The 127,559-nt window shown below is 33.5% G+C and overlaps 5 protein-coding genes across 10 annotated transcripts; 2 read left to right on the forward strand and 3 right to left on the reverse strand.

The window, feature by feature from the left end:
- Nucleotides 1-3,040: 3,040 nt before the first annotated feature.
- On the reverse strand, nt 3,041-4,510 carry LOC127245013 (uncharacterized). Its single transcript, XM_051265657.1, has one exon. It carries the CDS (start codon nt 4,508-4,510, stop codon nt 3,041-3,043), a length of 1,470 nt encoding a protein of 489 aa, XP_051121614.1.
- A 6,635-nt stretch (nt 4,511-11,145) lies between these two features.
- LOC127245086 (uncharacterized) lies at nt 11,146-30,453 on the forward strand. Of its 6 annotated transcripts, XR_007837398.1 has the most exons (10): nt 11,146-11,286; nt 12,509-12,735; nt 13,679-13,788; nt 14,391-14,575; nt 14,727-14,818; nt 14,926-15,028; nt 15,120-15,262; nt 15,539-15,673; nt 29,202-29,279; nt 29,834-30,453. XR_007837398.1 is itself a non-coding variant. In XM_051265732.1 (9 exons), exons 2-8 carry the CDS (start codon nt 12,523-12,525, stop codon nt 15,647-15,649), a joined length of 957 nt encoding a protein of 318 aa, XP_051121689.1. In that variant the 5' UTR covers nt 11,146-11,286; nt 12,509-12,522; the 3' UTR covers nt 15,650-15,673; nt 29,202-29,644. The 6 variants fall into 6 exon arrangements, 5 of the variants coding, with proteins under 5 accessions (XP_051121689.1, XP_051121690.1, XP_051121691.1 ...); XM_051265732.1 differs by lacking the exon at nt 29,834-30,453 and having other exon boundaries at nt 29,202-29,644; XM_051265733.1 differs by lacking the exons at nt 29,202-29,279; nt 29,834-30,453 and having other exon boundaries at nt 12,445-12,735; nt 15,539-15,865.
- A 2,712-nt stretch (nt 30,454-33,165) lies between these two features.
- LOC127245015 (uncharacterized) lies at nt 33,166-34,230 on the reverse strand. The gene is made up of 3 exons (XM_051265659.1): nt 34,097-34,230; nt 33,779-34,023; nt 33,166-33,701 (listed from the first exon to the last, which is right to left on the reverse strand). The coding sequence occupies exons 1-3, from the start codon at nt 34,228-34,230 to the stop codon at nt 33,166-33,168; spliced, it is 915 nt and encodes a 304-aa protein (XP_051121616.1).
- A 14,042-nt stretch (nt 34,231-48,272) lies between these two features.
- Nucleotides 48,273-49,836, reverse strand: LOC127245072 (uncharacterized). The gene has a single exon (XM_051265714.1). The coding sequence runs from the start codon at nt 49,701-49,703 to the stop codon at nt 48,423-48,425; it is 1,281 nt and encodes a 426-aa protein (XP_051121671.1). The 5' UTR covers nt 49,704-49,836; the 3' UTR covers nt 48,273-48,422.
- A 7,992-nt stretch (nt 49,837-57,828) lies between these two features.
- On the forward strand, nt 57,829-115,243 carry LOC127244726 (uncharacterized). Its single transcript, XM_051265205.1, has 50 exons — nt 57,829-57,973; nt 58,068-58,214; nt 58,396-58,473; nt 58,880-58,992; nt 59,289-59,382; nt 60,591-60,634; nt 61,850-61,918; nt 62,292-62,350; nt 63,875-64,079; nt 65,232-65,300; nt 65,393-65,472; nt 67,447-67,596; nt 68,996-69,059; nt 75,400-75,501; nt 75,704-75,892; nt 76,006-76,130; nt 78,579-78,729; nt 80,277-80,375; nt 80,494-80,595; nt 81,118-81,176; nt 81,307-81,409; nt 85,364-85,552; nt 85,628-85,738; nt 87,244-87,512; nt 89,799-91,249; nt 91,341-92,533; nt 96,525-96,650; nt 97,022-97,177; nt 97,829-98,431; nt 98,507-98,578; nt 98,779-99,228; nt 99,351-99,534; nt 99,623-99,871; nt 99,965-100,280; nt 100,378-100,494; nt 105,397-105,670; nt 105,911-106,024; nt 106,092-106,175; nt 110,675-110,725; nt 110,797-110,976; nt 111,086-111,411; nt 111,488-111,832; nt 111,938-112,001; nt 112,363-112,509; nt 113,125-113,229; nt 113,301-113,411; nt 113,493-113,597; nt 114,007-114,076; nt 114,164-114,857; nt 115,021-115,243. Coding segments are annotated over exons 2-50 (10,209 nt in total). The 5' UTR covers nt 57,829-57,973; nt 58,068-58,117; the 3' UTR covers nt 115,022-115,243.
- The last annotated feature ends 12,316 nt before the right edge of the window (nt 115,244-127,559 follow it).

Below are 127,559 nucleotides of genomic sequence, written 5' to 3' on the forward strand. Positions count from 1 at the left end.
ACCTCTGAAGGTCTCGATATGTTCCGAGGTTTGAACGCGGCCATTGAGGACTCACCCCTTCCTGTTTTTGAAACTAAACCTTCCGTTGGTTCGGAATTTTCTAGCTGGTGGGCGTCCTTAAGGGACGTTCTCTTTGCGGAACCTCCAGCTTCTTGGTTATGCCGTTTTATTGATACTGATTCTGACCATCAGAGTGAGCCAGCCAACGCTGCTGTCGAAGAGGTCGAAAGTGCGGCTCCTAAGATCATCGAGGGTAGGTGTTCACCCCTTCATTTCCCTTTGATCAATAAATGTCCATTAATCCTTGTTGTGTTCATAGTGACAGAGTCTTTCCCTGTACGTAGATCAACCCGACATGCCAAAGCCAGAGCTGCTGCCCTAAAGCCTTCGGAGAAGCGTCGTGCAACCATTTCTCCTAATATCCAGGTTCACATCCATTTCCATGTATTTTCCAAGATCACTTCATGATTTTCTAACTCGTATGTATTGTTGTATCCAGCCTGCTAAGAAGATGCACAAAGGTGTTGAGGCAACTCCTGGGGCTGAGACTACAGCTTATCCTATGGTGAATCTCCCTTCGGAAGTTCGTCCGCCGAAAACGTCTGTGTCCAAGGTATTCCCATTACCTAAGTTGCATTTCCCTTCATGCTCACATTAGAATGTTATTCACTAACCTTTTTTTATCAGCATGTATCTTTGAGAACGTCGGATACTCCCTTTCCACCTCCAGACTTTACTTCTGCCCCACCTCGTGCGGGTCGCGTTGCTTCCAATTCCATTATCAGTCAAGAGCGTATTCGGGAGTATTTCATTGGACATCAAGGTGCACCATCTGTCTCTGCCTCTGCTGGTCCACTCCCCGAAGGGATGGATGAACAATTGTCACCGCCTGTCTGGGGGCGTCCCCGGGGGATTCTGAAACTTTAAGCTCCATCCAACTGGCTTTATTGAATTTGGCGGAGTCCTCTTCCTATGCAACTCTTCCCGAGTCTATTCGTGCGCAATGGGTCAGCTTATCTTCCAAAGTGAACACTTTCGCCCAACACCGTAGGATGGCGGAAGAGAACCTAGATTTCGGGAGGACGCATTTAGATCGACTGGGAACGCTGCGGGATCAGAAACAATCCTTGCAAGATGAATTTTTGCATACTGAGGATGAAGCTTCTGATGCTTCGAGCCGGCTTGAAGCCTCTCGCGCTGAACAGCTAGCAAAGCAAGCCGAGGTGGCTCGTCTTCAAGCTCGGCTCGCCCAATTAAGCCCCGAAATTGCAGGCTTGGAACGGCTATTGGCGGAGAAACGTCGAATACAAGCTGACTTATACAAGAAGTCCCAGCGTCTAGATGCCCCCATAGCCACTTTGTCGCAGAAAAAGGTCCTATACGAGTTTAACGCCGCCAACGGAGAGGCGACTTTGAAGGAGTTGGAGTCGGAATGGGGGGCCCTGGCATCTTTTTGGGCAGTTTGTATACCTTCATCCCAGGCGTTTTCTTCATCATTTCCAGGCTCTGATAACAGACATGCAAGGGGTACATCGCCTTCTGCTCCCGTGTCTGATACTCCCATAGTTTCCCAAGCTAAACCTCCATTGCAGACTGTTGCCGACGTCCAAGTGTCTATTGCTCACGTTGTGAGGGATTTGATGTCGGCTTTAGACGTGGCAGCAGACCATAATGCCTTCGGGTTGCCTTCGACTTCAGCAGTTCCCGTCTCCAAGGAAGCAGCATCGATCCCAGAGGGCTCGGCCTTAGCAGGTACGGCCTCGAGCTCTAGTGGAACAACTTCATCTTCGGGGAGTTTCATTTCTGCAGGTCCAATTCCGATCGTTGATGGAATGGCCCCGTCTTTAGACGTTTCAACTCCAGTGGGAGCGGTGCTAGTTTTTGGTGGAACAGCTCCAACTATCGAACATTTGATTCCGTCCCCGACAAGTCCGATCCCCGTGGTAGTGGTTCCAGGGTCTGTTGGATTGGCTCCAGATTCGGCGAATTTGAGTCCAACTCCAACGAATTCAATCTCTATGAGAGCGGCGTCAAGCCTCGATGGAACGGCTCTGTCTGTAGAAGATCCAGCCCCAGTACTGGCAGATCAAATTCCTAAGGACACCACCCTTGGTCTTGATAACTCCGAACCCACTGCGAACCCAGTAACAAAAGATACTCCTACTGCAGTGTGTTAATTTTGGAAACCGCTTGCCTCTCTTTGATCTACTCGTCGTTTTGTTTGGATTTTATGATCTACTACTCATTCGGCCATTTACGATGACTCATTTTTTTTTTGTTTCTATTCGCATATTAGCGGCTTGTTAGCCTGCTTTCATTTCTCATATTGGCGGCTTAATAGCCCACTTTCGTTTTACATATTAGCGGCTTAATAGCCTGCTTTCGTTTTGCTTTATATCTAGCGGCCTGAACAGAGCCTGCTTTCATTTCGCTCATTACGTCTAGCGGCCTAAACAGAGCTTGCTTTCAGTGTGCACATTACATTTCTTTATCTGAACTCGAGTGGTGACATATATCCTTTAAGGTGCTTAACGTTGATAACGGTTCTATGTTCTATCCCATCAATACTCATCAATCTGTAAGCACCGTTAGGCAGCACTCTACTTACTTGGTACGGACTTTCCCATGTAGGAGACCACTTCCCGAATGTATTACTTTGAATCCTTCGGGTAGCACTGCCTTCCATACCAAATCTCCTTCTTGGAATGTTCGCCGACGTACCTTTTTATTGTAAGCTCGCGCTACTTTCACTTTACTTGCCCTGATATTCTCCAAAGCCATCATTCGATCCTCGTGTACGTCATCCAATCTTTGTAACATCGCTGTGTCGTACTGCTCGGGACTAAGCGAATTTTGCTTTAACACTCGTAACGATGGCACCGTGATTTCCAACGGCAATATCGCTTCTTGTCCATAAACCAGTTGGAATGGAGTGCAACAGTGGCTTTATTTCGGTATTGTCTGCAAGCCCACAACGCCTCCCCTAACACTTCGTGCCATCTCCTCAGGTTATCTTCTACGGCCTTTTTGATTACCCCAATTAAGACTTTGTTGGCGGCTTCGGCCTGCCCATTTCCCTGCGCATAATACGGGGACGAATGCAGAAGAGCAATCCCATACTGTGCGGCGAAGGCGGCCACTCTGTCGCTGGTAAAACAGTGCCTTGACCGGCGGTAATCGTCTGCGGGATTCCGTACCGATGAATAATGTGCTCCTTAATGAACTTGATCACTTCCTGATATGTCACATTGGCCAACGGTACAGCTTCTGTCCATTTTGTGAAATAGTCCGTGGCCACCAATATGAACGAGTGGCGTCTGGAAGATGGCGGATGGATCTTCCCAATGATATCCATCGCCCATCCCCGGAATGGCCATGGTTTCACCACTGCGTGCAATTCTTCCGCCGGAATTCGGATCAAAGGACCATGCCGCTGACACGCTTCACATCCTTGAGCATACTTAATACAATATTCCGTCATTGATGGCCAGAAATACCCATATCGTCGGATCGTCCATCTCATGATTGGTCCGGATTTGTGCGCTCCACAAATTCCTTCATGCACCTCACCCATCACCTTCATAGCTTCTTGATTATCTACGCATCTCATTAACATTCCATCGGCGGCTCTGCGGAAAAGATCTCCGTCAATCAGAGTATACTTCAGAGCCTCTTTCCGCAGCTTTTCCGGAGTTTCACCGGTTGGTTGTTCCAAGTATTTCTTTAGTTCCATGCGCCAATCTTCTGCATCCACTGGATACAGGTATACTCGGCCCGATTTGAAGTTTCCTGCGGATGATGACTTATACCCAGAGGCTTCTTGGGCCAAATCATTAGCTATCTTGTTTTCGGCTCGAGGTATGAATTCCACCACTGCATCGTCGAAGGTTTGCAACATCCTAACTACTTCCATTCGAAGATTTCTCATCCTCTCGTCTTTGCATTGGAACTCTCCAGTAATCTGCTTCAAAATTAGTTGTGAGTCGCCTTGAGCTCTAATCGCCTTAGCCCCTTTTTTACGTAGGATTCTCAATCCAACTAATAAGGCTTCGTATTCTGCTTGATTGTTAGTGAATCCGGGTGTTAATGGCCTAGCAACAGTCCACTTTTGTCCCCAGGGACTCTCGATTAATACCCCAGCTCCAGCACTCATCTGCATGCTGGACCCATCAAACTTCAGGATCCACGGCATTGGACCGATAACAACTTCCATACGGTCAGTCGCTTGGACAATTTCCGAGCTCGGATGATCTGCTAGAAAATTAGCAACGAATTGTCCCCTAACAGCTTTGATCGGTACATATCGTAGATTGAACGCGGCTAGCTTTACGGCCCATTTTGCTTGTCTTCCCCTTAAAGCTGGCCTGCTTAAAAGGTATCTCAAAATATCGACGTGACATACCACTTCTGTTTCTCTCGGGGCTAGATAATATTCAAGTTTCGTACAAGCGTAAAATAATGCAAGACATAATTTTTCCATAGGAATGTACCTTGTCTCTGCATCATTCATTACCTTACTAAGGTAAAAAATGGCACGTTCGCTTCTATCAGGAGCTTCCTGCGCCAGTAAGCAACCAACCGTATTTTCAGTGGTGGAAACATACAAGCGCAGAGGTTTGCCTACTTACGGCGACATCAACACTGGTGGATTGGCCATAGCTTCTTTAATGGCTTCGAAAGCCTGCTAGTGTAGCGGCTCCCACACGAACTCTTCTGTTTTCCGCAACTTGAGCAATGTGGAAAAAGCTTTAAGCTTGCCTGTAGCGTTCGAGACAAATCTGCGTAGAAAATTGACCTGCCCAAGGAATCCTTGAAGTTGTTTCAGATTCTCAGGCGGTCGGGCGTTGATGATAGCTTTCGTCTTGTTACTATCTACCTCGATGCCCTTATTATGCACCATGAAACCCAAAAAATTCCCAGAGGCCACTCCGAACGCGCACTTCGCTGGATTCATCTTCAAGTTATAATGCCTCATTCGTCGGAAGGCTTGCTCGAGATCCACCATATGCTCCGAAAAAGTCTTGGATTTCACCACTATGTCATCGATGTAAACTTCCATCGACTGTCCAATTAAATCATGGAATATGGTGTTCATTGCTCGTTGGTAAGTCGCTCCAGCATTTTTCAACCCAAACGGCATCACCACCCATTCGTACACTCCAAGGGCTCCTGGGCATCGGAATGTCGTCTTTGCAACATCCTCTTCAGCTATAAAAATCTGATTATAGCCGGAATACCCATCCATAAACGACAAACTCCCGTTCATGGCGGCTGCATGTACTAACATATCGGCAACAGGCATGACGTACTCGTCTTTGGGTGTTGCCAGATTCAGATTGCGATAATCGACACACACCCGTAATTTTCCATTTTTCTTAAGTACGGGAACGACATTGGCCACCCATTCCGGGTAACGACAAGTCCGAATGAATCCTGCTCCCAAAAGCCGCTGGATCTCTTCCTTGATCTTCGGGTATACATCTGGATTGAACCTTCGTGGCGGCTGTTTGTGAGGTTTATATCCGGCTTTTATGGGTAGCCGATGTTCCACTAGTTCTCGAGCCAAGCCTGGCATTTCGTCGTAGTCCCAAGTGAAACAGTCCCGGTACTCCTTTATAAGTGTCACCAAAGCAGCTCGATCTTCTGACTTCAACAGCGCACTAACTTTGGTAATTCGCGGAGATTCATCGCTACTCAGATCAACATCTTCCAGTGGATCCTGGGCCTGGAACGCTGGATAGTTTTTATGCACAGGCGACGGTAATTCCACTTCGCTAGTATTTTCCTTGGACATATCCGGACCGTCGGTGCATTTTCCTCTGAGCTGTTCCGCTTCTTCCTCGGGGTCTACTCCGGTCGGCTCTGGATGTTGCATAACAAAGCCTGTTTTGGGCGTCCCAGGGTTTTTCAAAGGGCCAGCTCTAGGCGGCTCTGGATTCGCCACAGAATCTGTTTCGAACCGCCCACCGCCTTCTGTGGAACCTGCTATGAACGGCCCTGTATTCGTAACAGGGCCTGCTCCGTGCGGCTCAAATTAAATTTCGACACATTCGAAATTCATCATAATCTTCTTCATTCATAGGTCGTGGATCGGCCTTCTCTTGAATTCTGAATTGAGTATCGCTAAATATGCATTCATAATTTCCTTCGTTAGGGATTGAGACGATTACTTCAGAAAACGGGATCATCTTCGAATAGTAGAAAGTTGCATCTACGGCTGTAACTTCCGCTGCGAATGGGTATTTCTCCACCTCCACTTCCTAAACCTCATCGCCATCCCAGAACAGCAGCTTTTGGTGCAAAGTTGACGGTACACACTCGCAAGCGTGAATCCAGTCTCACCCCAATAATGCCGCATACAAAGGACGACTGTCTATTATTACGAACGCTGAAGACAACTTCTTGGTGCCTACTTGTACCTCCACATGAGTGATTCCTTCCGGTTTATACGAGTTTCCCATGAAATCTGTAGCTCGCACCGAAGTTGGTATTAAGTCATCCCTTGTCTTTCCTAATTTTCTGAACGTCCGAAATGGCATTACATTGGCGAATGCGCCACCGTCTATCAATACTCTGCCCACTGGTCGTCCTTCCATTAAAGCTTGAATGTACAGGGGTTTTACGTGTTTATTCTGCCCGGACCCGATTCGATCAAAAGTAACCGTTGTCACTATATCGTTCCATTCTGCCACTGGTTCTTCATCTACGGTCACTCCCTCATAACTCCGCTCCCCTTCTGGAGCTTTGAATTCAGAAGGCAATACCCCTACGACTAATAGATGACCATCTCCAGCACCACACTCTTTTGGTTGTACAGTTTTCGGCACCCATCGACACTGCCAGTTTGGAGTCGGTCTGGCGTTTGGAGTAGAGAAAATTATGTGAGGTTGTAACTCTTGATTTTTCTGAGGTCTCTCTTTCTGCTCACAAGTTTCTGAGACTTTCCCGTCCTGATTTGCTGCTTGCTGAATTTCCGATTCGATTTTCTTGCCTTTAAACCCTGCACTTTTCTGATTTGGCTGAACACCTTCAGCTTCCAACTTAGCCTGTAGTCGTTTCCTTTGTGCCCTTCTCTTCTGGGAACGTGTGAGGTCACCCATTGCCCTCCTAGCATTTGTCTCCGGCACATTAACAGTCCATTTCTCTGAATCTACGGCTGATGGAGGTTTCCGTGTCTTTCTTGGAGTATTAGTAATCTGATCGGCAGATGTAATGGTCCAGACTCGCTTCCCACTAGCAACTTTTACTTCAGCCACTGTAGCATCCGGCTTAATAGTGGAGCCTGGAGCTGTGGCTTTATTTATCATAGCATGACGCTCCGGAACTTCCTGGGCATTCGGAATTGTCACTTTCAGATTAGGGTTCCTTTCTACGACTCTAGGTTCCTTGTTTCCAACATGTTCATTAGGCGTCTTTCTCACAGACAGCCTATTGAACACTGAACCCCGTTGTGGAATCCTGGGCCCGAGTCGTTCATGAACCGATTTCCGAACCAGTTGCTTTCCTTTGTTCTGTCCCTTGAGACCTCTTGTAGACATGGTATTGATGGATGGTGCAGGAAACGGATTCGTATCCACCTGCATACTACTCTTTTCCGCTAGCTTTAGTCTACCCTCGTCTAAAGCCTTCTGAATTGTGTTTCGTAGGTACGTACAATTGATGGTAGCATGTGTATAACTCCCATGCCACTTGCAATACACTTTCCCTTTCAATTCCTCTGGTGACGGCACTCGCTGCCCATCTCGGAGTTTGATTTGTTTGTCCTTCAGCAGATGATCAAAAATCTGTTCTACTTTAGACACATCGTAGGTATACTGCATGCCTCCGACCTCTTTACCTCTTGTAGGTTTTAATGCCGAACAAGAGTAAGTTTTTCCTTTCAATAGTTCAGCCGCTAGCACTTCTTGTTCCTCGCCACAGTCTTCATCGGCTGAACTTTCCTCATTGGCACAGTAAGTTATTCCTGTTTTTTCTTCTTTATTCCACCTACCTACAGCAGCATCCCGTCTCTCTCGAATGAGCTTTTGTGCTCTCATTGCGAGTGCACTTAGATGCGAAAAATCCTGGAAATCCTGAACTCCCAAACGGTCTCGAAGATCTGATCGCATATTATCCACTGCCATCACAGTTGCTTGCTGTTCGGGGATCTGCACTGTGCACCATGTCTTAGCTTGTCGAAACCTTTCCAAAAATTGTGTCACAGGCTCATCATATCCCTGTTTTACAGCTACCATGTGGGATATTGTAGTCTCCACCGGTGGCGCGTAAAAACGGTCATGAAAAAGCCTCTCTAAATCCGACCAAGACTGCACAGTAACTGGAGCTAATGATGTATGCCACGAAAATGCCGTACCCGTCAGAGACAAAGAAAACAATTGTAAACGATACCAATCATTTCCTCCCAAGTCCCCGCACTGAGCTGTAAATTTCCTGATATGCTCTATCGTTGATCTCCCATCTTCGCCGGAGAACAGTGTAAAATCCGGTGCTTTATTTCGAACGGGCAACGGCATCATCTCACTTACCCAAGCTGGGTAGGGTCTTTGATACACCGGTCGCTCTTCGAATTTCATTCGCGGGAAAGCTCTTCGGATACTTTCCACTAGAATATTCTTATGTATTAATGGTCGGGCTTCCTGCTGATTAGGAATCAGCGGCTGCCCTCCTGGTCCCCAAGCTTGACTAGCCATTCCTCCTTGAGGGACAGCGGCATAAGGAACCTGCTGCACCCATGGCGGTGGAGGTGCATTCCAAACGGGTTGTCCTGCGACCTGCTCTGGCAACGCTGTTCCTGGAGGGGCTCCGTAGACGCCGCTTCCTGCGACATCTTGTCCTCCCACCATTTAAGGGCCACAGCCTCCGCTGGGTTGCCCTCCTTGCGGGCGTTGAAGAATCGTCACATTACCGAATTGCAATCCTGCTCCACCCGTCGGTCCCTTAGGCGATCCAGTGTTTCCCCAAACCAAGTTAGAACCGGTGTTTCCTGTGAGAGGCGGAATCCCTCCAGCAGATGGAGTTACCCCTCTCGGTCCTCCATATGTGTTTCCTGAAATTCCAGAATTCTGGATTCCACTGGCCGCTGCTCGGCGTTCTTCTTCGCGAATCTGAAACGCTTCATTCCTTACAGTTGGCCGGATCACATCAGCCAATTGCCTGGAAATTTCATATGTGATGTCTCTGATTCCGGCCTGAATACACTGATTCACTTCTCTGCGCACCATGGTTACCATCGTCTCGGTCGACGATGATTCCTCATCTCTCCTCAGCCCTAGGATGCGGCTTCCACTGGGATAAACCGGCGTTCCAGTTCCAGTAAATCCTGCACCCTGATTCTGATTGTCCATGGCGATCACTTTACCGCTGCAAAGTTGCATACACGAATACGAACCCGACTTGGTCCCACTGGGCGTGCCAATTGTTGGATCTTGCGATTCGGAATTCCAAAATAGCTCGTCGATTTTGTCGGTGTGGGTTCCGGAAGTACTCCAGAGAGCCAATCCGTCGTCGGGCAATGCAGAGATTAACGAACTACACTACGATTAACTACGGAAAGCGAGTAAATAAATTACAGAAAGCATGTAACCGGAATTAAATTGCATAAACAAAAATAAAACAAGGAAGAAAAATATGAAAAGATGCGATTTTCTGTTGTGCGTGTGTGTGTTGTGTTTATTTTTCTTACTTGTAATCCTAGGCTAGAATAACTACTTCTCCCACTAACAGGGGTAGTTACAAATTATTCTCATTTCTTTCTACTCCTCTCAACCATCAAATAACCTCCTTCCATCAGTTCCCAACGGCTTCCATTGCTCCTGGGCCGGGTTCCATTCGCTTCGGATCTCTTCCATTGCCTTCTTATCAGACCTGCAGCCTACTTTGATTTGTTTCCATCATACTGCCAGCCGGTTTACGGGAGTGTATTCCCAATAGCTTTGAGTTACATGGAACCCTCGCTCTTCATGGTCTTCCATTAGTGTAATGAGGTTGCCAATTCAAAGTCGATGGAGCTTGTCGTCCGAAGGCATATGGAAGTCATATCTTCTCGCTCTATGGAAGCTCTGCAGCCTGATGGAAGTCCTTACCTTCGACATTAAAACCCTTTTGGACTTGGGGTCCAACAAAATCCATCGAAATCGGTAGTTTAGGCTCGAAGCCTCGTTTAAGCTCGAAGCCGTGCAGGCTCCACCGAAGAAGTCGCCCCAAATCCAACGACGAACAAGCTCTTTGGAGTACTTCCGGAACCTACACCGACAAATTGACGAACGGTCTTGGAACCTCCGAATTTTAGGTTCCAACAGAACTATAAGTATAATCTATTATTCCTTGTCTATCATATTTAGTTCATATGGGTTCGGCACGGTGATTAAGAAAAATAAATATTTTATTTAAAAAATTTAAAAAGTAAAAAAGTAGTTTATGATATTTTTGAAAATTTAATTAGTAATTAAAAAGGATAAAGAGTAATAATTAATAATTTTTTTTCCTTTTCCAAATAAAGTAATAAGATAAATTTTGTGGACAGATGAAAAAAAATGAAAATAAATTTTGACGGAGAAATATTAGTATATAAATTTATTAATATAAAGGATTTTTCGATTCTCGTTGAGCGTAAACTTTGGGAGAGAAATTCAGAGAACTTGGTGTGTTTCTTTTGGTTTATTTTTAAAAATTTGATTTGAATTTGATATTAAAATAATATTTGATGAGATATTTTGCGACAAAAAAAATGTACTTCCTCCGTCACATGTAAATTGTCCATGTTATTGTAGATACAGAAATTTAGATAAAATATAATTAACACGTAATTAAGAAGTGTATTAAAGAAAAATAATTATTGTATAATAAAAATAATTATAGATTAAAATTACGATAACTAAAAAGTTTAATTAAAATTAAAAAAATTATAAATTATAAATTATAAAATATAACTAAAATGTATAATTATATTTTTATTTTGAAAAAAACAAATTATATAGAATTGACCAAAATAAAAAAGTATGAATATTTTATGTGGGACGAGTGACAATTTTTTTTTTATTTTTTTATTTTATTTTTTTTTTGAAAAAATCTATGTCCGAGATCCCTGCCCTTATAGGAGGGCCTGATGCCGAGTACCCTGTATAGTTAAATGTATTTTTAGCGGAAAGAAAGCTGACGGGTTCGGCCCAAACCCAATCAATCCAAAAGCAACCAAAGCTTCCAACGAAGAATCTTCAGGGTCGCAATTCTGAGAGTCGAAAGTTCCTCTTCAAACCTCCAGTGTTCTTGCTGTGATAATTTGATCATGTTAGATTCTTCGTCATATCTCTTCGCTCTGCGTTTGCTTAATGCATTATTGTACACCTTGTTTATGGAACATGCTTGTAGTTGATTAATACAAACTTTCTAGTTTAGCATCGATTATACATACCCGATGATTTTAATCTCTGAGAGTATTTTAATTTGTTGATAATCTTCTGCATCTTTGTAGTTTGTGCGAGATCAAAGCCTTAAATCCAGTTTTGGAAATTTATTGCTATTCCACACGCCTAAATTGTAGACTGGAGATTGTGAGATGTTTTTCGATATTCTGATTTCATATATATTTATATAATTAATGTTTATACATTGTAATCTGGAGATTAACTTCTTGTCTAAGTTTTATATTTTTTCGATATCCTATGTTAATGTGTAGTTTGGGAAATGGAAAATAGTGACCTCTTGAAACCTTAAATAGACCTATTATGTGGACAAAGCCTGGTTTAGGCTTACAAGTTCTACCCTACTAGCAGATCCAAGCCGTTTTCCTAACACTTTTTTTTTTTTTTTCACTATTATATCTATTTTTCGTTGAATATATTATATGTAAAATTGATTTGTTTTTTCAAAATATTACATCAAATACCTAAATATATATTTTGTATGTATTTTGGAATTTTGGATTGGTTGGGAAGAGTAGAAAAGTATTTCTTTGTGTTTGAATTGGAAAGATTAAGTTGGAATTTTGTATTTAAATGATGTTTGATGTGATGTTTTGTTAAAGTAAAAATGTATTTCTTTCAGAAAATGCAGAGTTCAAATAATAAAAATTAAAAAACTTTTGCTAAAGAAACGGATGTTTTGAATAGGAAACGAGATTTTTTATGTAACATTTTAAATGAAAATAAGGTTTTGGATATAATGATTTTTAGAGAGATTTTTTTTTTGAATAATGGGAAAATGAGTTTGTACATATATGTAGCATGTATGACTATTGTGTTATGCACTATTCTTGGCATTTATAAATAACAAAGTCATTGTTACTTGTCGTAGATATAAATAAAGCTGGTGATATGAAAAATTGACTTACAGTCAATATAATATTCTGATTGTTTCAAGTTTCTGTTGATGAGAGAAGGTGATTGTTTTTGGGGTTTATTTATCTTTGGATGTTATCATTTTATTAATACACGTTACCCTTTCTAGATCGATAGTTTCTAGAACCATGAAGGCTTTATATTTGCTTAAGTTGTAAAATCCTCTCATTCAGTTTGGAGGAAAAAAATGAGCAAAAAAGAACTGGAAGCAGAGAGTTATTTCAGCAAAGACTTCAGTTGGGATGAATTGAGAGAAGAGGTAGAAAATAATCCCTCATTTCAGTTCCATTTGCACCCTTATTCTTCAAAAAGGACTGCCAATCAAAACCACAATGCTCTGAAAAACGCTGAAGCTTGGGATAAATTTCATGCATGCCATTCCAGTGGCAAGTTTTTCAAGGTAAAAGTAATTTGTGTGAGTAATTGACTTTCCAAATTTATCTTTACAAGGTTTAACTTTTCCAACTAATGAAAGTATGTCTTTTGGAGGAAACTGAGTATTTGAATGTAGTACCAAAATTTCCTTACATTTGTTCTTTTTTGTTTGACTAATTTGTTTCTTTTGCTTTATTCATTTGTCTTTTTTATGTTGCACTATACACGCTTGTGTGGCTTTCATGTGAAAAAAATTCAAGTTTTACTGCTCTGCTGTCTGTATTTATTGCCCCTGCTACACGCCTAGACTCCCACTTGTTAGTTTTCTCAGCCAGTCCAAATTTCAGTTTCATGCTTTAGATTACTAATACCCAATGTTGTTTATAGTGTTCATCATAGGCAATTTGTATAAGCTAGCTATATATACATGTAAATATTGAATACCAATACTTATACTTGGTTAATTTATTAATGTATCCCTACATAAGTAAATATTTACTTCCATTCAGATTAGCCAGCCAGAAAGGCAAAAAAGTATAGAAACTGTCGACTTTAGCGAAAGAAATCTTTTTTGGATGTTATGAGGCTTAGAACCTACAGTGTAAACAATATACTGCAAAGATTGGTTTTCTATTTTCTCTTGGGGGACTTGTTTCCTTTACTTAAAGGAGTTTTTCTGAAGCCTCGACAGTTGATTTATGCATAATGCTTTCTCATAACAAATCACCATTCACAAAGTTTGGATCATGTTTAATTTGTTTAATTTCCATGATATCATTCTTTACCTTATGGCTTGCCAATTGCCTAGCCTATTAATTTGATGTAATAATAAATCTATATTTTGCTACTGCATTTTGTTCTACATCATTCCATTTTCACATATTATGCTGTTAAAGCTATTCATGTTCAAACACACACTGTAACTCTGCTTTTCCCTTGTAACACTGGTGAAATTTATTTGAATACAGGAGAGGCGATACTTGTTAAAGGAGTTTCCTGAACTTGCTTCTTGTGGGGAAAATAAAAAGGTTTTGGAGGTGGGATGTGGTAATGGCAGTACCATTCTACCAATATTGCGGTAATCTCTTTTCTTAGTTTTTGGACAGTTGTGTGGATTCATCATTGTAATTTCGCTCTACGTTGTAAATACTCCCTATGATTAACAGAACTACTGAAATTAATAACTGTTCATTTTTTCAATATTGTTGCATTATACATTCTTGTGAGAAACTCATTTTTTCTGGAGATTGCTTTCTGAACCAAAGCTTGGGTTATTGGTCAATGTAATATTGCTATACAATGACATTCTCCTTGATTATGTGGCATTGGGCACATGTTCTCTCTATGTTTCTGTTCTGATCACATTGTTGCCATTAACCTATTCTTCTTCTGCTGAAAGCTGAATCCTGAAAAGATTGGAGAGGCTTGGATATTTTCACTAAGCCCATTAACCATTATCTTTGCTTTATCACTGCTGATGTTTATGATCATAAAATGTACATGCCATCTAAAATTTTGAGATAATCATAATTCATAACCATCATCATCATCAAAGCTTTCATTTCTCTATAGGGGTTTAACTGTTTTTCCAATTTGTCCGTACCTCCCTCCCATTTCAAAGTAATATTCTTCACAAATTTATCACTCCTGTGCTTCTACTGAATTTTTGCCATTTGACAGTGGACATGAGAGCATCATCGTATATGCCTGTGACTGTAGTGATGAGGCTCTTGAGAGGACTAAAGAGATAATTGGGGCTGCTGATTCAATACCTGCTAAACATCGATTTCATCCTTTCCTATGGGACTTTTCCAACAGGTTTCCTTCATGGTTGGCCTGCCATTCTTGCTCTGGGACATCTTCAGGTACATTAAGATACTATCACTACCTGTGCAATTAGTTTTTTTTTTTTTTTTTTTTTTTCTCCCAACTTTTTATTTTAAATTCATTTATTTAAGATTATGGGTAACACCTTAAGTACACCTGAAAGAAAATCATCCATTGAAATTTATCCAGGTACAAACAGCAGGGATGAGATGGGCATGCTTAATCCATCCTGCTATAATGAAATCGAATGCTGTATTGGTGGAGTCGATTTTGTTACATTGGTACCTTAACATTCGAATATTACATGTATCTCTTCATTACTTCGATTTTTATTAAAAAGGGGGATCAAGCAATGAAACCTGAATATTATTGCATATAACTGTGCCAGATATTCACTTTATCAGCCTTACCCGTTGATAGGATGCCTACAGCCATTGCACAGTGCTTTGGTGTTTTAAAGCCTGGTGGCTTGCTGTTGTTCCGGGACTATGGTACCATCAAAACCAGACTTATCAAGTATACTATGTTATCCAGTTTCTCTGATTTATGCTCAAACACTAAACTGCTGTTTCGTTAGATCAGGTCTTTATGACATGACCATGCTTCGATTCAAGGCTGAGCAACAGGTTGGATACAGAGAGTACATGCGTTCGGAAGAGACAAGATCTTATTTCTTCTGCTTGGATACTGTTCGAAATTTAGCTTCTGCTGCTGGCTTCATTGAGGTATAAAATAACCCTTGTCACATTCTACCTATCCTTAATAATCACTTACTTTGTGTTCATTGAGCTGGTATTTGGGTCAAAATGCTCTATGATTTCATTTGTTGGCGAAAAGAAAAACATATTTTCATTGATTGATTGATTGATTGATTGATCGATCTACACTTAAAAGTGGCCATTCTAAGCATATACTGGAATGTTCATTCTCAGAGATGTTTTGATTTATTGTCTGTGCTTGCTAGAAGAAAAACATCGGCTGGCTGTCGTTTGCATGCGCAGGTTGAGCTTGAATACTGCTGCGTGAAGTCGGTGAATCGGAGGACAGGGAGGATGATGAAAAGGGTATGGGTTCATGGCAAGTTTCAGAAACCCGGTGGGGAAATAGAATAGAATCCCTTCCTGCAAAAGAATCAGGTTTGGCTTAAATCTTAATTCCGTTTCTTGCCGGCTTTTCCCAATTCTTTCAGTTTTAAATTTTTTAGTATTTAGAAAAATGCCCCACACGCACGTGCATGCATACACGACTTTTAACCAATGGATTTCTATTGTTAAATTGCTGCTTTGTGTGAAACTCATTTGAAACCTTGTAAAAAATCGCTTTGGCGTTCATAGTATTTCCATTTATTTTTTAGTAATATAAAAATTTTACTGCTAAAATTGCTCCTAACTACCATGTGATTTTAAAATTCTACTTTAAAAATTGCATCCCTTATATTTTCAAAAACGTTGCATGAAACTCCAACACCGTATAATCTCTTTTGCATAGCGGAGGTTTCATGCAATATTTTTGAAAGTATAAGGGGGTGTCATGCAATTTTTAAAAGTAAAGTGGAGATTTACGCTGAGTTTCGAAACCACTGAAAGGTTTGATGCAATGTTTTTAAAAGTATAAGGGGGTGTCATGCCATTTTTAAAGTAGATGGGGTTTTACGTTTAGTTTCGAAACCACAAAGAATTATGGGCAATTTTGCTAATTTTACTTGAAAAAAATATTATTCCATGTAAAAATATTTTTCAGTCTGGTTTCAATTTTTTATTACATCTTTTTACAAAAGTATATTATTATTTAGTACTATTTACTCCCTCTATCCCATTAAATTAGTCTCATTTTTTTTTCACGGAGTTTAAAAAATATTGTATTATATAGTTAATTAGGTTGATTAATTTATATAATATTTATAATGTATTGTTTTAATTTTTTTATTTAGTAATATTAAAATGAAAATGAAAATAATTCTTTTTAATATTTATGCTGAATATTTTATATTTTGAAGTTAATTTTTTAAAAGAATTATTGTATTAATTGGAAAACTGTAATAATGTAAAAAGAAAAATTAATTTTATTAATCTAAATATAATTAAACAATTAAAATATGATGTGACTCTAAATTTTTTAATTTAAATACTAATATTTTACGTAAAATACTTTTGGAAGAATTTATAAAGAACAAGCAAAGGAACAACTTACAAGAAAGGATTGAACGAGAACGCCTGCAATTTTGACGAAAAAATAAAACCTCCAAAACTCATTGAGAAGAATTGCGAAGAAGAAAAACCAAAGAGGAAAAAATCGATTTATGTTTCCCACACCAATTGAATTGAAAAAGAGAAGAAGAGGAGATATAACGAAAAAGAAAAGAGTGTAGATATAAGGTGTGGGTCGGATTAAGGTTACAGTAGAAGGCTGGGTTATAGGGTTTGAGTTGCAGGTTGGGTTTGGTTTGGTTTTTGGAGTTGGATTTGGGCCAAATTTCAATATTCTCCACCAATTTGGCCATGTCATTACCGATGACTGCTCCTTTTTCGCCTAATCAAGTGACATGAGAATTGTCCGGGAAGATTCACCAATACACTCACAACAAACGTTAAGTAAACCATATACTTACAAACAAGCATTAGTCTTGCAAAAACTAATAGTTCATTAAAAAAAAAAGGACAACTTAAACGCAAGAATGAGCAACATGCGAACTCCACCTTAGAAACTAATCACAAAGTATATACATTTTATGACACCACAAAGAAAAACCTAGCGAACACTTATACTAAAGAATCCTATCACATGCTTGAACACATAGAAACACAAAAACAAGCATACATCGTACTAAAAAATTTGACATTGACCACAAAGAAGTTAAAAATATAAGTTTTTCACATTATAACACAGTGAAACAATTATATCACAAAGTCTAAGCAAACACTATCACAAAGCATGTAGTTAGACAAACACTTATATATTCCTAGGAAACTAACAATCTAGATTAATCACTTAGACTAAAAAATAGAAATACAAAGCACAAAGACAACAAAGAAATAAAATCAAATCACAACAATAAAATTGATTTACTCCATCTAGCAACTAAAAATACATGTTATTCACTATTCACAAAGGATACACAAACAAGACAAAAACAACATGCATTTAAACATTCAGAATTATGTCAAAACTGAATTTTTATGCAGATTTTAAAAACAACAAAAAAAGATTTCAACGGCATTGGCTTTTAAAAAAAAATCCAGCACTTGTTCTTAACAAGAAAAGAAGCCAAAAAAAGCCAATTTTAAAAGAGTTGTTCTATCACGAATATACACATACTAAAGACAAGTAAAGAATATCAAAATTCAATCAATATACATCATCTAAAGTTTAACTACACAAAGCCATATTTGATTGATCATTGAACTCAATTATTTGATTTTTGTTATTTACTTGACTTTTATTAGTTACACTATGGCACTCTTTAATATAATGGTCTACTCCACCACACTCATAACATTTTCTAGGCAATGAGTTATAATTCTTTTCTTTATTTTTTTTTATTATTATTTGATGATTGATTATCTCTATTGTTGTTGTTTTTATTATTTCCTTTAAAAGTTTAGCCTTTAACATGCATAACTTCACCATTAGAGTTTCCAATCGATTTATTAGCTACTAAATCTAATTCTTTACTTTTTTAAGTCATTTATCATTATATCCAAAGTAATGTTATATTTATTATATTTAATTGTGGATTTAATAGCACTATAGGAATTGAAAATGACATTCAAAAGCACAATCGGAGAATATTCATCAATATATTAATCTCCACTCAACTTTATATATTGAATTAGTTTAGTAAAGAAATCTATATTCTCATCAACACTCTTCTTAGTGTCTAGTTTGAATTGAAAAAAAATTTCGAGTAAAAAAATTATTTGACAAGATTATTTCCGTGTACAAGGCATCTAATCTATCTCACATTTGTTTTGCATTAGAAAACTTACTTAATTTCCGAAGCATATTGTCAGTTAAATGCAACACAATACATGCACATGCACATTCATCCATTTCAACACATTTTTTGGGACGTGTAGCATTATCGTATGTATCATCTATTGCTCAAGTAATTTTTTAAGTAATTAAAATACTTTTCATTCTTTGTTTTCAAATAGTAAAATATATTTTCTCATCAAACAGCTGCATATTAAAATATATATATATATCCATATGAGCAGTCATTTATAAAAAAAAATATATATATATATTTGCCCATAAAGAAAATCACTCAAAAACACAATTCAAGCAATTAAATGCATTCTACCAATCAAACACAAAATTTGCAACAACAACAAACTAGAGCCACGAAGTAAATTATTAATCAATTACCAAACAAAAGCACAAAGAACGTCAAGATTCTAAAGAACAGACGATATTTGCAATTAGCAATTCACCAAGAAAGTATCTAATCAATAGATTCACCAAAAAAATTAAAAATAGAGGGTTTAGCCTTTTACCAAAATCGATCGATCTATTACCAAGATCAATTTATCTGAAGATTATGTCTGAACTCGTTGCTTTGATAGATTTGATCCTGATACCACTATTGTGATTTTACTAATCTGTCAAATAACAGAATCAACATCAACTAGAATGTGTTCCAAACAAAAACAACAGGCAAGCACTAGATATTGGTTCAACTTGGTATTCAACTCATAGAACACAATTTATTATTTAAAAAGAAAACAAGATTGAAAGCAAAAACACTTCCCTATTTCTTCTAACTCCGGACAACGGCAATGACCGGACGACAGCGATCACAGGCGCAAGGTGGCATACAACAAGAACGGCTCCCTTCTCCGGTGACTAATGGCAGCGGATGAACAACGGTGAGGATCCTTTAACGACTCCGGCAACTTCCTCTGGCGATTCCCAAAACAGCTCAACAAGAACGATTTGGAAATTCTTTTGATGGCTCAGTCTACAACCTAATGACTTGCTTAGAGACTAACCCAATAGCCTCCCAACAAAACCTCAAACCTACGAACTCGATCTAAAACCCTAACACTTGACCGATTTCCCCAAGAATTCACAAAGAACACACAAAGAAACAACTTATAATAAGGGATTGAACGAGAACGCCTGCAATTTTGGCGAAGAAATAAAACCTCCAAAACTCACCGAGAAGAATCGTGAAGAAGAACCGGAGAGGAAAAAATCGATTTTTGTTTCTCACACCAATTGAATCGAAAAGGAGAAGAAGGTGAGATATAAAGTGCGGGTCAGGTCGAAGTTTTAGTACTGGGCCGGGTTATAGGGTTTGGGTTACGGGTTGGGTTTGGTTTTTGGATTTGGGCTAATTTCAACAAAGTGAAAAACAACTCAAAAGAAATCATGAAGACGTGGATATTACAAGAGAAATTAAGTCAAAATGTGATCTATGAGTATAAAATATAAACCTCACGAAGAATTAAAGAAAAAGATCCATGACTGTGAAAAGAAAAAATAAAAACTAGAAAGAATTTTCAAGAAAAATATTAAGGATTTGTGAAGATCATTCATGATAGCTTCTTTAAAAGTTTACTAAATAAATCCATGATGATTAAGGGTAATGAGGTATTAAAGACAACTAAAAAGATTGGAATTGATGGTTATAAATGTTATTTGAGTAAACATTGATTAAGCATTGATCAAATGAGGACACAATAAAATACAAAGGCAAAATGAAGCAATCCAAAGGTACAAATATGACTGTTACAGGAGTTACTCAAAAAGATAATAATTATTCCTTCGTAGTATTAGTATTGAAATGTTTTCATTTTCTATTTTGGTCCGTCCCAAAACAAAGTTACAATTTTCTAATTTAGTAATTGTACTACCTAATAAATACTTTTTCAATTTACAATATATTACACAAATATCATTAATTTTATATTATACCATACTAATAATGATATTTTTATCTTTTTTACTACAACCAAATATAATACTAATATTCAAAAATTTTCGTGCAAAAATCAAATAACACTCTTCCAATAGGACGGGAGGAGTAGAACATTAATGAAAAAGAAAGTTATTTGTCCCGGATGAGATCAGGTGCTGAATAAAATATTCAGTTCATTAAAAACGTGTGTTGAAACTCACAAAATTAATTACTATAATTATATTAATAATAGAATTTAATTATACAAAATAAAGTAATTAATGTCTTAAACAATTATATTCAGCATAGCATATGATCCAACTTCTTATTTGTTGTACACTTATTAGTAAAGCTCAAGACATCCCAAACTTTTCTTCGTTCTTCTTTTTTTTTTTTTTTCATCATTTCTTTTTTCTTTTTATTTCTTATGCAATGTATTTTTTCCATTCTAATTCAAATGATCATTTTTTATAAAGTATATATTCTCTTTTCTTTCTTTTTTTTTTTTAAGTAATGATACACTAATATTAAAATACCATTAATTTTTTTATTTTAACTTATAAACATACCATTACACAAACAATTATTTTTTAGATAAAGTTAAAGAGCAAAAAATGTCCAAACTTTTTACAAACTTTCACTAACCAATAAAAATATAATTATTTTTTAATCTGCTATAAAACCTCGTTGTATTATTTTGTGGGTTTTACCATATATTTTTACTATTTAAATTTTTTTTCTTAAAAAAATATCACATCAAACAATTATTTTTCTTTTTTTATCTTATACTACAAATTTATTTTACATTCAAAACATCACATCAACCTATATTTATATCACATCAAACAACTATTCAAATTCAATTTTTTACTATTTAAATCCAAAATCTAAAACCCACAAACACACCTCAACACCCTATATTTTTTATCCTTCTAACTGAAAACGAAAACACTGTCAATACGAGAAATAAATATTTTATTTTAATTTTTTTTAAAGAAACTTATTACTTCCTCTATCTTACATAATTTGTTCTTATTTTTATTTTCGTCTGTCTCACATAACTTGTCATCTTTTTTCGAAAATATAATTATACACTTTAATCATATTTTATATTTTATATTTTATAAATTTTTTTATCTTAATTAAACTATTTAGTTATCTTAATCTTAGGGGGTCTATTCAATATAGATTTTATTGGATTTCATTGGACTCTTAAAATCTGGATGTATTCAATCCAAATTTTAAAAAGTTTTTTAAAATTTTGGTGTATTCAATCTAGACTTTTAAAAGTCTTTTAAAATTTTGGCGTATTCAACAATCCATGGATTTTGTTGAATTCTTTAATAAAATTGTTAACAAATTACACTCTATAGAATCTGTTGTTATGAGGTGATATTTCAATGGATTCTCAAAATTAGTAAAAAAGTACATATTATTTTATTTACAGCATTAATAACTATTGACACGACCACACTTACAGTATACTACTAACACCAATTCACATATTAGAAAACATAAACATGCTATAATCTCTTTTAATTACTTACTTATATAACAACCTATTCACTTGTTATAAATTTTTTTTTCAACAAAACATAACATAACTCAACAATAATATGTTTAACATTCACCAAAAGGATCTCAAACCATATCAAAAACTACACCATACAACTTCTAAAACAGACGTAATATAGAACAAATGAAGCAAAACAAGCCACGGTCCTGCCCGCAGGTCGTCATCTATATACACGGTAACTCAAAATGCCTGTAAGAGCGCCACGGCTACTTTAGTCTGACCATCAAGTCATACATCATCAGGATTACCTACAATGCATAAACTGAGTGAGATTTATAAATCTCCGTAAGTAGAATTCTCAATATGCAGAATCTGCTCTCGTTTGAAATCACCAATTTATTTATGAAATACTCTCCAGGACCCCTAGACACACTGCTATACACCGAAAATAGCTCAATACCCATATATTCAAATCAAACGGTGGCCTACACCGGGTTTCCTCGCAAGGTTTCCTCGGGTCGCTTCTTCCCAGGTCGCCTCTTCCGAATGCATTGTTTATGCATTATATGTAAAGTCGCAATAGACGGTGACCTACACCAGGTTTCCCCATGTCACTTCTTCCCAGGTCGCCTCTTCCGCCCTCGGTGTATAATCAGCGGTCTAACATAGTAAAATCATATTATTTCATTTCAATGCATGATATGCATGCTTAATGAAAATGCAATGCAACATATTTCACAATATACAGATATTATTGAACTCACTTGTTCAAACCACATCAATTTTGGAGCTCACAGACTCCTTCAACATCAAATATAGAGTTCACAAGCTCAACCATATCACATACAGAGCTCACAGGCTGAAACCAATTTATATACGGAGCTCGCAGGCTCAAACCACATAATCACAGAATATTAATCATATATTACAGTTTTATGATATTCACATATTATCAATCAAACGTAAATAACTCACAAAATAATATATTTATGCATTGTAGTTGCAAATGAATTTCTACTTACCTGAAATTCGCCAAAAACGTCAATAACTCTGACTCTTAAATCCCTTTTCACGATTCCAATATCGTATCTAACAACAATTAATTACAAATATTACCTCAATTTACTAAATCAATTATTTCTACTCATAACTTCCTCTACTTAGTAAAAATAGTAATAATTCGTGAACACGAAAAAATACCTGAACTTAGACTTTTAACGAATTCGGAATAAAAAAAAAAAAAAAATTCTTCGCGTAACCCTCTCTTCTACAATTGTAATGAAAGAGGGTTTGGTTGAGGTGGGGGGTGGGGATTATTACCCCGTCCCACCGCCTTACTTTTAATTATTATTATTATTATTATTATTATTATTATTTTATTTATTTATTTATTCTATTTATTTTACTATTTATTTAATTACTACAATAAATTTTCAAGTGATCTATATTTAATTTACACCACTAATAAAGAGGGTTTGGTTGAGGTGGGGGTGGGGATTATTACCCCATCCCACCGCCTTACTTTTAATTATTATTATTTTATTTATTTATTTATTCTATTTATTTTACTATTTATTTAATTACTACAATAAATTTTCAAGTGATCTATATTTAATTTACACCACTAATATCCAAATAATTTACCCAACATATTTGTATTTTACTAGAATCTCAGATAATTCTGATAATATTTTTTTATTAATAAACAGGTAAGATATATATCAAATTATAAACTATTTAACATTCAATAGTAAAATAAATAACCTAACATCACAAGTGACATATAAATAATATAAAGTGCACTCAAAGTATGAATTATACTCAACTAATTATAAATTAACACATAAATAATATAAACAGAACATATAATTAAACAATTAATACTCAAATAAACTAATGTATGCAACTCATGAAGTATATTTAAACTACCACAAATTAACGTATAAGTAATTTACCAGCACTTAAAGTATGAAATATATATTGGCCAATGAGTAGTGAGAAACTCGGGTATCACAACTATTTATTATTTTATATGTATTTATTATTTTATTATAATAATATCAATAAGATAAAAAAATTTAAATGTTTAATATAAAAATTACAAATATTTTAAAGTTCTATATATTTGAAATAATATTAAAACTTATATATACTCCCTCCCTCCTCCGTCCCATAACAAAGTATCCATTTGTCTTTTGCGTCATTGTACTTAAAATTAAAAATATCATTATATTTGTATAATTTTTTATACAAATGTCATTATATTAGTATTATAAGTATTTTTTTTATTTTCTCTTTGTTTGTAATAGGATTTGATATAATAATTAATATTCAAATATCAACACGAAAAAAGTAAATGGATACCTTGTTAGGGGACGGAGGGAGTATATAAAATAACAAATAAACTTGCTCGAATGGTTCGAATTAAAATCATCAGTTTTAATATTTTGAAATGTCAAATCAAAATTAAACCTTCCATAATTTTAATTTATATTTTTTTATTTCGATTTCAGTTCCGTCTGTTCAAAAACCACCGATTATATTTGACAATTTTAGTTTATGTTTATTCATTTTTAATTATTTTATTTTTAATTTTAATTAATAAAAATTGTAATTTTAATGTAATTTTATTTACAAATATATATTTTTTTAATAAAAATTCATATAAATAATAATAATAATTAAATAGATTGTTATAAAATAAAAATTAATTACGTTGAATATATAATATACTAAATCTAATCAAAATAATACTATAACAAAAAATATAAATTTTAAAATATTATTATTATTAAAATAAAATAAAAATGAGAATAATAATAAATATTTTTTTAGAACTAATATATTTTTAATATTTTTGTTAAATATTTAAAAAAATTTGTATACATACAAGTGTATTGCATATATTTGAAATTATATAAATCAATAAAAAATATTTAATTTACAAATTTATAAAGTATAATAAAATCTAGGGAAATCAATAAATAATTCAATCAAATTTATCAAAATTCATATAAATCAATAAACAACATCAATTAAACAATGCATAGATTCTATAAAATTTATAAATCCAGGACTTTTCAATTCAAACAAATCCATTAAAATGTTAATTGAATACACCCCTTAATTTATAATTGTTTTTAGACCACAGATCATATGCTGATTTAGAAATCTAAATCGTCATGTGCAGACTTAATCGCAGACGTTGATTAATTAATGACAATTAAGTAAATTAAGATATATTTTAAGAATTAACGGTAGTGATTAAATATCAGCATGCTGAATTAATGTTTTTCAGCACACAATCTACTATGTTGTTTTTACTATACAATAATTATTTTTACTAATACACTTTTAATTAGTTATTACTCATATTTTACCTAAATTTTCTCATATACAATAACACATCAAATTATATGGGACAGCGGGAGTATTTGTTGAAATCTTATAATTTTTTTTTAATAAATATCTTATTTAGTTATTATTTAAATTAATTAAAGAATACATAGAACAAAAATGCGACGAATCGCGTAACGCATATTTTGTAATTTTCTTTTGTTTTTGAATACCATCATGACGGTGGACAATTAATATGCGTGGCATTGTCACGTCACAGTAGTGGTTCGTTTTGACGTATCGATCCCAACATTGCAACCGCTCTCCAAAATTTATATGAAAAGCAAGGTTGTGCCTTATTGTACTTTATTTTTTTGTTTGTTCTTATATACATATACTAGGGGTAAGACTAGTGCTATAACTATGCCCGATACAATTAACAAAAATTTGTTAGTTATTTCAAAATACATTATTATAGAAATTTTTATTAATTTTATGTTTATTTTTAAATATTTTAATAAGTTTAAGAATAATAATTTTTTAATAAAAAAATATTACCTTCGTCCCACAGTGGATGACTTGGTCACTGTGGACACTGGAATTTAAGATAAATATAATTAGTAGATAATTAAGAATATATTAGTAAAAGTAATTAATTTATAATATAAATTATTATAAATTATGATTAAGATAACTAATTAGTTTAATTAAAATTAAAAAAAAATTAAATTAGAAAATTTTAAAAAAAAATTAAAATGGATAATCATTTTCCAAAAAATGAAAGTGACATGAGACGTGGACAGACAGAAACTATGGACATGGGATGGAGGGAGTAATAATTAAATAAATAACAATTAATTTTAAAAAAAAAAACTATTATCATTTAAAATAAATTAAAATAATAATTTACAAACTTCAAATGAATATTTAATAATATAAATTATGATTTATTTTTAATATTTGGAATAAAATATGTAATATAACTAAAATAATATAATGTTAAATAACAATTTAGTTTATTTTGAACAACATTAATTAAAAAAATATATAAAAGTTATATATATATTTTGGATGTGTTTAGAACTTGATTGATTATAATAAATAGCAAGTTATTTATTTATATATAAAATGAGCTATACTTTCATTTCTAAATCAAAAATATTGTTTATGTAACATGAGTTTGTTTGATTTTTGTATGGATGGTAAATACTAATATTTTTTACATAAAAACAAAATACAATACATATCTATAAATTAAATATCCATAAAAAAAACAATTAAAAAAACTCAATTTTTTCTATAATAAAATATAATACGAAAATAAAACTATTATTTATGAGAAAAAAATTAAATACATAATGAAAAAGAATAACCATAAATAATTTTTTTTATATACTTTGATAAAAAAAAGTGTAATTCAGCGATGAAAAAATAAAAATAAAATATAACTGAATATAAATTATAATCAATTATAAATAAGAATTTAAATTAAACTTAAATGTTTCTATGCATAATTTTAAAAAAAAAAATTAAATATAATTTTTATTTATTAAAGTAATTCATAAATAAATAAATAAAATTTTAGTAACAAAATTTCATATTTATAGGTATAAATATTGCAAGTTATCCTATTATAATTTAAATTTAAAATAAAAATAATTGTATATCATAAAAATAGTTAATTATAAAACTAATACCTGAAAATAATAATAAAATATAACTTTATTGATAAAAAGTGAAAAATCGTAAAAAAAAAAATTTAATCCAAAATAATAAATATAACAAAACTATAAAGTGAAAAATCATCAAAAAAAAAAAATCTAAATCCAAAGATATAAATAAAAATATATTAAAGTAATTTATAAATAAATAAAATAAATTTTAGTATATCTTATTATAATTTAAATCCAAAACAATTAAATATAGAAAACTATAAAAATGTTCTGTATAATAAAATAGTAACTTTATTAATAAAGAATGAAAATGGTAAAAATAAAATTTAAAAAAAAAATAGAGAAAAAGTAAAGGAATGAGATAAATTTTTCCTACCAAATTGGATAATTTATCCATGAAAATTTATTAAAAAACTTAAATTCATTCAAAAACTTGTAAAACGGACTGCTGCTCCGGCGGCAATCCTTTCCGGTAGAAATATTTTGCTTCCACCAAAAAAACACGGCTAAAAAACTTTCGGTTGTTTCTGCCATAATAAAAAAAAAAAAAATGTAAAAAAGACTATACTAAAATTGAAAAAAACTTTATTCAATAATTTACTTGAAGAAATCTTGGCAATCTTCTCTAATAGAAATATTTGCTTCTATAATAGAGTTTCAGATATGGCTTTCCAACAAAACTACTATGTAAAAAATCTATATCTCCACTATTATATAAAATAAACTATTTCTTTATATAAAACTATATCTCCATATTATATAAAAAATGGCAAAACAGCAAAAAATCTCCATGTGGTTTACCGAATCTGCTAAAAACTTCCCTGTAGTCCTAAAACTCCAAAAAACCTACTCGTGGTTTGTAAAACGTTGCACGAAACACCCTATCCGTTAGGACTTTGGTAGCCTCGGTGCTTTTAATAAAAATACTCTAACACCACAATTTCCGCGTAGCAATTGGTGCCGAGGTCGATCCACAGGGACTACAACGTTTAATTTATGTTTTGTCACAATTTCAAATATTGGGGGATAGATTAGCAATTCACTAAGATAATTACGATAAGCGATAAAATCTAGATTTCAAAAAGATTAAACTTCTAGCCCAATGAGTGAACAAGAAAGCGGATTAAAGATTCGATCATTGATTTTAAATAATCTCGTTATTCAATTGATAAATTGGTTATAGGCATTAGATACGATCATAACACCCAATTTTTTCTTACTTTATTGGCGGCAATGGTACGACCGATTAACCACACCCCTAATCAAAGAAATATCTAGGTACGACCATAAATTAATTTCCTCAATTGAAAATAGCCCGAGAAATACCCAATTCAAATATTCAATCAATTACGAAAAGATTAAATTAGTTAATCATGCAATTCCTAGACTAAGCTTGTCAACCTATTTACCACTTTATCAAACAAGTGCACAATTCGGATTCAAATGTTCAATTGGCACACAATTGTTAAACCAATCTAAAATCCGGCCGCAATAAAAGATTAAATAAAACAATTGTAGTTATGAATCACAGAAATTGCACAAATATCAATTTCATAAACAAGATGCAATTTAAATCAAAACATAATCTCACAAATCTAAATCCGAAATCTAAATTCAACCTTGGACTAGAATAAATAAAACTAGCTATTCATGCTCAAAATAAAAGAAAACAATAAGATAAAGATAATGATGATCTCCCGATGACGCTTCCTCTCAAATGCCTCGCCCAATCCTTCAAACTATGAAATGTGAGTGTAAATTGTGATATCTCATCCCATGCCTTGACCCCCTTTTTATAGATGATCGGTTCTTCAATACGCTTTTAATCACTCAATCTCAATCACCATTCCTACTATTACGTCTCAATCCTCGTAATCCATCACTTTCCTTGACATGCAAGTTTAGATCAAGCCTTTCCAAAATTCTTTGATCGAAAACATGGCATGGGTGTGATTTACTCCATTCATTTGCATCAATCAATAACATGATAAAATGAGTAGAAATCTATCCATAATATTAATTATATTTTATAATTTATCTATATAAATATAGGACAATATATGCATTATCAGACTTAACGGCAAGTGTTTGTCACGCGCCAAAAATGCGATGTTTGCTCCAGAAAATCATATATATGAGAGTGAAGTTACAAATATACCCCCTGGTTTCATTAACTTAAGTACGTCATTCTCTTATTCACCTTTCTCTCATTCGCGTTGTTTCTTCTTCCTCCACAGATTGCTCGTCGTTTTCCATCACCTACCGCAGCGGCCTCCATTCTTCCGGCGCCGTCGGTTTGTTTCAAGAAACTTCAGGTCTGCCCGTATGTAAAAGTAGTTGAATTTAGGTGTATTTTTGGTGTTTTTTAGGTGCGCCAGCAGTTCCATTTTTGGGTGTTTTTTGCTCGCAGTACGATTTTGCCCGTCACTTTTAGATTGTGCTATAGCAATGCGTTTTTTGTCAGGAGACTGCAATTTTGGTGAGAATGTTTATCGAATACAAGTTCTGTGTTATCGTTGTCGGGTTTGGGTCTCTTGATTTTTTGCAGAAAACGGGTGTCTGCTCGGGGAAATGGATTCTGGTAATTTGTTTCTATTTTAATATTTGGTGTTACTAGCAATTCTGAATCGTTATTTTGGTTGGAATTATTTGAAACCCTACAATTTGTTAAACCCTAACTTCTTACATTGCTCTGTTTGGCTTGAAGTGAATTTTTGTTTTTTTTTATCTAGGGCCGAAATCGTAATTCTATAATTTATAATTTTTCTAGTAATTTGCAACGATGGGGAGTGAGTCCGTATGGCTCATATATGAATTTACTTGCAAGCATAAAATCTTCTATCTTTGAGAGTTTTCAATCATTTTCCAGTGATGTCATTTAGCAGCTCAAAATCAAAGTCCAGGGGCCGGGGAGATCTTGACCTAAGGTATCGATGCCCACGATGCAAGTGTGAGACTTTTGCGGCAATCCGTGTCATCGGTCCAACAAAGGAAACTCAAGAAAAATTATTTTGCAATTGCCGAGTTGGAGCCTGTGATTTTTTCCGTTGATTTGATCCTGTGAGCACTCGTGTTGGAGAGTGGAGCAATGATGAGGATGATGTGAATGACTCAGAGGTTCAATCTGTTGCATTTGAGGGGGAGCTACTCAAAGAAACAAAGGGGGTTGCAGATGAAATGTCTAAACTGAAGGTGGTTGTAGAAGAACTACGTTCTGAAATAAGAGTCTTCCGAACAAGACTGACGTATGTGAAGCTTCTCATGGTTGTTGTTACGGTGATTACCATATCGAAGTCTTTTTTTAAGAAGTTGGTATGTCTTCGACTCATCGTGGTATTGGTTCGTCTATTGTCGTAGTAGCAGGGTAGATTTCAGTGTAGCTGTAGGTGGGTGTAATGTACCGGCGTCGTAGTAACAGCAGGGGTGATAAAATTGTGGCAGTAGCTGTAATGTGTCTTCCTGATTTGTAATACAATGCACCGTAATGGTCCGTGTAGATAGCATACCGTGTCGTTCTTTATTTTTCCATGTCGCAATGTGTGTGCCAATCACTTAGCCATAACAAAACTCCATAATATTAATTCCCTAACAAACACTTCAACATACATGGCATAGTATTAATTCCCTAAAAAACATTGCAATTTTACAATACTTCCAATAACTTAGGCACAAAACAAAATATCCAAACGGTAATATACATAAAATACAACAGCAAATATAGCAGCAATCCACATAATATCCCCGATCCGATTCACAAAATGCCGACAATAGCAATCCACATAATATCCCCGATCCAATTCACAAACTACTCCGGGTACCCATGCATACATAAAAAATAGACATTGATAGAATCTCACTAACGTCACCGGGAAGATGCACCACCTGAAGGCCCCCGATGCCCTGGCCTGAGTGAAAATCGAACACTTCGGAGCAGCGATGACAATAATGCACGTCGACTCCCCCCGCTTTCGTCTGTCATTCCCAATGGACCCGGCGATTGCACTTGAGACGACTGCGTTGCTGGCGCGCAGTCCGATGACAGATGTACATTAGAGGCAACCTACCATGTCATCCAAGTAGCAGCGAAATCAATTTTTTTTTGGCAGATAAATGTATCCCAGGAACAGCTGAGTAGCCTAAGAATTGAGATGGGTACGTGTTCGGATTTGGAGCAGTGTCCGTCCGGCCGATTGATGGGATCTTTCGTTGACGTATTCTATCCATTTAAATAGCAGCATTAGCTAGAAATAAGTATTAAACACATTTTAGCAGTGAAAATAAACTGAAGTGGCTACTTACCTGTGGTTCGGGTTGGGAACAATGATCTCTCGCCCGATTCATGGGAGCTGTCGGTGTGTTCTACAAGAACACAGTTTAGGGTAAGAACCAATACAAGATAAACAGAAAAATAAAGAGCACTTCATAAGTTCAAGAACCACCTTAGGGAGCGGCGGATCATTTTTGCAACTCCGTTTGTTGTGCCCTTGTTGATGGCATTTGCAACAAGTAGTCGTCAATCCATGTCGAGATGCTTTACCGTCCTGCCGCTCATCATTACCGTCGCGCCGACGAGCTTTTTTTGGACGCCCAGTGCGAACCTTCACGACCGGAGGCGCCACCTCCCCAAGCATGGATTTTTCATACTCATGTATTCCAGGAACGGGGTTTATCGCATGGGTATATACTGCCACGTACGTTTCTTTTTTTAAGCAGACATCTATGAAATTTTCCACCGCAAGTCGCTGGTACTCGATCGCGGGCACTCCATGGCAGCAAGGATATCCGCTAATTTGGAACATGTCGTAGGTGCACATATGCTGGTTCAACTCGACAACATGGTTCTGCGTGAAGTGCATAACTTCGTACTTGTCATCACCGCCCTATGATGGAAAACAGTTGCGGCTAGCCTTTCGCACCAGCTCTACCTTTTTCATGACGTTAGGGCACACAATTCCCTCAAATTTTTCAATCCCCGCCTTTTTCGTTTGAATTCGAACCATCAACCTTCGTCGTATCCACTCGAACATATCAATTATAGGTAGGTCCCATGCCTCCAAAATGTACCGATTAAAGGACTCACACATGTTGTTCACGAGTACGTCGCTCTTTGTTTGTACCCGAAAAAAGGCCCGTGCCCAGTGCTGTTGTAGGATCTCACTTAATCATGCGTACACAGCTTCCCCGGTCCCGGTTGCTGCATCGTACCTCCTAATATGTCGCATCACTTTCTCATGCTCCTTCAGATTAAATGTGGACGCTGCCTTCCAGAAAAGACGCTTCAATTCCAATCCCTTAAACCGCACTTTGAAGTTGTTGTACATATGACGCAAACATAAACGATGTTCTGCTCCTGGCGCTCGTTCTGCAATTGCCTCTACCAATCCTTTCTGACGATCGGATATAAAAGACCATTCCCCGGTTCTAGAATCATCCAAATCCCTCAGCAAACTCTCCAAGAACCAATCTTACGTCTCATACTTTTCAATCTTGACAAATGCAAAGGCGATGGGGTAGATATTTTCGTTGGGATCTCTCCCTACTGCCGTCAGAAGATGCCCTTTATAAATCCCCTTAAGGAAGCATCCGTCAAGCCCTATGATAGTGCGAAAGCCTGCTTTAAATCCCTCCCTCAAAGCTACCAAACAATAGTACATTCATTTGAGCACCGGCGGACTAACCCCCCGATCAACGGACAAAATATAGCTGCTGCTCGGATTGAATTTGCACACTGTCGCGCAATAATCGTAAAGGCGTTTGTATTGTTCTAATGTGCTACCCTTGATCAATTCCAAAGCATGTCGCTTCGCCCGGTAAACTTTGTACATAGTCACCTCAACACGCACCTCCATTCTTCTTCAATGCAGGTATAGATATGTTCGGATTATCTGCCACCATATCTTTTATCCTCCTTCCAAGGTACTTATAGTTTTCTTGCGCATTGGTCGACTAGTGTGAACACTGATGGGTACCCTTCAGGGTTTTGATCTTGAAGGTGTCTCCACCCATGATGGATGACGCGTGAATCCTCCAATCACAACCCTTCTTGCATACGCCTGTAACCTTCTTTTTTTCATTCTTTACGAGGTTTATATCCCACCCCCTCCGTACAGCCCAGTCACGGAGGGCTTGCCTATATTTCAATCGGTTCATAAATTTCATACCGACTTTCAATTCACAATCAGATTCCTCCATTTCATCATCTCATTCCTCGTACGCCGGCCCCCCGGTGTCGATAGAATCTGCCAGACTACGAAGTACCCCGTCCTCCTCGCTCAATTCATCACTAATCCACCCATCTGTGGTCGGGTTAACCCCCGTCCCGTGATCCGATTCTCCAGTCGCCTCAGTTTCATCCGCCAAGTGAGGTTCATCCATTGGTACATCACCCCCACCAGGTTCTGCTGCTCCCTTATCCGTTAGGGAAGTGTCCGAGTGAATTTCGCCTTCCGCATCCTCGCTTTTCCACTCACTGCTATCAAAGATTTGATCCTCACCATCAGAACTTTCTTCATGGGTTTTATCTCGTTGACTCTCCCGATAAATCCGCAACTCCTCCCAATATTCGTCGGCATCTATATTGTCATCGTCATCGTCTTCATCATCGTCATTGTCATTGTCTTCATCATCGTCATCGTCACGATCACGGTCATCATCATTGTCATCGTCATCATCACCATCACCATCATCGTCATCAGTATTGTCATCGTCATCGTCATCGTCATCGTCATCGCTCGCATCTACACAATGAAACATAACATAAGCAATGTATTCATGTCAAATCCATATGTGAAAAGAAAACATCTAGGAGGTTTACATGCCCCTTCTTCAGCATGCGATTGAGCCTCATACCAACCACAACTGTCCATTCCCTCCGTGTAATCGGTCCACACGGGTTCGTCAACACCCATGTACTCGAAATTCCCTTGCGAGTCATCGTCTTCATCGTTGTCCTCGTCGTCCCCCTCGCTTTCCTCTTCCGAGTCTAGAGTTGCAATGTCTTTCCCTTTTCGAAATCTTTCTTCATCTTGCGGATCAAATCCACATGTTAACTTCTCAAATCTGTAGCTTTGAAAACCTTTATTCTTGTATCCGCACACACCATCCGTTACTCTTTCCTCATGCACGTTTTCACCTCATGAGCGTCATCACCCCCATCGTCCTCGACACCCTTATCGTCCTAAAAAACATAATTCCTCGGAGTGCTACTTTCCTCCTTTCCACGACGCCATTCAAGCAACAAACCTTCATTAGGCCTCCGTATGTCATGTCCGTAGGCATATGCGCATCGGCAAAGCTTTATCCTCGGCATATATAGAAATTATATTTTTCTCGTAGTAAATTTTAAACATATTCATAACATCTTCATCGCTCTTAATAGGATACACTGGACCCTTGAGATTTGCACCGTGGGGACTATCGGGGCTCCGATGTATGAACTCCACAACACCTGCCTTACCTCCTGCACGATAGTACATGTTGAAGATCTTACCAAAATAGAACCTATCCTTATCGATACGGGGGAAACAAACACATCTGCCACCCCTGTATCACTTCGCGGGGCCCTCATACTCGGTATACCCATCAACCCACATATAAATTGTCACAAACTGGTCCATTATGCCGGTGACCACAACAACCTCAAGAACGTGCAATCTGCAGGATAACACACTGAATCTTACAACCAACAAAATCTAACTTTCTACGAAATTACTAAATTTATTCCAGAGATACGACAAAATACACAGCAAAAGAGGAAATAAAGTAACTTGACCACAAAATTTTTAATAATATACACATCTCTGTGTCCGACGTAAAGTTCACTTTCAACCCAAAATAAAATTAGAAAATTAATTTTTGAAATACACGAACGTTCCCACTCATGAGCCGAGAGGAGAGATTTGAGAAATTTTACCAAATTAAAAAGTCGCAAGTAAACCCTAGAAAACTTGGGGGTGAGGCAGACGGGGGATGGCGACTGTGGTGTCGGAGGGGAAGGGTAACGACAGTGTATGAAAGGATGAGCGAAAGGCAACGTGAAACGGGGGGTGGAGGCGGCGCAACGACGGCGTCCCTCTGCTGGTGGGTTTCTTGATCGCGCGACAAGCGACGGTGAGAGAACAAACGATTTTGGGGAACAATGGAAAATGCCCTGAGAAAATAAAAACATCAAGTAAAAAAGAAAGGCAGGGGCACAACGGTCTGATGAGGCTAAAATTTAACGGCGTCAATGTGATTTAAAGGGGGCGAGTGTGCAACGATTTACAAACCACAAGTATGTTTTTTGGAGTTTTAAGACTACGGGGGGTTTTTAGCAGATTCGGTAAACCACAGGGAATTTTTTTCCGTAAAATAAAAAAAAACAAATTAAAAAATATATATATCAAAATTCTGAGATTGCATTACAAAATTTTTAAGAAAAATGGGGTCCACCTTGAGCTCTTTTATATATATATATAGAGGATATATAGGATAAGATATGATAGGATTCCTTCTCTTTTAAATTAATTGATACGAGTTTTTTATTTTAATTGATATATTTTATTTTTAGTAATTTATATTTACTTAAATATATTTAACAAATATAAATAATTTAATTAATTTTATAATATATAATATTATATAATATATTTAGAATTAACTAAAAAAATAATTTTTAATAAATAAATATTTTAATCTATGTATTTAAAACTTTTTATTATTTTTATAAAATTTAAACGTCATATTTACTTTTTGCGTCATTGTACTTTAATATTAAAAATATATTTATATTTGTATATTTTTTTTGTATTAATGTCTTTCTATTAATATTATAAGATACTAATGAAAGTATTTTGCAATTTTTTCTTAATTTGCATTACATTTTGATATAAAATTAATATCTAAATATCAACATGCAAAAAGTAAATAAGACCCTTGGGGACGGACGGAAATAGTATTAATTACACACAAATAAATATACAGTTTTCAATTTATTTTTATTATATAAAATTTTATTTTTAAAAAAAAATATATCCATGTCAATGTATTTTATTGAGATAATAGTTTTTAAAATATTTAAATATATATTATTTTTTTTTAACTATGTATGTTAATTTCTATTCTAAATATATCAATACTATTTATATAAAAAATAATAAAATAATTTCATAATTCGTTTTTATTGACTCGTAAATAATAAAATAATTTCATAATTCGTTTTTATTGACTCGTAAATAATAAAATAATTTCATAATTTTAAATTCGATTATCTTAAGTATTGTGTCAACAAATTGATTGAAAGTCCAAAAAAAATAATTTTTTATATAAAATATTATATTTACATTATTATCTAATTTTTTATTAAAAAAGTCTCAAAGAATACATCCGATCTTTCTAATTTTTAGTGTTTTTTTTGGTATGTCCCAAACACTTTGCAATATTTCTAAAATAGGAAATAATTAATTATACTTAATCTTTACTCCACACTTTATCCTCTCACATCATCCAAATAAAAAAATAAAATATTTATTTTTCTGTCCATCACATCACCTAATTTTTAAATTATCCTACCTAATACTACCCACCTAAATCTGTGCCAAAAGTAAATGTTGCACCTTATTTGAAACGAATGGAATGGAGTACTTTATAAACACCTGTACACACACAACTTTCTGTCTATATATTTTTTTATGTATCTAGGTATATATATAACTTTGTTTGCACGGCTGTTTATATAGACTTTGTTTATTTAGTCATCAAATTTAATGTTTCTACTATTTAGACTCTCGATTTCTTTGAAAAATAATATATATTTTTTTTAACAAAATATTTTATCATAAATTATTTTAATACTAAATTTAAACTAAAATTTTTCTAAACTTATCAAAAGAAACATTAAATATACCTACATAACAAATTTTTTATTTCACATAAAACGTCTAAGTATATTGTATATACGAAAATTTAAAAAAATTATAACTAATAAATAATTTTAAAATATTTCATTAAAATAATTAAATAATTTAATTAAAATTAAAAAAATTATAAATTATAAAATTTAAATTGTAATTAAAATATATAATTTTTTTAAAAAAAAATGAAACAAAAATATTAGACATTATATAGAGTGAACGAAGGGTATGTTTTTTTAGATAAATTTGAGAAAAAATTTATTTGTATTTGATATTAAAATAATATATAATTAAATATTTCGTAAGAATAAAAAATAATTTTTTTTCAAAAAATGGCCGAAACCGTAGATACGATCGAAGGTGTAATGATGATGTTGATATTAATGAAATTTGTTAGGTAAGAAGAGAAGATAGAGATGCTACGTCCCCTTTATTTAATTTGACAGTACACAAACAATGACATATGCATCAATCATGGTGTCGTGTGGTGTTCATGTCGGACACAAGATATACAATAATTAAACATATGAAAAAATAATAATAATAATAAATAATACTCTCTTCGTACCAGAGTTACTTTGTTTTTTCATTTTTTGTTCATTTTAAAAATAATTTTTTTTCCTATTTAATAATCATAATTTTTATTTTATAACAAAATTATTTCTATTTTTTTAAATTAACTCTAATTATTACTGTAACTTACTTTTTAAAATCATTAAAAAATATATATATTTTTTAATCTTTTACCTTCTACTTTATACTCATTTTTAATTAAATATTATTATTTCTTAATTCTCGTACTCACTCCCAACAAGACATTTTTTTTGGACGGATGGAGTAATAACAAAAGAATAACACTCTCTCCGTCCCAATAGAATTGTCTTGTTTTTCCATTTTCGTTCGTCCCAAAACAATTGTCTTGTTTCCTTATTTAATAATCGTTGTCCCTACTTTATAACAAAATTATTTCTATTTTTCCAAACTACCTCTACTGATTACTCTACCCTACTTTTTAATATCATTAAAAAAAAGTATTTTAATCTTTTACCTTCTATTTTATACCTATTTTCAATTAAATACTATTATTTCTTAATTTTCGTGTCCACTCCCAATAAGACATCTTTTTTGGGACGAAGGAAGTAGTAAAATAATACTAATATATTTTTATTCGAAAAATCATTTTAATTATATATTTTATGTTCAATTACATATGTTTTTTTTTAATTCATCTAATATAAAATAAGTTTTTTTTTCTACTTTTAGCAAATTTATCAATTTAAATATACTTAACAAATATAAATCAATTAATTACATTTCAAACTTTTTACACATAAATTCATTCAAAATTTTTTTATTTTTATATATATTTTCAATAAACAAATACTTTATCTATATTTAAAATATTTTATTTTTTATAAAAAAATTTATGTTAATTATAGATAAATAAATAAATGTACAAAAATAATATATATTATATATTTTGAGATATAATATTTAAAATATTTTATTACCTATTTTATATTTTTTTAATCATATTAATTTTTATTTTAAAAATAATAACAATATCATTTATATAAAAATAATAAAATAATATTATAATTCCTATAATTAACATGGTAAATTACACTACTTAAAATATCGTATTCCTAAGTAAATGAATTATCTTACCCGATATCAGAACGGAGAGTATTATATTATTAAATTTACATTATTATTTGACTGGCTTCCGGCGAGCCACGCGGGCCTCTCTAGTGCCGGAGAACTAAAACAACAAAAAAATTTCACTTATGGGACTAATTTGCGACAGACTCCACTAACGGGACTAAAATAATAAGAGGTCCAGTTATGAGACTAAAAAAACATTTTACCTTAAATTTTATTACTAAATTGATAAAAAAGAAAGGAATAATTTGGTAACTAAAAAACATAGTAATAAATTTATTATTACTTGCTAAATAAAAATAATAAAACTGTATATACATAAAATTGTTTAATGGATTGTGGTAAGTTCGGCGGAAGGCAAAAAAATAATAACATAATTTTGACGGAAAGAAAAAATATATATTTTTATTTATTTATATTATATTTTTTTTCGTCTCGAAATAAATGACTTATTTGTTTAAGATACAATTACTTAAAAATACAGTAGATTAGTAAGAGTGTGTTTCTTTAACAAAAAAATACACATATGTTTTTAAAAAAAAATATTAATATATCATATATTAATTATTTTTATATTTCATATACAATTTTTCATAACCCACATGCAGGGCAGAAACAAGTGAATGTATGAACGCTTCCCCCATTTTATTTTTCTTTTTACTTTTTTATTTTTTTAAAAAAAATATATATATATTTAATATAGAAAAATAGAATGAACAATATAAATACGAAAAATCTAGAGTTGAATTTTGTTTATTGATTTTAAAAATAAATACGAAAAATTATATTATTTATTGATTTTAAAAATATAAAAATAAATATTTACAATTATAAGATGTGTTTATTTGTAAAATTTGGTACTTTGTTTTACTATTAATAATTTTTTTAAAAAAAAAATGTCAAATAAAATACTTATTTTTTATTATATATTACACTAAAATTTAATTTACATTCAAAATATATCACAAATACATATTTATATCATATCAAACTATTATTTTAACACAAAATTCTACTATTTAAAATACAATAAAAAATGAAAATCTTGCGAATAAACGCACACCAATAGTTACTGTGGTTGTTGCTCGCTATTTTGTAATATTAGAATTTAGAGTTTACATAATTATTTATATTTAAACCATATTTAAGGTTTTTGATATAACTATCAGAGCATGCATATAAATCATATGATCTGTGAAATGTAGCTATGCACTATTAATATTATTTTGTCAGAGAATAATTAGATATATGCTACTTCATCCGTCAGCCAAATTTATTCTCACTTTTCTTTTTAGTTCATTCATAAAATTTATCACATTACTAATTTTGGTAAAGTTAACAAATCAACATATAATTATTACACTCTATTCAACACTTATTTAGGTCATCTCCGACTCATCAACTCAATTTATTCAGTTTTAATTTTAAATATGAATTGCTACAGTGATTTTACTCCAACCATAACTCCATTTTTCACTATTATTCTTCAAATATTCAATTTTTTCTATTATTTTAAACAACTTTTTATTTTTATAATTTAAATAAAATTTTAAAAAAAAAATAAAAAATAAAAATTAAATTTAAAAATCAAATTTATAATTTTAAAAATTTAAAAAAATTAAAAAAAAAATAATACAACGCCAAAAATTGCCGGTGCACTGTACCAACGGCAATTTTTTGCGTTGGATTTGGCGTGAGTTGGAGACAACCAACGCCAAATATGCCAATCCAGCGTCATTAATGACGCTGGGTTGGAGATGGCTTTACAACAAAATACCACTAATTTTATTGCATTATCTCTTTTTATTTATTTTATTTTTTAACTAAATTTTTAAAAATACCCCCAATTACCTATCACTTTTTCAATAAAATATTCATTTTTTTTTAAACTTTCGTGTCGGACCCAAATGAGCTAATTTTAATGGACGGAGAGAGTATTTTATATGTGTAATTAAATAAACTGTATTATTTGATAAGTTCAAAAAATTAGCCCTCCCCCTCCCCCTCCCCCCTTAATTCAATTCTAGTTCCACCTTGCTACATGTAATACCCAGAGTCGGGCCGGTGCTAGGCCAACTCCCTTAGATGAGCCGGTACCAGGGCATCGAAAATTGAATAGTGTAATTAATTGAATTGAATATATTATTCATATTAACAATGTGCATATTTATTTTCAAGAGTCCTACCGAAAAAGATTAAGCATTCTTACCCTAATTTAAAGATGGGTGACTCCTGGGAAGTCTTTTAAAGTGCAGTGAGTGAGGACAAAACCGCACTTAATGAATTCGTGTTAACATGTGGAGCTCATTTACGATTCCGACACACTCAGCTTGCATGGCTTGCGGACCGCGGTCTCACATCACATAAAAAAAATATGAATTAATATATATAATTAAAAGAAAGTTATAATATATATTTAATATTTAAATAAAAGACTTTGAATGGATTATGCATGTTAGAGGTTATGAAAATAATTTGTATTTATTAAATATATTTAAAATGAATAAATTTATTATATAAACAAATGAATATATTTTATTAAAAATAAAAATGAGTAATGTGTTATGAGATTGACAAAATAAAGGAAAAAATATCATTTGTAACATAACGGAGTTAGTATAAAATTTTATGTTTTTTACAAAATAATATTATTTTTGTCCAGCTCTTTTATACAAAATAATACTATTTTTGTCCAGTTCTAAAGGTATCATTTATTTTTTGTGTATTGGTCTTTGAATATTAATTATTATATCAAAATGTAGTACAAATTAATAAAAAGTTGCAAAAATACTTCTATTAAAATTTTATAATACTAATAGAAAGACATTTGTACAAAAATTATACAAATATAAGAATATTTTTAATGTTATATATAATAGCGTAAAAAGTAAATGTGACCCTTAAAAGGCGGACATAGAAAGTAATATATATATTATATATTTTACTGAACTTAGAGTTTTTAAAATATTTAAATATATATTTTATATTTATTTCAATTATATATTTAAATCAAATAATAATTAACTAAATTACTTCCAATCCAATTTAACATCCAACCGGTAATCGAATACATCCTCAGTCGGTTTGACAGAAAACAACCAAATCACCACCAACTTCTCGTTTATTCGAATTGTAATAAAATGCCACGGATGTCTCATTTTTACTTTTTATAAATTTATTATCTTAAATATATTTAACAATAATAAATTAGTCCAATTAAATTTTTAATATTTTACACATAAAACTTATTTAACAAGTATAAATTAGTCTAATTAAATTTTTAATATTTTACACATAAAACTTACTTAAAATTCTTTTATTAATATCTCTCTTCAATAAATAAATATTGTTATCGATATTAAAATTTTTCATTTTTTATTAAATTAGCTTTCAGTTAATTATAATTAAATAAATATTTTTATTTATATATTTGTATTATATAAAATTTTATTATCTATAAAATGGATCCATATTGTATGCTCATTTCTTCCCATTTAATTTGTCTCATATTTCTATTTTCGTATGTCTCACATAATTTATTATTTTTTTAATATAATTATACACTTTAATCACTTTCTAAAATTTATAATTTATAATTTTTTTTATTTTAATTAAATTATTTATTTATCTTAATCTAATTTTTTTATTAAATTATAATTATTTTAACTAATATATTTTTTAATTATTTACTAATTACAATACCTTGCTTAAGCTAAATAGCACAATTTAGCTGGGACGTAAGGGAATTTATTTGATATATAATGCTAAAAATATTTAAAATACTAGTAACATTATTTATATAAAAAAATAATAAAATAATATCATTATTTATTATTAGTAATTTATTAATTTACTAATTTATATTACATAAAGTAACATGTACCTAACTAAAGAGTCATTTAATATAAGAGAGAGAATAATATTTTAGGGCACAAAATATTATATTATATATTATTATTTAAATTCAAATTCAATTGAACAATTAAACAAAAAAAGAAAAAAAAAACTCTAAAAATCACACAAATTCTTATAAACTCAGTTCAAATGTAAAAAATTAATTTGTTTGGTATTACTTCGAAATTAATTTAAAAAGTAATATTTGATTTAAATTTTTATTTTAATTAATTTGTTTGGCGAAATTAATTTAAAAAGTGATATTTGATTTGAATTTTTATTTTAATATAATATTTTAAAAAAATACTAATAAGTGTATTTATATTGTATTTTTTAATGAATCTACTTTTTTTTTATGATAAATATAAAGGAATTGTGTTAGTATTATAACAATTAATATTTTGTATTAGAGGATAGATTTTTTGTAAATTGATAAAAATATACTCTATTCGTCCAAAAATTATAATCTTAATTCTATTGGACACAAAATTTAAAGAATATTGATATTATATTGGTAGTTAAGAAAAAAAATATGTATAAAAGATTTTTTTGTTTTTTTGTGAGTATACTAGTGTAAAAAATAGTGATAATTGTGTAATAATAATGAAAAAGTAAGGATAATTTTGGTAATATGATTATTTATGGAAATGAGACTACTGTTTTGGTACATACAAAAATGATAAACAAAACTATTGTATTATAACGGATTGAGTGTATATTATGTTAATATGTATATATTGTAATACTCCTTCCGTCCCATAAAAAGATACTAATGTTCATTTTTGTCCGTTTAAAAACAAATGTACAATTTTCTAATTTAGTAATTGTATTACATACCTAAAATAATTAATACTCTTACGACTCTCAATATATTACACAAATACCGTTATTTTTATATCACACAATTCAATAAGAACATTTTTTATCTTTTTACTCTAAACCAATATAATACTAATATTAAAATAATTTATATGCAACAAGCAAATGGTGTTGATTTCATGGGACAAATGTAATATTTATGAGAATTATACTATTAAAAAAGATTAGTGAACAAAACTAATAATTTTTATAAAAAATTATACGAAAGAAACAAACATACTCCCTCCGTTAATGTTCAAATAGGTCTTTTGGAGTTTTATAATAAATTAAAAAATAATATTACCTCTATTCTATATAATTTATTTATTTTTAGAAATATGATTATATATTTTAATTATATTTTAAATTTTATAAAATTTTTAATATTAATTAAATTATTTAATTATCTTAATTTATAATTATTTTTACCGATACAATTCTTAATTATTTATTAATTATAATTTACATAAATTTTCTTATCTAAAATAATAGACCCAAATTATCTATAAGGAGGAGGAACTCCTTCGGTCACAGTTAAATTTTTCTATTTAGCTTAGGAACCTAATTTTAGGTATTATGTAATTAATAAATAATAAAAAAATATATTAATTAAAATAATTATGATTTAATAAAAATAATTATAAATTAAGATTAAATAACTAAATAGTTTAATTAAAATAAAAAAAAAATTAAATTTTAAAATACGATTAAAGTAGAAAGATAAATTATAAAATAGAAAGAAAATTAAGTGGAACGAAAATAGAAATTTATAAATTATAAATTTTAAAATAAAAAAGACAAATTATGTGAAATGAAAATAGAAAGACGAGACAAATTAAGTGGGACGAATGGAGTATTTATTAGTGAAAATAAATAAGAAGTTTTAATATTTGTGCTATTTGACTTTTGTATAAAATAATTGTATATATGATGATATATTTGTAATTTAAATAAAAGTTAAAGGTATTTTAATATTAGAATACGATTACTTTTACTAAATTTTTTAATAAGAATGACAAAATTATAAAAAAATATTTGAATTAGAATAGAAAGTACTTATTTTTTTGATTAAAAAATGTACTTGAAACAAAAAGAATACTCCCTTCTTCTCTTTAACAAATTATTTATTTTCCATTTTAGTTTGACTCTTAATATCCAATTTTTTTTTTTTTTTAGTAATTGTACTATCTACCTAACATTACAAATACTTTTATAATTTACAATATATTACACAAATATAAATTATCTTTATATCACACAATACTACTATGTACAAAAAACAAATAGATATATAGTTATGAAATAGAAGAAATATTTGTTTTCGAGCAAACACACTAACTTTACATAGCCACGTGCGTATCCACCCTCTCACAAATGCTCGGTGGTCATTCTTTTGTAGATCAAATGGTTAAACTAGTCTTGAATTTGATTTTGTATAACTACTTTTATAAATACGTCTGTGCATATTTAATTAAATAATATTTTTTCTGTCCATCTCTAAAAATCATATTTACTTTGCATATTTGGTTAAAAGATAATAGTTTTACTTTTTATATTATTATTATTATTATATTTTAACATAAAAAAGATCCTTAAAAAAGCCCGTGGCTATGAATAATGGATAACCTTTACCCCTGTGTGCTTTCATTACTAGCTACTACTAATAATGGCATAAAAAATATAATAAATGTTATTATTATTATCTTATATTTGAACTCATTGTGGGATTCATTTTTTAAAAAAGTATGAATTTCTATTTATTTTGAATTTTTCTTTTTTTATTGGTGACCATTGCAAATAATAATTTTTTTATTTTATTTAAATAATATGTAAGACATACAAAATGATTATTTATATATTTTTCTTTCTTTTTAATTGTTTATATATATATGATACTATATTAAATTATTTATTTCATATGTGATGTAATTGTATCTTCACTTATTTCTAATTACTTTTTTATTTCAAAAAATGTATTTAGAATTGATAATTATTTTTTTAAATACGTGCTATATTAAAAAAATATATGTATGTAAGTGTAGTATATAAGTTAATTAATATTAATTAATTTGAGCTTATCCAATATTATATATATAATTGAAATCGTATATAACAAATTATTATTAGTATTATTATGCATTTATTCATATTTAAAAAATTATTTATAATTATATATTGGTAAAATTGTAATAAATAAAACAAATTTATTGTAAAAGAATATTACAAGCTTATCTGATGTAAAATTTGAATTAATGCCTTTTTGCATTTTTTTTAAAAAATAAAAAATATTGATTGATCATTATATATAATAGTTTTTAAATACTACATCTTAAAGAAGTGTAGTCGTATATAATTTGTTTTTGTAATAAAAATATATTATAAATATTTTAAAGATGTTTGATTTCATAGAGAAGAGTAACCGTTGGTGGGAAGAATAAAAGCTTTAGTATAGAAAAACTAAAAAGTTACATAAGAAAACCGAAACATTTTTCTTATTAATTAAAAAAATAATAGTAGCAATTATTATTACTATTTTTTAATTGTATATTTGTTTAAGCCAACTATCTATATAATGAAGTGAATCCCCTCACTGAGAACCACATAAACTCCGCCATGAATGATATCTCCGGCAAAGAAAAATCAGAAATTGTCCATGTCAAACGAACACCCGACCAGCTTCAGGAGAGCCTTCCGGCGAAGAAACGGAAGTCGGCAAGCATGAAATCTACGTTCCGGAATCTAAACTCTAAGAATATCATAATGGCACCGACCATAGCAAGACGTAGTCCTTCAATGCGTTCTTCTCAAGCTTATATTGGTGGTGGCAACCTCTCAATGACGGTATAAATTGGCGCCGTGGTCGACGGAGAAGCGACGAAGAACGGTGATCGTTAGAATTCTTCTTCTGGAATGTACTCTTGGCCACCAGAAAGAATATAACTATATTTTGTTTGTATATATATTACAAGTTATTTGTTTCTTCTTAAAATAAGTACTTCTGTCATTTATTTAATGAAAATATTTAAGTGCAGACCTAATGCATTTGCTATATTGGAGGGATAGATTTTGAATTATGAATATTAGGATTAAAATTAATTATTAATTAAAAAAAATTTTATTAATAAGCTTTTTAATTTTATATTTAAAAATTTAAAAATTGAAAATCTATATAAAAAAAATTAATTTAGATTTTAACAACACCTTATCTAAAACTTTTATAGTAACAGATAATAACACCCATTAGAGTTTTGATAAATAGTAAGTTTGCACATTTGTTTTAAAATCATTTTAAAAGTATTTGTACCTCTAAATTTTTAATTTTTTTTTTTCAACTTCTTTTTTATTTTTTTATAATATAATATTTTTGTTTTGTTGTTGAAAATATTTAATATGATTTTACCATTTTAGTACGTAGGTATGTATTTTGGTTGAACGGAAAACAATCAAACACTTATGGTTTGAATTATTAATAAAATATTTTAAAGTACAATAAATTTGTTGATATAATATTTTTTTAAAAAAAATTACAAATTTAACATCGATAATGTAAAAATAAAAATAATTGTGTTATTTAATTTGAAATTATTGTTTATTACAAATTAAACAAACTTACTAATAATATTTTATTTGTTGAATTGAAAGTTTAAATATATTTAAATTGAATTTTATATTGTATGCTTAAATAAAAATTTATGGACTTTTAATAATTTATTAAAAAATTAAAGTTTTAATAGTATATCTTTTTTAAAATAACATCATATAATTTTGACGAATAATTAAAATATATAATAAGAATAAATAATAAATATTAATAATTATGTGATGAATAATTAAAATATATAATGAGAATAAATTATAAATATTAATATAATACTTCTAAGTTATTTTTCCTTAAATATCATTGTATAAATATATTTTCAAGAATCAAATATAAACATTAAAATTATATTTTTAACATTATTATTGTAGGTCACTTGCAACTATTATTAGTAAAAATTATATTTAAAAATTTACACAAATTATATATATCACTTTGTTTTTGCATAATATTTGCTAAATTAGTAATTTTATAATTATTAATGGATTATTAAAAAAAGTTATATTCACTTCATATTAATGTTTAAAAGTATGTTGTTAAAAAAAAGTATGGATAGTTAATTAGCTATATATTGACGATGATAGGGTGTGTTTGTTTGGGGGTTTGGATTTTGAATTGGGATTTGAATAGTAAAAATTTTGAATTTGAATAGTTGTATGATGTAATATAAATAGGGTTTGATGTGATGTTTTGAATGTAAAATTGATTTTTAGTATAATATAAAAAATGAAAAATAGGTGTTTGATTTGATGTTTTTGGGGGGAAAAAATTGAATGAATAGTGGAAATCCACCAAAATCCTTCAAACAAACACACCCTAAGAATATTTTTAAGTTTTAACGTATAATATAATTGCTAAAAACAAATTGATAAATTAATTTTGAACGATTGGTATATCGAAGTATTAATTTAAAATTTAAATATAAATTCATATACAAAATTAATATTGTCTCCGTCTCATAAGAAGAGTATCATGAATTTTTTGTAGATTTATATTTGAATATTAATATGTAATATAAATAACAAATATATCCCATAACTAGATATCCATTTGTTTTTTTTCATGTAGTTTTAAAAATATTATATTATATTAAAATGTAGTAGGAATAAAATAGAAATGACTAAAATAACTTTATTAGTAGTGTGTGATATAAAGGTAACGACATTTGTGTAATATATTATAAGTTGTAAGGATATTTGTAATGTTAGGTAGATAGTACAGTTGCTAAAAAATGAAATTAATACTTTGTTATGGGACAGACTAAAATAAAAAAATGGATATTTTGTTGCAGGACGAAAGGAGTATAAAAATTACTCTATTAGTTTTTTATAATAAAAATAAAATAACATTTGAAGAATAAATTGTACAAATATATAAATATTTTTAATATTAAATTACATGACGCAAAACATAAATGATATTTTTCTTATTACACGAATACAATATTACAATTTTATTGTTGATGCTACCGTGCGTACGGGCTAACCGCTAGTTATTATTGTGGGTGAGCTTGATTTGCATTTCAGCAAGGAAACGATAGCCATTTAGTTTTTGTTTTACCTGACAAGACCCAAGTTGAGAAGGCCCCAACCATCGTGCGGCCAGGATTTCTCCTTGGCCTTCATCCGCACCACCCTCGCCCACGCAATCCACCCCTGCCACGTCATTCTCTTATCCCACGGACTCCCCCACTCTAGCAGCAGACGGAGTCCCCGCTCCGCCACCGCCTCCGCCGCCGTGAAATCCCCTTTCCCCAAGTACACTTGACCCAACACCACCTGAACCTCCCCAACAAATGGATTCTTCTCCGCGCTCCTCAGCAGCATCTCCTCCGCCTTCTCCAAACCTATCTCCGCCGCACTACACACCGCCTCCCAGTACAGATCCCTCGCCGCAACCTGGTCCTCGGTATCCACCACTTTCGTGCATCCGTCCAGCACCGGAGGGATTATCAGCTCCAGATCTTCACCGCCACCAAGGTTTTCTTCGGTAGATTTCAGTATCTCTTCTTCTCTGACGATTAGCATGTATATTGCAGCCATTCGTGATACGGAGTTCATCCAGAGACCTGGTTTTCCGTCGCCCGGCCAGAGAGATGTAAGCGTTTTGTTACCGGAAAACTCTAGGCGTCCGTTGGAGTTGTCGAAGACCTCGTCCTGAAAGTTGAAGAGCTGATCGCTGAAATCCGCCATCGTCATGAGGAGGAACACAGCTACGATCCTTCTCGAAATCACCACGTCTTCCCCTGTTTTGATGTGCTTCACTTTTATCCCCTCCGCCGGACAAATTGACTGGAGTTTCCTCCTCCACTGCTGCTGCTCTTCTTTCTCATCTTCTCCGTTACTCATCTTACTGAGAGTAGCCTCCGACAACCGAAGGTGCTCTACAAGCTCGTCGTCCGTATACTTAATCAGGAGCAGATCGTGAATTAACGGATGACGAGGAACGACGCAGAAGAGGTAGATCAAATCCTCGGCATCCGCGCCAACGTGCTTTCTGACGACGTCGCGTCCGTCGGCGGAGGGAGGGAATATAGCGAGGTTAACGTAGGAGTTGGAGTAGGCGGAGTGGAAGAGGCCGCAGAGGCATACGACGTCCGGCGCCTGCCACAGCTTTAGTATCCGATAGACATCTAGGAGATGGTCGAGGAAGCTACCGTGCTTGTGCCAGCACTCGCCGGCGCCGGCCGCCTGCAGAACAGATACGAGATGCGGCAGTTTTTCATCGACAGATGCAAGCTCGCCGCGCAGGAACGGACGGGCGGATTCCAGCAGAGTTTCGATGTAGTCCTGCGTATTTTGATCGGAGAAGCGTAAGGAATTCAAAGTCGGCGTCATGATGGAAGAGGAGAGAGAGAGAGAGGGACAACGCAGTCAGGCAGGGAAGGCAGCGTGATAGTGACGAGGGATGACGATGTCATGGGTCTAAAATAGACTCATTTGTAGTCCCTCCGTCCAACCGGAGTTGAACCTTTGGCTTGAGACAAATATGTTTAATTAGTTAATAATAATTAGTTATAATATTATTATATTATTTTTTTAATAATTAATAATATTTATATTTTTAAAATAAATTTAATATATAACAAAAAAATTAAAATATATATTTAAATATTTAAAAATTATATAGCAATTAAAAAATACATGCAATATGGATATTATTTTGTAAAAAATAAAATTTTTTATAATACAAGTAAATAAAAAAAAGATTTTTGTTTATTTATAATTAACATAAATCAATTTTATAAAAGATGTGTAGTTTTAAATATAGATAAAAATATTTATTTTTTTTAGGAGAGAGGTAGAAATAAAGAAGTTTTAAGTGGATCCTATGTCATTTATGATGTTGTATGTTATGTAGTTAATTAAGTTGATTTATATTTGTTAAATATGTTTTGATTTAATAAATTCTACCAAAAATAGAAAAGTGTCAATTATTATGGGATAAATAAAAATGAAAATAGCGTGGGACGGAGGGAGTATTTGTTTTTAATGTTAATAATAATAAAAAAAAAGCAGCAAAAATCATTTTTACATAGATCAAGTTCATAGAGCCCTAATTTACTAAATAACAAATAAAATATAAGATTAATACTAGCTCTTAAGTCGCATAATGCTCTGATCGGTTTCAGGTTCTCTATAGTACAGATAATAATAAAATTGTCAGGATCACAGAATTTCTTTGGTAGCTCTTCCGAAAATATGGCGCTGCACACACCCTCCAACTGCATTGCTGCATCCACTTCAGGCATTATTTGCTTCTTATTGATTATATCTTTTATAAACTTAGCGTATTGTGGCATCTGCAGCAAACCATCAGCAAATGAAATAGTGACTTTAAAACTACGGAAAGTGTGTAAAAACTTTTCAAACTCATTGGAATTGTCTTCTTTCTTAATCTAGTTGGAAAGAGGGCCTTAGCTATCGCTTGGGTTGGGTCCTTCTCTTTTTGAGTTGGCACGTGAGCACCTTGCGTCACTCTCGGCTCAGTTAGAAAAACTTCCTCGTTTGGCGCTTGGTTTATTATCTTATCCTGTACAGATAATGAATTTAAAACAATAGGGAAAGGAGAGTGATTAATACCTCTGTCACACAGTGGTGGTGATGACGTTCACTTTCCTCCCCTAGTTTCTATAGCCTTTGCTTGGTTCGAGATAGTCTCGACTATCCCAGGCGGCGTTCTTTTCTGCCTAAGCTTCAGTGCTTCGGAAATCTGCCCGACCTGTGTTTCCAACATTTTGATCGGGGCAGATGTATTTATTTGAAACGCCTGATTTTTCCGCTGAGTGTTTCTCTATAATTCCTCCAGACTCAGCGATTGATTTGTCGCTGTGGAAGGCTTGGCAAAAACAGGTGTCTGCTGCGGAAAGTTAGGGGTCTGGTAGTAATGTTGTTGTGGATAATATTCCTTGATAATATTGCGGCGCAGTGAACTGTCATGACTGATGAAATTGTTGTTATTAGAAATATAATAATAATAATGTTATATTGCAAGAATATACTTATCGAAATAAATTCGATATCACAATAATTTATTGAAATAAATTTCAATAATCAATTTATCGAAATAATTCGATAATCACGTCGAGTCGAGGTAGAACCTCATTCCGTAAAAACAAATACGCCCCGGTAGTGCCTCCAATTCGTGGCGCAACGTTCTCAAAGATAAAACGACGTTCGTCTCCGAATTAAGTGATACCCCAATATTTCGGAGTTCCGACGAACTAAAATGAGGCGAACTGAACTATATCACACAACTTGGAAAGAGAGAGTTTTGTTGGATAAAGAATCGGAAAACTCTCCGGAAAATTGGATTGTCGCCGGATGTATAGGAGAAGAGATGAATGAAATGTGAGACATTGTTTATGTTGTGGTTGTCGTTATCTGAAAAATGAGAGAAGATGAGGCTTTATATAGGCAACCATTTGGTGGGGAAATTAATTCACAATTGAATTTCCAATTTATTTTGTGAGTTAATGGGTTTTGAAACCGATCGTAACCGATCATCCATTCAAATGAAATTTGAATCATATACACGTTAGAGTATTCAAACCCAATTAATACACACTTACGTGCATCATTATTTATAATAAATCCATCATGCAGCACGTGCATATGCATTCTATGTAATGCATTCATTTGCTTGAAATAATACAAATATAAAATTGTCATGCATTATGTCATGCACGTAGGTTAGTATTACTTACAATCATGCAGGTATACAAATGTATTTCGGGTTTTTTTTTAATTTTTATTATTTTCTTGGGCTTCGATTTCAATAACATATTTTGTTATTTCGATTGGTCTCCGGAGCATAATAGACTTTGTCAAGTCTAATACCCAAGTCTTAACCCGCGACTACGTTATTTGATCCGGGTAAGCGGCGTGCCAGTGACTTTCCGGCATTTATATGCCTAAACCATATCTTATAATCATTACAAAGCCCACATGCATTTCAACTCACCAAATAATCGGTTTCGAAAATTATGAATTTAATTTATAAATTAAATTTTATTGATTGAATAAATAATCGATTAACCGATTATCCAACAGTTGTTGATGATATTGACTGGCAGGCCTTTAGGGTTGCCCATTCTGAAACTAACTGCTGATACTAAGTAGGATTTTTATTGGCCTTATTGAAGACCTCCGTTGGGTTCTGAGTCTGTTCAGGTGAGCTCTCAGCAACCTGCGGGCTCTGTTGATCATAGGCGCACTCCTCAGTTGCCATGACTTTATTTATTACCTATTTATTTTTATTACTAGATAGATCATTCTTTACGAGTTTATCTAGGTCCTTGATCTGGACAAAAAAATTGTCTATATGCTTTTCTTGTGAAACGGTAGCAGGAACATGGTAAAGACCCCTCGATAGCTCCTGTCTGCTGGCTTCCGGGCAACTAGTCTGATTGGCCGCCATTTTTTCAATCAAAGCCCTCGCTTCGAACATATATCGTCCCATAAGTGAGCTACCCGCTGCTGCATCCAAAGACAACTCAGGAGTGATCCCTGAATAGAAGATCTGAAACTCCATGAAGTCAGGAATCTCGTGGTGCGAACAGTTGTGGTGCAGTTGTTTGTAACTGCTCCAAGATTTGGGCAGGTCTTATCAGCAGCCATCTTAAAGTTAAGAATTTCGTTCCGTTGGTTGATGGTTTTCGATACTGGATGATATTTACTCACGAAGGCCTGTGTTGCTTCCTTAAAAGTTCCAAGAATTAGGTAGAGCGAGTGGAACCATTTCTTGGATTCACCTGCTAAGGAGAAGAGAAACAAAATTAGCTTACCAACATCCTCCGTGATGCCATGAGATTTGGAGGTGGCAACGATCCTGTTAAAATTAAAAAAGATGCTCATAAGGGCTTTCATTGAGCAACCCATGGAGTTGGCTCTGTCTAGCTAGACCTGCCAGTGCAGACTTCACCTCATAATTGTTAGAGCCTCTGGGCACAAAACTAATAATTAGGGTGTTATCCAGAAGGGACTGATCGTTAACGTCCATCGGGACTTCAGCAAATTGGCGATCAATAGCCCTATGTCCCTGCAATTGCCCCTGGTGGGGCTCAGCAGTAGGTGGAGGTGGGGTGATGGTAGTGCGATTCGCAGTGGCGTGACCAGCTTGGGTCGCTTGAGCAGCGATGAACGCAGCCTGGACGGCTTGAGCCTGTTTGACCTGAGCGAGGTGCGTCTGCATTCCAGTCAGGACATGGGGAACAGTAGTTGGCTGGAGTATAGTGGGGACATGCAGTGGCACCTCATGCGAATATGCAGATATGACAGAATTGGACGATATCCCGGCGACAGTTTGGAAAGCCGGGACAGCGGTGGTAGGGACAACATTGTTTCCCTGGATGGTCATGATCCATTCTCTTGTGACTTCTCAAAAAAGATGTCTCTGAGTGTGAGAAGAAGAAGTATAACTGGATTCACGCTGAAAACGCTTAGGACCCCTGAATTAAAGATTGCCACATCAAAGAGAAAATTAGTACAACGATAAAAATTGAAGAATTACGTAATAACAGAATTTAAAGGTAAATTATGGCGCATTACTAGATTAATTCAGGACTGAATTTCTTGAGTTTAAAATCCCTGGGACGGTGCCAAATTATGATAAGCGAAACAATTTGTGTTTGAACTTAAAACAAGGAATTTCTTATGAGTTTCTTGAGTAAATGTGCATAATCGAACATGTTTAGATATAGATAATGAAAATGAAGTTGTAGATCCTGAATCGAATTATCACTATTATTTATACTTTTTTTACTAGTGAGTTTTCAGGTCGAACACAGAGATTTTAAGTCACAAAATCTAATTCAAGAATTTTGTACAAGTGAAGCGCAACAAAAAAGCAGTAAGACCGGCTCGCTTGCGAGTGAGCTGGAGAGTTAACTAATATAGAATTTAAAGAAAAACAAGTAAAGATAAGAGGTTGGTGAGGCGTTTAACAGAGCAGTATGCGAGCGACGGGTGCAGCGAGAGCGGTGGTGAGTGGAGGCGAGCGGATGAAGGGAAGCGGATTATATATATATGAATGATAGTAGGCAAACGAGAAGGAGGACTAGATAGTGTTGTGTCTGATTTGTATGTTACTAGATGGCTAGGTTCTCATGGATTCAATGAGAGAATGATGGAAGTGAGTATATATCTATAACATGTAATGACAAAAGAAGTTAATGTGACTGTGCAAAACAATTTAACATAGAACTAACTTTGCTGGTACTTGACTTTAAGGGATTTACAACAAGACTTCAATGACGCCCAATATTAGAACATTATAAGCAATAAATTCTATTGTCACTAGAGATTTTTATGACCTAATAGACCAGCACCTATGCCCATTAATTATCCTAATCTTTGTCTCATTAATGGTTTTACCCTTCTATTACCTGTCTTTAATCAGAATCGAACTTAGAATAGCAACTAAGCAGGTCGACAAGCCTTCCGCATACTTAGCTACATTGAACTACCTAGAATCTGTTAATGAATACGCACGAAACTAGACTAAGATAGTCGATTATTCTCTGTTCTTCCATAGCGAAATAGAATTCTAATCATAGAATTTTGACACAAATATGAAGCATGGATGAAAGTGAAAATGAAGAGATCTTTGATATTTCATTACTTACTAAAGAAAATAGTAAAGATCTACATTACGAAATCAGTAAATCAAAGCGGGAAATCGAAGTAGTAAACTATTCTAGAAAGTAGTATAGTGAGCTGCCAGAGAAGGAGGGAATCTCGACTCCCCTGGCCATTTTTAACTCGAGAACTCCCTTACAGGGTTGGAGCTCTCGAAAAGCACAAAAATCTGCAAAAAAGCAGTGTATATCGTGTATCACGTCGTGATATTGATGTTAGTATGAACTTTGTCCTTGGATTGCCCCGAACGAATGAAGGTAGGGATTATGCAATTGTAGTAGTAGATTGATTTTCAAAGATGGATAATTTTATTACTTGTTACAAAACTAATGATGCCATGCACATTGCTAACCTATTTTTCAAAGAAGTTGTACGTTTGCATGAAATGCCCCATTCTATTGTCTTTTATAGAGAGATACAAAATTTTTGAGTTTCTTTTGGAAAATTATTTTTGGGGAAATTGGATACTAAGTTATTATTTTTAACATCATACCACATTAAAACTGATAGACAAACTGAAGTCACTAATCGACTTAAATGCATCGTAAAAATGAATTTGACTTCTTGGAAAAATTGTTCGTCACATGTAGAATTTGCTTATAATAGGACGATGCATTATTCTACTAATATGTCCCACTTTGAAATTGTTAATGGTTTTAATCTACTTACCCCACTTGACTTAGTGCTATTGCCTAACAATGAACATCTAATATAGATTTAAGGGAACGAGCACGTAACATCCAATAACTATACAGAGATGTGCAAAACGTATTGGAGCAGCACAACTCATGAACTTCCAATAAAGCCAACCGTCGCCATAAGAGAGTGACCTTTGAGATTGAGTATGGTCGCACGTTCGCAAAGAGAGATTTCTATCAAAGAGAAAGTTGAAATTGTCCCAACGAGTCAAAATGAGGGTCATTGCATCACTATAAGCCTCGATACCCACTGAAATTGACCATAAAAAATAGCTTCTATTTCCACCGAAAACTCTCTCAGAATTCACCGAACTCGCTCGTAGTTTCTCCCTTTCTTCTCTTATCTCTCGAATGGTTATCTTCTAACTTTCCTTCAAAACTTCTCTATAGGTTTTCCCTCTTTTGAAAACTAACTAACTCAATCACCTAAAATTCTTATTTCTAAAATAACCACCAAATAACAAACTAACTAAATGGACTAAATGTTTGGGCGAGGCTTTGGGGTTAGGTATAAAGAATTTGGGTTTATAAGATTTGGGCCGAGTCCGGTAGACCAAGTTAAGGAATTGATCAACTATTATATTGATTGATTGAATTAGGCCAAAGCCAAAATTTTCAAAATAAACATTGCAAGAAAACACAATTGAGACAAAAAAAAAAATGTTGTCATAATATTTTGAATATTTTTAACATAAATAATCAAACCAAATAACTAAATAAATCAATATGAACATATAAGACACAATAAAGAAATAAATGAGAGTATAAAATATTAACATAAGAACATTGTCTTTACGTTTTATATATTTTTATAATAAATTTAAAAGTAGATAATAATATAAAATTCAAAACACTTATTTTTTACGGAGAGTCATTGCCAGAGGCGGATGAAAACGACAGCAGAGGACGGCAAGCCCGCGACAGTCAGACAATAATGATTGTAGGTGAAATAGTTGAATATTGTGGTGGATTCGGTCGAAGGAGAACGAGAGTACAAAGAAACATTAGGATTGAAGACAAAATAGATATCTACTGTTTAATTTTAAAATGACATTATAATTTTGTAAATTAGTATTTTGTAAAAAAATAAAATAATATTTGAAATTAAAAAATAAACATGTACATAGGAGTTTTAAAAAAAATTAAAAAAGACGAGAAAGTTTTAGAGAAATTTTGAAAAATTTAAAAATTTATTCACAATTTAACATATAAAAGTGTATTAAAAATACAAAAAAATAAAAAGATAGCCACGTTAAAAAAAAAAAACTTATGGAATTTAACGATGCTCTTGTGGGTGCGTTTGACAATTAGCTGATAGCTTTTAGACGTTAGCTGTTTATATATAAAATAACTATTAAAGACATTGATATGTTATTTTTAAAAATATTTAATTTTGTTCATTTTGATTTGAAATTTATGAGAATTCTTTAATTAATTATTAAAAATTATAAAAATATTATAAAATATTTATTTTTATTTTTATTATTTAGATATGAAAAAATTATTTTTACTAAAAAATAATAATTTTTTATTAAAATTATACAAAATATAAAATAATAAATCTTTCGTATATATATTTATTATTGTTTTAATATATATAAATAAATTAATAACATTTGTTTTTTTTATTTGATTTAATTTTAAAAATTTATATATTTTACAAATAAAATAATTTATATGTAATAATTAATAATAGTAATTATTTTAAATTTACAAAAATAAAAATATAATTTAATAAATTAAATATATTAAAAATAAGTAATAAAATTACTATAAAAATATTTTTATATGTATAAAATAAATAATTAAGTTTGAAGACGGAATAATCAAAATTAAAATAAAAAAGTTATTTTAAAACGTTAGATAGATAAGCTTTTTAGAAATTGACTTTTTGATAAAAATATTTCAAAAAAAGCCAAACACCTAAATTAACTAAAAATTATTTAATAAATTAAAAGTTTTTTGAAACTGTTTCCCAAACTCCCTCTAAAGTAAACTTGGGACCTTAGATATTTTAGAAGGAATTAGTATAGTTTAAAAAGTAATAGATTTAACAATAAATATTTTCTAAAAATATTTAATTATATGAAAAAAAGAGAAAAGAAAAATGTAAAAACATCGTCTTTCGAGACTCCATTCTTTTCTCTTCGCTGCCTTCGATCTTTTTAATCCTCTGCTCTGTTCATCGCCTCTTCGTCAGCTTGCGGCGGTTCACCTCTCTTCCGGAAGGTATTCGGTAATATTCGAGAAACGCCATGGAGCTGGGACAAGGTAAGTCTTTTGAGCGATGTGGTTTTAGGTAGAATAGTTTCGACATTTGTTAAATTTGAACTGGTATTATCGGCCTTCTTTCTTGTCTGGTTAGGGAGATTGGACTTATGCTGATTAAAACGGGAAGAAAGTAAAGAGAGGAGGATGTTTGAAGGATTGGTGAGGCAGTTGATACTGGGATATTTGGGCAAATACATCAAAGATATCCAGAAAGAGCAGCTCAAAATCACTCTTTGGAATGGTATTCTTTTTGGGGATGTTTATTAATTTCATTTTAAACCGCACCATTTCGTTTTTTTCGTGTATTTTGTTCTAGTTATACTGTTTAAGCGTCTGCAGTGAACTCCATCAACGTCTGAATACTTGTTAGCTGATAGAGAATCGAAGTTATTAATAAGTTTTTGTCCATTTTTGGGTTGCAGAGGAGGTTCTGCTGGAAAACGTGGAGCTGATTGTGGAAGCATTTGACTACCTCCGGCTACCATTTGCTTTCAAACAAGGTATTTATGTAAGTAGTTAAAATATTTAGGGAAATCATATATATTGGTGGTGGGGGTTGGGTGAGTGGGGGATGGGGTTTTAGGTCCTGATGTTTTAGGTTATTACAATTGTATGCAGGCAGTGAGTACATTTGGTGATTGACTTTAAATGAATCTATTGAGAAAGATTATTGTCCTTTGCATGAATTATTCCCTTGATAGGTGTTATACCAACTAAGTGGATTAACCGTGTTACTGGTAATTCTTGTTCTGCTGTTGTGAAGAGTTCAAATGGATCTAATTACATTAGCTACTTTGTATGTTCCCTATTGTTACAGATATTTTCAATTTGCAGTGTTCTTTTTGCTCTTGTATTTAGTTTGATCATGCATTTATACCCTATATGATTTCTTTGAATGCCTTACAGGCCGTGTTGGAAAATTAAGTATCAGAATTCCATGGAAGAAACTTGGCTGGGACCCCTTTATAATCATGCTGGAAGATGTATATATTTGTGTCTCTCAACGGGATGACAATGAGGTTGTTTCATGTCAAGAGTTCTTATCATTAATTTAATTTTGATTGTGAACTATGCTACAAAATATCATTATATTGGGTGACTCTAGTTTTTATGCCTCATATGTGTTTACATCAAATCCATCTTTCTTTTATCCCTATTATTATATTTCCTTTTTCTTTATTCCCTTAATTGATAAAGAATGACTTTTGAGTATTTGTAGTTTTTTTTTTTTTTGTGTGTGTGTGTTAACACTTAGCTTTTGATTATGCTTCTTAACTTAAAATGATTGATACTGCATTTTGTTGTGTTGGGGCAGTGGTGTTTGGATGCTGTTGAAAGACGAGAATTTGCAAGCAAAAAGGCCCAGCTTGCTACAGCAGAACTTGCAAAACTATCAAGGCGCGTATGTGGTGAGCCTCACATATGGTAGCTTTGTGGTTATGCTTGTAATACAAGTGTTTGTCATAATTGGCACCGTATGAGCAAATAAACAACTTTTTTAATTGCAATTTATTTATTTTTGGGGAGTAGAATAAGGTTTTATTAATTGAAGGAGAGAGTACAAGACTCCCCTGACCCCTATCATCAGTCACCAACTTCCTTGACCTTCCTGTACATGGGAGAGAATTCTGGAAACACATTGGGTACTGCAAGATAGTCCGGACTTGTTTATTGATACCAGTTTAGTGATACCATATTATAAAGTTACATTTTGATATATCCCATGTTTTGAATATTATTTTAATATGGTATCAAATAATCAAAATACTACTGTTGTTCCAATCATTGCTGTCTTCTCGTATTTGAGACTGAATAAGTATTTGACAATCATGATTTAAAAGCCAAAATGCATAAAATTTATTTGTTTGATGCAGCTTGCAAATTTGAATTTCTTGCATAATCGTTCTTCATATAGTATTTTGCTTGTCTTTTCTGCACTCTAGTAGAGAGATTCACATCTCAATGCCTTATACTTTTTCCCAACTTGTTAGGAAACACTCATTGTAGGAAACTAAGAGATTTGAATTCAACTCTCATTCAGTTACTTGGTTAAAATTAATAGAGTAATTATCGGAGTTGAAGATGATGCAGTTATAGAACAATTAATGTGAAATACTACTGAAATTCTTTCTATCATGCCCCCTATTGAGGCAGTCCTGAGCAATCTCGACCCATTCCCCAGAATTCTGGTTGAGTGTAATTCAACAAATGCTTCTTGGCTGGATTCATGGTCCTGTTCCTCCTTGGACACTTAACCTTCAATTCAAATATGTTTAATTTTTCTATTGAAAAAATCCCCTTAATCTCTATCCTTGTAGTGCTAATGAGTCTATGGTATAAGGTATTTTTTGCCAAGCGCGGTGCTAGGGGTGGGAAAGAACTAATGGTTTGGCTGTAATTGGTTGCACGCTTGCCGGGGCCCTTACCTTTGTATTTCAATCTCTTTTATATAGATAAATTTTTTCTTCCCTGCGCACCCCCCCCCCCCCCCCAGAGAAAAAAATAACTGTGATTTTATGTGTGCATTTGTTTTGGTTGTGTGTGTATGTGTGTTTTTCTTTTCCTAACATTCAATACTGCATTTTCACTTTTTACTAATAATGCATCTATTTGGCAGACAATCAGACTGGAAAATCTTTTGTTTCTTACATCACTGCCAAGGTAGTGTACTTGTTTCCAACATTGTTTTCTACTTATCATTTACAATATCCTTGCAGAGATATCAATTTGGGATTATTTGTCCAGTTTTTCTGTGATGAACACTATCTACAGTTGTTTTGGGTTGTTTGCCAACTGTCGAAGATAACTAAGATATTTGGCTGGTTATCAGCTTTTCTCTCATTCTTGCTCTTTGTGCTGTGAAAAACTATAGCTTTGTTCACTTCTGTTTTCAACAGCTTGTTCACACTATGTAATCTATAATAAGTTTTTCAGTCAAAAAATCAATCTCAATACCTTTACTCTATATTAACATCACATTCTACAATTATTTTCCATTCAAAAGAATTCCAATGCAAAGCAACCTATAAAATACCAAAAAATCCAAAACACAAATAAACACACCATAACGATTTTCTAGTGTTTTGAATTTTGGGATACGTTCTCCACTGAAATAGTCACACATGAGTTTATTTATTTTGAAAATTAAGGATTGTTATGGTCTGTGGACATACAAGATACAACAAAAGTCTTTATGCAATCTAGATTATTAGAACTGCAACCACGAAACATCACAAGGTATGAGTGAAAAAGCTGATAACATTGTGTTGTTTAGCAAAGAAGAGTATTTTGCTGCTCATCACTTTTGGAAGATGTTGCAATTGTACACTTTTATGAAGATAAGGGTGTTCCAGTGCAGCTCTTTCTTGGTGTTATTGCTATTGCGATTCTCTATTTAAGTTCAATGTTGTAATAAAATATTTCATATATTAACTTTATGTACCCAACTCTCGTCATACATCATGTTGGGATTCTCAGTGTCGGACAATGTAATTAATAGTGAAACTGTTTGTTCATTTGCTCATCGGAAACAGGAGTGTCAGAAGTTCTCTGAAGTATTAAAGTAGGACATTCTTTTAGGATAGGATACAAATTACCAATTACAGTTTCATGGTTTGTAGGATTTTTATCTAGGTTAACTCTAAAAGATCTTGTTTCTTGAAGTCCCTCTCCATCACCTTGTGATTCCAAACTCATTTTTTTGGTCAAAAAGCTGAAACACATCCAGATGTCATTTATTGAAAATTATATTAGTTATATAAAAATGGAATGGACTTTGTGATATTGCTAGGAAGAAACTATGTGAAATTCCCTCCATTATGTAATTTTATCTTACCCCACCTCTCTCACTATCTCTATATACTTTGCTTTCCTTAGATTATTGACAGCATTCAAGTATCTATCAGAAACGTCCACATTCTCTATTGGGATTCACTGTGTGAAAAGGTATGATACCCACTGTTTGAACCGATGTTTGTTCCCGCTAATTCACAGATGGCTGTTATTCTGTACAATTGAACTTAGTTACTTCTGTCATACTCTGTAACTTCTTTGCCTGAAGAATGTTTATTAAGAAATATTTTGATATACTACAAGAATTAATTGGCTATGCATGCCTCTTTTGGAATTTGGACATAGCTTTATATATCTTTAGGTTTTTCCTTTACTCATAAATCTTAGTAAAGTAAGTGTATGTTATTCTGTTAAAGTACTGACATGTAATTGTGGTTTCTTTCCAAAGTTTAGTTTCAAATACTTCCAAGCATTAATTCAAAATATGCAAAACAATGACAATCCTTGGATGCTTGCTGCTTTGCAGGAGGATCTTTTATTGGGCTTGAAGTTTTCAAGTCTGACAATTATGAGACAAGCAATTGGGTATTATTTTCTCGCCCTTGGTTCTGTCCATTGTTTTCTTTACACTCCATATTCTTTGATTCTACATTTATGTTAGAATGAATCTGAGTATCTATTGAAACAAAAAAACAAAAAGAAAAAAAACTAAAAAAGCATTTTGTGTTTGTTTCAAAGATATATAAAGATTTTCACTATTCGTAATTTTTTTTTTCCTTCTAGAAACATCAAATTAAACACATGTTTTTTATTTTTTATAATATACTAAAGATCAATTTTATATTCAAAATATCACATCAATGCCTATTTATCTTCATACAATTATTCCAATTCAAATTTTTTACTATTTAAAATCCAAACCCCCAACAAACACGGCCATTGAAGAGTAAGTTAAACCTTGGATATATAACAAGATGTAATCTCTTATAGTAAGCTTCTATGCGTTGGTCAGTGTTGAAAATCTAAATCAAACTCTTAATGGAATGTCCTTTCATGGTAATGTATCATCAGTGATTTGTTAATAATTCAATCGAAAATTATTTTGCAATACTAATGAACTTATCATATTGTAATTATTCATGTTATCCTTATATGCATATTTTTTATTTGACAAAAGCATTAAATATTCGAGGGTTAGTTAAATACAGAACTTAGCAGTTCAATAGCTTTCCGATTCCTTCCAAAAAATAAAAAACCCGAAAAAATTAGCTTACTGAATTCAGCATTCAAGTTTACCAAATGCTCCCTATGTCAATAAGTATAAATACTATCTGTTCAATTGTAAAATAATTTTTTTTTCATTAATACTAGAACCTTTGAATGTGGTTTGAAAAAATCTCTAGCATGGATTCTTGCTCTTCACCACCCTGGAAAGTGAACTCTGATATCAACAAGCTTTGTCTTTCTATCGAAAAGTTCCCCCTCCTCTCACCTTTCAGTGTATTCCTCAAAGTGCAAATGAGGTGCTAGGCTTCTTCACTAAGCACGGTGCTAGCCTTATTTGTCTGGCTGCAGTTAGGTTATCTGACCTCTATGTCTATGTAATCAAATATTTTTATCTATCAATTATTACTCTTACTCTTTAAAAAAAAAAAAGCTTGAATCAAGTACAGAACTCTTCTGGGATCTTCTTTAGTCATTCTGAAAAACTGGATGCATTGTGGATGTTTGAAGTCCTAATTTCATGTACATTTCTACCTTCAGTGGCATTCTATAAGTTGTTAGTATTACATTATTTAATCAAATGTTTCTTTTATAATAGTTATGTATTTTTGCACAATCATTTTTCAATTTCTATTAACTTTCTTTTTTATTTTTTTGTGGTTAGTTTAGATTACTTTAAATTATAATTTCCTTTTAAATCTGTGCAACCTGTTCTATTACATCATCAAGATTTTATAGGTATATATAGATAACCTGGATGTGATGTGTATCTCCATTCAATTGTATGCATTTTTCTTCCCTTAAAAAATAAAAAGTTTATTATCTCACTTGTGATTTTATACTCTGATCTAAATTATCATGCACCGATGTTCTTATGTCTTTCAGATCTTCAAGTTCAAAAGTTAGAGGAGGTCAAGTCAACAAATTGATTGAAGTTCAGAATTTAGAAGTTCATTGTGAAAACTTAAGAAAAACTTATAGTTCAAGTACAAAGGATGTCCAAAGATACGACAATGTGGGTGGACAAATGCTTGACGACCGCAAATGTTCATCTATTTTAGCTCCGTTGGATGTTTCAGTGTCTCTATCGGTAAGATGAGTGGGTGCTATCATAATGCCTTAAAAAGGATATTATGCATTACATTATATTGGAAATTAGCACTTCCTATTTTATTTTTAAAACATATTCATAGCTTATTCAGTTTATGATCCAAACAAAATTCTCTGTTATGTGATAACTCCATAAGGTAGTGAATATGCGGAGCTCATGTGTAATCACATGTAACTGTTAGATGATTTGAATGACCATTTTACCACGACGACAACAAATGGGGATGGTGGGACTCGAACACGAGACCTGTGAATAGATGATTTGAATGACCGTCTCACCTAAAAGTTTAAACTGTTACCATTTATTTATTTATCTACAAACGGGAGTTAACCAACAATAACTAATATGTTAATTTGACGTTAATACTGGAAATCATATTTGATCACTAACAAACTTAACTTCTAAGTATTAAGAATCATAATTATAATTAGAAAAAGTTAAGAATAAATTTTTTTTCTTGTTATGCAACAATAGGTAATCATTTTGACTTGGTTGTTCTTTGGCAAAAGATAGAGTTGAGACCTGTTTATTACCAAAATTTGTAGGTTCTAACAGTGTTCGTTCTTTTGGTTTTGCGTGTTCAAATCCTCATTTCAAATTATATCAAGTAAATGAGTTTGTTGCTTTAGATTGAAAACACTCTCAATTGTTCATCTATCTATTAAGGGTAGCCTATTAAAAAATACAAAGATTATTCTTCATTATGTAATATATGCGATTGATTAACACAATTGCACATATATTCTAACAATCTCATCCTCTCAAGTTAAAACATATGTACCAGCTGTGTTCAACTTGTCGTCCAATTTTTTTGATTTGTCCCCAGCACTTTAGTCAACATATTAGCTACTTACATTGAAAAAGGGGACAATGAAGTAGCAAGCACATGTTTTGCAACTTCCAATATGCAGTATCTATGAGTATCCGCACATCACTTTTCTCTCCATATCTTATTGTCAATATGATATGATGAAATTCAATATGTAGTAAGCTCCCTTTTCCATTGCTGTCTCTCTCTGGATTTGATCTGAAGTGTTGCTTTATATACATGTCATTATGTCTGAAATATGCTACATCAATCCTTCTGCTTTGCTTTGTTTTTCTCTCTAATTAAATGAGATTATTATGTAGGTAAACAGATCAGGCAACTTGTTAAATGATCTTCCGCAGTATGACATCAAGGTTGACATGGCATGTGTGGTACGCCCATAGAGTTCTGAGGCCAGATTCTTGTAATTTCTTCATCATTAAGATAAACCTTTTGACGGAATTGTTATGGATGTCATTGTTAGGAAACCTCAATGGATGAGGTCCAGTTGCAGAATATCTTGTCTCTTTCAGATTATATGGAAATATGCCGGTTGAGGGAGAAGTAAGTTGTGTAATGCCATAATCAGCTTTTAATTTTTAATGGTGAAAAATTCTGTGCAACCTAAATGTGAATTTGCTATTATCTCTCCTTGAAGTTGTTTGGAGTATGTTTTAGGCATAGACTACAGTATATATCATGACACTATTGATTGTGGTACCTGAAATATGATACTGCTGAATATGTTGTATTCTTTTATGTGGCTGAAGTGGTAGCGATTGGGCTTCCAATTTTATGTGATTTAAGCTTAACACTTACATGGCCTTCTAGTTTTCGCCATAATTCTGCATCTCTATTTATTTATTTATTTTATTTTTTTGAGACTAGAAGTAACTTTATTTTGATAGAGAAAAATATTCTGATACTACCATTTGGTAACCCATCAACTCATCGATAATGAAGAAGCTAACATGTTTTCTTCTTAGCTTATCTTTTCTATCTAGGTTGTGAGGAAAATGGCCATGTCTATAGTCCAAATACTTGTTTAACACAAGATTTTATGAAGTATGCAATCAACAGTTGACATTCCCCAATCGTATGTTGACTTAATTAAGCCAAGTCTTCTAACCACAACATTCATTACCCTTTCCTTTGTTGATGAGTACAATCATCATATGTGGATAAGCTGTAGTGCCTAGTATTTTGTAATTTGTAATACCTGCTAACTCATTTCCCCCCCTCCCCCATACAAGAAAAAAAAAAAAAAAAAAAAAGAGAAGAAAAATGCATATACAAAACAGACACTGCTTACTCTCAGCCAAGCAATTATCCACAAACATAGTCGTCCATCACTTCATGCATGGATTGGTAGTTGCAGAATAGCAGCAATGTAGGTGTGCTCATTTTGATAAGACTTGGCTAGACAGCTACTGATATGAGGGCATACATTCTTCCTGACCAAAATGTATACCTTTTTGATCATTTGAGTCAGTTTAAAACAACACATTGGTAACAGCCCTTCTAATTCTACTTACAAGGGTGAACTTTGAATGCTCATGCTTGATGGCCCTCAGTGGCAATGGGAGCACTTATTCAATTCAGAGGCTTCTTTATGAAGCCATGTAGGTGCTGGTTCACCCATTTCATTGTCAAGAACATCATGAGAAAGCTATGTCATCTGTTTTGAGTAAATAAGCAGCTGTAAGTTATTCGATGCATTCTTTGATAAACTTGCCACCTACTTCCTAGGCATCTCTTTATGAACTATATTTACTTTTAACGTAAAATAGCTTCCCTTATATTCCAGAACCTCTGATATTTTTCTTTTTTTTTTTTTTGATTTAGTACTCAAACTTATGTTTAACTTAATTGTTTGCTTTGCAGCTCTCAAGTTTCTTCACCATTGATATTTGTGGTTTCTGTGAAGTATGCAGACTTTCATATTTTAATCATTACAATTAATCCTGCTGTGGATTTTATTTTAATTCTAATCAATCAAATTTCTTGGTTAACTGGGCAAATGGGAAAGAGATGGTTCTAGTTTTTCCGAAACTGCTGGGTCTTGCTAAGGACTATGATTCATATAGCTGGTTTTTGGTCAAACCTATAGGTTTGGCATTCTTATTCTATCAGGTTAGGGCATAGAAGCTTGAATGGATGTTGAGGAACTATCTTGCTCTTCCTATGGTGCCTTGCTTCTGACTGTTTGAAGTTATTTGGAGGGTTTTCCTGGAGTTTTTTTCCTCTCAATCTTTTCCCTTTGTGTCTTTTGTATCTGCAGAAGAAAATGCATGTAGTACCTATGGATGAGAGATATTTATTAATGATGTAACTTATGTTTTAATTGCAGGCTGTCATCTTGTCCTTCCATTTGCTCTTGTTTATGTAGAAATGTGTCAATTCTTTCCTAATCTATTTGTGTTCTTATTTGCTACTTGATTTCTTTTATCCATTATTTCTATTTGGTATGAGTACAAGTCATGTTGACCTGTTGAATGTGGGAAGCTTTGATTTGCGTTGTTCTTTTAACTTCTGTAGGTATGGACGTTATCGTCCTTGGTGGAGCCCTATAGGGAAAAGGCTCAAGGGATGGCAAAAAGCATGGTGGCACTATGCTCAGGAATCTGTACTTTCTGATGTTCAGAGGAGATTGAGAAAAAAATCTTGGAAGTACTTTGGACAGAGGCTGTGAGTTGATACATGCCCTCCATTGTTTCTGTTACTGTCTATGGCCTTGTTAAATGAAAAGTTTTGCAAACTCAGTACCTGTCTAGGTTGTCAGCTACCCCAGCTAACTTTCCTAATTAATATGGTTGTGTTACCCATTTGAATTTTCTGATCTCATACTATCATGTCATAAAGTTTCTTTTGCTTTTGTTTCAAGTTTTTGGTGTTGTACAAATGAGCTTCTCCTAGCTTGGAAGTTTTATTATGAACAAGTCTGGCCGATCATTTTATACATTGCAATAAATTACATTTTTTATTTTTATGAAAATTCTAGTGGATAATTTGACATGTCTCCGCTTGCTCGTTGGTGCACTTTGATGAAGAATAGAATAAGTTTATAGATGTCAAGGACAAGGATGCATTGCTGTTTTAGCTGAAATTGGGGATTATGAAACTTGCATTATGCTTGTTTATGATTGGTTTCTAGCACTTTGTTGGGTAGCAGAAAATTGTGTTTTAAATGAAAATATCTATGCACCTGTTTGCATCAAAATATATATGTGAAGAGAACCACCTGGATATGTGTGTGGGCATCTCCTAGGTAGATGTGCTGAATTTCCACTTTTTTGTTTCTACCATAGTACCATGCTTTTTCTAATGCAAAGAAGAGATGGAGTTCATGCTTGCATGTTGATACTGTGCTTGTTTGCCATATAAATGAAATTAATTTTGGTGGCCACCCGGAACAAAGTAAATTAAACTGTTAAAATAAGGTATAAATCCATGTGTTAAACCAGTGGCCATATAGATCTTAAAACGAAAATTTTATATTCTGATTGACAGAATATTGTGTCGGCTGAAGTAAAGAAAGTCCTATTAATATTTGTCAAAATATGGACATGTGGGTTTGTATTTATTTCATATTTGAGTTGTTAGGATGGTAGAATCGTATTGTGGTGGATATATGGTTTAGTTTTAGTTGGTATGTCTTACGTTTAAAGAAGCTGACATTTCTGAAGAATTACTTGTGTTTTGGTGTTTTAGGCCTTGATGTTTTTAGGAGAAAATAAGTGTTGAAAGCAATGTTTTGAATTTAAAATGTTTGTTTTGGATGAGATGTTATTGGAGGGAAACTGGTAGATTGAATGGTGCAAAAATGGATTTGAAATTACAAGTAAACTACGAAGTGGTGACATTCTCATATATCTAAAATGTCTTGAGAAAGATCTACATACGTGCATGTTAGATCTAAGAAACTGAGTAGCCTTATGGAATTGTTTTCTTGATAAGAGAAATTACATATTATTATTCCATTTCTCCATGCTAAATATTGTACTTAGCGATTAACTAGCTTCAAAGTTTATATTAATTCTGAAGTTCAAATATTCACCACATCTTTTTCCATGCTTTTTCATGGCAGATACTCGTGCCGGACATATGTGAAATTGTACAAGGCCAAGTTGAAGTGCTTGAGACATGATCAGGTCAGATGGTTTATTTTAGTTGAGAAGTCACTCGAGGAAGCGTTATACTGAATCTATGCTTGAATCGGGTTTGTTTGTTGTGTTTTACCCACCCGTTTTCACTATTTAACTAGAACATTTTTTTTTTCTTTCCAAAACATCACATCACACATGTATTTTTCATTTAATAGATTAGATATAAAAAATTGTATATTCAATACATCACATCAAATGCGTATTTATATCACATCAAACAATTGTTGTAATTCAAAATTTTCACTATTACAAAACACACCAAACACAACCAAACAAAGTAGTTTTTCTTATGTGAAAGTGCAAAGAAAGAGAATAAGACTTAAAAATGATAATTCTCTCTGAAGTTAGGACTATTATTGGCTAAAGGATTATTTGGATGTCTGCTGAACGATGAAAGGATTACAAATGGTGTTTTTATTTTTGTTATATTAATACACGCATAACTTATTGTCTGCAAATGATGAATAAGTTATAGGATTTAGATTTGACATTTTTTTTTATTCTCTTCTCTTTATGTATGTAAAACGATGTTTGTACTATAATTGTAGGGAAATATGGGAAAATATTATTTCATTCCAAGAGAAAAGAAAAGGAAAGTCTACATATATATATATATATATAGGTGTTTAGAAAATCTATCATAACAAACTAAGTCTAACTAAATCATAGATATAAATATAGATATAGATATGAATTGTTAAAATATATTTTAAATAGATATTTTAGCTGATATTATTTAGATTTGTTAGTTATCATATAATCATATCAATTAGATTAGGTTGTTATTATCTAGATATGTTTCTAGATTTGGTTGTTATTATTTAGCTTTATCTTTTTGTACAAGGTTTATAAATAGACCTTAATTTCATTATCAATATATCTCATAAATTTCTTTTAGAATTTTTACATGAATCATATCTATTTAAGATATAGATATGAATATAACACACCTCTCAAGTTGGAGCGTACAAGTCATACAATCCAAGCTTGTTGCAGATGGACTCGGATTTAGGACCTCTCAGGAATTTGCTAAAGATGTCTGCAAGTTGATCATCCGAGGACACATATTTAGTGGCTATAGACCCACATAACACTTTCTCCTTGACAATCTATTTCGGTATGCTTTGTTCGTTCAGGAAATACTGAGTTTGAAGTAATGTTTAATGTTGCTTGATTATCACACGATAACTTCATCTTCTTCACATCACAAAACTTGAGTTCACAAAGTAATTGTTTAATCCAAATAAGCTCACATGTAGCTAAGGCCATAGCGATATTCAGCCTTAACATTAGAATGCGTGACCACATCTTGTTTCTTACTTTTCCAATATATTAAATTACCTCAAACAAGCACACAATAACTAGATGTAGAACGTCTATCGATTGGGCACCTTGTCCAATCGGCATCTGAATATCCAACAATTTCAGAGTGACCATGATTTGTATGAATTAAACTTTTTTCCGATAGACCCTTGAATATATCGCAAGATACGGACAAGTGGTTTCCAATGAGAGTCATTTAGACTGCAGAAACTAACTCATTAACTTGCCGCAAATGATGTATCTAGTCGAATGATAGTGAGATAATTGAGTTTTCCAAGTAGCCTTCTATATCGTCCAACAACATTGGTCAGTGGCTTCTCCTGTACAAGAATCAACTTTGCATTTGGATCCATGAGGAAAATCCGCAACCTTACATTCACTCATGCTTGTTTCTTTCAACATATCAAAAACGTACTTTTTCTGAGATAGGATAACACCATTATTTGATTGGGCAATCTCAATTCCAAGAAGTACCATAGTGGTCTTTAGTCTTTGGTTTGAAAATGGTTGTGTAGATGCTCCTTCAAGTTTGTAATACCATCCGTATCATCTCCCGTGATGAAAATGTCATTAACATATACTATTAAGTAAACACATCGTCCCTCTAAAGTATGCTTACAGAATACGGTATGATTGGACAAACATTGTGTCATACCAAATTCTTGAGTAACAAGATTGAAACGTCCAAACCATGCCCGTCGAGACTGTTTCAAGCCATAAAGTGAGCGTGGAAGGCGATATACAAGACCAGACTCCTTCTGAGTAACAAAATCAAGTGGTTGCTCCATATACACCTTTTCTTAAAGCTCACCATGTCAAAAGACATTTTTAAGGTCAAGCTGATGAAGGAGCCAACCACTCGTTGCTGTCATAGAAAGAAGAAAACGAACATTAAGACATTTTGGCAACCGGAGAGAAAGTTTCTGTATAGTCCTCTCTATACACTTGACGAAAGCCTTTGGAACAATTCGAGCTTTGAGTCGATCAATGCGACCATTAGGGCCGTCCATGACTGCTTAAACCATCGGCAAGCTACGGGTGTCATTCCTGGTGGCAACGGAACCAACTCCCAAGTATTGCTAGTGTGCAAAACATACATTTTCTCTACCATGGCTTGACACCACTTTGAATGACCCAATGCCTCACGCCAAGAGTAAGGAACAAAGATGAAGTCTAAAGCAATCACAACACTACGTATAGAAGGAAATAAATGGTGATAACTAAGAGAATTATAGATAGGGTTAGGATTATAAGTGGACCGTGTACCTTAATGTAGGACGACAGGCGATGGAGTCGTAACAGGGAAAGGCGACGGAACCGGAGATGAGTCATCAATAGGCACAGGTGATGATGAAGTAGGTATGTTTTGACATTGCCATGTATGTTGACTATAGACTTGGAGTGGAGGCTTGATAATGGTGGCCATTGGAATGTGGTTCCCATATATTGAGGATGAAGTTAATGACATTGCAAAGTATGGTGATGATTCAAAGAATGTGATATTTGCACTAAGGTAATATCGATGAGTGAAAGGAGAATAACATTTATATTTTTTTTGAACTCGAGAGTACCCAAGGAAAACACATTATGAGCAATTTCTACTAAATGATGATTTTTGCGCTCATCCATCCCATTTTATTGGGGGGTGGAAAGGGCAAGATGACTGATGAATAATCCCCTGAGAAGATACAAACTCATTATATGAGTAGAAAAAATACTCTTCCATCATCACTTTAAGACCTTAATAGAGGTGTGATATTGTGTACGAATTTTAGCACAAAACCTTTTGAATATAGCAAGTAATTCAAACCTATTTTTCATTAAATAAACCCAAGTATACCGACTCAAATCATCAATAAAAGTAACAAAATTTTGAAAACCTAGACTTGACTTAGAATGACAAGGGCCCCAAATATCTACTAATGCAAAAGGTTCAGATGCTCTATTATTGATGCGCTTTGGAAAAATAGTACGGGACTATTTTCCAAGCTTGCATAGTTCACATGGTAATAAAGTCAGTGATGAAAAATTGAAAAAAATACATTTTAATTTTGATAGATTGGGATGACCTAGCCGTTGATGGAACAATTCAGAAGGCTCAACTGAGACAGTTGCAAGGGTAGAAGATAGACAAGGAGACTTAACCCATGAGACTTACATCCGGTACCAATCGTCCGCACCGTGCTGCGGTCTTGAATAATGAAGGAACTACTAATAAGTAAAATAGAACAATTTAAATCTTTTGTAAGTCGACTAATAAATATGAGGGTAAATTAAGTGATGGACAAATCCTACCAATAACTTGAGGATATGCTTTATCACCATTAGATAGAGTACCATGTGTTAAGTGAGTTTGGCGATAAAAAATAGAAAACAAATAAGGATTACCAGAGATATGATCAGTTGCATCGAAATCTAGAACACATGAGATTTGAGAAATACCGATGAATGAGGTTTGGGCATTAATAGAGGTGTTAAAATTAGTGGAGGATCACTGCTTAAATGTTTGAAACTAAAGGAATGCATTATATTCCGTTCTGCTTATAGTAATGGAGTTCTTTAGTATAACAATTCTTATAACAATAGATAAACCTCAAATGTAGACGTCTAATACCAATTGACTTAAAATAGTTGGTTATAAGAAGCAAAAGGAAAAAAAGAGACCCCAATAGAAAATTTGGTGGCAGCAGTGGCGGCGCATGTGTACACACGTAGAGGTGGTGATGGTGAGCGACGTGTCCAATGCATCGTGAAGAGAAGAACATGCTGATGTGGCGCGTGTTAGAAAAAACGACGGAAAGAGATCAAAAATCAACCGAAACGAAACAAATGTTGTCTTCCGGCGGTGGCGGGTGGAAGCACTTGCGGTTGCAGACAACGGCTCTCTCACCGTGGTTGGAGGCACCGGAGTGTAAGGGGTCGGATTATGATGATTGGGTGAAAAGATAACTTACATGGTACATGAGAAAAATTAGGGTTTTGGCAGTGGCGGCGGCTTATTTACACCTTAATTGGTTCTGATAACATGTAGAGAAATATGATAAAATATTATTTCATTCCAAGAGAAAAGGATAGGGAAATATATATATATATATGTATATAGGTGTTTCAAAAATCAATCATAACCAACCAAGGTTGTCACGGCGCACTTTTGCGGCGCGGCGCGTATGAACTGCCATACCGCCATGGCGACAAAATGGCAAACAAGGCTCACATATATAAAAACTTATATATATTATATGTTATAAGAAATTAATGCCTATAATTATTAATTTTATAGTAACATGTCAATAAAATACAAAATAACTAACAAATAAAAATAAATAATTAATTTGAAATTTTAATCTAAATAATAATGTAATAGCACTTCCAGAGTAATAAAGTAGATAACAAATTAAAACATATAAGAAATAGTGGAGAAAAACTCTATGATGGGATGATGCGGTTATTAGCGACTAGACCAGAGGAGAGGGGAGAGATATGTGAAGGGAAGGGGCTGCACAAAGTAGCGGACATTAGCGACTAGACTAGAGAGCAGGGGAGAGAGATGACAGGGGGAGGAAGAGGATGAGAAGTTAAGGGTTCGGTTTCAAAGTTGATGTCGATGCGGTCTTGGGGCTTGGGTTGGGCTTCGAAGGCTCTGGGCTAGCCTTCCCAGTGCCATGGCATCGCCGTGGCGGCGTTGAAGCGTCGCCACAGCGTTGCTAAAGCATCTCCAAACAACATTCTTTGATAAGGCGAGGCGAAGAGTTGCAACGCCCCTTAAAAGCAGCCAGGATACCATGGCGACGCCATGACAACAATGTAACCAACTAAATTTAACTAAATAATAGATTTAGATATAGATATAAATATAGATATAGATATGAATCATATTTATTTAAGATATAGATATGAATCTAACAATAATAAAATGAACAAAGTTGATTTTCGTTTTTTTGGGCATTTATGGGAATAATGACAAAAGTGAGGTAGTAAATGATTAAATGAGATCAAATGATAGATCTGCAGCATTTTCCATAAGTCTTTTTTTCTAACAAATGCAATAATTACACACACTAAATAATAAAGATATTAATTAATATTATAGAATATTGGATCCTTTGCTCTTCACCTCTGGAGGTTGAATGCGGAAATTAACAAGCTTTGCCTTTTCATTTATAAGTTTCCGCTCATTATCTTTTAACAAATTCCCTGGAGCAATTATGTAATTGTTGACTACTTTGTTAAGTGCCGCACCAAGGGAAACTTTTGAGTTATCTATTTGGTTGTAGCTTTATTCTCTAGCACTTACAATAAATAAATCTATCCATCCTTACTGTCCAAACATGTATATTTATATAATATATATATATTAGAGGATTGTCTTCTAATAATATCTTATCTAGTCTAATGTGATGGTGGTTCCTCTATGTTAATAGGAAGGATTTTCATTAATTCCAGTTGAAACCATTTCATGATAAAAAGTTATAATTGGTTTATAGTATTTCTGTAAACCATGAACAACTTTATTTAACCATTCAGCAATGTATTTGTAAATAATATGTAGCTGTAGGGGAAAAATTTCGTACAAGCTTTGCTAGTTAACGTCCTAGGATGTGCCATAGTGATGCTAGACTTGTTTTGCATCTTGCAATTGCTAGGCTGGCTGTTGAGTTATGCCTTGATTATTTTTGTTCTTCGTACACTAGCTATCATTTTATGATGTGTGGTGAAGATATTATGTATGTAATGCCCTTAACCCAAGTTTCTGTTGTTCTTTATAGGCTAGCTTAATATTTATGATGTATGTTGATGACTTGTAAACATAATGAGTTTTGAGACTTATTGACCTATTATTGTCTTTGTCCACGTTGACTTGCTCTCTTTCTTTCTCTCCCCAGTTGTTTTTATTTATTTATTTATATACTATTATTATTATTATTATTGTTATTAATATTAATATTATTATTATTATTATTATTATTATTATTATTATTATTCAATTGATCATTATATTCAGGTGATAGAAGAAAGTGTACTGCATGAATTGGAGAAAATAGAGAAAGCAACAGATATTGATGACATTTTGAATTACAGATCCATTGCTGAACATGAATTAGAGGTGAGCTATAAGCTTTGTCATGTTTCATATCAAATGAGTTTTACACAATAATTTTGAGGCCTCTTTCCTAAAATTTATTCTTTCTTAGCCTCTTTCCTCTGATTCCCTATGACTAGGGGCTAGCCAACAAAAGCAAAAACTGACCCTGAGCTATTACATAATTAAGGATGATTGGTTTCTAATAATTGATTATAACTTGTAGGATTTCTTGTTGAATACATCATCAAAATATGGGAAAAATGGTGGAAATGTTGACAAAGTGGTTGAAGATGATCATCCTCCTAGCAAGCCTCGAGGATGGTTGAATTGGCTGTCTTATGGCATGCTTGGAGCTGGGGGAACAGATGATTTCAATCAGTTTTCTGGTGTGGTTTCAGATGATGTGATTGAGGTATCTCTATCTGCTTACATAAATACATTGTATCAACAATAGTTAACCATTGAGAAATTGATGGAGCCTTGTGTAGTTTTGTTAGTTTCTAAAGTCGTGCTTTTATTATATAGGACATATACGAGGCAACAAAATTCCATCCTTCTACATCGACTGGGGATTTGGCAGCAAATGACGTAGTTTACATATTTTCAATGAAAGTGAACATCTCTGAGTTTCGGACAACACTTAGAAGCATGTATGTCTTTTACTTCTAAAACCTCGGGTGAAATTTTTATAGTTCATACATCTTCAAATATTTCTGCTTCATAGTGGACATTGGATTGGAACAATCTTGACTACCTTGACTCTCGGGGAGGTTTTGAATGAGCATCTTCAATACCTTCCAATTTTTTAGGATATTTTTTGTTACTCTATTTATAACTTAAGAAATTTTCTGATGAGTTTTGATCAAGAGTTTGTAATCTTGTAGTATGATTTCAGATGACAATGTATTTTTTCCTTTGTTATCCCAGAAATGGTGAATTCACTATTGTAGTCTCATATTTCCTTGGATCAAGTAACCATCTTGTGGTAGTGCCATTATATTTATTAAATTTAATGCCTAAGACAAATAGTTTTGTTTTCCTGAAAGAGGAGTGCTTTTTCATTTGACAACATGTGGGCATTTGAGTTCTGAAAATAAGTGTTTGCAACTTATTTCCCTTCTTGTCTTTGATATGTGATCTATAATTATCCAACAAGTTAAAATGATGAGATGATAACTAAGAAACACAAAGTGTTGAATATTGTAGACTTAACATATGTTTATGTCATTTTTTCAAAATTTAATTGTTAGAGCTATTACTATTTAAGAGATGCTTTTTAATTGTATGATTTCTCAATTATTATATTGTTAGGTTTTTTGTTTATTTATTTATTTATATTATAATATTTTCCATGTGTTTTAAATTCTTATTCTTATTCTTATTAGGTAGTTATGTTTGGAAATAGCAGATTTTATAATGATAATATTTATCTTATACTATAAATAAATTTAATCTATTTTTATTAACAAAGCCATGTCTAATTCTTCCAACTGTCTTTAATAATAATTGATATGGTTTTAGCATAGTTACTCTTGGTGCTAAGGTAACCCTAAACTTCAAACTAATCACTCTCTCCTTTCAGCATTGCTACTGCCCCAAAACCACATAGTCCGATTTTTTGGGGCTGGCTTCTTGGAATTGATAAAATATTACTCCTTGTACTTACTTTCCAGCTATTTCCCAGTCTCCATTTATTTGTAACTTCTAGACTTCTGTTATGTTGGTTATCTACTATTTTCAATGCAACTTAATTTGATTATGGGTTGTCCACTTATCAACAATGTGGTGCTATTTTGTTTGGATATATATACACTCTATAGGAGTTAAATTTGAATGCTGAATATCCCCCAAAAAGACTTTATTCTCAGTTTGAGAGGTTTATAGAGTTATTATTTTCTTTATGGGTTATAAAATAGTCTAGCATAATTTTACTGTTGAATTTGACTTCAATTTGGTTGTATTAAAGTATTTATTGTATTCTTTTCATAAATCTCTCTACCTAACTTCATCGTGCTTTGCCTATTTCAGTTCTTCCATCATATTAGTTGTTTTTCCTTTTCTTTTCAAGAGAAAAATGTTCTCTAACCATTTAGCTAGAACCATCACAATAGGAGAGGAGCTCGATCAATGGAAACTCAGCTTCATGGAGGTTAAACTTTGACAGTAACAACCTTAGGGGTTATCTCAAGATGTCATGTACCTAGGTGTGTGAACTCTTCAGGGAACCATTTTGCTAAAAGAGGGGCTTGGGGTTGTCCTGATTTTGTTGCGTGGCTCTAGTCTCCTTCCATATCTTGTTTCTGGTCACTGGTCAGGCTTACCTTGTTTCTTGCCCTATGGTTTAATCATCTATTTAAAAAATTGACATCCCTGGCCAATAAATAAAAATAAAAATAAAGGCGAAGGAACTTGATAGTGGGACCATGAAAAGCTAATTTGGTAGGCATATTTGGTAAAGCTTAAATTAATCTAATCCCAACTTGAACAACACTAAACATTAAAGTGAGTTTATACTAAAAAACATTGATCATGTACTTGGAGCATAACTTTTTGTATCGTTTCCACTATGTCCAGCTTGAGTTTGTCAGAGCTATGTGGTTCATTGTGCCATGCCCATGTGCACGCAATGTTTTCTTGGTACTTGCTGCCTTAATGTCATTGATCCTTTACTTACCCAGAGGAAGTTCCGTTCTGTATCAAATGGCTGTAACTCAACACTTTTAGGTTGGTTGCATATATAAATAAATAAACTCTTCTTCTAAGTAATGTTAACAGTGTCTTTTATTAGAAAACAGGTTGATGAATGCATCCGTACTTTCCTTCTTTCCTTGTGCATATAATAAATTTTTCATCTTAATGTTATGATATTCTCTTCGTTTAACGTACTTGTAGATAATGATGTCTTACAGTGACTCCATGGGCGATGATTTATTTTATAATGTTTGAACCTAGCAGCCCTTCTCTTCCTGTTATGTTCTCTTTAATAAAGAAGCTATTTCTATATTTTCTTTGAAAATGTTATTTACTTCTGGGTAAATGACTAATCTGGTCTTCTATAATCGTGATATGTGGTCTCTAACTATACAATTGTAAATTAGGAAACTGGGACAGGCTATTGCTGATTTGATGCTGAAGCAGATCTCTGTTGAGGGTAGGGCCTGGGAGAAATCTGCAAGTATTACAGCCTCTGTCAACTTTTGTCATTTGCTTAATCCATTCAAGCATCAAGTTATTTTGTCAACTAAAGAGGTTAGCGTATGTTTCATGCAAATAAATCAGCTCTTGGATTCATGCTATAAGTCCTGCAGCTCTATATCTATATATATATCTATAGATAGTGGAGGGAAAAGCTGGGGTTTGTTTAATTCGAGTGTGCTATGCTTTTTCTTTTTCCGGTTTTGATGTTTCTGAGTTGAAAAAGTTTTTGGATGTGATGTTTTCTATAGAAAATGAGTGTTGAATATGATGTTTTTAGAGGAAAATTAGGATAGAACAGTACAAAATTGGGAAAACCACACGCACACAAAGTAAAAAACTCCTAATGTATTATTGTTGAAGTATGGGTTTTCTACAATAGATGAGAAGGAAACCAAAAGAGCTAGAAATCTGAAAACTCTGCAGCTAATATTGTATCAACATAACCACAAAAAGAGTATAGATGCCTTCAACCTTCCATTTTCCCCCTATGTTACTTGGCTTTTCTATAGGATGGTCTTATGACTGCCAAATGATGATTCAGAGCATTTTTTTCCAATACAAAGATTGATTGCTTGGTTATCTTTAGGTTATTAGGTTTCTGTTGCATCTTTGTGTTTAAGACCAATAACTGTGTTCTCGTCTAATTCTCATCAACACCTTAGGCCAGTAATCATCAGTGCCTCTGTGCTACTTGTGTGCTCATATTCTTATACAAGGTAATATCATAAATCTTGAAGCAACAAAAAACTATAATGTCTGTATCCAATGATTCTGAAAGTAACTGGGTTCTTTTTTCTCTTTTTTTTTTTCTCTTTCTTTTTTTTTTATTTTTTTTATTTTGAGAAGGAGCTCCTGTAGTTAGAGGCATAGGGAGACACATAAAGGGACTAAGAAACTTGGGGCCCTGAAAATTAGTCTGGTAAATGAGTGACTTTTCGTTCACTTAGTGTTTTTAGGAAGAATGGAATGATTTCCCATGAATTTTATTAAAAATATACAATATACATACACATTAACACAATATATACTTTATCAACTCATAAAAGTCAATAATTCAACAAATAGTATTATTTTTATATTATCAACACAATTCTTCATACCTAATATAAAAAATATATTAATCCAAAAAAACAAAGTGAACAAACCCTTTGCCTATGAGAACTGAATAAAAACTAGAAAAACTGAAGTTACAGCCAAATTGTGAGATCATTGAATCTTCTAGGCCTGCGTTTCACAAAGTGGTCTGCCAATCTATTTGATGTATGAGTGATGTGGTATAAAGTGATGCTGGGACATCTAGATTTGTAGAGGCAAAGCATATTGATGTTCGAGTTCTGCTTCCAAGCGGGGCAGCGCATGAGTGCAACCAGAGCTTTTTTGAGTCATACTCTACAGATAGTGAGAAGGGAATAGTATTGACCCAAAGTATCATTCATGTTTAATTATATGTTCTGCACTAACTTTGACCCAAATAAGGGAATTCATTTGTGTTGGTTTTAAGTTGGTTTCTGCTAGAGATAGTGAGAATATTTTTATTTTTTATTTCTTATTTTCCCCTCCCTCTATTAGTGTAAAATAAATAGCTGTTCTGTACTCAGGTCAATTCCGAGCATGTTGTTGTTGAGCAACGACAGCCTTCCTTAATCATCAATGTTGATCTCTCCCCTGCAAGCTCTAATCTTGGTTCATCTGTCAAGGTCTCTTATGTTCCTTAATTTCTGTAATGTTTAATAATTTTAAATTCCCAAACATTACTACTACACCACCATCAGCCAGCAGGCTTTTTTGGTTGTTGATTAGCAGTTCTCTACTCAGGTGATGCTTAGTCCAACTGAAGTATTTTGCGATTCAGAATTTGTGAAGAATATCTTGGATTTCTTACTTGTAATGGAGCAATTGAGCTTTCAGCATCAAAGAGTAATGATAAATTTCTATTCTTTTCTGTTTGTTTCAACTTGTTCGTAATTCTTTGCACAAAGAAAAATGATTAGTGGATTTGTGCATGTCTTGATGGCCGGTGCTGCATTCTTTCTCCTTGAAGGATTGATTATATCTTCATTACTGATTTAAGTTGTGTGATATTTTTATAATAACCGCGATTCTGATATGCTTTTAGGTGTTTTAAGCGACTAAGTAATAGTATTAACGGTCATTCTCCTCGCTATTCTAAATGGTCATGTATTATGTGTTTTTTGTTCATATTGTATTAATAAATGTTGTCTTGAATAAAACCTATCTGTTGACATGTCAGTTGAACACATCATCAAACAAAGTTCTCTGTGGGCATTTCTATCATTTCATTATATTTTTATTGTTGAATTATGTAATCTTGAAACAGCAGTATGCCTAATTCCTTATTCTGGATGTAACTATTAAACCTCTCTGCTCTTTCTGAGCAAGTTAATGTTTTCTTGACAAGTAATTGTGTTACTGCTGCAGATCATGCTGTCCCTACATGGAATTGATGACCTTAACTCGCGTCTTATATCAAAAATTGAGTATGTTTATGGTTCAAGGATGTTTGATGCCTGCTCTTTCAGCTATTCTTGTAATTCTGACATGTCTGTCGTTGCCATTTGCCTATTGGTCTTTGGATTTATATAACTGTCACTTCTATTAATTTTGCAGTTATGTTTTATCAATTCGTGAGAAGATAATCTGGGATATTAATCTCTTGAATATTGTTGTCAGCATACCATTGGAATATTCTGATGGTGAAGAATGTAATATGGTATGTACACTTCATTCATTTCATTGCCAATGCAAAATTGCAACTCTCTATTATATTTTCTCCTCATAAGTGCATTTTGATATGTTAGAATTTTTCTTTTGTTTCTTATATCAAACAAAGGGATGCTACAGAAGCCTCTTGTTTGCTTTTGGTATATTCCGGTACAATTTGAATCAATTAACAGAGTCTACATGAAGCTGACCACATCTTTCCTGTCTCACTTCTGATCCCAGTCTGAAGAGCATAAAAAAAAAAATATTTGAAGCAATTAGTCCTTTGTTGTCTATATTTTATTTCTTATGGGTGTGTTTGTTTTGTGAGAATATTGGATTTTTTTTTTTTTTTAATGTGAGGTATAGAAAATCGTGTAGGGAATATAAAAATAGTGAATGTGTGTTGTGTATTAATATTTTTGAGAAAACGTGAGAAAAGAAAATTAGGAAGAACAAATCCTATGTGTTCTTTCAAATAATTTTCTTTATTTTGGCCAAAAGAAATTGCATGAAATTTCTAGTGGATTTATCGCATTATGTTATTATACTGTTCATGTCTAACAATTCATGTTTTAGAATTTGTGCATACTCATTGTGAGTAATTAGTATTTCTTAAGTACTCCTTTTAAATAATAAGAAAATGGTAAAAGGGTGTGAAGACATGTGTTAACAAGAAATTGTGATTAACATTTCTAATTATTATTATAATAATTGAACTTCCAGAAGATCTTAAAATTTCAATTATAAAACAATATATTTGAACAAAATCTATGATACATACGTTACATGTTAGAGAATTTTTGAATTGTTTATTATTAATAAAATTATGGATTATTTATAGACTTATCCAAAAGGGATCAATTCAAATAATAACAACCTATTCTAGTACATATGCCTAAATAATAACTATCAAAACCAAAATATCTAACTAAAATATATCTCAAACACACCGCCTCAAACTCGAGTTGGTGCTGTAGAAATGAACTTAGTTTGGCAAAAGAGACCGGAGGTGGAGTTTGAATATGAACGGACTTCATAACTGGGCATCAATCTCTAAGCATTCAAATTTATTATTTGTCGTGGCGGCGATGCTAAATCCTAAAAAATTAGGATTTTGACCATATTAAGGTTTGTAATGGCGGCAATCCTTGTCATAGGAACATACGAGCAATCCTCTGTCGCAAAAGCAGTGCTAAACTCTAAAAAACTAAAGTTTTGGTAATATTAGGATTTTATGGTCACATTCCTCTGTCGTGGTGGCAGCGACAACGATCTTATGTTGCTGCGACGAGTCGACAACATCAAATTAGGGTTTCTGATAACGAAGATCCTATGTCACAGCAGTGACACTAACGATCCTCTGTTGTTGTGGATGTGCTAAACTTTAATAAGTAAAAACTCCAGATAGATAATTGAAAAAAGAAAAAAGAACGTAAAAAAACTGGAAACAAGTTGTCAAGTAGGTCGGAAATATTCCAGTATGTTATCACCGGAAAATTCTAGCTATTGGACATTGGACGCACTATCACATGCAACCAGAGTTGGCGACAGCAAAATTGTTGATTGCGTTGACCAAATGTTGACAGACTCAAATAACTCATCGCTACTTCTGATTACAATGTTTGGTAGCAATTGTCACCTTAGAGTCAGGTATACGGTGACTGTAGTGGTATAAGTAAGATATATTGGAAAAGTGACAAATAGATGCAATTCCAATGGGGTATATATTTTTGAAGTGGTAGTAGATTTGAGATTAGATAGGCACTCCTTTGGGTATATTTCAAGGTATGTACCCAGGGAAAATGTGGCTCTAATTGTATATTACATTTCTAGAGAATTTTTGAGTTGTTTTAATAATGAAATTAACTTCTATTTATCACCCGGATGCGAAAAGAATAAATTCAAATAATAACAACTTAATATAGTATATATGTCTAAATAATAATAACCTAGTTTAGTTGATATGCTTAAGTAATACTCCCCCGTCCGCAAAAATTAGCCCTATTGGAGCCGGCACGAAGATTAAGAAATTTAAATATTTTATTAAAAGAAGTCAGAAAAGTAGTTTGAGGTATTTTTGAAAATTTAGTTATTAATTAAAGTGAATGAAAAGAGAATAGAATAAAAGTAATGACAATTATGATAAATAAGTGTTGAATGGAGAATAATAGTTAAATAGTACTCCCTCCGTCCCAGATACCATGTCCACGTTGCCGTTTCTGTCCGTCCCACATACCATGTCATTTTCCTTTTTTGGAAAATGATTACGCACTTTAATCTCATTATAAATTTTTTAATTTTATTTTTTTTTTAATTTTAATTAAACTAATTAGTTATCTTAATCTTAATTTATAATTATTTATATTATAGAATAATTATTTTCACTAATACATTCTTAATTATCTACTAATTACACCATTCCTAAAATACCGTATCTACAGTATAGTAGACACGGTATCTGGGATGGAGGGAGTAGAATATTTGACTTTGCCAAAATTAATAATAGGGTAAATTTAATAAACGGACAAAAAAAGAAAGCAAGAGTAAATTTGGCAGACGGAGGGAGTACCTATCAAATCTAAGTAATATTAACAAATCTATCTAACTAAAATATATTTCAACAAGATATATATTTATTGGAGAGAAGAAAATTTATTTATATTGAAAGTTTGGAGCTCGTTGTGAATACCAAGTTAGGGAGGCATTGTAGTCTCCAAAGGTGGTAAGGGAGGAGGACCAAAGGGGGGGGGGGGAAACTATGGAAAACATTATTAAGATATCTTTTTGGAGAGAGGATGTATATAAATGATCGTCTCACTTAAAAGTGTAAGCTGTTAGGGATACACATTATTTTTTTTTTATTATTTATTTTTTTATCGGAAGGATACACATTTATTTATGTTAAAAAGGGATCCGGACTTCCAACCGAAAACCAATTGGTGATAGGTGGAGAGGCCCTTCACCCTATAAGCCAAGGGAGTTCCCAAATATTTATCAATGTGGGACAATATTCAACACTCCCCCGAGTTGATAATCTCAAAAATTCATACCGGATCAATATACCCAATACGGGCACCATGGCTCTGATATCATGTAAAGTAGGAATCCGGACTTCCAACTTAAAACCAATTTGTGATAGGTGGAGAGGCCCTTCATCCTTATAAGTCAAGGGAGTTTCCAAATATTTATCAATGTGGGACAATATTCAACAATTTATTTATATATACGGAGGTCAACCAATGCGCTCCTCACGTGCAAAGGGATATATGCCACCATACAAATTTTGTACATGGACGACGACGAATGCTGACAGTGAGACTCAGAACACAGGACTTTCCGACGCTGATACCATGAAAAGTTAAATCTATTCACTCAATTATTTTGGTTACACAAAACCCTACGTAATATACAATAAATATCTGAAATACCTTAAGAGCCCCTACACTACATTTTAAATACAAACTGAGCCTCTATACAATATTTCTAACAGAGAATAACAGCTTAATTTTGCAATGGCCTGTGTCTTCTGTGTTTGTACTCTGAATTGCTTGTGAAAGTCTGTTGGTTGAATTCTAGCACTTTCCTTTGAGTTTAATTCTCTAGATGTTCTGTTTGCCTGCTACTGGCACATCCAAATCTGTCATCCAAAAAAGGTTATGGGCGAAGATGAGTAGGCAACCTTTTGTCACTGTGAATGTTGGTACATGTTCTTCCATGTCTTAGCATAGACTTTTATCTGTTTTACCTTGCACTGCCATGAGCTTTAAGCTGATTTTTGTATTTGTTTCACCATGTAGAAAACTTCCAGCTGATTCTTAGAAATTCATTAAGACCACAATCTGTTTTGGGTAGAATTATGTTGTAATTAATAATTTTTTTTACTTTTTTCTTCTGCAGTAGTGTCAGAGTATGTCAATTTTGTTTCTCTGTTTATTTTATGTTTGTAACCTTAATCTGGCAGTTAATAGAAGCATCGGCTGTTTCCTTCTCATCCAAATCTGAAATACAGTCTTATAGTCTTTCCACTGGAGATATGCCTCGTCTTCATGGAAAATATGTTAGTGACTCTGTCTGTGTCGATGATAATCAAATGGGTTTTAAGCTTCAGGATCTGTATGACCACTTTGATATGCAGATAGATGATTTCCAGGTTAGTGGTTCTGTCGTTTCAAAGTTGAAGGCTGTCAAAAGGATTATGCATAATATATATGATGATGCTTTGCAGATAAAGCTGAAGCTGCCTTCAGAATCAATCATGCTTTTAGAGAAATTTAGTGCTACAGCAAGCTTGGCATCCTGCATTTTACCGAATGAACCAATCCTCCAGGAATTTGATGTATGCATTATTTACATATCCTGAATAAACTCATTCATATTTGTTAGAGTAGGTCTATTTAGCTAACTTTGCATGATTCTATTTATTTGTGTTAATTTTTGTACAGACTTAATCATTTCATATAGAACGCATATTTACATGGTAAGAGCCACCCTTATTATGATTCAAACTACCGTACCTGGTGCATTCCTAATGCCAAGATCGCAAGTGTGCCTCATGTGCTGCAACATGTCCACTGGAAAACCTTTTGTTGCTATCTTCATGGCTAACTTGTCTAAACTACCTAGTTTTGAGGATTACTAACAATAAGCTTCGTGGTTCATCCAACTATAGATCATAGGCTTGATCTGTATTTGACAGTGTAGAGCCACATGGAGAGCTTGAGGGTCCGTTGCCCCCTCCCGAAGCACAAATTTTTTATATCCTTTTTTTTAAAAAAAAAAATTATCTTTTTGATATTTTTGTACCTTCAATTATATCTTTAATGCTGTACGTTCCCAATTCTCTATCCCAAAATCCTAATTTTAGCCCCCCCAATCTCGACGTTTGGGCTCCGCTATCTTTGATTCAAGGGTCAAGGTCAGTAAGATCAATCGGTTAAAACGGAATTGTAACTTTCAACAAAAACCAGTTTGAATGATCGAAAGTTGATGCTCAGTTGTGTGTGCTTTTTTTGTGGAAGCCATTAAACTTTGCTCTACTTACTTCATGTTAGTCATTTGAAACTTGTCAGGAAGTGTGGACAAAGGCTGTTGTGTTTTATATAATGACATTCAGTGCTATTATCATGTTGTTTCTAGCCTTGTCCTTCTTAGAGACCATTCTTTTGATTTATGTACTTACGTTTGCTGAAATTTATCAATAGGAACTTCATTTTCTCATATCTACCCGATCTATGAATCTAGAGGTTGCGTAGGATAAGTTCTTGTTTTTCTAGGTCTTGTTCATCTTCAACTTGAAATTGATAATGTTTGTGATCAGACACTTGGTAGTTCCACTGTTCCTACACCTGATTATGTTCTTGTTCATCTTGTGGATTATTGATAGTACTCATGTGGCTACCCTATTTGTTGATGGCTTTTCTTTTAGTTTCTCATGCTCCTGGTTTCGGGTAATCAAGATAGAATCATGGTGATGGCATTATACTCCACTTACAGTGTTTTAATTTCACAAGAAGTGATGTACTTGGGGCAGTTACTTACTATAGCTTACATGAACATCTTACTACAAAAATTGTTGTTTTTTATTTGACTGATTGTTCTCCATCTGTCTCCATCATGCTACATGGTGCATCGAGATTTTCATTTGATTAATTTGATGATCTTCATTACTGCATCAATTCACCGTAGAGTTAGATTAGGGAAGTATGAGAATTTTATGTGATGGCGCCGTAATGCCTGCAGTGCTATATTTAAGTCCTTAATATCTCTCTTTACAACATTGTATTCTTGACATCCTCTTTGATTATAGATGTTATTAATAATTGAATATGGCTTGGCTTTCAGGTTTCTATGCGGGTGGCCACCCTTCATTTGCACTTCTCCCCCCTAGTATATGAGAAATTGATGGGTTTTATTTCCCAGTTTTATACACTTATTCCTCAATCAGAGACTACAGATTCATTTGAACTGAAGTCAAATGTTTTAAAGGCCTCCATGTGCTCTTGGCTCACTATGGATGCTTGTTTTGATGAAATTCACATACTTCTTGATCTTGAAGATAGTGTGGCCGAAGGCTGTACCCTTAACCTCTATTTTCAGAAGTTATGCATTTGGTAAGTTTTGTAATACTTTCTGTCTCCTTGTAATTCAAATTCATGATACTGTACTCTAGTATGAATTTTGGGCATGCTGCAAGAACCTCTACTCTTAAGATGTCAGTTATTTTTGGCATTTACAGATCCTCAGGATTATTAGATGCTTGGAAACACATTGTGGCCTTTTACCTATGAAATATTGTATTGGGCTGGTGTGTTGGTGGTTTTCTTCAAGTTGTCTTGGGTTAGTTTATTTAGCAATATTCTAATAACTTCAATTCCTTTATGTTAGATATACGTGAGGCTGTCATTTACATCATTTAAAATGGTATCAGAGCCTTGGTCTCGAGTTCGAGTCCCACTATCCCCCATTTGTCGTCATCCATGTGCAAGTTTTGTTTGGTGGCATTTATCTCCCTTGCACGGGAGAGGGCGTGTTGGTTGACTCCCGTTAGTAGATAAATAAATAAATGGTGTGTAGCTTAAACTTTTAGGTGAGATAGTCATTTATATTACCCAACACTTTCCAAATATAACGTTTGACCTTTGAGTTGTGCTTTTGTAAAGGAGTATTGCCAGTGATTTCTTGTAGACAAAATAAAATTGATATACAAAATTATTTGGTCACAGAGTTAGAATTGTTATGCAAAATTATTTGGAATACTTGAAACATGAGGCACACACGAGGTCATTTGTGTATTTTAACTCTGATTGTTCTCTCCTTCTCTTGTTTATTTATAAATTTCTTCTTTGAAAGTGTCAAATTTAGCTTTCCTTGATAATTACTGAAGCTTCATTAGAGTTGATAAATGCCAGGACTATGCCTAGTTTAAATTATAGTTCATTTTTTTTGTGTAATTTTACTCAACCATTGTTTTTATCCTTTCGTCCATATTTTATTTATTTATTTTTTATAAGCACAAGATAATTTTATAGAATTAAGATAAGTTGATGTAGGAAGATATCAAATGGAAACCCTGCTTGTCAAACCATTTGAGGAACATATGTTCCAATCTAGCTGAGAGATACCAACACTTATTAATCTTTGGATTTAGCTCTGAAGAGGGGCAGCTCCATAAATCCTACTGAGAGTAATCTTAGAGTCACTTTCAAGACACACACTAGGGCGGGCCCAACATGAGCCCTGACAAGATAGTTCAAAGCTCTCATAATGGTTAAGATTTTTGCATCATTTGAGTTAGCAGTACCAATGTGCTGAGACAATCAATTTTGGGCAATGCATGGCAAGTTGGTATTTGGCATTAATCCGAGTCTATTATAGTTATGTACTCTTTATTTTTACGAAATACATCAGTATAACCAACTCAAAAGATGCAACAATATTGGCAATAATCGAAGTTTTTGAGTGCTTATTTATTGGGCAATTGGGGTTGCTCCTGAGTTTGTTGTTTAGTGCTACTAAAAAATGCTTTAGGTTAGATCAAGGGGTTTCGATTCTGTTGAGTTTAATCTGGACATACAACGGCTACAACATTCCGTCTTCGGATGCCCTTTAGTTGATTTCCAGTACACTCTTAAAAGTGCAAATGATCTCAAGACTCTTTCACTAAGGAGCTTGCTATATTTATATTTCTCGTTTATGCTTGTTGCTAGGAGGTTCTATCTACATGCCATCTATTCTTTGTTTCATCATAATATATTAAATCTCCTCTAGAAAAAAATCTTCTATTTCAAACTTATAAAATATTAAAATAAAGCTTTTGTGGCTGTATATTGGGTCAGAAATGAAATACTATTCTTTAAAAATTAAAATGCATCATCCTATCAATTTATGTTTTTTAGGTAAGAATTGAGATAATCATTTAGCATGATATAGAGTGGTGGGAGGTTTTGCCCATTGTCACTCATTAATGAAAAAGTGTCTTGCTCGAACAGAGGCTCTTGTGTTGACATGAAGACGAGGAGTTAAATATATCTGAATGCAATTTCCAACTAGTTTAATATAAGTAGTAGTCTTGTGTTCCACTCTTCTTTCTCTGATCATGTGAATCGATCGCTTTCTAAAAGTACTCATATTTAACTAGACTGGTAGCCTTGAGAGAAGGTTTTGGGAGTAGTTTTCATATCATTTTTACATTACGAACTCTCTCTCTCTCTCTCTCTCTTCAAAGAAGATATTATCAAGTCTTCTTTCCTATCTTTCGCGATTATATTAGACTTGGAGTTCTTGTTATGATATATTTTTCCTTTGTAGTTTTACTATTGTAGTATTAATCTATAAGTCAAGTGACACTACTATTCAACTTTATTCCTCAACACATGAATTGGCTACGTTTATTGCAGGTATGATCAAAGTGATTCTGCTTTGGGCTGGGCCTCTGTGCAGGCATGCCAGATCACTGCTAGTTCTAAGAACAGTGATTGGGATAGCCATGTACTTGTTGAGTCTGTAAGTAAACATAACATGAGCATCAATCTTGAAGGTGAAAGCACAGATTTGGGTGACAAAGGCTCACTTATTGATGGGTGCATTGTTCTGCAGTTTGATTCTCAGAGAAACATTCAGTCGTTTATTCAGAAATATACAATATACACATGTGATCTTGAGATTCATTTATATCCCTTTATTATTGGGAAGTTCATTGACTTTTTAGACAGAATCTCAGCCCATGGTACTTCAGAAGTTTGTAGTGAGGTATTGGACGTTCAGGATGAAAACGCACCAGGATATGGTTCCAATCTTGACAATTATGATTTTCTAAGTGAAATAGGCTCTTCTGAACCAACTAGCATTCTGTTTGATCACTTCCCTTTTACTAGATTTGAGAACTTGAAACCTCTTTCTGACCTTCATTCTACAGTTGATAATATGAAGCTTAAATTCAGTGAAAATGTCCATTTAAGAGGCCAGAAGATGAGACCCTCAAAATTTGGTCATGTGGAAAGTGTAGATAGGTGTTCAAAGTTGTTGCTTGGTAACGTGAATCTCTGCAGCATCACTGTGCATTTTCATGATTCCCTATGCGTTGTTAGCACTATTATTGTGCCCTTGGCAAAGTCATTGCTTACCATTTCTGCAGACTCGTTAGATATGGTTTGTTTCACTGAGCAAATGGTATTATCTTCATCATGGTGGCCTCAAACAATTACTAAATTTCTTTGGGAGCCCTTGTCCTCAAAATGTCCAATTCTCAACTTGCATCTGAAGCAGAGAAGAGCTGGTTTACATAATTTCCATCTTGAAATGTGTTTCGATATCCAACAAGTTTCCTGCATGTTGCCTCCTGATTATATATCTATGATAATTGGTTACTTTTCCCTACCGGATTGGAGTGCTAATGCAGAGGAAAAAGTAACAGATGCAGTAGCTGCTGAGGAATCTAACACTATCACATATCATTTCAAGATTGCTAACTGCAATGTAATTACTCCTGCTGATAGTGATTGGTCTGAATTCCTCAAGCTTAATATTGCACAATTATCCATTGCTTTCTCTCAATATTGCAAATGCAATTCTATAGCTGAGGATATTCCTTCTCTATGCTGCATTGATACTGGAAAATTTTCTCATAGAAATGACTGTTTAGACCTACATGGATGTGATCTATCTCTTTCTCTTTTAGTACTGGACAAATATAATGGCAGTCCCTTGAATATGTATCAAAGCCATATCTTAATTGCATCACTTACAGCGGATTTCTGGATCAGAATGCCCTATGATTTTATGTCTGATGGATCTCCATATCCTAACTGTATCATGGCTATGGTCAAAGACTGCCAGCTTCTTGCGGAAGGTGCGCAAACCTAATAATTTCAAAATATTTGGATTATTATACTTCCTTGTTGCTCTTTTATAATCTTGGTGCTTATTTCTCTATTTTACAGAGTTACATGTAGTTGCTGGGTTGAAGGCACTAGATTCTGTAATCAATCAGTTCTCACAGGTGGATGAAGAATCCAAGCTCTTTACATCTGATGTTCAGCAATTTCTTCAGGCCAAGAAACAAATGATGGAATGTACTCCACTTGTTCCTATAACTTCAAATATGACACTAACTGACATGAGGTTCTGTGTGATGTCATTGTGCATAAGATTTCACCAGTTGAAAAAAGACTCCAATTGTTCTGAACTTATGGCGGAGGCAGAGATGCATTTTGTCTGTTCTTTGTCATTGATCAATGACCGACTTAGCAGTCTTGAAGTATCATTCTATTCTCTTTCACTGTTTTCATTATCACATTCTGTCATGCTTTCTGAATTTTCTTGTCCTGGGTCAGGCTCATCAGTTCTTGATGTGATCTTTGTAGTATCAGTTTCTGGTGAAAATCTGATTACTGTCTCATTTTATTGCCTGGATATCTGGCTACATTTGCATGACTGGAATGAGATTATTGGTCTACTCAGTGTGTACAGCACACATCTGTCTGCACCGACCTCTGGTTCATCATCAGAATCAATTCCTGGAATCCCATCTGACCATGACAAATCTGCATCAGGTGAAAGCTCAGCTCAAATGCCATATTTGAACGTTAGACAATCTTCTGGTCTGTGCACATTGATTTTAGAGCATGTTGGTTTGGCTCTTCATATTCCTGCACTAGTTGCCCAAGACACGGATATGGCTTTTGATTGGTTCCATTTTCACAAAAAGCAGCCATCAGATGAATATAACAGCCTTCCATGTTATAAACAGAATTGCTTTCTTTTAGTTAGTCTGCAAATTAGAAAGAGTAAATTGATTGCTGATGGAAAAACAGTGAAGCTGAAAGTTAGTTCTGAATATTTGAATGGTGTGGTAAAGTTGTTCTATGGGGGAAATGCAACAACATGGCCACTTTTTCAACTGTGTAAAGCCAATATTGAGGCTCATATCTATAAAGATGAGAATGATAAGGCACACATGGAGTTTATGGTTCGTTGTGACAGCATGGATTTGTCATTTTCAAACCAAATTCTATGCATCCTCCAGTTTACATGGTTTGAGCAATCAGAAGAAGTGCCTTCTAGATTTAATTTTGCAAGACTGGACTTACAGGTGCAGCTAAGAAAGTTTTCTCTTCTTTTGACAGATTGGAAGGTACACGCATCATGAAACTTTAATTTTTCCTTTGTGGTTGAAGTCTTGCAGTTCTTTTCTCTCTTTTTTTTTTTTTCATGAATACAGGATGCTTTTGGATTCATCATTATAGAATTAACCAAGAAACTAAGATGCCTTTCGGATTCATCATTATAGAATTAACCAAGAAACTAAGTACAGTTGTCCTTTTCTGTAATAGGTTCCAGTTTGAGATTTTTGTGTTGTTGCACATTGAATTGGTAACACCTAGTTAAGTGTACTTGGAAACTTGTTCCCAACCCCCCAACCCCCCCCCCCCCTCCCCAAAAAAAAATAAAAAAGAAAGAAAGAAAAAGGAAAAAGCTACTTGGGAACAATACTATCACTTGTACGGTTAAATTTCTGTGATATAATTTCTCTGGAAATTAGTTTATGTTTATTTGCTTTCTTTGCCAAGTGCTGTAAAATACTTTATTTCTTTTGGAAAGTATTGAGATTTTATTAGAGAGTAAAACAATTTTTAAGTTACAAACTTTTAGTAAGTGGAAATAAAACCAATATTGAAGCACAATGCAAGGCATCAAAATCATCAGGACTGGATTAGGTCTATAGTGAGAAGTGATAGCTAGGCATATAGAGACAATGTGTCGTAACTTCTCTATTTCAGAATGAAATGAAGCTTCCATGGCGGGATATCACCATCAATTTAGCCATGGGAATTATTAGAGTTGCATTCTACTATAATTTGAAGGGGCAGATCTGTTCTTGGATCAGATGGTCTATTAATTGGATGACAGAGAAAATTTCTGAGTGATTTGAATCTGCAATATCTGTTGACTTGGACGTAAAGAAGATAATATGTTTGTGGTGATTCTTGGTAACACATCCACCAATGCTTGTTGGGATTGGTTTTAATAAGTAGAGCATCAGTTTCTACTTTCCACCACTCCGTCTGGAAGACTAGTTTCCTGTAGATTGTGGGTGGATAATTTTCAGTAGATTGTTAACTAGAAAAGCATTCAGTGAGATCATGCCTTGGAATTTTGTTCTTTACGAGTCTTTGATCAAGAGGGGATCCGGAAGATGACTAGGTTCGGGGAGACCTCTTCATTGTTGAAATTGAGACCATTCTGGCTCTCCATGACCTACTAAATGATTTTTTTTTTCTTTTTCTTTTGTTTTGTTTTTGTTTTTGTTTTTTGTTTTGGGCTGGGGGGGGGGGTGGGGTAATTTTATTATAGAGAAGTATTCTTTACCCGCAATATGAAAGAATCGGAAAGATCGACGGAAGCTTTAGATGATAAATCAGCATATACCTTTGTGCTATGAGAATATGCTGGAATATAATGAGAATGATCTTTTTAATGAGAGTCAAAGCATGTTAAAGTCAGTTCAGTTTTCAAGGTGGGAAGAGCCATGGATCCATGCAAGAGCATTTTTTTCAATCACATTAACCACAATTTTTGGGAGTGTACTGCACTGGTGTTTTAGAGTAGCTTCAAGAGTGTGAACAATGGCTAAAATCTCTGTTTGAATCCTCGATGCCAGTGAACTTGTAAATGATGAAGAAGAGATGGCCTTGATGGTCTCTAATGACGGTTACAATACCGGCTGCTCCAGGTTTGCCAAAAGCTGAGCCATCTATATAATTTTTTTCACCGAGAATGGTCCAGACATCTTCTTTGGGTAATTGGAGATATAGCATGGACATGTGTGATGTCATGAAAATTGGCAAAGAAGCTAGGGCAGGATTCATGCTTGAAAGATAGCTTTATACCAATCACCAATTGCCAGATGGACTCAACGGATGAACCAGTCAGCAGAAAAAACTTCATTGTTGAAAACATTAGCATTTCGGGCTTTCCAAATCTCTTAAACAGTAGCTTTGCACAACCTCCCCGAAATTTTAAGATTTTACTGAATATTCATGTTGTTGCACCAAATTTGTTTGTAGTTTGAAGCTGTTGGGAGAGTAGTGTCTCTACAAGGGGTATTAAATGCTAGATGAGGCTACTTTGGAGTAATGAAAAATATATGCTAACTAAGCAGTACAATGAAATAGTCCTTATGCTTGTTTAATATAAGACTTATATAAGTGTTTATGCATGTAGTATATTGGTGCTAGTGGAAAAGCCTAGTCGATGGGATTATTTAAGAATGCTAACCAAAGTTTAGATCATTAAGGCGATCATGACAACTGATGATTGTAAACCTTTGTTTAGTGTTAAACAATAATTCCCAGCCAAACAAGATCGGCAAGTCATTGTGCACTGTGCTTTGCAAAGAAAATTTCCGTTCAGTTTACACCCCAAGGGATGTGCTGAAAGGAGATGGATGAGCATTGTTGTGAGAGATGGACAATAAAGTGTAGATTGTGTTCAATTGAATTAATACTTTACAGTATAAATACATGAGTATATATAGGAAAATTTACAGTGAAGTGAAGAAACAAATAAAACAGAAGCGGCAACAAAGATGAAAGGAACAGACAAACCTAACACCTAATAAACCTAACAATTAAATATTTAGCATTAATTAATATCAAACAGGCATCTAGACTTAAACTGGTGCAATTTATTGATCCTGAATTTAGCCTCCAAGGGGATGCTGAACCTAGGATCTAGTTGACGGTGACTTTAGAATCGCTATGCAGATGTGTCGCAATGATCTGATTCGCGGTCACTAACAAGGCATTCCAAAGCATTCCCAATGGTTAAGATTTCTGATAGATCTGAGTCCACAAAACCAATGTGTTGTGATTGGATGGAAAGGAGGTGTCCATAATGATACCTAATTACCGCACAGATACTTACCTTCCCGGGCTTCCCGAAAACCAAACTATACACATTGATTTTTCCTCCAACTTGGGAGGGGGCTCCATGAGGACATCGGTTTAGTCTTACCTTGAACTTGATGATTTGGGTGAGATATGCTCCATGTGGTTAATAAGAGAAGGAATATAGATATCCATGCCAGGAAATGAGCGCTGGAGAGCCAGAGCTTTTAATGAAACCCAACCAAAGAAAATTCGTTATTTTTTATGATAGGTCCATTTCTTTCTTTCCAAATTCTCCATAGGATTGATGATTCTGGTACAAAATTCAAGATTTATATTCTTGCTAGCAAGAGTCTCCCCCTGAAACATTTGGTCAATACAAAGAAGGCCAGACTCAAGATATTTAAATCATGAGAAAATGAATCAAAATAGGAGTCACATCAGGAGAAAGCAGAAAGGGGTACAAAATGGATTCCTATGATTATTGCAAAGGGGGCATGAAGCATCCATGCCTTGGTATCCATGAGAAACAGGGACATCCCTCACCTGAAGATGCCCTCGGGCCACTTTCCAAGTGAAAGTTTTAATTTGGTTGGGGGCATTCTTTTCCCAGATAGTAGGTCCAAGGGCCCAACTGTAAGAGCAGGGTTTTTCTCATCTAACGGAAAGGGTGATATGTGAATACCATTGAAGATGGGCTTTCAAATAATTTTATCTGCACCCAGCTCATGCAGAGAAGAGGATTTGGCCACCTTGATAAAGTCCTTTCAATGATCACATACAGTGTCAAAAAACGAGGCATAACTTGATATCCCATTGTCAATGGCTATCAATTCAACTGCAAAAATCATGGATTTGTTGATCCAAGATTTGAAAGTATGTTGCTTTTCATGAGCTCCAAGATTATAAAATGATTCTAACATTTGTTCTGTACGTTCAAAATATCTAGGTTGACTATGCCATAATCTGTTATTAGAGTGTAAATATTTAGCTACGAAAGTTTAGGGAGCAAAAATTGAACCCCACACCTGGACATTGCCTGAAAGATTTTGCTAGTGTCACAACACAATTGGATTAAAAAATGCATGTTCCATCCTTTTGAAGAAAGCTATCTTATAATCATCTTTTCAATTTTTTTCTTAGGTTTTTTGTGTGATTGTCTTCATAAATAAAGTTTAGCAACTTGCTGAAACAAATATAAATAAAGTTTCTGAATAATTTTTGTTACTGTGGCAGATTTCAAATGGACCGTTGTTGGACTTTCTTGTGAGAAACTCAAATTTTGTGTCCACTATAACTGAGGATGAGCTTGAAGGTTCCGTTATGTGTGACCTTGAAGTGAACTACTACAGCATTGACAAGGTAGAATAAACCATCAATATACCACATATTTTCCCTATATTTGAATATTCTTTTTTTTTTATCGGAATATATTTGAATATTCTTTTGGTTATGTAACATAGTGTGTTTGTCATGCTAAATTTATGGGCGATATACATTTTTTGGGATATGTATGTTTTATTCAGTTGATTTTGTATCGTATATAATTATATAACAATTGAATTATGTAATGGTGTGTGAAAACAATTGTTTTGAATATTTTTATGGAGTAGTGAGAGCATGTTTTGGAGTGGTGTTAAATATTATTCGAGGATGTTATTGATGCCTAGTTAATCCCTTTACCCTTCCTATTTTTTCTTTTTCTTTTGCATTTAATCATTCTACTGTTGTAGGTCTTGTGGGAGCCCTTTGTGGAGCCCTGTAAACTTCAGTTGAGCATGCATAGAAAGCTGGATGAGAGGGCCCTCTTTAGTGGTGCTATCATGACAGATATCAACCTTGAATCTAAGACACATCTCAATGTGAACATTAATGAATCCATTATAGAGGTATGCCTTTATATTAAAAAAATATTCTCTTTCATTCGTCAAAAGTTAACTCTTTGTTGGTTGACTCCCATTTGTAGATAAATAAATTAATGATACATATAATATGGTATCAGAGCTTTAGGTTTCGAGTTCGAGTTCCACCGTCCCCGTTTGTTGTTGTCTACGAGCAAGTTCAGTTTGGTGGCATTAATCCCCCTTGCCCGTGAGGGTGCCTGTTGGTTGACTCCTAATAGCTTAAGCTTTTAGATGAGTCGGTCCACTATCATTATGTCACACGTATAATATCAATTAAACTCTCATTCCTTAATGAATTTTTCTAAAATATCCCCACATAACTTTTACTTTTGCATTAAATTTTTTTTTTTAATCTCAGACAAAAAAATAAAAAAAATAGGAATCACAGTCGGAGGGAGTATATTTGATGGCAGATTCATTTCATGGATGCTGTATATATTTTTGCAGCATTGGTCAGTTGTGTTGGATCTTTTTTGTTAAATAAGTTAATTTAAAATTATAATAGCAAGTTTGTTCTTCATAGAAGATTTGTGTCATGGTTTTCCTTTTTTCGTTTATACTTTTGTGTTTTTTTCTTATATGTTTACTAGCGTTGGGTCTTAGTAGCTCTAATACACTTCAAGTTGCTTTATGAAGGTTGTCTCGATGATGATTGAAATGATCAAGGATGCTTGGTGTCTTGTGGAAGGGACAGGAAGCCCAGACTTCTACACCCCTCACATAATCAGAAGCCCAAAGTCAAGAAGATATGCTCCATACATGTTACAAAACTTGACGACACTACCTCTAATATTTTGTGTCTGCCAACAGCAACTTGGAGATGATGATGTGGATGTGTCCCCATCCAAAGGTGTCCTGCAACCTGGTTCTTCTACTCTTGTCTACATCAATGAATCCCCTGAAGAACTGGTTTTCCGGTATAGACCACTGCAGTCATCTGACAAACTCACTGATAAGCAGTTGCTTGAGGCTGCACACAGACACGTTACTTTCCAGTTAGAGGGAACCTCTGTTCCTTCTGTTCCCATTTCAATGGATCTTGTTGGTCGCAGATTCTTTGAAGTTGAGTTTTCAAAATCTTCGACAGTCTCTGATATTCATAATGATGAAAATTCCTCAAAAAGAAGCCGAAAAAATGAAGCAGATAATGATGGAGTCACTGATAGAGGGTTTGCGATTCCAGTGGTGATTGATGTTTCTGTTCAAAGATTTACAAAGTTGATTCGACTACATTCAACTGTATGTTTATATGTAGTGTTTCCTCTTTATAGTGGTTTTTGTTCCTCTAGCTTCTCAATAATTCTGTGCTTTCAGGTTGTAGTTTTGAATGGTACTTCAACGTCACTTGAACTGCGATTTGATATTCCATTTGGAGTTTCTCCAAAGGTACGATGCAAAATTTTAGTTGGTTTCATAATTTCTGATTCTGAGTGTTGGCTGACTTTTTTTTTTATTTTCTATTTTTTGGGGAGGAAAAAGAAGTTTATCAATGCGTTAGATATGGAAAGATTTTACATAGTGGCAGACTCAAGCGAGGAATGGCTGATAATCTACTAGTTTTAGTTTCCTAACATCTAATTTTTCAGGTTTTAGGTCCAATATGTCCAGGTCATGAGTTTCCTTTACCTCTTCATTTGGCTGAAGTTGGTTACATAAGATGGCGCCCAGTTGGTGATTCTTACCTTTGGAGTGAAGCTCACAGAATATCGAGTATTATCTCCCAAGATGTCAGAGTTGGGTTTATGCGTTCCTTTATTTGCTACCCTTCTCATCCAAGCAATGATCCATTCCGCTGTTGCATTACTGTGAATTGCCAATGCCTGCCTCCAGTTGGTAGATTAAGGAGTGTGTACTCACAGATTGATCAGTCTGAAAATGTTAATGGGCAAACCTCAAGCAATTTGGAGATACCAAACAACAGATTCTTGTATCGGATGGTATTATCTAGTCCAATAGTGTTAAAGAACTATCTAATGAAGACAATATCTGTCACATTAGAATACGCTGGTGTTACACGTCCTGCCTTACTTTCTGAGGTATGGTGCTATTAGCAGCTGCATTCTATGTTACGTTTCCCTTTTTTTGATACTGTTTGGTAGAAAGTCTTTCATGTTATGAAAATTTCTGTCTTGATTTTAACGTTCACATGGTATTGCAGGTTGAAACCTCTTTTTATTGTATTGATTGTTCACATGATGTGTCAATAACTTTCCAAATCAGTGGATATAGACCTTCAACATTGAAGTATCCACGTGCAGAATCATTTAGCAAAAGTGCTAAATTTAGTGGAACAAAGTTCTCAATACCTGAAATTATCCAATTTGATGCAGAGTTTTCTGATGGTATGTTAGAATTGCCACTTCAATTTACATCAAACCATCCATTTCATGTCATGAAAATTTATTAACTAGGTTATCTGAAATGAAATAGGTTCATTATACGTCACAATGGAGAAAGTGATGGATGCAGCCTCTGGAGCTCGTGAAATAGTTATTTCTGTTCCATTTCTATTGTATAATTGTGCTGGATTTCCACTAGTTCTCTCTAACTCTGTCAGTGGGATGAAAGGATATAGTTGTGTCATTCCTTCATGCTATAATTTGGACAAACAGAGCGTACTTGGTGAAAGAAAAGATGGTCTATCTCTTATTTGTTCTGATAGGAATTTATCTGCTGCAGGTGATATATTTTTTGACCCATATATCTTCAAGAAAAAGACAGCATATCATTGAAATCCTTTTTGTTCATTTGGTTAATATTCTTTTTCTCCAGATTCTAGCAATGAAACAAAGTCAGATTCACTTGATTCTATGCAAATGGGATCTAGAAGAGTCATTCCTTGCTTGTTTTCTCCTGATCCACGCTCTTATTCCGGGGAAGTTTTAGTTATACTAAGTATGTACCTGCCTCATAGGGTAGAAAATCTTATAAAACAATCATGGTCTGCTCCGTTCTCCCTGGTCCCACCAACTGGTTCAACCAGTGTTCTTGTTCCTCAACCATCCCTGGGTTCTGGTCATGTACTGTCTGTCTCTGCGATGGCAGCACCATTTTCTGGAAGGACAAAAATTATCACTTTCCAACCAAGGTAAGTTTTCAGTATAATGTTTTAAGCAATTTATTTGTGAGGACTGTCATATAGGCAATCTGTTATAGTGATTGACATATATGCTCTAATTTCACAGATATGTGATTGCTAATGCCTGCAATAAGAACTTGTGCTATAAGCAGAAGGGAACTGATATTCCTTTTCTTCTGGGAGCAGGAGAACATTCTTATGTTCAATGGACAGATACAACGAGGTTTGCTAATTGTCAACAACTTTTAATAGCTACTTATTGACAAAATGCATTTCATTCATTTTTGGGTCTTTGTTCTGGTATCATTCTCCGCATTTGAAAGATATATCATGTTCTATTAAGGGTGTGTTTCATTGTTGGTTAGAAGTTGAGGTTGGATGTTGGGTTGGATGAGATTTTTTAATCAATATTTGATTTATAATGTAATATATATGATTAAAATAAATTTAAAATGTATTAAAATATTTTTAAAATCTATATCTCAATAAATATTGTCAAAGAATAGCTGAGTTATAATGTTGTTGAGATATTTTAGATATTTTATATATTTAGTTTTAGATTTGTTATATTTAGATTTAGATTTGGTCATATCCATTAGATTACATTATTTAGATTTGAGTCTATCGAGTTTGTTTTAGGTTGCCTATATATAGGCTCCTTATTTTGATTATCAAGAACGCAAGCTTTAGAGTTTCCGCAAAATATTTTAACATGGTATCAGAGCTCTAGGAATTTTTCTAGGGAATTTTTCTAGGGTTTTGTAGTCTTGTTCAAGCAGCCTTCGTCCCTGTGTTTTGTTCTGGCCTTAATTGCTGTGAATTTTTCTTCTTCACTAAGTCATGTCTGAAACCATCTCCAAGGGAAAGAATGATATGCCTAAACACTTTGGTAGAGATAACCAAGGGAAAGAAAATAAAGACAATCTTTGGTGTACTTATTGCAAGAAACCCAGGCATACAAGGGAGAAGTGTTGGAAGCTAAATGGTAAACCTCCAAGCCGAGAGTGGGGCTACCGTGGGGGCCAGCAGCAAAGGCCTCAAGCGCATATGGCAAAGCAGCCCAATATTGAGGAAAATCCAGCAATAGAGGGGTTCAATACTGAAGAAATTGAGAGATTGAGAAGTTTGTTGGGGTCTCTTGAGAAGCCTTCTGGAACATGTTCAATGGCTCTTTTAGGTAAATCTGTGTGCATTAATGTCTTAGACAAATTATGTACCAACTCTTGGATCATGGACTCCGGTGCTACAGACCATATGACCCCCACATCTCAACTCTTCCACACCAATACCCTATGTCCAAGTAATAGAAAAATTGTTGTGGCCAATGGTTCCTTAGCCACTGTTGTAGGGATTGGAGATATACATATCACACCTAGTCTTATCCTTAAAAATGTCCTTCATGTGCCCAAACTGTCAAAAAGCCTTGTTTCCATTCAAAAGTTGACTCATGATCTTAAATGCTATGCTGTTTTTTGCCCTTCTTATTGTGTTTTTCAGGACCAGGACTCGGGGAGGAGGATTGGACTTGCTAAGGAAAGGAACGGTCTTTACCACCTTGAACCAATCTAAAAAACCTAAGAGTAACTTGCCTTCTTCTTTCCTTAGTTCCTCGAATAAAGATGCCATTTGGCTATATCACCTACGTCTTGGTCATCCTTCTTTTAGGATTTTAAAAATAATGTTTCCTCATTTGTTCCAAGGATTAGATATTTTTGAATTTCATTGTGACATCTGTGAATTGGCAAAACATATCCGTGCATCTTTTCCTATTAGCAATAAGAGAAGTTCTCATCCTTTTCAGTTGATTCATAGTGACACATGGGGTCCTTCCACTATTCCTAATGTTTCTGGGGCTCGTTGGTTTGTGTCCTTAATTGATAATTGCACTCGGGTCACATGGCTCTTTCTTTTTAAGCAAAAATCTGATGTTAGCAATGCTATACCTAATTTTCATTCAATGGTTCAAAATCAATTTGGGGTCAAAATAAAAAGCTTTAGGACAGGCAATGCTAGAGATTATTTCAATAAGATTCTGTCACCTTACTTTCAATCACAGGGGATTATCCATGATTCATCATGTGTGGAGACACCCCAACAAAATGGGGTAGCTGAAAGAAAGAATAGGCATTTACTCAACACCACCCGAGCCTTACTGTTTCAAGGGAATGTTCCTAAGTCCTATTGGGGAGAAGCAGTTCTTACTGCCACATATATGATAAATAGACTTCCCTCCCATGTGTTACAAAACAAAAGCCCCGAGGCCCTTCATAGCTTTTACCCTCACTTCAGAACCTCAAATGGCCTCACTCCTAGGGTATTTGGGTGTACCGCCTTTGTTCATGTCCACAAACAACATAGAGGGAAGCTAGACCCTAGAGCCATCAAATGTGTTTTCCTCGGTTACTCATCCACTCAAAAGTTACATCTCTGCGGATGTCACTTTCACATAAAATAGACCTTTTTTCAAGTCGTCTCTTTAGGAGGAGATTTCAATGATGGAATATAGTACTTGTGAGTCTTTCGAACAACTTAAAACCCTTGACCTTCCGCATGTGCCACCCCGCAGTCACTCAGAACAAAACCCTCCTCATGTTCCAGTTGAACCTGAGTCCTCTAAACCAGTCACATCTTAGTCACCCGATCCTGTCACTGAACCCATATCATCTCCTTCTCCAACCAGCATCACTCACAATTTTCCAAAGTTTCCTCGGTTGTATTCAAGGAGAAAGACTGTTCCTGAACTGACACAAGTCCAAGAATCCAATCCAAATTCTGAGAAAGAAATCACGGTAAGATCAGATCCACCTTTACACACACAATCTGTTGAACAGTCCATTGATTCAACTACTGTTCTGGATCTTCCCATTTTGGTAGAAAAGAAACTAGAGAATGCACTAAAGGACCACTCTATCTTCTATCTCACTATGTCTCTTTTAAGCCCCTATCGTCAGTCCAAAAGGGATTCATTATGAGTTTGAACGCCATTGCCATCCCTCACAATGTGTCTGAGGCATTGTCAAAAAGGGAATGGAGGGATGCTATGAGAGAAGAGATGAATGCATTAAAGAAAGAATAAAACATGGGAGATCGTTGATAAACCAAAGGGAAAAAACATTGTTGATTGCAAATAGATTTTTACATTAAAGTACAAGGCTGATGGATCCCTTGAAAGATAAAGCAAAGTTAGCAGCCAAAGGATACACTCAACCTTATGGGGTGGATTATCAAGAAACATTTGCTCCAGTTGCAAAAATGAACACAGTAAGAATTTTGTTATCATTGGTTGCTCACTTTAATTGGCAACTGCTACAATATAATGTTAAGAACGCATTCCTACATGGTGACTTAAATGAGGAAATCTACATGAACATTCCACCAGGATTTGAAGGGGACACTGGTAACAAGGCGTGCAAACTGAAAAAAGCCCTTTATGGGTTAAAACAATCTCCTAGAGCATGGTTTGGTAGATTTGCAAAATTCATGAAGGAATTTGGGTATAAACAAAGCCAAGGTGACCACACGCTTTTCATTAAGCATTCAGCTGTAAGGGGAGTGACTGCTCTTTTAGTCTATGTGGACGACATCATAATGACTGGAAATGATGAGAAAGAGAATCATGAATTAAAACTGAGACTAATGAAAGAATTTGAAATAAAAGAACTAGGGAAATTGAAGTATTTCCTCGGTATTGAGGTGGCATATTCTAGACAAGGGATCTTCATGTCTCAACAAAAGTACATGCTTGATTTATTGGCAGAAACAGGGAAGATTGGGTGTAAGCCGATTTCTACTCCAATAGATCCAAACTATAAATTGGGAGAAGCTAAAGAAAAACCAGTTGTGGATAAAAGAATGTACCAGAGGTTGGTTGGCAGACTTATATACCTTGCTCACACTCGACCAGACATAGCATATTCTGTAAGTTTGATCAGCCAATTCATGCATAATCCAAGAGAACCTCATCTTCAAACTGCTTACAGGGTACTGCACTACTTGAAAGGCAATCCAGGGAAAGGAATCTTGTTCAAAAGGAATGACACTCTTACTTTGGAAACCTACACCGATGCTAACTATGCTGGCTCCCTAGTGGATAGAAGATCAACAGCAGGGTATTGTACTTTTCTTGGAGGTAACCTAGTGACATGGAGGAGCAAGAAGCTGGCTGAGGATCATTTTGGATGATTTGAGAGTCAAATGGGAGGGTCCTATGAAGCTTTACTGTGACATTAAGTCAGCTATTAATATAGCCCATAATCCTATACAACATGATAGGACAAAGCATATTGAAATTGATAGACATTTCATCAAAGAAAAACTGGAGGAAGGGTTAGTATCATGTCCTATGTTCCATCAGAGAGACAATTAGCCGATGTTCTAACAAAAGGGCTTAACAGTTCGAGTTTCCATGATCTTGTATCCAAGTTGGGAATGGAAGACATCTATTCCTCAGCTTGAGGGGGAGTGTCAAAGAATAGCTGAGTTATAATGTTGTTGAGATATTTTAGATATTTAGTTTTAGATTTGTTAGATTTAGATTTAGATTTAGTCGTATCCATCAGATTGCATTATTTAGATTTGAATCTATCGAGTTTGTTTTAGGTTATCTATATATAGGCCCCTTATTTTGATTATCAAGAACGCAAGTTTTAGAGTTTTCGCAAAATATTTTAACAAATATATATTTAATATAAATGTCATTATGTAAAGAATAAAATTATATATAATATAAATCAATAAAATATATATTTACACACTATTAACATAAATTAATTTTATATAAAATAGAGAATTTTGAATGTATATAAATATGTTTATTTATCAAGAAGAGAAATAGAAATACAAAATTATAAGTGGATCCTGTCTTGAGAAATATTTGTGAAACAAAAGTTGGGAGAATATTGCGAACCATGAATTGGAAGCTAACCAAACAGACCCTAAATTGTTAAAGTTTCTATGTGATCAATCAGTTTTTCCCATTCATATGCCCATATAAAGATGTTTGAATTTTTAACATCTTTTTCATTTTTCTTATTATGTTTTAAGTTTGCTATAAATTCCGTCTGGATGATGTACATCATTCTTGTTGGTTAACTTCTGTAACTTTTTATTTTTATCTTGTCTTCAGAGAGCTACTTCTATCTGTTCGCTTTGACGGGCCTGGATGGGAATGGTCTGGCTGCTTCCTCCCCAAGCAGTTAGGCGACACACAGATAAAAGTACGTAACTACATCACCACAGGTGTGATCATGATGCATGTAGAAGTGCGGAGTGCTGATGTTTCTGATGGAGGTGAAAAGATTGTTGGAAGCACAATTGGTAACTCCGGGACAAACTTGATTATCTTGTCTGAAGATCATACAGGTTTTATGCCGTACAGGATTGACAACCATTCAAGGGAGGTTAGTTGAAACTTGATTTTGTGCTTTGTTGTGCTAAAACTGTTCATAAGGATTGAGCATGGGAATAGCAAAGTGAAGTATATTCAACACCCAGTGCTAAATTTATATGTGTGTGCGGGCGCGGGCGCGCCAAGTTTCTTATTCATGATTCATGAATTATGATATCCTCTGAAGCTTCATATCATGTGCTCTTTGCTTAACATCACTACTTGATAACATTGCTGCTCTGGTTCTTTCTAGAGGTTGAGGATTTACCAGCCGAAGTGTGAATCTTTCGAGTCAGTAATTTATCCTTACACATCATCTCCATATGCTTGGGATGAACCATGCTATCCACATCGCCTCACTCTAGAGGTATGATTATTTTTAATCAAATTTACTGGCATCTTCTGTGGATAAATCTAACCTGGAAAATTTTCAGGTTCCAGGCGAACGGATCTTAGGATCATATGCCATTGATGATTCATCAGCACATTCACTTGTGCACCTACCTTCAACGTCAGAGGTATAAAATTTGTGCTTTATTGCTTCTTCCCCACTACGATAATATTCTCTCTCCTACATATTTCATCTACATAGTGTTCCCCCCTCCTATTTATCTATCTTTTCATTTGTTAAGAGTAGAGAGTTTTGATGTAGCACTATTCATTATCTTTTCACACTGTTCATCTTCAGTTGTGATGAGTATCTAATTTCAAAAACAGGAGGATATGCGAAGTTGTTTTAGTACAGCCTGATGTGGAATGTGGCTTGGGCATTATGCTAGTTCTACTACAACATTTTGGTTGTATTTTATAGTGTAAGAGAAATAGAGGAAAAACATTATTTTATTCTACCAGAAAAGAGAAGGGAAGAATAATATATATAGAGAGATGTATTTAGAAATCTATCCCAACAAACTATTAGGACTTCTAAGAGTTTTTGTAAATATGTTTGCAAGTTGATTATCTGAGGACACATACTTAAGTATCTATAGATCTAGATAACACTTTTTCTCTCTGATAAAGTGACAATCTATTTCGATATGCTTTGTTTGTTTATAAAATATTGAATTGGATGCAATGTGTAGTGCTGCCTGATTAACACACCATAATTTCATGTTTGTCGTATCATAGAACTTAGTTCACAAAGTAATTGTTTAATCAAAAGCAGCTCATATGTAGCTAAGGCCAAGCGTAATATTCAGCCTCAGCACTAGAACGCACAACCACGTCTTGTTGCTTACTTTTCGAAGATACCAAATTATCTCCAACAAACACACAATAATTTGAGGTAAAACATCTATCACCTGGAGATCTTACCCAATCGGCATCTGAATATCCAACAATTTCATAATAACCCTGATTTGTATAAAAGTAAACCTTTTCTGTGAGCCCCTTTAATATATCACAAAATACGCATAAGTGTCTTTTAATGAGAGTCATATGGTGACTGCAGAAACTGACTCACTACATTTACTACAAATGATGTATATGGCCGGGTCATAGTGAAATAATTAAGCTTTCCAACTAGTCTTCTATATCGTCCAACAACAACATCAATCAATGGCAACCCTTGTCCAGGGACCAACTTTGTATGTGGATCCAAAGGAGAATCCACAACCTTACATTCATTCATTCTTGTTTCTTCTAACATATCAAGAACATACTTTCTCTCAGAAAGGATAACACAATTCTCTTTTGATTGTGCAATCTCATGTCTTAAGAAGTATCGTAGTGGTCTCAAGTATTTGGTCCGGAAATGTTTGTGTAGATGCTCATTCAACTTTGTAATGCCATCTATATCATCTCTAGTGATGACAATATCATCAATATCGACAATTAAGTAAACACATATGAACATTGCATCATACCAAATTCTTGAATAACAAAACTGAAGCGTCCTAACCATGCCCGTGGAGACTGTTTCAAGCCAAGGTATGAGCGATGAAGGCGACATACAAGACCATATTCCCCCTAAGCAACAAAACCAGATGGTTGCTCCATATACACCTCTTCTTAAAGTTCACTATGCAAAAAATATTTTTAATATCGAGTTGATGAAAGAGCCAACCATGCATTGTTGTCATAGAAAGAAAAATACGAACAAGAGAGATTTTGGCAACTCGGAAAAAGATTTCCGTATAGTCTTCTCTATATACTTAAGTAAAGCCCTTTGCAACATATCGAGCTTTGAGTCGATCGACGCGACCATCAGGGCCACCCTTGATCGCATAAATCCAAGCTACGGGTGTTTTTTCCAGTGGCAGTAGAACCAACTCCCAAGTATTGTTAGCATGCAAAGCAAGCATTTCCTCCACCATGGTCTGACACCATCCTCAATGACCCAGAGCCTCACGCCAAAAGTGAGGAACTGAGATGGAATCTAAAGCAGTCACAACACTTCACATAGAAGGAGATAAACAATGATAACTAAAATTATAGACAGGGTTAGGATTGCGAGTGGACCAAATACCTCGACGTAGGACGATAGGTGACGGTGGAGTCGCAACCGGGGAAGATGACGGAACCGAAGATGAGTCATCAATGGGCACAAGTGACGATGAAGTAGCTATGTTCTGACATTGGCATGTATGCCGTCAATAACCTGAAGTGGAGACTTGGGAATAGAGGCCACTGGAATAAAAGTCACAGGTATTGAGGATAAAGCTGATAACACTCCGAAGTATGGTGGTGACTCAAAGAACGTGACATCTGCACTGAGGTTATATTGACGAGTGAAAGAAGAATAACATTTATATCATTTGTTAACACGAGAGTATCAAGAAAAGCACATTTGATTGATCGATGACGTAATTTCTCCAAACCAAAAGAATGGTCATGAACAAAGCATATACAACCAAATATACGGAGAAGTAAATGGTATAATAAGGACACATTACGCTGAAGATATGCAATGAGAATCTTATGACCTAGTGAAGTAGATGAAAGACGATAAATAAGAAAGCATGTTGTAAGGATAGCAGTAGCCAAAAATTGAAACGGTATATTATAATGTAAAAGAAGGGTACGAGCTATTTCTACTAAATGACGATTCTTGGGCTCAGCAACCCCATTTTGTTGTGGCAGTGGAAGAGTAGGATATCGATGAATAATCCCCTGAGAAACACAAACTCACTAAATGAGAGGGAAAAATTTTCTCTACCGTTATCATTCGTTAAGACCTTAATAGAGGTATGATAAGTTCTTGAATATAGTAAGTAATTCAGACTTTTTTTTCATTAGATAAACCCAAGTACATCGACTGAAATTATCGCTAGAAGTAACAGAATATTGAAAACCTGGACTTGACTTTGAACGACAAGGACCCCAAATATCTGAATGTGCTAATGCAAAAGGTTCAGATGCTCTAATATTGACGCACTTTGGAAAAGTAGTAAGAGACTGTTTTCCAAGCTCGCATGACTTGCATGGTAACGAAGACAATGGATGAAAGATTAGGAAAAATACGTTCTAATTTTGATAAATTGGGATGACCTAATTGTTGATGGAACAGTTCAGGAGACTCAATAGAGTAGAAAATAGACAATGAGACTTATTTAGTATATAGCCCATGAAACTCACATCCGGCACCAATCGTCCACCCCTTGCAGTCCTGAATAACAAGGAACTACTAGTCAATAAAATAGAACAATCTTAATCTTTTGTAAGTCGACTAACCTATGAGGTTAAATGGACTCTGTGGTACATAAAGGAGAAACACAAGAGATAACTTGGGAGATATACAAACTTTACCAATAGCTTGAGGATATGCTTTATTACCATTAGCCAGAGTGACATGTGTTAGTGGGTTTGACAGATGAAAAGTAAAAAACAAATAGGGATTACCATACATATGATTGGTTGCACCAGAACCTAGAACCCATAAGCCTAATGTAGATTGAGAAATATCGACCGATGAGGTCTGGGTATAAATAAGGTCTGGGCATTAGGAAAGGTGTCGGAACTAGTGGAGGATGACTGCTTATAAGCCTGAAACTGAAAGAAATCATCATAATTGGCATGACTTATAATAATGGAGCTAGGGGATGTAAATTCATTTAAATTAGTAGCAACTGTATTTTTCGTACGAAAAGAGCGCCTATGAAGACTATAGCAACATCCTTTAGTATGATTATTCTTATGACAATAGATACACTTCAAACGTAGATGTCTAATGTCAATGGGCTTAAACGAGTCGGGCATAAGAAGTAAAAGAAAAAAAAGAAAGCCCAACAGAAAATTTGGCATGGACAACGGTAGCGCATGGCGGCACGTGTGATACGCATACAGAGGCGGCAATGGTCAACAACACTGTCCAATGTATCGTGTAGAGAGGAACATGCCGGTATGGCGTGTCCCCGAAAAGGGTGCCAGAAAGAGGTCGAAAGTCGACCAAAATGAAGCAGGCGTTATCTTCCGGTGGTGGCCCATGGAGGCGCGTGCGGCGGAAGATGGAGGTTTTCTCACCGTGGTTGGAGGCGTCCGAGTGCTAAGGGTTGGATTATGGTGTTAGTTGGGTGAAAAGATAACTCAAATTGGTAGCAAAGAAAAATTAGGATTTTGATTGGATTAAGGTTTAGGTGGTGGCGGCAGCTGGAAAATATGGAAGTCTATGTAAACTTTAGTCGACTCCGATACTATGTAGAGAAATAAAGAAAAAATATTATTTTATTCCATGAGAAAAGAAAAGGAAAGAATACATATATATATATAGAGAGAGAGAGAGAGAGGTATTTAGAAATCTATCCTAACAACTAAGTTTAACTATATCATAGATACGGATATGGATATGGATGTAGTTATAGATATAAATGTTGATATATATACGAAGCTAACAAGTCTAACATATACCAACAGGTTTACAATTTGATAATTGACGATCTATGTGCTGCTAAAGCGCACTGATGTCCCTCTCTGTAAATGTTCAGCCACCTGTTTAACATGTTTTACATTAATGCTTCTATGTGCTTGATAAAAAACTTTGGTTTGATAACTAATGTCTGCCCTGTAAATTTTCTTTCAGAAGCCTGAAAGAAATTTGCTCATTTCAGTTCATTCTGAAGGAGCAATTAAGGTATGTATGGTCTTCTCAATGAACATCATATATGTTAATTATTGATAATAACTCTGCATTGTTTATGCCAGGTTCTCAGTATCATAGATTCAAGTTACCATGTTTTGAATGATCTCAAGAATCTTAATATTGCTCAGATGAAAGATAAAGGGAAACAGACGCAGAAGTATGAATCCTTTGTGAATTACAAGGAGAAGTTATCAATTGATGTTCCCTTTCTCGGAATATCTTTGATGAATTCTCATCCTGAGGTATTGTTTCACATAAAGAATGACTTTTGACTTTTTAATCTATTTGCACTTATACTCATGCGTGTCTTAATGGTAAATTGACAATTTCTGCTCATCTATTATTTTGTAGGAGTTGCTCTTTTTGTGTGCTAAGAACACAAAACTTAACTTTGTACAGAGTTTAGATCAACAGCTTTTCTCCCTACAAGTGGAATCATTGCAGATTGATAATCAATTACATACAACTCTGTATCCTGTGATCCTGTCCTTCAATCTTGGTAACAAGGGAAATTTGGGGAATCAGATGAAGCTTAGAGATAATAATGCAAAACTCATGACTGGAAGCATGAGCCAAATTGCTTATTCCAACTTGCATGAACCAGTGTTATGCTTAGCTGTTGGCAAATGGAGAAACACTGATGCATCACTGGTTTCATTTGAATCTATTAGCCTTAGGTTAGTAATATTTTAGGGAGTTATCTCACTTTTATTTTCCTGATCTCTTGTTGATGAATTGCGCCTCCTTTCGCAGAGTAGCTGATTTTTATCTTGAGATTGAGCAAGAAATTGTGCTGAGATTGTTTGAATTTTGCAAGACAACATCTTCAAGGCTGCGGAGCAGAGTTTTCCAAAACGTGGATTCCTCCCTGAATATGTTGTTCCCTGACTCAGAACTTGTTCAGTATTCTTCATGGTTTGATGAAAGGCAATCCAATAGTATAGGCACAACTCCTATTTCTAAAGATTATATAAGTTTGTTTCTGCCCCATATTGTCCCAATTGGAGCTCCTTGGCAGCAAATTGAACTTGATGTGCAGAAGGAGAAGAAAATATATGTTGAACTGTTTGATATGGAGCCTATTAAAGTGACATTGAGGTTAGCTGAAATTTAATTGCATGACACTCCATTCCTGTTATTCTTTAATACATCTGATATTAAATTTTCCTTATGGCTTTACCCATAATGATTTTCTTCTTGCAGCTTTTCAAGCAGTCCGTGGATTCTTAGGAATGGTGTGCTTACATCTGGGGAATCTCTTATTCATGTAAGTGGAAAAGTTGTTGATCAATATCTACATATTGCAATGTAGTTTCAAATAACACAATTCTCACTTGTAAGCAAAAAAACAAAATGTATATTATTTTTTAACCATGCAGGTTTAAATAGAAAAGATATGGCAATTAGTTAGCTAAATTACAGGAATTAATTAGCTAAATTACAGAAAATTAACTAGCTATAAAATAGAAATTAAAACTTATTAAAACAGGAATTAAATCTAAATTAATACTAAATAACTGACCCTAACTTACAGCCATATTGTTTTAACCACCTAAATATACTTTTTCTACATGTAGAAAATTTATTATGTTACTTATTCCTCATATTGACGTCTTTATTTACCTTAGAGAGGTCTTATGGCTCTTGCTGATGTCGAGGGTGCACAAATTCATTTCAAGCAATTAATCCTTTCACACCAGATGGCTAGCTGGGAATCCATCCAAGAAATCCTTGTCAGTCATTACACACGACAGTTTCTACACGAAATGTACAAGGTATCCTCCTTCCTTTCTCTGTTTCACTAGTCCACTGTTTATATATACTACTTGCGTAGCATGCAGTTTTTGTCTTCATGACATCAATAAATAAGGACTTGATTTCATAGTACTTATGGGTAGTATTTATAGGCCATCATTCTCATTTTTAAAGATACAGCATGAACTAGTAGTTCTATAACAATGCTTTAGAGGTCAAAGGAAACAAATATTCAGTATATACATGCTTCTATTGTTTGAGTATTCACATTTAAGGTACCTATTTCCATTAATTCCTTGCCTTGATAAAAGTTTATTATATTTGACATGTGTTTGAAGGTTGTTTTATTTTTGTGAGAGATGAACAAGAAAGGGGGTATATTGTATTCACTTAACTTGATAATTTGCAATACAATTACATAAGTATATATAACCATCTATTGGTTAGATGAAGAGATGAAAAAGAATTACTGGGCCAGGGAAACAAAAGTGGACAAACACACCTCAATATCAGACACTAATTCTAACTCTAAGCAGCATCTAACACCCCCCCCCCTCCCCCCACCCCTCTAAAGTATGCTCGCTCCAAGCTTGTCATAAATGCGGATTGATGATCTTCCTAAGTAATATCTACAGGTTTTTGGTTCTGCTGGAGTTATTGGAAATCCTGTAGGATTTGCAAGGAATTTAGGTCTAGGCATCAAAGATTTTTTCTCTGTTCCTATCTGGAGCGTTTTCCAGGTATATGGCCCTAAACAATATGTTATGGTTTCCCAAACAATGGTACTATTAACACAAGATTGTCTTTACAGAGCCCTACAGGACTTATTACTGGTATGGCTCAGGGTACAACGAGCCTTCTCAGCAATACTGTTTATGCAATAACTGATGCTACTAGTCAATTCAGCAAAGCTGCACATAAGGTACTTGGTTTTCTTGGTAAACTTGGAAGCACATCCTTCTTTACCTTTAACAATTTTGAACTTGATCTCAAAAACTTTCAGGGTATAGTGGCATTTGCATTTGACAACCAAGCCGAGACAATGATTGAAGGACAGAACAAGGGGATTGCTTCCCAAAGCAAAGGAGTGATAAATGAATTCTTGGAGGTGCATTATATGTTTGGGTTATTACTTTATGATTTTTGAAGTGCCAGCTATATACATCCCTGCTTATATTGCAAATTCTTGAACCTATTTCTGTTCCTGTTTGAAGAATTTGAATGTGGTTATTCGACTCCTCATTCTTCCTCTGGTGTTAATGGAATCTAGTTCTTTTGAGGTTATAGTTCATAGTTGATTTGGAATTCCATCTCTACTACAGAACACTATATGAGAGTTTCTTCTTGTTCAGCTCCCAGCGAATAGCAGGGCTCAAAATTTGATATTGAAAATCTTGAAAGTACTCAACCGAAGATGCCTTTGATATGGACCCAATTCAAAATGTCCAATATTTGATGACTCAAGTTTTGTTTCTGAGCCACAGCTTGGTAAAAAGCTTCTTTATTTCCTACTTCAGGGACTCACAGGAGTACTCCAATCACCCATCAAAGGGGCTGAAAAACATGGCCTGCCAGGTCTATTTTCAGGTACCCTTATTAGCATAGCGAAGTTTGAGTTGATTTGCAGGAGGTTGCATATTAAATCAAACTAATTTTTTTATTTATCGGGCTCAGGTATAGCGGTGGGTATTACTGGACTAGTGGCAAGACCTGCAGCCAGTTTGCTTGAAGTCACTGGTAAAACTGCACAAAGCATCAGAAACCGTAGTAGGATACGCCAGATGGGGTATCGGTGCTTTAGAGTCCGTTTACCAAGGTCTTTAAGTGCAGATTTACCACTGAAGCCTTACTCGTGGGAGGAAGCAATAGGAACATATGTTCTTGCTGAAACGGATGAAAGTCTGAGAGAGGAGACACTAGTTATGTGCAAAGCACTCAGTCAAAGTGGCCAATATGTGGTGATCACACAAAGACTTATACTAGTAGTTAGCTGCTCCACTTTAGTCGACTTGGGCCAACCCCACTTCGAAGGGGTTCCTCCTGATCTTAATTGGGTGATGCAATCTATAATCGGATTGGATAGCATAATTCTTGCTGACAATGAGGGGCAGGTGGTGCACATTGTGGGAAGTGGTTCGGATAAATTATCTAGACAGAACTTTCAGAGGCACAAAAGTGGGAGCGAACAACCAAAGGGGAAGGCATTGAAGAATGTACATTCTCCACTGCCCCTTCTCCAAACCAATATAGAATTCACAAACCCAGAAGAAGCCGACGAGTTCTTGAGAGTAGTGATGTGCATGATTGAAAGAGGAAAAGTGCAAGGCTGGGGCTCTACATATATATTACAACAGAGCAGCATAAAATAGTAAGTAATTAGCCGCAATTACGCTATCGAATTTCTTGAAGTAACTATTCCATTGCTTGAATTGGGATTTTGTCTTCCTACTTGATTGTGCAATAAATGTTACCAGTAAGTAAAAGCCCATGCTTCCTTGATGTGCTGTTTTTCCTTTTTTTTTTTGGCACAGGTTTCTGCAGTATAGTGTGTTGTTTTGCGATCATTGAACATTTGTAAATGGTAGATTAGAGATGCAATGGTTACAGAGAAAGTTGCTTTAGTCATTGTTGAAGATTGGATTTCAGTCATATCTGTATATGTTGATCGTATGCAGGGCTTTATTTTATGTATATTATTATAACAAACATATGTTTATATTACATTAACCATTTATTTAATTTAAGTTTTTACTAGTTTAAATTTTAAACCAACTCGCAACTGACATTCAAATTAGAGTTGGCAATGGGTCGATTTATTTCGGGTTGAATACTAATACTTTAAACGGGTTAAATTACTCAACTCTAACTCGACCCATTTATTATCGTGTCGTGTTCGTGTTGACCCGTTTATTATCGTGTCGTGTTCGTGTTGACCCGTTTATTATCGTGTCGGGTTCATATTGACTCGTGTTGACTCGTATACATAATTAAGTCAAAATTCTTGATTCAAATTAGATTATTTTTTCGTATTGTCGTGTTATATTATTTTTCATTGGTTCGAGCATAATGTGTACAATGAATTAGGTAGAATTATTTTAGTTTAAATTAATATATGAGCAAATTATTAAATTATAATTATTTGACATATATAATAAATATATTAGTTAATATTAATATATTATAACCGGGTTGTCGTATCGGATTCGAGTTGAAAGCTTCAATTCTAACCCGACTTGTTTATTATCATGTCAGGTTTGTGTCAACCTGTATATATAATCGGTTGAAACTTTTGACCCAAACTCAATTATTTCGTGTCCTGTCACTTTTTGTCAACTCTAATTTAAATACACCAAAAGGCTCTCTTTCAAAAATATCAATTTAATTAGATTCTTAATCTCTTATGGATTGGATATACTATCTCTCTTCAATAAACTAATATTTTTATCTGCAAACTTTCATCGTTTTTTTATAAAATTAGTTTAAGTTAATTGTAAATATATATTTATTTATATTATATAAAAATTTATTATTTGCAAAAGGATATTCATATTATATACTCTCTCTGTCCCACTCAAAGTGTCAATATTACTATAAATACGACAATTTAAGTAAAGTATAATTAGTAAGTAAATAATTAAAAAGCGGTATTAGTAAAAATAATTAATTTATAATAAAAATATTAAGATTAAGATAACAAAATAATTTAATTAAGTTTAAAAAAATTATAAATTATAAATTTTAAAATGTGATTAAAAGTATATAATTATATATATAACAAAAAGAAACAAATTATACGAGACTAACTAAAAAAAAAATGGACACTTTTATGTGGGATGGAGTATATTTTATTAAGATATAATTTTAAAAATATTTAAATATATATTTTAGATTTATTTTAATCGTATACTCCCTTCATCTCATCCTAATCTACACTTTTTTCCATTTTAGTTGTCCCACATTTTTCTATTTTGAATAAAATTTATTAAATCAAAACATATTTAACAAATATAAATCAACTTAATTAACTACATTATATGATATCATACATTATGTAATATCCACTCAAAACGTCTTTATTTTTATCAATATCCTAAAAAAAACATATAGTTTTATCTTACATTAAAACTCCAACACTTTTATAAAATTAGTTAATATTAATTATAAATAAATAAAAACATCTTGTATTTACTTGTATTATAAGAAATTTTATTCTTTACATATCCATATTGTATATATTTTATTGTGATATAATTTTTAAAATATTTAAATACATATTCTAATTTTTTAATCATATAATTAAATTTGTTTTAAATTATTAATAGAATTAGTTACATAAAAAAATAATAAATAATATTATTAATTATTATTATTAATTAATTAAACACCATTACCTCAAATATCGAATATCGTGCCACTAATGATAAAAGTCAATTATCTTGGAATAGAAGGAGTATAAATGAATTGATATTTCTAAAATACTAACAACATTACTTATATAAAAAAATAATAAAATAAATTATAATTTTTTATTAATAATTTACAAATCTACACTACCTAAATAATTGTGTCCGAAATAAATGGATCATGTGTTTCGAAACGGAAGGAGTATGATATATATAAAGTTATGTACATTATTTTCGAACATATCCCTAGTGAAGCAAGTGACTGGGTATTTTAGTTTATGAAGAATGCATAAATATCCACCCATTATACTTGATGAGTTTTAAAATTCTTTTATATATTGTAATCTAATTTTCTATTAATAAAATTACTCTGTTAGTTTAAAGTAATTGCGCAAGAGTAAAAGCGCTTAAATATGAAACTGGATCGAGTATGATTTCTTTTTTCAAAAATTAGATACGCTCTGATAATGTCTTCAGTGGTTGGAGTTTTTATCTAAAAATAAAACGGTTCCCGTCTCCGATGAGATTGATACTTTAGATCGTCGAAGCTCCAATAAACAAAATCGAAGATGTAACTGGATAAAAAGATTGCCGGAAGGGCTTGCTGGAGTGAGAGAAGAGAGAGAAGGAGAGGAATATGTTGTTGGTGTGTTTGAATGAATGAGAGGATTTTTCCTTTTATAGGCACACCACCCAGAAGAAATAAGGAAACTATTTCTATTAAAGGAAATGATATTAGCCCGTAATTGCCATCGTGATATTCAAGCACGATTTTGCGCGACAATCGGATATACAATTGGTGCAATATTCGTGATTACAATCAGATATAGTCAACTTACCGGATATAGCATTATCTAGATCTTGGGCCACATCCCAGTCTTCATTAAGAATTTTAGGGTTTGAGCTCGCCTTGGACACTAAAACTTAAGTTTATATCGAGACAAATAAATGTTAAATTTTAGGTTCGCTCATTGGGCTATGGTGCAAATTTTGTCCTCCTCAAGTTAAGCTTTTACCAACCCTTACGACCCACGACTCTCAACCTTCAACCCGAGCCCGAGTCCGTGCCTGTTTATGTGTCCGGTTTGACCTGGATGGGCAAGTAGCGCGTGTGGCTCGCCGGCACTCTCGTGCCCCTGCCATACTTCTTTCTGCTTTTATTACACAACTCAATATATATATATATATATATATACATTATTAAGGTTTAGGGTTGTGGGACAACTTCATGCTCTAGTTATTTGATTACTTAACTAATTTACTCAAAGTCAGTAATTATTTTAACTCACAATTTTAATTATATTTCAATTTGAACAATCGATAAAATCTCAATTAATTCTTAGTGCCTAATGCATTTCTACTCACCAAAAATCAATTTCAAGAAATTCTGAATTAATTTTTTCTGAGAATTCAATTAGATTGGTTATTTAAACCAATTTATTCAACAATTCTACGTCTGAGTGAAAATGTCTATAATTATGACAAATGTACAACTCAACTTTGGAGAGACATTGACACATTAAGACATGTAGCCTATGGCTTTGAACTTTTCATAGTCAATATTACAGAATGTACTAATGGCCCAGTTGAAGTGACAGATTGAATGGTTCCACCTCATCATACACTGAGTCAATAACATTGACGTGTCATTATCTCAGCCTTAATTTTATTCTCACGTTTTAATCTGTTCCGGCCATGGATCTCGTCTTTATATTCATAAGTATTTCCTTTGAAGCAGCTCACACTTCACACTTACATAAGTAATCATATCTTAAGGTATCTAACCCATACATTTAGGATTACTAAGAGTCATTGACTTAGTCTCACCACTCTTGCATATCGTAACACTTGTTGCTTTTTAGTAAATGGTGATCAAGTGTTCATGCCGAATTTTTACAATTTAGTTTTCCCATTGAACAAGGACTTGATTTTCAAGTGATTTGGTTGGGTTACCGATATAATTGTCTCAAACTTGTGGATTTCAAACTTATCATCTTTAGCAATTTGTATATTTGATCCCTCTGTGATCATTTGGTTAGCCGATTTGCTAGGCTTTATTTGACTTTACATACTCAATAGTCAAAACCTCACTCGTGATCAAATATCTCATAGTGTTATGTCTATATCGGATATGTCGGGATTTATCATTATAAATTTTATTCTTAGCCTTTGTTATCGCAACTTGGCACAGTAAATCATCATGGGGGGGTACTAGTTTAGTCCAATATGTAATATCTTCTAAGAAGTTTCTGAGCCATTCGGCTTCTTCACCGGCTTTATTCAATATTATGAACTCCAATTCTATTATGAACTATGTCTGTTTTGAGGATTTTCATGAAACAGCACCCCCTTCAATGGTAAAAAAAATACCCGCTTATAGACAACAAGTCTTTTGTATCAGATATTCAATTAGTATCACAGTACCCTTCAAGTACTGGAGGATATATTGCGTAGTATATGCCAAAGTAAATTTAAGATAACTTAGGCTCTCACTATCATTTTATAGTGTTCGTGACTAGGATTGCTAGTATACCAACTTAAACTGAGCACGCTAGGTCAGACCTTGTACAAATTATTAAGTATATTAAGCTTCCAATGATTCTTGCATACTCTTCTTGAGTTATAGGATCCTCCATATTCACGCTCAAGTGTTCACCGAGGTTCATTGGAGTTTATGCTGGAGTGTTGTCGAATGCATTGATTTTTTTCAGTATATTTTTTATATAGTGGGATTGACTCAAATAATGTCTTCATCTCGTCCTAGAATTTTAATTCCAAGGATAACACTGGCTAACCCCAAATATTTCATATCGAAGCTTCAACTCAATATACATTTGACCTCATCAATCAAGCTTACATCTTTAGTCATGGTCAATAAATTGTTTACGTACAAATATACTATGATGAAACTGGAAGGTGTTTTCTTAATGTAAATACACTTGTGACATTCATTTATTTTAAATTCATTTGATAATGTGAAATTATCAAAAATTTGAAGTGTCATTGCAAAGGTATCTATTTTAGTCAGTAAATAAACTTTATCAATTTGTACACCTTATTTTCCTGGCCATGAACAACGTAACTTTTCGGTTGTTCCATATATACTTCTTCTTCTAAATTACCATTTAAGAATGCAGTCTTCATATCTATTTGGTGAATCTCAAGATTGTTCAAAGATACAATCGAAGCACTCGAATGGATATTATCCTAGTTACTGATGAATATGTGTTTAGAATTGTTAACGGATTGAATCATTTGTGAAGACTGATGATTCGGATCGGTTAAAACTCATTCGTAAACGTTAACGAGTCGGGCCGAACAACATAAATAAACTCGTTTAGTTAACGAACAAGCTCGACCTTTGTTCAAGAATATTCGTGAACGTTCATTAAAATAATATATTTATTATAAATATTATATATATATACGTATAAAATTATATTTTATAAACAAATAATTAAATAAAATAATTTTTAATTTCAATTTCAATTTATATATGAATTAAAAATATATATTAAAAAATAATCCAAAATTAACAATAATGTAAATTTTAAATTTCAACTCAAGAATAATTTTAAATTTCTAAATAAAATATCATATTATTAAAACTAAAATAGTATATCAAATTATTAATTAATCCTAATTCCTATATCCTCAATTCCTAAAATTTAACCTTAATTTACTCACATTTTCTCCCACAAACCACAAGTCCGCCGCTCAGACCAAACCGCTCTCTCCCTGTCTTCGTCAGCATCCGACCGACCCTGCCGTCCTCCTCCACCGCACGCCGCCGCTGCCCACCCCTATCCTTCTCAACCACGAGACACGCCTACGCTTTCTCCCTCAGCCCGGACTTCGACGCCCTGTCCTCCTCGACCGTGCACCGTCGCCGTCCTCTTTGACCGTGCGCCACCGTTGCCCGCCGTCAAACACACAACCGCGCGTCGAAGTTTCTGATAAGTTTGTATTTATTTTCACCGCTTAGATTTTTATATTTAGCAACTCAATAGGCTGTCTCATTCACAAATAGTGTTCCAAGTTTCACCCATTTTATTAATTTGATTGATAGAAAAATATATGTTGCTTTACATCGATCTATTACCAGAACTTCTGGTAATTTCAATTTAATTTATGTAGGTTTGTCTAATTATATAATTATATATCTGCCGTTTGATTTGGACAAAATAAATTAAAATCTAAAAGATCAAATCTTTATGAATACAATCGATGATTGAACTGCATAAAATAAAACTGCTTATATTACCAAAAATTCCAATTTCTTGGATCTTACAAATCCGTATATCTAATTGAATAATATTCAATTTGGTCATCATAACTTTCCATTTATACAAGGGTTTTGAATGTTTTTCAGTTTTGAATTATATTTTATGTGATATTTTGTTAAAAATAAAATATGAATGAAAACGAAGAAATTAATTTTTTTATTTAATATTTTTCATATTTGTAACTGCAGCTAGGTTTCAAAGTTAATTCCAACAAAATTGATCTATTGTTCTTACCATGGATTTTTCTGATCATTTTGTTGAATAAGCTCCTATTGACGAAGGTGAGGATAATTAAATGCAAAGTAATCAATTTGAAAATTCTTGGTGATAGCCAATACAAGGTAAAGAAGGAAATGTTGAAGAGAACAGGGAGACTTAAAAAAAAAAAAAAAAAAAAAAAAAAAAAAAAAAAATCTGAGCTAAAAAATCATATGTGTGACAACATATGAAAAAATATTTCAATCCGACAAGTCACTAAAAATGCAATGCATCCATTGTAAAGGGATCTGGGAAGAATGACAACTACGTACAAACGTCATCTGAATAGGTGCATTAAAATATTCTTACGTTTGGAACAACAAGTTCTTTTTTTCACCACCGAATCTCCTTCGGAAGGGATAACTTCAATTTCCAATTATAAGTACGATCATGCTAATGTACAGAAATTTGAATCTCATATGTTTTTGGTTTATGAATATTCTTTTCTAATAATGAAGCATACCGTTTTCAATAAGTTTTTAAAAGTTAACTTTGCATATTGTGAAGAAGGATTGCATTACTACTTTGGAATTTGAGAAAAAATAAAAGTTTGAAATCAATGTTACAAGATGTTACAAGAACTAGTCTAACAACTGATCTGTGGAAATTGAAAATTGTTCAGTATATAGTGGTGACTATACACTTTGTAGATGACAATTGAATATTACAAAAGAAAGTGTTTTAGTTCTGAAATATGCAACTCCTACATAAATGTGTTATTATTTTGTATGCACTTAGTAAATGTTTTATTGACAATGCGTCTTACAATGATGATTAAAAGATGATTTGTTGTTGAAAAAATAATTAATTATTGAGGGAAAGATATTTCATGTTCATTGTTGTGAACACATTCTAAATTTGTTGGCGCAAGATGATCTTAGAGAAATTGGTTCTATAGTTGATTGTGTTTGAGATGGAATAAAATATTTATGTAAGTTTGAAGCACGTCTCATTGAATTTAGCAAGATACAAAAGAAATTCACTTTGTCTTTGAAGAAGTTATTTCTTGATTTTCCAACACGATAGAATGAAACACATATGATGTTAGCTAATATTGATGTTGGATTTTGTTATGTACCAACTGAATTCGAGTGGAGCCAAGTGGAAGATATTTTTCAATTTTTAGGAGTTTTTCATGAGATTACAAATATGATTTTTGAATCTGAATATTCAATGGCTAATATTTTCTTCCTTTGGTTGTATAATATTAAAGAGCTTTCTGAATATGAAATATACACATCATTCTTCTGATATGAGGTCTATAACATTAAGAATGAAAAAGAAATTGCACATGTACCGAGAAATTAATTTGTTAATATATTTTGGTATTTTTACGCAATGGGGGCCAGGCAAATCACCAGGGTTAGCTATAATCAAATATTGGGCCGTGGATTACTCTAGGCCGGAGATCATCTTCCTTGGGTTGCCACATTTTATTATTTGGGTGTATACAATATCAAGAATCGATGAGTTTTTATATTGAGATCAAAATTGATATATTTTGATTATATTGGGACTAGTATTGATTTTTTTTCCTAATAATTAAATATAAACAATTAATAAAAATAAATTTAATTTTATAATTAACTTATAATTTATTCAATAAATTACAAAAATAATAAAAAATATATAGAATTAATAAATATGTAATTAAGTTTTAAATATATATATATAATATAAGTAACAACATCGATTTAAAATACAACAAACATAATAATATTGATAATATAATATTAAAATTAACAAACATAACAACATACATAATAACCTAAAAAATACAATATTCTAATTAATAAATATAACAACATAGATAATATAAACAATTCGTTAAATAATTTGACCTTTAATTTTTTCTCGTCCATATCCAAATTTTCACCTTTTGCTAACAATATATTAAAGGATAACCTATTTTTTTAGCCTAGTATTTGACCCATTTTATTATTTTAGGATGTTAAATGAACTATGTTTGAAAATTGTTCCGCAAGTAAAAAATTTTTGTTAAAATAACCCTTCGGTTCCGAACTCGCCACGCTGGTCCGCCGTTGCTAATGTGGCGCTGACGTGGTTGATATGTTACCGCCACATAGATGCCACATCAACAACAAACATTTTTTTTTTAAATTTTATAAAATATCTTGGTAAACTATTTTTTTAGTCTCAATCTGACCTCCTTTATCATTTTAGGATTTTAAATGGACCATGTCTGAAAATAATCCGCAAGTAAATTTTTTTGCTAAAATGGTCCTCCAACGTGTCACTTGCGTGGCGATGACAAGTCAGTCGCGTCAGTGCTACATCAACAACGACAAACTAGCGTGGCGAGTCTGGCACCGGAAGACCATTTTAGCAAAAAAATTTTACTTACGGGATTAATTTCAGACATAATCCATTTAAAGTTCTTAAAAGGATAAAAGGAGTCAGATATGAGACTAAAAAAATAATTTATTATATTAAATGTTTCAAACATTTTTATTTGGATAAGATCAATCCTTTTTTTTTTCATTTATCTTCTTTCATATCAACAATGTGATCCAAATGTTCTATAACTTTCGCATTTTGAATTTTCATATCTTCAAAATCCTCATAAAAAATAGAATCTAAGTCTTTTTCTTGTATTCGTTTTTCTTTATTTTTGTAAGCTTTGACACCAAGGGGGACAAATAGGAAGTGGTTCATCAAAAGTGTAATGTGTGGTGTTGAAGGATTTGAACCTTATAAATATCCATCAGCTTCGTTGGTTTTAGTTCTTTTAGAACCACCACTATTATCATGAAATGCTTCACTAAAAATATTAGTAGCACAATAAATCGTATAAATGTTGGTTCATGTTTCGACTCACACCATGGATGTTCACACGTGAAAGACTTACCACAATTGACAAAATATATTTTGTATGTCTTGTTTAAACATCATCACTAAACTGTATGTTTTGTCTTCTTTGGTTAGCTTGCTCATAACAACAAACAAATTTTGATATAGCTTGATTATTTTTTTTTCCAATGATTTTTACACTGACTTGAACTTCTTCGTGTACCTATATCCAATTTGTTTTCTATGTAGTATTCATATATTTCTTTTCAAAACGCATAACATTTTTATCAATTTTTGTAATGACATCTTTGCTTATGTTAAGCCATGTATTAACAAGAAGTAGATCTTCTTCATGACTCATTTGTTTTCATTCCCATGTTAAAGTAACAATTTGCACATCATCAGCTTGTGTATAAAATTTAGGATTGTCTTCCGTATGTGCATTTTGCATTGAACCAGATGGTGGTGGATATAATGAAACTCCAAATGCTTGAAAGCTCGGCCGGTAAAAATTGAATTTTGGTTTGATGAGTTTTGTGAACATTCTTGATTTTCAAGCATATTCACAAAACTCTTAAACATAAAAGAATTTTGAGAATTAGTGGAATTTTGAAAATTTTGATCGATGATTGGAAGCAACGTGTGAAGAAATAGTATATATGAAGTTGATGTGTTACCATATGCATAGAAGACTCTTATTTATAATACGCAATATTGTGCCGTAAAGTGAATTTTCACATCAAATTAATTGTTGTACTAGTTTTATTGAATTGATTATTGACACATTTTGGACCCTTTTTTGTTGTAACATCAAATCACATTTATTAAATTATTTTTTTATTTAAAGATACATAAATACAAATAGTTGTATCGTGAATTGAATTTTCACATCATATTAATTTTTATTGAATTTATTATTGTATTTGTTTTTTGAGCAAAAATCAGTTTAAGTCCCATTCAAAACCATTTTTTTTTTCATTTTTAGTCTCATTCAAAAATATTTATCAAAACTAGTCCCACAAAAAACAAAACTCATCATTTTTAGTCTCACCGTTCAAATTTTAGCGGAATATGCTGATGTGGCAATTACGGACGCTACTTTGGCCGTTGAGTCGGATCGAACATAGACGTGTTGAAACTAAACACGCCCGTTTTATCCTCAAAGCACACCTGTTCCAATGGGCATGTTTAAACACGTCCGTGTTTATACAAACACACCCGTGTTTCGTCGAGCCAGTTCGACGGGAGAAAGTGTGGGATGAAGCTTCACACGTCGGACAACGTCAATGGCTGGAGGAGAGACAAAATTGCACCCAAGGGGATGAACTCAGGGTGGAAGGGAACCCAAAAAGCCCAAAAACTAGCCGAAGAAGGGACTAAGTCGCTTGCGAACTTAAACCCAAGCTTTTTTGCGGACGAGAGGCCACAGCGTGCCGGAACAGAAGAAAAAGCTACCAATCGACCAAGAATAGCCAAGGATGAAGAAATTAGGGTCAAGGGGACCCCCAAAATCCAAAACCCAGCGGAGAACGGCCATCGGAGGGTTCCACAGCAGACCGGCGATGAAAGACTTGCAACTTGAAGAATAGGTGAGAAACAGTTTAGTAGACCGCCAGACGATTGACGAATGGGGGAAGGATCCACCGGACGGCGACCTCTATGCTTTAGACGAAGGATTTCTGGCCGCGCTCAGTCCCAACGTGTGAAGCTTCATCGCAGCTTTCTCCAGTCGACCCGTTCGATGCTACATGGCGTGGTTGTATAAATGCGGCCGTATTTAAACACGTCCATTGAAACATGTGTGATTTGAAGATAAACACGGGCGTGTTTAGTTTCAACACGGCCGTATTCGATCCGACTCAACTGTCAAATCAGCGTCTGTAATTGCCAAGTCAACATAGTCCGTTGAAAAATTTGAACTGTGGGACTAATGATGAATATTTTTTTGTGTGTTGCTAGTTTTGATAAATATTTTTAAATGAGACAAAAATTGGAAAAAAAAAAGGTTTTGAACGAGATTGGAAATGATTTTTGCTCTAGTTTCTTACACAATTTTTACTTTTATTATTGTAATATCAAATCAAATTAAAATATTTAAATTTATTTTTATTTAAAGACACATAAGTATAAATAATTGTACCATAAATTAAATTTTGATATCACATTAACTTTTATTGAATAAATTATTATACTAATTTCTTATATAATTTTTACTTTTATCATTATAATATTAAATCAAATTAAAATATTTATTTTTTTATTTAAAGACACATAATACAAATAATTATACAATAAATTTAATTTTTATATCATATTAACTTTTATTTAATTGATTATTGTACTACTTTCTTTCACAATTTTTACTGTGATCATTCTAATATCAAATCAAATTGAAATATCTAAATTTGTTTTTCTTTTATTTAAATTCACATTAAATACAAGTAATTGTATAATATATTGAATTTTCAAATTACATTAACTTTCATTTCATTGTACTAAGTTCTTTCACCATTTTTACTTTTATTATTGTAATATTAAATAAAGTTGAAATATCTAAATTTGTTTTTATTTTTAAAGATACATAAATAAAAATAAATTTTATGTTAACTTTCATTGAATTGATTATTGTATTAATTTTTTATATAATTATTACTTTTATCATTGTAATATTAAATTAAATTAAAAGATTTTTTTTCTTTAAAGATGCATAAATACAATTATAATTCCTAAATTGAATTATTAAATAAACAAATATTAATAAATATGTATATTAAATTAAAATTATTATTATTTAAATTAATTTAAAAATAGATAATTTAATAACAGAAAAACAAATTAAAATTTTTGTAAATGGATGTTAATTTGAATTTTTGTTTAAAAAATATTTTGATTAATACTTTATGAGAGAAAATAGTATATTTTTATTGAAAAATTATATCAAATGAATAATGTTGATTTTGATTTAAAATATTAAAAAAAAAAAAAAAAAACAAACCCTTAATGAGATAGATTTCTATGGTGATGTGACAAAAAGAAAATATAAAGTAAAAGATATAGTTTAATGTGCAAAGCTCTATCTAACACATAAACAACTGAAACAATTAAGTTTTGTTTCTTAATTTATACAGATTTTTATACTTTACATAAAAAAAATATTCTTCAAACCAAAACACAAAATAAACACACCTATATAAAAATTATGTAATTAATATAAAGATAAAATTTTATGTTGAATATTAATTTTTTTATGAAAAATATAAAATAAAACATACTCTCTTTCTGTTTAAACTAAAAGTAAATTTTATTATTTTC

This window comes from Andrographis paniculata, unplaced genomic scaffold (genome assembly GCF_009805555.1).
Source record: "Andrographis paniculata isolate CXL003 unplaced genomic scaffold, ASM980555v1 Contig21END, whole genome shotgun sequence".
Classification (NCBI taxonomy): Eukaryota; Viridiplantae; Streptophyta; class Magnoliopsida; order Lamiales; family Acanthaceae; genus Andrographis; species Andrographis paniculata.

Excerpts from the sequence above, each read along its gene's own strand:
- LOC127245086 (XM_051265732.1), top strand. The coding sequence starts at position 12,523 with ATGAGCAAAAAAGAACTGGAAGCAGAGAGTTATTTCAGCAAAGACTTC. Across the intron at positions 13,789-14,390 it reads ACCATTCTACCAATATTGCG|TGGACATGAGAGCATCATCG; the intron begins GTAATCTCTTTT and ends GCCATTTGACAG. Across the intron at positions 14,819-14,925 it reads GAGTCGATTTTGTTACATTG|ATATTCACTTTATCAGCCTT; the intron begins GTACCTTAACAT and ends TAACTGTGCCAG.
- LOC127245013 (XM_051265657.1), bottom strand. The coding sequence starts at position 4,510 with ATGAATGATGCAGAGACAAGGTACATTCCTATGGAAAAATTATGTCTT.
- LOC127245015 (XM_051265659.1), bottom strand. The coding sequence starts at position 34,230 with ATGACATACGGAGGCCTAATGAAGGTTTGTTGCTTGAATGGCGTCGTG. Across the intron at positions 34,024-34,096 it reads GGGGTGATGACGCTCATGAG|ATTTGAGAAGTTAACATGTG; the intron begins GTGAAAACGTGC and ends TCAAAGCTACAG. Across the intron at positions 33,702-33,778 it reads GCATGCTGAAGAAGGGGCAT|ATGCGAGCGATGACGATGAC; the intron begins GTAAACCTCCTA and ends TTCATTGTGTAG.
- LOC127244726 (XM_051265205.1), top strand. The coding sequence starts at position 58,118 with ATGTTTGAAGGATTGGTGAGGCAGTTGATACTGGGATATTTGGGCAAA. Across the intron at positions 58,993-59,288 it reads CTCAACGGGATGACAATGAG|TGGTGTTTGGATGCTGTTGA; the intron begins GTTGTTTCATGT and ends GTGTTGGGGCAG. Across the intron at positions 81,177-81,306 it reads CGTCTTATATCAAAAATTGA|TTATGTTTTATCAATTCGTG; the intron begins GTATGTTTATGG and ends TTAATTTTGCAG.
- LOC127245072 (XM_051265714.1), bottom strand. The coding sequence starts at position 49,703 with ATGACGCCGACTTTGAATTCCTTACGCTTCTCCGATCAAAATACGCAG.